Raw genomic sequence first — 144,179 nt, 5'->3', positions numbered from 1 at the left:
GTAATGATAATATAATATAATATTAAGGCGTACATGTAAGGTGGGAGCTGGGAAAAAGCTGTCCAAGCAGCTTGACTGGTCTCCAGCCCTCTTAGAGGTACAGAGCAGTGCAGAAAGACAAACTAGAGTTTTTATTTAATAATCTTTTTTCGGTGAAAGCACGACGAAACAAAATAAACATGAACAAAGATGAAGTAAAAGAAGCTTTGGATGAATGGGTATTATAGCCTTTCAATTGTTTGCAATAGCTACAAAATGCTCTGGAGAAATTAATATACAGTGTAATGTAATTCCACGTTGAGGGAAAATCGGCAATAAACAGAACAAATGCTTCTTCTCAGAGCTAATTACGAAGCTCACTTAAGCTAGAAGGTACTATGTTATTGTTTAAATTTCGTAAAGTATTTAGTAGTGCTAGTGAGGTTGTTTTAATCATTTGAAGGTCGTAATTTGTCCGAGATATTTCGCAGTAGTCCAATTAACCAGTGAAATATCTTAGTGTTTTTCTCTTTTGACTAATGGTAAATTTAACAAAAAGCTATGATTCTCTAAATAGTCTTGTCTCTATACTTAGCGCTAAGCCTGTATCCATAGTGTTCAGTTATTTTTATTGCCCCCCAATTTATAAAACAAATTTGGTTCTGCGTGGAAATCGTTGTGTCGATCTGTGTGTTTACCATTATCCAGAGGATGACTATTTTGTTTTAGTCTCTCGACTGGTGTACTTGCTCAAAGAGTTTGTGTAAAGCGCCTCTTTTCCTGGATATTGACTAAGAAGCCATATTTGAAGCTGTCCAACTTCACAACATGTTGCAATACTAGCAGTGTTCCCGAGGCTGAGAATCCAGGCGGCAACCTTCTATGGGGAGGCATTCAACAGCTTTTGCCTAAATCTGTACTGTGATTATGTGGAGAAGTAAACAGAGTATGTATTTACATTTTGTTTGTATTAAAATATATTTCATCACTTGATTTCGTTTTACCTAGTTCATCAAAAGTTGAGAAAAGCTGCCATCGTATCGTAGGGGAAAGTGGGGAGCATTGGGACAGTTTTCATACCATACCTTCTTGTGTACATTAATGGGCACATAGAAACAAGTTTAATTGGCCTCAATGTAGGCTGAAAGACACTTCCTATCAGCTGAACAGCACCTTGTCCTAACCCTTCTAGAAATGTAAAATATTAAGCTGCAAGAACAAAAGTTTGCCCCACTCCACCCTTCCCCAGGGAGGAACGAGGCACATGCAAAATTGCGCTAAAAATTGTACTATAGGGAATATCATAGGCAGACTGGTTTTAATCAGGCGTAAAGACCGATTGCAGTTGTCCTTCTTCCTCCGATTGTTTGTGGTTTTGGACCGGGGATAAAGAGTAAGAAAACATTTCCCACAAAACAAATACTCGGTGGCCTAAATGCAATACGAAATAAAATTAGACGACTCGCCATTACCACAGGTTTACCTTATGGTGTTGACCTACCAGTGAAAGTACAGATCCCCATAAAAGGAGGACTGAGACGCTCTCCCATTTCTCCCACCATCTCAGTGTCCCATTCCTCCGAAACTGCCTTGCACACGGCAAGTTGCCAATTGTGGCAACAGGGGAGGTTAGGCTTAAATTAGCGGTAGATAAAGTAACCTATTCACACATCTTTTATATGTTAGTTTACTACAGTCGTTGTCCAAACCGTCTTGGTTAAAATATCAAACAAAACGAATGGGTGCTACGCACTTTTGATTGTCGAAATGAAAAAAAGTGACTCAAATCGTGAACAACGTTACGCCAGTATTCCAGTTGAAAGTACCGCTACTATGGCGTCATCAATCTAGCAGCTCATTAACTTTTTGGAACTATTCACCGAAGAACTATGTTGACTGTCCCACTTCTCCCACCATCCCATTCCTCTCCAGCCTCCCGTACTGCTTTTGTATCGCTACATTCAGGACATGAAGAACCGAGATAATAGAGAGTTTTAGTAGATCGTTTTCAAAGGCCCGCTACCACTACGGCCGCGAGCTTCAGAGCACGCGTCCAAGTGCCAGCGCGAGCTCCCGCTACATATAGCGTGTCCTGACACACATGATCTGCTAAAACTCTCTATTCCCCCCCCCCCCCCCGCCCCCCCCCCCCCCCCCCCCCCGATGTATTACGGGTAATGATTTCGCGAATCGTAACGATCATAGCAGGTTTCACATCAGAGCAATTCATTGATTGATGTAAAAAACAATAAAAAACAGGTCACCGGGTGAAAAAAAAAATTAATAATCGCGAAGCCCTAATCCGTGGGGCGGTTTCGCGGCGTCGAATAAATACAGCGGGCACGAACCTGTGGGCTTGTTTATTTCTTGGGTAGGCCGAATTCTACATAGCCACGTTCGTTCAAAGCGGGTGCACTGGTCGGCGAGGGCTTGGCCCGAAGACGTGCGACCCCAAAAAAATAATCGACGATCGGCGATACCAGGGTTTGGAACGAGAAAGGAAGAACAACCTTCGGGCATTCTGCGCAGTGATTTGACCAAGACTTGCCTGCAGGGCAGGGGTTCAGCGTCTCTTGACCGCCGCCTCCCGTCACCGAGGACCGAGGAACTTTCTCAGTGCCACGCCCACTGCTGATGCCTCGTAACAACCTCGTTCGAATGGCGGCAGCAACGGATCCAAAATTGAAATGTTTTCGGTTTTTTTTTTCTTTTTTTCTTCTATCTGCTGAATGATTTCGAGGGTAAATTGTTTCGGAATAAGGTATACTACGCAATAGGCGTTCTTTGTGTATTATCCTTTCCATTGACCATGTGGGCTTTGACTCAGAGTCACTGCGCGAGTTCGGGCGAATTGAACTGAAGGGCGTGCTGTGCATATCCTCAAGGGTGATTCACACACATACGTCGAGTCCGACCGAATGCGAAGCCGCAATGACGGTTGTAAGCGACTTAAAGCCTCCTTGCCATAGCAATCCGTAAAAGGATTAACGTTGCAGTCGCATTCGGTCAGACTCACGCAAGCGTGTGTAGTAGTAGCCTTCAAAGAAAAAAGTAACGAAAGAAATCACGAAAGCACTTTACTTGACCGTGTTCTCGGAAGGCAACTCAGTCGTTACCTCGTAACACCCCCAAAAGTAACGAAATGCGAGTAACGCGCTTCTACCTCGTTATCTACAAGCAGTGATTTGTACACCCTCCCCCCCCCCCCACACACACACGCACACACTCCCTTTTACACACCCCGAGAGTAAGTTCACACGCCCCTCCCCCTAAAAAAAGTCGTGCACACACAACACAGACATACACTTGTACGCACGCACTCACAACCCCTTGTAGCCCTTCCCATAAATGTGTATTGCCCGCCCCAGATAACGATTCTTATTAAACCCCCACGTACACTACTGACCGCTACAAGCCAACGGGCAGTCGCCGCCGCTGATCAGTGATCGCCGCCGCCGCTAGTTCCAGCCCCCCACACTAGATGCCGCTAGGAGCAGCTAGCGCTTTATGCAGCGCGTCGGTTCATTTGCCTGCCGCCCCGACCGGCTTACCTGGCTACCAGGTGAGTCGACAGCGGCCTCCGCAGACAGCCACAGAAGCGGGCGGCCCAGGCGAAGAGAGAAGGCCCGGCCAGTGGTGCTGCGAGCTTCGGTGGCGTCCTCCGTTGTTGTGTGCGCGGCCTTGTGCGGTGTCGTCGTCCGAAACGTCGCTGCTCGCGGCGCTTGATCCCCTCCTCGGAGTTGGGCCGTGCTGTGCCCCTGCAAAGCCGATGGATTGAACGGTGGCGTCTGAGATGCGGCCTTCCCAGTTCTCGGTGAGTGGCTCTTTGTGCGCCAGCGAACGTCTCGCCGGATGTGAAACGCCGCCCGCCGACGGGCCACTGGCCTACCGGCGGACGGAGCGCGCCGTGTGAACCGCACACGACTAGTTGACCCGACGCTCTCCGCCGGTGTTCGTCCGCCGTTCAGACCTCGACATCGATGAAGACGAGTGGTCACTTGGGCAGGCTTATAGACAACCGCGGAATCGCGTACACACGAAGGCGGAGGGGACGCAAAAACAACCCGCGGTACCTTTTGTTCCTTCTCTGCGCGGCCTGAGGCTGTTGAACCAAGGTTCGGCCGGTTATTCCTAGATCGAGTGTGGGACAGAAAGAAGCAGCTGTTGGTTGCGACGACCGTGTTGGTGTTGTAGTTACTGGTTAGAAAGACAAACACACAGCGAGAAATTAACTTCACTGACATGTCTTTGCCACCTGTTGCCACCGCGTGTTCTGTGCTGCGTTGTGTTTAGCGCCGTTCCGCTGGAGAGTGCGCTTGCGCGGAGAAACGCTTTCGAAAACTTCGCACACGGGATCGATACCCTGGGTAAATAGCCAACCCACTTGCAACTTAGCGCGTTCCCTAAGATTGTGGAATTCGGGATTGTTCTCGCTATTTACTGGGTGTGACTGCCAACAAAATGCTAGAAAAAAATTCTTACGGGGCGTTAGATATTTCGGTACTCTAGTGCCTGGTTCTGCTGGTTGTGCAGCTCCGCGCGTGTCGAGCGCAAATATAAGGGTAAACGCGATCCCACGCTCCCGAGGCTGCGCTCGGTGGACTTGGCTCTCAAAGTTTCTGGAGAGCGCCACAGGCTATCCCAGGGGCTGCATCCGGCGCCCTGTCAGAGGACTGTACGCACATTACCCGAGGCCAAATATCCATCAAATTTGAGAGTATATATCAGACGTGGACGGATTTGCATACCCTATTAGAGTATCAGACAAACGGCATTTCAAATAAACGCGCCAAAAACCTCTGCTAACTGTCGTGCATGCCTATCGGATAACTGCCCCTTTTTGGCTAGATTAGTGAGCGGTGCTAACACCTCTCAGTGGCGCGCTTGTCACGAGGAGAGGCGGCACGTAGCCTCGAAAAAGGCGAGACTGAGGGCCTGAAGTCATCGCTCGTGGTTTCGTTTAGGGAAAGGATACTTTGAGTGTCTTTTTACTGCTGATTTTGATTTCTGCGATTCGATTCCCTTCATTGGCGATGTTTCGTCGGATCAGCCTGTTATCCGAGCAACAAGAAAAAGAAGTTCGAGTGATTTTCATTTGCCGGCGCATCGGCGCCATTTCGAAGATGGTAGCCCCCGCCAAGAACGCTAGAATCTATAGTAGCTGTGCTGCAGGTTGTATATGTGCGGTTGTAGATGACCGGAAGTGTTTGAGCAACTAACTATAGTGAGCTATGCACAATAGCCCCTGACTTTTTGAGAAAGGCGGAGTGTGGCTTATGATGTGTTCACGCCTCCTTGCTTTATGATTGGCTGCGGAGCCATAATGAGATGCCCGGCCCTTGACACGCCTCGCGTTTCCTTAGACTGCCAGCGACTATATGGCGTGCAAGTTGGTCTATTCATTGCGCACCTCGTGCGTTTGTTACCCTCCAAATCCTTCCACGGTCTCTTGTTCTCCCTTTTCCCCCTCTACCCGACATCAACCAATGACAGTTCGCGATTGCCATGGTGCACGTAATCACGCGCGTTCCCTAAACGTCCCCTATGTCGCCCATTGATTGGCGTGCATGCCGTTCCTTGCGTTCCAATGAGCCAAAGACGCATTTTGGAACGCTTGCTCGCCGTGTACACGTCTCCAAGTACGGCCTCTGGGCGCGGCCATCTTGCTTCTGGTTCGGGTAGATCGTATGATAATCAAGTATTGCTAAGGCGTACCCACTGTTTCCAGACTGGCGCCCAAACAAAGCGTTTTCCATCAACGGTTGCCAGACTAACTGTCGAAGCGCGGCTGCTTGCAAACTTCTTCGCTGTTTCGAGGATGTTCGACGAAGAGTGACGAACGCGGTGATCCAGATACCGTTCTAAGGCTGGGGGTAATTGGCTCTTGCCTCGTTTCGAATAATAATCCGAGCGGCGTGCATTGTTGAAAGGGTGTGTCTTTATCGTTTGGCGGCGCTTCCTCGTGGAGAATTTGCCAGGGAATCCGCTTTCTTTTTCCCGTGCATTCCAGGGCGCGATGGGGAAGTGTCAAAAGTAGGTCTTTGCTTTGCGATGTATGTGTACAAGTTGAGGGACGCATTTCCTGAAACAGCATTTACCTCTCTGGATTTTTCATTTTTGTATAAGGACCCTTCGAGTCTGTGATAAAAGCAAGCTCGTCATTCTCGGAATACTCAAATGCGTCGGTGAGCGCAAGCCATACATAGCTGCACGTTCCGTCGTGCCTGTGTCCGAGCAGTATAGTTCAGTCGGGCTTCGTTATAGTGGCCAATTATTTTGGCACGGTCACGGTGTAGGCACGCAGCTGTGGTGGACGCGTCTTTTTCTGTTGTCTGTATGAATGTACCGCTGCTTGGGTCCCACGCGGCTTCCAGTCGCTCCGTCTTTGCAAGCCTGTCGAGCTTGCTTAGGCCACCAGTGCTAGGAAACATAAATACCACACGGACAACGAAGTTGAAGATTCACCGAGAGCCTTCGGCTGTACAATCAGCGTCTTGGAGGAGGCAAGTTGGCTTACGACGATATTCGGAAACTTTTAACAGATCTCGCGCTCTTGGTTCCTTTGGTGTTCGCTTGGAGAATTGAAGGTTAAACGTTTTATCGGCGTCTCAAGCAGTGGTGCTAAAGGGTTACTGAACCGGAATTTCGAGCTCGCAAAACAAGGCTGGACGGATAGGTGGGACTATGCAAAACTCAAAAACATCACTCATAAAGCGATATCTCTAACGGATCGCCGTATTTTGGGGAGAGTGCGCGATTAAACACGGCCGTCGAGGCCAACGAGACAATTCACGTCACGATTCTCATTCCCTCTCTTCCTTGCTACGTCCCGTCAAGCTGGTGGACCGAAGCGAGGAGAAGAGAAGCGAGGCCGCTTCCCCCCCTTCTCAAATGTTCCAGGAGGATCATGAAGTCATAGCCCTTGCTTGATCGCGACCTTCTTTTCAAGGAATTACGGTCATCCGTTTGAGATAGTGATGTATGAGTGATGTTTTGGAGTTCATAGCGTCCCGTTCAACGGTTCTGCGGCCTTGTTTTGCGAGATCCTAATTTCGGTTCAGCATCCCTTTAAAATAAACTACGTTCTTTTTTCTCGTGAACTGGAAGCTTGTTGGGACGTCAAAGACTGCAGCACCGCCTGGTGGCGTTTGCAAAGAAAAGGGTCTAATACATTTTTTCCACAAGGGCGCCGCCATCTTGAATGTCGTCACTTCCAGTATGGGGGAAAACATTGTTTTGCCGTCGTTATGCGAATAGCGTAACCGCGCCTTTACTTTTTTTGCTATTTCCAGGTTGAAACGTTTTATTACTTTTTTTCGTCGCTCATACCGGATATGTCTACCAGGTGGCTGGGGACGAGGATAAATGAAAAAGGTGTATAGAATTGGGTGGTGTCGTTTGTAATGCCGCGTGCTGCAAGATTCGCAGCGTGACCTCGTCGTGGGAGCAATTTCTGTTCGATTGAAGAGGCTGTCGCCTTCTGGATCGAAAATGGGGGGGGGGGGGGGGGGGGGACGCTTGGTTTCCGGGTGTCCGATGTTCTCGACGAATAGCCTCACGGCCAAGTGGTCAGCAAGTAATGATTCACCGAGGGGTTGCGTGACAAAATGCTCTCTCCTCTGAATGCACGTTATTCGATATTTCGCGAGTCATCCGCTGAGAAGCTATCTGGCGAAGACGGCTACAGAAGCCGAGTGCATTATGATGTGTGAAGGGCTTTGTATTGACATTTCTCAATCTGCACCAGGGGGTTAAGTGAAAGTATTTATTTGAACATGAGTACCCGGTACAGTGTTAACGTTAGTTTAATGGCTGACCCCCGGCGTAGTACCCTTCGAATTGCTCGTGGTGCTGTTTCCTTCGTTTATGGTACATCTGACTGTTAGGAACAGTTTTACTTTGTCATCAATGATGGCACGGGACCAAACTGCCGAGTCACTCTTCCCCGAGCACCGGACGTCCCCCGAAAACCATCCGAAGGCACGCATGGTGACGAAACAAAATTGTATGCATGACGAAGTTTCGCACGTATGGTGGTTGAAACGCCCGGCGGTTCGTCACGGTTCAGTTCATATCCGGCAGGAGGCCTTTGCCATCCCCTGAAGGAATCCGCTGCAAGCCGTCAAATACGCAGTATTTCGAAACCACGCGGCCACATCGTTGTCCTCCGGTAGTATTGCGCTCGACACACGTTCCCACAACGATGGCCGCCCTCTCCGGAGGCCCTCTTTGTTCCATCTGAACGCAAACCACTCAATAAACGAAAGGCTTCCGAGTAATGATTGTTCAACCATCCTATCGCTCAAAATCATTGTTGCCAGTTATCTGAAGCTTTGTCTGATCACCTGCAGGAAACGCTTTTCCGTCATCCGGAATTGACAGAACTGTCCGCGACAAAGCAATGCGCGATCACCTGCGCTTTCCATCAACGTAAGTAGGGTTTGTGAAGCCTCATTTTAGAATCGTAACTATCGCAGAATGCGTTGGGCGGCGTCATTTTGCTGCCCAGCGCTCTTCACAAGGCAACACAATGGCGGCGACCACAAAACAATCGGAAGTGAAGTGTCCATACTCTTATCGTATTTAGAGCCTATATACGTCGGCGGAGGGGGCCATAGCGGCCAGTGGAGCTCAAAGGCTGCAGGACCGAGGCGTACCGCTAATCCAACACAGGGGGCCCGCGATGGCGGGCCCTTCTCCACCGAGCCCATTGCGTCAATCGAAGACGTGTGACCAGAGCGGCGGAGGGCGGGCGTCCGCCGACATCCGCGACCGACCCTCACCGAGGCGGCACGCTTCACCGCCGCTCGCGTCGTCTGCCGGCCAAGCCCAGCCGAGCCCGGTCGCAGGGAGCGAGAACCCCTCTGCGGGGACAGTCACGGTCCACCAGCTGGGAAAGCGTCGGCGGCCCACGCTCCACCGCCGCGCTGGGAAAACTGGAGACACGCTGTCCGCTAGGAATGCCGCAAACGTTTGTCGAACCTAAAGTTCCACGGGTTTTGAGGGTACCTTCCAAGTTTTGGCAAATATGAGCGAAGTTCGACGCCTTAAGGTTGGTTTAAACCGGACACTTCAGAAATCGTGAGGCGACACAACTCCGTCAAAACTCGTGGAACTTGAAGCGGTTGAAGTTCGGCAGTCCGATGTCTGTTTGAATACCACGAGCGAACATTACGACTTTCCCCCTCGCTTCCTCCGCTTTTCGGTGACCTCGGCGCTCGTCAGACCTGACGTCACACGCCACCTGCCAATGCTGTCCTTCTGTTGTGCAGGGCCATCGTATCCTTGGACGTGTTCCAATATTTACTCGATCTTACTCCAGGGCAGGGATGGGCAAAATACATGCAAATATGTATCGAAATACGAATACAAAATACTTCGTCAAAAATGTATTTCATTACAAATCTAATTACATTTCTAAAAAAGCATTTAAGTACAAGATACAAATACAACGAAACGTATTTGGTCTCCTCCAAATACCTTTCCAAATACATTCCTCAAAATTTGCGTCAGCGACTTCAGGGCACCTGCAACGGGTTTCTGGGTATCTCATTTTAAGTTTGCATCGCACACTCGGGAGTTAGTGTGCGAGGTTCTAGTAACGTAATAGAAATATAATCCAAAAAAAAATGTAATCAGCTTCGACGTAATAGGTGAAAAAAGTACAGAGCTTGAAGCAGCTTTTTCGTTGATTACGTTTTGGTATAGAACAACAAAGAACCGAAACGACAAAGACGCGCAGCACTAGCTAGAGGATTTTTTAATATTGCAACTCGCACCAGTTACGAAAATCTGGACGACCCGCGCATTTGGAATGTTCCAGGCAAAAATATGGATGGAAATCAGGCTGGAAAGCATCACAAGTTGTCACGGGAACTTATTTAGCCAGTCTGCCTGTGAACGTCGATTTCGTCACTATTCTTGCCCTGGACTAGCACCGTGCACACAAAGTCCCTAAACGCTTGTGCTTGATTGAGAGACACTGCATTCGGTGCAGAACGTAGTTTTCTTCCTGCTCTGAACACGTCTTAGGATGAGCAAAATGAGACGTGAGAATAAATTTGAGGGATGTATTTTCGCCAACAAAATTGTATTTAATTACAATTGTATTTGAAATACCCACGTTTTAGTATTTAAATACACAGATAAAATACATTACCCAATTTGTAATTAAATACAAATGCAAAATATACAAAGTATTTGAAATACGTATTTCAGATACTTGTATTTGAAATACTGCCCATCCCTGCTCGAGGGTAAGCCCATCCCGCGTCCAGCGTCGCTGTAACTACGTTATCACGTGACGCGACCTGCCGGAGTTACTCGGATCTATTCGGGTAAGATTTTAAACATAGCCCTGCTCTTTCCCATCTTCGGGAGTTGAAGAGCAGCGGAGGCCTTGAGCGATTGACCGGCAGCCAACAGAACCTGTGAGTGGCTGTCCGAACCCAAGTGATGAGCATGCTTAAGGTCCCCGTAAAAAACAAGAACAAACTCTAACAAAAACAAAAAAAAAAAAAAAGCAAAAAATCTTTTTCCCCCAAGGGGAAAAAAAACGCGGAAGCGGATTGTTGTACGACTCATTTCGGAGTGGCGTCGCCTCACGATTTCTAAAGTGTTGTGTCCTTTCGAGTGTGTGGTCCGACGTCTACGCAAATGCTGTAAATGCCGAAGAAAAAAAAGTTTTCAGAATAAGTTTGTCTAAAATTTTAGGAATAATTACCAATGCTAGCACAATATGTAAAGGAGCGCATAAACTTTCATTGATTTTGAATTTGTTTGTTAGTTCGTTCAAATGCTGCCTCCAGACTTGTATGTGACGCGTTACTTGAAGCTTACTACTTTTTTTTTTTTTTTTGGTAACGAAGAAACGATTTAGTTACCTGTTTTAACAGAATGAACGAGTAAGGTATATTTGCTTTGCTCTTTGATGAAGGAATGGTATTTCGTTACTTCTGGAGGGGGAACGTGTGAAACACATGTACCCAACCTAGTTACCACCCCAGCTCGCGCCAGTACTTTGCACGAAGAGAAAACGCTATGGTTAGACCACAAAAGAAGATGTTCGCAAGGTATGTCAGTAAAGCCAGAGTCATTCCTCAATGAAAGCGTTAAAAAGGCGAAGAAATATTAACGACGACATATAGTGGAAGCGGCTACGTAACACCGACACGTTTTGAGTAACGAGAAAATAACGCGTTCCTTTCAAGCTAAGATAACAAGCGCCTTTTGAATCGCAGTATCGAGTAACGTACTTAGTTACACTTGGGTCAGTAACGAGTGACGGTATATTTAGATTCTTTAGTTCAGTAACGTGTAACACATGTCTGGCTGTACAGCCAGATGGTGCAAGCTCGTTTTTAATTTATGCGCATGCTCATAATAGTCGAGCTTCCGTCGAATTTGTCAAACTTTGAGTTGACAGTTCGAAAAAAATATCGAACCGTGTCGAACCCGAATATTGGCATTTTCGGGACATCACGTTAAGGCTGCCCCAAATGCCCGGGGTTGGCGACCGAGCTTCCATGACATCCTCCCCTTGCCTTGCGCTTCTCATCAATTCGGGATCAACAAGGCTCGCTGTCCGCCCTATAGCACAAAATCTGCAGCCTGATTGCTCGGCGGCGGTGGTGGGTCTGCCTCAAAACTATGCCGGAAAAAGCGACACGGGGAAAAAGGATTTCGGTCAATGAGCTGCACTTTAACGGATCACCGTAAAATTTACGGTTGTGTAGAGTTAGGGTACACCTTCCCCCTGGTGCGAGTGGCGTGTATTCGTGCGTGCGCTTTACTGGGTTTCCAGGACTCGAGTCTCGCAGTCATATGTGAACGAGCCATGTTTATTTAATTATCTATTTAGTTTATTCTGTAACAACCACAGAGGGCATTATATCTTCCCTCTACGATGAAGGGAGCTAAATTCGGGCTGTTGACACCAGTTTGATCATTGATAACTTAGCGAAATCCGACGTTTCGAGAGTCTGACCCACGTCGGTGGCTCAGTGTATTGTCGTAATATTACGCAGCTTTGAGCGACACCGCGACAGCGCTTCATTCGTTGACCGTTGCTGAGCGCTAACATTTTTTCGAACATGAAGCACGATGATCGAACCGGTGGGTTAGAAATCTTCGGAAGTTTCCCAGCTATCTAACTTGTCCCACACCGAAACGTTGGATGAATTGGGACCTTTCGATAGTTCTCGTCGGCTGATTCGTTCGTAAAATTCATATATGAAATACTCGTTAAGCAAAAAACCACATGGTGAGCGGAGCGATCTTTCACTATATATCTCGCAAGCTCTCGGTTCTCTTCTTCTTCTTTCTTTTTTATTAAATGGAGGGTTTTGTGGAGATGTTGGCACTGTCTATTCAGTGCCGGCTACTCCACTACGGTTGATTGGTCTTGGTAATATCTACACTTGAGAGCCACTTAGGATGTATAGTTCAAGTTAAAAATACCCTGAAAGCTGTGTACTCATATATACATGCGGATGGGCATATAAACCACAGTCACGCGCACAGAAGTAACGATGCTACACCGTATGGTACGTAGTTGCGCACCCCAGGCAACGTTCCGAGTTAGTACGTACAAGTCATGTCGCTTTCGACGATAAAGTCGCGCACAGCATTTAACGCCTTTCTTTGAAGGGCCGGACTGGGCCATGGTCCAAGCACTTTCGAGAGAGTAAACGGTCGATTGTCCATGAAGCGTAATCGCTGTTCAAGTCGCTTGCGTTGTCTTGAAAATCGGACACAATGAATAATCAGATGTTCGACATCTTCTTCTGCTTGTCCACAAGGACATTCAGGGGATGACGCTCGTGATATTTTGTGCAAGAATTTTTTCGTGAAGGCAACATTTAGACGAAGTCTATGAAGCAATGTGTCCAGATGCCGTGGTAAAATGGTATCTGCTGGAAAATTCAGGTGAGGATCAACGGAGAAGAGAAGAGAGTTCTTTGAGTGCTCATCAAACCAGGAATCTTTACATAAGTTTTCACTGGACTTGCGGAGTAGAGACCTCAGGTCAGTTCGTGATATCGGGATCAGTTGGGCTTCTGCGCAGTCATGTCCCAGGGCGGCGAGTCTGTCGGGTTCCACGTTGCCAGGTACGCCACTGTGTCCGGGCACCCACTGTAATTTTATGTCATGTCCGGCACTTTTAAGCTCTCGGTTCTCCTTCGGTACTATCGGTCAATGCACGCTGTTCACAAAATAATCTACCCAGGAATTGTACGGTACGAATAGAGCCGGGGGAAAAAAAAAAAAGCCTTTTTTAGACATTCCGTGAATGGCAATGAAGGGGGGATATCACTCGATGGGACTGATAGGGCTTGCTCGTATTGGTCGCATCTGAGGAGGGAGGGCGAGTGCAAGTGGTGCGCTTCCATCTCCCTCCCTCTAAGTCTCCCCCTACGGTGCGACCACCCTATACAAAGCTACCTTCTTAAAAATCATCCCAAAGCCGAAACCGTCAAGTACGGCCCCTCGATCTTCTCCCTCTCCCGAGCGGAAGGGAGGGGATCGAGCGGCGAGACTGGGGCCTGCGTTGCGCGGAAACGAACCACAGTTTGGAACGTCGCAACGTAGTACTTGTATACTGACGGAAGTATAGTCGCGTGGTTCCCGAACTAGAACCGCACCAATCATAAAATGCGTTTCAGCTGGTCAACGCGAGCGACCAAGTCGGAAAGAAACAGTCCCCATTGCGTCGCTGTCCGCGTTGAGTGGTGGTGCAACCCAGGGCTTTCCCGAAGACGACGCCGGGGCGAACCCGGAAGTGCTGCCCGCGTACACACCGCGCCCCGCGGACCATTCCGCTCTTCAGGCGTGGATCGCAAAATGAGCGCATTTGGCTGGGTCACGTGGGCGTGGCCGGTCCGTATTGCGAGACTCCGTCCGGTTCCTCCGTGTTTGCCTCGCGCCTGGCGGACCGGTCGCTTATTCCCCGAATCCTCACCGTCACACTGCTGCACATACATCGTACAGAATACTTAGCTGCCGACATGATAACGGAAGTATCTGCCGACACGCGTCACGTATGTTTGAAGCACGTTTTCTTCAAACTTGTCTGCCGATATATATATATTTTTTGTATGGCCAATTTGACATGGTTGGCATGCGAGGAAGAAACACGCCTTAGAAGACGCCTGCAGACCGTCTTTTGTGCGATGTATGTAGCAGCATGATCGCGGCTTGACGCCAACCGTGTTTCGACCCGAGGCGAGAAGCGTGTCTCGAACCAGATGGTCTTGGTCTCACGCAGCGAGGGCACCCGTCTTGGACGGACCAATTGAACTTCTTCCCCCAGCCAAACCCGTATAGATGCTCCGAATATTGGACCGAGTGACCGCAGTTAGGCGAAGTGGAGAGGGTGTCGAGCAGACATGTACATACCCCAAAAAAGTAACTAAATAGCTTTACTCGTTACTCGCATAAAAAGTAACTAAATACGTTACTCGCTACCGATTCTCAAAAGGAACGCGTGAGTTACCTTAAAAGTAACGAGTTACTTTTCACGTTACTTTGACGAGCAAATACACAACTGTTTTTGTTTCATGGTTTATTGTTTATTGAAGCAGTAGCTGCCTCTCAAAGTTTTCATCAGTTATGTTTCCCCGCTTCCTTACGAATACATCTCCGGCGGCGCTGAAGAGTCGTTCTACTGAATCGCTCGAAGGAACGGCAGTGTTGTGCTTCAGGAAGAGCTGGTGGATCTGGGATTTCCCTCTCTTTTGTGTTCTCTCTACTTCTACGTAGAGTTCGAAGTTGACAATGGATTATGTTCCTTCCCGTGTTGGCAACCTCGGGGTTTACATTCGCTCCGTACTCGGCTCTAGAAGGTTTAACCAACGAACCTTATTGTGTTCGCTGGGTGAAGGACATTTCCAACTCTTAAGTTCAATACAGCAACGCACATCGCTGGAACCATCAGTCGAACTGTTCGACTGTCGTGTTCAGCGATATAAGTTGCTGTGCTGTCATGCTGTTTAGTTGTTTTTCGGGTTGCCCCTCCTACCGTTCTCGCAATAGACGCAATCTAAGGTTAGAATAAAAACAAGGTCGTTTAAACGCTATTGTGCACGTTACTCTTCAAAAGTAACGAGATACCGTTACTCGTTACTCGGCCTCAAAAGTAACCAAGTACGTTACTCGTACCTTTTCTAGAAAAGGTAAATAAATACGTTACCCGTTACCGAAAATAGTAACTAAACTGAAGTAACTCGTTCCTTGTAACGCGTTACGTAGATGTCTGTTTCGAGTAACTGAGATTTCGGTTAGACCTCGAAGGGTCTCCAAATGGTCTGCCCCCTGTTGCAAGTTAGTGAGGAAAGAAGGACGAGCTCTTCCCACGAAGCTTTCTACTCTTTCCACTTTGGCAAACTGAACGCCGGAGAGATGGCGAGTCTTCCCTCCACATCTCTCTAGCGTTCGCTCTTCTGAGTGGAAAGAGTGGAGGGCTTTGCCAGAAGAACTTATACCGTCCCTTCAGTCCTTTTTTGCTGAGGCGTACAAGGTGCCCTTCATTGCTCGTTCAAGCACATCCCCGAAATATATTTCAAGAATAAAAACACCCATACGTATCAGCGCTTATAACCTCGGTCTTTCTCGGCTCTTGCCGAGGGGCGTCCGGAACTGTCTTTTGGACAACACGGTACCCGCATGATGAAGAAAGGGGCGTCTTGCGGAAGTCCCAACCCAACGTGAGTCGGGATCTTTCTCGAGTGCGACAGCGGAACCCGCTTGTATCCCCTCGAGCCAGTCTCTAAACCTGTAACTCTCAGGAATTGAGCAGCGCTCTCCCTGGCGAAACAAATCGGATATTTCTAGATCGCGTTTCCGTTCCGCGTCACGTTGCGTCATTTCTAAACCTCCCCTGGCCGTAAAAAACAGGCCTATGCCCTGGTTGGAATGAATAGTGGGTAGACACAAAGCTAGCTGTCGCAACCGTTGTCTCCACTGCACTCGTCGAACGCTTTAGGACGCGGTACTCCAGAATCCGGCGCTTGACGTTCGCGTTCGCACTCGTTCGAGCAGTGCAGAGAAGAAATGGCAGATCTATTAGCATCTACCCAATCATTCCAACCAGAGCTCGGTGCTCTGACGACCCCTCGAGTTCTTGTCCCCTCCTCTCCCTCACTTTCTGCCCGCATAGTACCTCGGTCGGGATTTGAAGCCGACCTCGCCTCGACTGGGGCCCAATTGCCGAACGGGGAGCAGCTGACTCGCTGCTTCCCGGTTCCAGACAGAGTCGGTTTGTTGGCTCTCCGTTCTCGCTCGAGCCGCCGCTCCGGGGATGGTGTGCTTTGCGGCAGCTGGCGCACGGCGGCGGAGGCGCGGGGCGGGACTGTGCGTGAACGGCGAGGCTGAGCGGAAGCCGGGGCGTTGTTCGCTCGGAGCACGGCCGATGGATCTCTGTGCGTTCCCAAGCCCCTCTGAGCTGCACCGATGGGCGCGTTCGGAAGAAAAACGGGGAGAACGCGCTGAAACGCGCAGCTGGGAAGCCCCTCTCGCATGGCGCCATCTTTGTCCGGTCACACCATGTGCGTCGATTTCCGTCTTTATGCGATTGCAACACAGACCGTGCGGAAGATAACAACAAAAATCCTGGACGGCAGCTGAAGTGCGCGCTGCGTACGGGCTTTTTGCCGTGCAGAACTAAAAATTGTACTCTTTTTTTTTTTCCACACATTTTCTTGTTGTGAAATGGTCTTCTGAGTGATTGTCTTTCAACCCGTTCCCATCTTCTAACACGTGGGTTGAAAATTGCCATGTCAGGGTGAGCAAGGATACTGAAGGAGTTTTATGATCTCGCCAAAACTACCCTACTGAAAAATCCGGTATTACTTTTCACTATCCGGATTATCGAACCGGAAATTTCTCTCTGGAAACCCGAAATCCAGATTGCACACAAAAGATTAATTTTTGAAAACCTAAATTCTAGATGAAGTCCAAATAGAATCCAGATAGATTTTCGGTTCCATAATCCGGATAGCGAAACGTTATAACGGATTTTTCTTTAGGGTAAAGCGCACAAAATGGGTCCACAGTTAATTTCACTATAGGTTTCTTTAGCTCTCACGGATGCAGAAAAAATGCACGCAAACTCTTTGTTGGATCCAGAAAAGCAAAGGGTACCACCGAGACGTTCTATTCGCCGAGAAACGGCCGCGTGTTCTGGCGCGATTGCGCAGCGCACATCGGCCGTTTAGAGAAGACAGATGCGCGAGCTTCGAGGCCACAGAAATGCTTCCCCCCTGGGAAGCACATACACCGGGCACGTCCGCTTTGCGTGCGAATAAATTGCGCGGCGAAGCTCTCGGACCCGTTTCCAAGCGGCCAAGGGGCCGTCGATGGTGTGGAGTCTATCGGGGAGCCCTTTTCCTCCGTTCTGGTCTGGCCGTCGGAGCAGCTGCCACCCTTCGCACAGCGATTCGTATGCAGCCTCGTCGGTCCGACCAATATCACCTAAGGCCAGCCCCCCCCCCCCCCCCCCCCCCCCCGGCCCCGGCCTCCCTTCCGAAACGTCATCATCATTAGTGTACCCAGGCATCGCCGCCTAGCTCGTGTCGGCATCGCACCGTCTTGCAGCTTGTCTTGCATATTGCATATAACTCTACGTGAAATAAATGTTAAGAAAAAAAAAAAAGAAGAAAAAAAACACTGGCTAGGTGGCGCAAGTTGCCGCCCGATTCAAACGGTTCAGCCTCGTCCATCCATCCATCGTCTTGTAGCGTCTCACGACGTGCGCGATGCTTGTACGCGGCGACGCCAAGACGGACGCGTCTGCCGCGTTTGCCGCTTGTTGGTCGGGAAACCCACGAACGATGACGTGATGGGCGGGCCTTGTCTTCTAGGTGGTATTGGCGGACTGCAGTGGGCCGAGGTCGCTGGAGGCCCACGATGATGCGCGGGGGCATCGTTGGTGCGTGCGCTTACAGAACTCGTCCTAGTTTTTTGCTTTCTTTGGAGATTTTTCTGAAGGCTAGTTGAGACATTTGCGTTGACTGCGTTGCGTCGACTCGCGTTCCAGGACGATACATAGCGGGCAGTGACATCCCCTGGAGTTGTGAGGGGTCGTGACGCAGTCGGATTTATTTAAAACGCGGAGTACCTCGAAGATGATGAAAAATGGCGCAGGAGCGCTGGCAGTGTGCTCGTTCAATGTCATGCTGCAAATGCACTGAGGCGTGTTTCCTTCATGCATGACTGCCCTGTCGCACTGAACATGCGGCATTTGTGCTCAGACATGTCCGAAGCATAATATATGTACGAAACATACACGCTTCTAAAATGCTTGAGACCTGTCCGCAGAATAATTCTGTCATCGTATCTGCAGCGAGCACACCACGTCTTTCGTACGATGTGTGTGCAATGTGAAACGTGTCCCGCGGTCTTTTTTCTTTATTGGCTGATAAAAATAAAAAAAAGGAGACATTGGCTGCTGCTATAGCAGCGCCGGCTACTCCTTTGAACTTGAGGGATTAGTGTCCATTTCCTTGAGAGTTCACAGTTGTTACAGAAAATAAACACTGCACAGAACACCCTGCACTTCTCTCCAAGTTATAAAAGTACACTATTTACATCAGGGTGCAATGATTTGTCATGCTATTTATATATAATTCCTACACTCAAACGTACGTGGTGTACTGTACAATATATATACACCAAAAGGGGTTATATACACATTAAATTATTCAAACACTTTTTACATTAAAAGCTCAATTTAGCGCGATAATATACAACCAAGGTGTATTATATACAAAATTTCACAGTTGAAGTATGTATTAATGTAAATTTATCATATAATGGTGTTTCCACTTTGGTGTTGCGTTTCTGTTGTTCTTGTTGAAGATTTATAACTCTCAATAACTGTCCGCTATTTTAGTTTCCAAGATGAAATCGCGTGAGGCCAACAGAGCCCTCTTTTGTAGAACTGGCGTAGGCCAAGGTCCTAGCATTTTCTTTAGTGACAAAGGGCGGTCATCAAGTACCATGAGCCGTAAATTGAGCTCTTTTCGACACTTTACGAATCTCAAGCATTCTATTAGGACATGAGTTTCATCTTCGACCGTCTCTCCGGTACATGCACATTCTGGAGATTCTACGCGATGGATCCGGTATAAAAATCTAGCGGTATAAGCAACATTGAGACGAAGTCTATGTAGTAATGTTTCTATGCTGCGTGGGAGAGAAATGGGTACGCGGAATCTTTTCTGAGGGTCGATTTTAAAAAGAATGGAGCGTTTAAAGTGTTCGCCAGACCACGTGGAACTACACTTTGTGCGTACCATTGTCCTTAATATTTCCCGAGTGTCTCCACGGGAAAGGGGGACTCGTTGATATTGCCCATTCCAGTGTGCCTTCTTGGCGAGGCAGTCTGCTCCTTCATTGCCCGTGAGGCCACAGTGTCCTGGGACCCACTGAAGTGCAATGTCGTGGCCTGCCTTCATTGCCGCCGTCATTTCAATCAGAATTTTGTAAATGTATCCGCCGTTGTTACTTTTATAGTTCATTGATTGTACGGATGTGAGAGCCACTTGTTAGTCACTGCATATGACCCATTTCTTTATCATGCTTGCATACCGAATATATTGTAATGCTGACAGTGTGGCATGTAACTCAGCTGCAGTAGGGGATGATCGATGTGATTGCCGGAATGAACGATGTCTGTCTAAAGATGGTATAACAAATGCTGAAGCGGATCCTTGATCGTCGATAGATCCGTCTGTGTACACTTGAGCGAAACTGGGGTACTGATTGTATACATGGAAGAGAGGCAGTTGTGCCGCCACCACACTGCTCACTGAGCTTTTCTTCTCCATTCCATTTATTGTGGTCTGCACTTTAGGCATCGTCAACGTCCAGGGAGCAGGTGAGGCCAGTACTTCCCATTGAGTGTTACTTGGAAGGCATGGTGTTGATGTTCTAGAAGAACGTTATGTACTCGTGCGCCTGTTAAGGTTATGAAAAATGGGATGGTCGATATGCTGTGTCTTTAATCGAAAAAGATGCCTGCAGGTTTCTTGTATTCGAAGGACCGAGATTGGCGGCTCCCGTGCCTCTGCAAAAACTAGAACACCAAATGTTGCGCGAGGCACACCCAGGCAAACGCTAAGACTACGAGCCAAGAAGTAATGTAGACGAGTCTCGGAAGCGCGCGAGAGGGCATGGAGCGCTGGTATAGCAGGTATTCACTGGACGCCATATTTGAGGGCGATGTTTAGAGCGCATGCTCGGAACGAGCTCACATTAATAGCCTGCTAAGACCGGCAACCTTGATGGTGCTAAATGCACGCTCCAAAAGGACTGAGGAAAGTCGCCGTCAGCACGCGCTCAGCAGCAGCGCACACGGATATGGACGCCAGTGAATACTCCCTATAGAATAGGCTAGCGTTTGATGTACTAGCGCTACGTGCAGGCGGAGGAGGGATGACGTTGAGCCTCCCCACTTGGTTCCCGCAATGCAGCGTAAGGCATTAATTATCCTATAAACTTTTTGTTCCATCGCAGTCACGTGCGTGTTCCATGTAAGGGTTCGTTCTATAACTATACCCAAAAATTGGTGGGTCTTGACAATTTCTGGTTGTTCTCTGTTTAAAGTCTGAAGTCTTTTAGTCGTTTTAAGGTGAAAGGGAGAACTGCCGACTCGGTCGTAGAGAGGTCCATTCCATGCTCTTTTAAGAATGACACAATAATTTCGAGACCGCTCTGCAATGATGTTTTAACAGTATCAATAGAGAGTGCTGACGCCCAGATGCATATGTCGTCTGCGCGGATGGTATACTCTAGCTCTGATGGAAGGAGACGTGACAGCTGATTCATAACCGCGTTGAAGAGAGTGGGCCTCAATACGCTGCCCTGAGGAACCCCATTGAGAAGAGTATGTTCCTGGCTTTTGCTTTTGTTTTTGTTTGTGTCTACAAAAAGCTTGCGTTCATTGAGAAAGTCTGCTATCCAACGCAGGGTGCGACCGCGAACACCGAGTTCAAGAAGTCCATGCAAACGTGGCTAAGATTAACGCTGTCAAAAGCCCGTTTGATGGCGAGAAATACGGCTACGGTAATGTTACTTCAGATTCTTTCGTGTTCTACATGAGTTACTAGGCTCAGTATACAATCCATTGTGCATCGTCGTCTTTTAAAGCCAGCTAAGTGCGGTGAAAGTGCGTTGTTTTCTTCAACCCACCATTGCAATCGCTCGTTAATTAATTTCTCCATAACTTTACCAATACAGCTTGTTAGACTCACGGGGCGGAATGACTCCAGTGACATGGGCGATTTTCCTGGTTTCAGAAGAGGGACTACTTTCGCTAGTTTCCAGTCCTCTGGTAGAGGTTCTTGTTGCCATATGTTATTAAATAGTTGAAGAAGAAGAGTGGTTGCTTTGGGTCACAAGTTCGAAAGGGCTCGGTATGTTATGCCATCTGGTCCTGGCGCTGTTTTTCTACCGGAAATTATTTGTAAGGCAGTCTCCAGTTCGGGAATGGCGGCGGGGTGTTGAAAGTTGCGCGCTGTGATGTTCTTCACTCCTCTGTTTACGGTGAGAAGCTCACTAGAGGCATTGCACGTGCTTACACCAGCAGACGAAGTTGAAGTACTTTCACTCTGGATTGTGAAAAAATTCCACCAGGCGGCGATAGCCAAAGTTCTCGCCGCGAATAGGTCTCCGCCGTTTTTGGAGCTTCCATCCTCCGCGAGGAGCCTGGCGCCAGCGAAAGCGCGCGGCCGTCAGCTCGTGGGACTGTTCGCACGCACGTGGCTCGGCCGGGGTCCTACCACTGATCTCTATTGTAGTAGCCGGGATCGCGGATTGAGGCTTGTCTTGCGAGTGCCACCACCGGCAGGCATCGCTTGAAACCAGATATTGCATGGAACTCTGTGGGGAAAACGAAAAAAAGAACTTCAATTTCGTATCTTAGTAGGTTGTTCTCGGCGATGAAACTTTTATCTTGTTTTTCGGGAATGGCGGGTAATATTCTGGGCGCAAATATCAAAAGCGTTAAGATAACTATCCCTTTTTAAATAATTTTTTTGTGGTTGAGGGTCGAGGGTTAACTGCGACTTTGTTGGGTGTAACTTTGTGGTGTGGTTGAATGAAACAAGGGTTGCCGAGAGGCAACGTAGAGTCGTTCGTGATATGTAAGTCATCAGCGCTTAGCAGACGATAAGTTAAAAGTTCTTTACTGGGTACATTTGCATCGTTTCAAGCACCTGTACAGAGAAAGTACTTCTGATGCAAGCTTTTCCCTTGAGCTACAGTGAGGTACTAAAACTCGGACCGTGTCGTTCATTTGTTCAACGTGTCATTTATTTAGCCACTGAAGCAAGCAACGCCGGCACAGTCGGTGGTGCTCCGGCCCATTTGATTTTTAAAGCGATAGCTTTAGGGGTTGACACTTTGCAGAGATTTTGTCCTCGTCGGCTGTCATCAGCGCGCGCGTAAAAAATAAAAAAAGAAATAAAAATATTTCAACGCTCTTGGAGTGAGACCAGGGAAGTCGAGATTTCCCGTCGGCCGCGCGGCGCAGAGATAGAAGCGAGGGGAGCCCCAGCATCCGGCCAGTAAAGACGCAACTAAAAGACGATCCTCCGTGTTGTCTGCTTGAAAGACTTGTTTTCAAAGATTACTCGCGTTATACGAAGTCCCACTTTGGCAGTATCCAGTTGTTACGCGTAACGTTGGATGATTCTAGAAACTTCCACCGCGCTTGCCCACTTACCTCAGGGATCACCGAGCACCGGTGGTGGTCGTCAGTGGCATCCACAACACAAACTACGACGGCTATGAGAATTAACCACGTCGCACCTGCTTCCTCGGGTACGGGACGGCATCATTTCGCCAGCATTGCATGACCGTGCTGCAGCACTGCTGCAGCTATCACTTTTGTTTCTTCGCGTGCACTAAAAATACTACTTTTTTTTTTTTTTTTTTTTCATCGGCGTTCGAACGTTTGACAAATACTTATTCCATTTTCAAACACCCGATGTAATAATCGCCGTACATCATAAAATACTCGCCTTCGAGCGCAGACTAAAACCATCAAATATTCATACTTTCGTGTGTTTCTAGCATACACACGCGTGTACTGCCTGGTGTCAAGCAATGGCCGCCGGTGGTGCCACCGACAGACTCCCGATCCACGATCCAGCCTACTGCAATAGCGATCAGTATGCCCTACGCGCTGCACGACTGTCTTCCCTGCAAGGCAGCGTGATTTTAACGCGCTGCCGCGGTGAGGCCGCGCTGTACACACTCGTTTTGGACGGCATCTCGTCTGGGGGAAGGAAGGAAGCGTGCTGTTCCGCAGATTCGGAGCTCCGTGGGGAAACGGCCTGCTGCTTTGGAAGAGGAGCGCGGTTCCAGTAAGTGCTTCCGTTTTCGTGTAAACGAGGGCTCGCGCCTCCCTTTCGACGTAACTTGGTAAACGGCTAAAGCTACGGCATCGCCGAGCCAGTCCGAGCGCTTTGGGAAAAGACACGTGGTAACGTTGAGCGTATACCGTCGGCGTGCACTCGTCCCGTAGAGAGGTGTCATTCGCGCTTCGCTCGTGCTCTAATTGACTTACAGGGGCAGTATAGCACTCGCGAACCTCGCCTGCCGGGACTGCTTTGATCCTCGTCACCGACCGTGCACCGAAGCGTGATACGTATAATTCTTTGGTCCACGGACCTTGTTCGATTGGCCCTCCGTGTGAGTACACTTTTAAGGACACGCGTACCGCGTCGAGCTCCGTCTTGTCCGGAGAATGGCGACGGGGAGTTGAAAGTTGCGCTCTGTGTTGTTCTCGCTCGTCTATACAGAACTTGGGTTTGTTAAAAAGTTTGGGGGGGATAATCTGGGGGGGGGGGGGGGGGGGGGTAAGGGGGACTCTAAGTAAAGTGGTACGTACAACGAGTCGAGATGCCGAATAGAGATTCAGCTATCAAAAAAATGCAATAGTTGAGCTCTTGACCCGTAATGGAATTCTTGACGTGTAGGATCTATTGACTGGTTTGGATCTCAACACTCGTAGGATCTGAAGATTCCATTGCGGGATTAATAGATTTCGGGACGCTGGGATAAGGTTTCTCCTGATGCCCTCGTGATGAGGATGATAAGGACAACAACGGTGGTGATGATATGACTGGTTAACGCAATACTATTTAAAATGCCTAAGTTTTTTTTTTTTTTTTTTTTTTTGCAGTTTTTCTTTGAGCAACAGATTTGTTGGATCAAGAAGAGTCTTTGGATCTCAAGACTCGTTGGATCTCAAGACTCCCTGGATCTCAAGATTCTCTGGATCTCTACACTCCTTGGATCTCAGGACGCCTTGGAACTCTTCATTCGTTCGATCGCATGATCTTTTGACGAGAAACTATTTGGATAATGAGGAAAGGGGGAGTGGGGAAGTTGGGAATTTATTGGAGGTTCGTTTATACATTACCGGTTGCCTTTCGAAGACGCGGGACATTTTGCTTTCCAGTACTGCTGGGTTCAATTTCGATGAGCTCTCTCTCGGTCGACCCTTCTCCAAATATACCAATTTGTGATTGAGCAACCGCAGAGTTGGCAAAAGGCGTTCGGCTGCACAGGCCGGAGCGTGTTAAGGAAGGCGCGCGAGAGTTTCTATCGCGCGGCCGTGTTCCGATCCGCGATAATGCATGCATTCCGCCCGACACGTCCGCGTTGCCGTTTCGTACAGCTCGCGGGGGGCGCTTTCGGTCGAAGGCGCGCGCGCAACGATTTCGAAGCTTTCTCCGAGCCATTTGCCGGCGGCTTCGTCCAGCGGCCGAGCGTCCGTCTTCCTGGTTGGCGAAGCACGACGCTCCGCAACCGCCGGCGCACGCTCCGCTCGTGATCGGCCGCATCGGCCGTCTTCCCCTTGACACAGTTCGGGGAGCCGTGCCTCACGACCCCATCGGGGGCCGTCACGGGCAGGGGCCACGACGGCCGATCGGTCGCGGCGGTGCCTCTGCCGCGTCCAGCGGAGCACGGGCCGCTCTCTGCTCGAGCGCGGAAGCGGCCGCTGCGGGAAAAACGTGGCAACGATCGGGCCCTCGAATTCCGTTCACCCCTAAGCTGACAGTGCGGTGGAGGCTACGTGCTCCTTGGACCAATCATACGTCCATCTTTTGCCACGTGATCACACTCTTGCTCATGTCCATATACAGGAAGTGGGGTCAGGCGATGAAAGGGAGGCAGTTGATCGGTCGGGCGATAGCGTAGCTCCCGTCGCACAGCCATCTTGAAGGCGAACAGAGCACAGCCGGTGCGCGTACACTTGAACTTTTACTCGGCGGCTGCAAAAGGGGTTCCTCCTTGCGCGTGAAGACGGCTCGGAATCGTTTTCTTCGATCAACTCTCTTCGACGAAACTTGGGTTCAGTTGTTACAGGAACGTGCGGGGCACGCGTGCCACGAGAGAGCGCGCTGGAAAATTTGCGGCGTTGCCTCTCGATAGTTCGCTGCTGCTGCTGCGCCATTTCATTTTCCAGGGCCGCACGGAGCACGGGTCATTGGCGCATTTCTAGCTACTCCCCGAAATAAATGGTTAAAGACGAGCATGCGCTGATCGCGAACGAGCGGCACGAGCGTGAGCACGGACTGCACGCGCGGCAGCTTCGTTGGTCGAAAGGTCAGTCACTGCAGCGCCTGCGCGGTGTGCCCAAAAAACTACTTGCGCCCGTTACACGTGATGAAGCGCTATATACTTTGTTTTATGATTAATGCGAGCGAAACCGATTTTTACAGCACGAGCACGTTGTCTCGAAGGAACCTTTCACTCCATGAACGCGCGTGCGCCACGCACAGCCGGCCCCCCTCGTGTACCTTCTCGTTCTCTGAAATTTGCGGTGAAAGGGAGCACAGTTAGGAGCCCCTGACTATAAGCTGCTTCAGAGTTGTGACACTTCCGCCATCTTGTCGCTTACAAATACGGTTGACAGTTAACCGAAGCTTGAAAGAGTTTTAGTAGAACACATAGGCTGCGGAAAGCGGGCCTATAGTGGGCGTGTACTCAAAGCTTCGAAGTGACCGCACGAGCTCCCGCTAGCAAAACGTAAATCTCGAGTACAGTCTACTAAACGCCACTTTTTATCTGAAGTCGTAGAAAACGCTTTTCTGTCCTCCAGAAATGTAGATCAGCCAGTGCCAAAAAGAAAACGATGTCGCCCGATCTTCCTGACTTTTCATCTAAAACTCGAGAAGTCGCATTTTCTATAATATTAACGATCGCGAATAGACCGATCTCACTAAGCCAGAGCCGTATATGTAGAGAGTTCGGTCAATGGGAGGCGCGGGCAGAGCCAGGGCGTGCGGCAGACTCGGAAAGAGGGCTTGGCATGCGCTCTTGACCAACCAGAGGCCGAAAAGAATCCCCTAGCGATGGTAGCGAGAAACAGTTCTGATCATACATGGTCATACATGATCATACACACATACATGATCATACATACATTCGTACATGGTTTTAATAAGCGCGTAAGAGTGAAGTGTAGTAACTCTTTCTGGTTGAAAATAAGGTGCATGTGTTGTTTTGATCATGATCATGCAGAAAGATGTAAGAAACGAATGCGCCGCTCAACTCTGTTTTGCGCGGACAGAGTGTGACCGCTCGGACGGCAGATTCCCGGCCCTCGGCGCTTGGCGTACGGATTATGTCGATCGTTCCGCTAGTCGCACTCTTCCACCATCATTCTGGATGAGCGCGATTGAAACATCACGTGTACCATATTTTCAGCCATCGAGAGTTACTCCGATGCAGTTATCAGGTTTGTTTCTCGCGACCACCGCCAGGGTATTATTTCCGGCTTCTGGTTGGTCACATTCAAATTTCTGAAGACGCCCTATGAACACGCCCAACCCGCTTTCGGCCAATGGCGCCTCCTCGTTTAGTTTCTGCTGGGCTCCAGTGGCATTCAGGGGGGTAAAGGTGGGTGAGGAGGAGTGGCAAATCCCGTGCGCCGACACCCGGGGTCCCGAGCGAACGATCGCAAAAGAGAGCGACAGAACACGAGAGAAAGAAAGCAACGTTGCCATGGTAAACGCGAAGAGTGAAAACTCTAAGCAATATAAACATTGATAATTTGACGTTGTAAACTAAATTATCAGCTATTCTAACGCTTATAAAAATCAATAAAGTCATTACGCTGCATTAACTTCCCTTCTGTCGAAATCTCGGAAATCTGGTGGTTGCGCAGTTTCGTATTCCTCAACCGCGCCCAGCCGCGCCCCACCGGCGAAGCCGGGTATGTGGTTTAGTTTAGCGTTAACGCGAGGCCGTACATCTGCGCGCTATGCAAAAAGAAAGCTTCGAAAGGAACGTGAATATCTTTCCACCGGTAAGTTCGTGGATTGTTGAAGTTCACGAAACTGCTCTGATGATGTAACCGTGTTTGGGACCCCGAGGGTCTGCCTGCATGATCCGCCGCTTGCGGCAGCCAGAAGGTATGGGAAAATGGCGGACCTTTTCCTCTAGAGTTAGTATGTATGATCTCTGTGGTGGCATTACCGGCGGCTAATGCTTGACACCAGCAAAGGCATTGAACTCTATCGGAAAAAATTCCGAGGACACCTAAGCCCACCTTATCAGTTGTGAATGCGAAAGCATTGATGTCCAATTGAACCCCGCCAGAATCAACGCCAGAAGCGGCCGTAGTGCTGGCAGGGAGTGCGGCGGTGCGCCGCGCAGACCACTCTGGCTCGCTGGTGACTGCTGCGCCGCTGGGTGAGGTAGCGGCGGGAGTGTGAACCTTTGCGCGGCGCCGCGCTCCGGTGGTGACATCGCGCTCCCCCACTGCGCAGGCGCGGCACTTTCGTCGCTTTCACGGCGTTTTTGACGATGCATCTGATCTGCCTTGCTGTGCTTTCCTTTGTGTGTGTGCTTTTTTTTTTATTTTGAGCGCCCCGCTGGCTTCCATGACGAAGCATCTGCGTTGCTGTGGTTTTGAACCAACGGACTTTGGGTGCGGTTTCGCTCAGCCAATGGGAATTTAGCTGCCGTTTTTCGCTGCTACACACGAAATTTAGGTGCCGTTTCCGCGGTAGCAGAAAACGTCGGCTTCGCTCCACGGGACAGTTATTGCGTTCGCATTAAAACGTGAAAAAAGTCAGCTCATTTGAATTTTATTTTGGGCGACAAAACTTAGGCGAAATTTTCTAGGGATGGTGAGAAATTTTTGTGTTGTGAGGTCAATACATCAAACACTGAATTTGTAGAGGGGAAAAAATAACTTTTTTATTTTCCGTTTATTCCCTCCACGGGTCCCTCGAGCACCAAGTGGGAGCCATGATGCCGTCATGCTAGAAGACAGAAAGGTTTGGTTCGATGCCATGCTTACTTTTATGTGTTTAATTACGAAGGGTTGCACATTGCGTTCGAGGCATCATTTTTGCTTCAAAATCATAGCAGACTATATTTCTGATACAAATATCTACTCTTGCTCGCTAGTTCAACTTTTTAAAAAATTCTCATGACAAACAGTTCGTGTTGCGAGTTAAGCAAAAATGGTGGTTTTGAGGCGTGACGACAAAGATTGGGAGCAGTTGAGGAGATGAATTCCGTCGACAGCAGCAGACGACAGAGATTTGCACACTGCTTGTTTAATTTAAAAGGCTTCTCCAGAGTTACTGACGACTGCAAACCCCATCTTACTATTCCTGCGAAACCTCATAAAAGTTTTTTTACAGGACACCTCATTTTTATTAATTCCTTCCAAAGGCTTGCATGTATATTGTCTGGTGCCAAGTAATGGCGCCGGTGCTTCCACCGTCAGGCTTCCGATCCGCGATCCAGCCTACTACAATAGAGATCAGTGGTTCACACGAAACCGTTTTCTTACGTAACGTACAAGTCACTGAAACATTCGTGTCTGGAATGTCGCGCTCCAGGCTGTCTCCTTGAACTGGTAGCCACACTTTATATGAAGCAACAATGTCCCGGTGACTTGTGCGCAAGCGTTCGTAACGTAAGAAAACGGAGCTGTGTGAACTAGCCTTATCGCAGAAAATATAAAAAGTGCCCTTGTAAACTAATTCGTTGACAGCGCAAGAAGCAAAATAAAGCAATAAAAACTAGATCTTGAGTGTTCAGGCAGTGTTTTTGAGGTATGGTGACACGGGTTCACGTTTGGGGGGGGGGGGGGGGGGGGGGGGGGGAGGAGGAGGAGGAGGAGGAGGATGATCAATATGGGCTGCGTCCTCTGGCGTCTGCATTTGGCTTTCACTTTCAAACGCGTTCGACAATTGCAGCGGAGACAAAGGCGGCCTTTCTCTCCACTGCGCTTGGTGAACGCTTTAGAACGCGGAACACCGGCATCTGGCGCTTGGCTCCCGCATTCGACGAGTGCAATAGAGACAGAGGCAGCTAGCTTTAGGTCTACCCACTAATCCTTCCAATCAGAGCTCGGCGTTCTGATGTCCCCGTGCGCTCTATCGTCTTTTCCTCTCCATGAATTTCTCGGCGCATAGGGAACCTGGGCCGGCCTGCTGGAAACAGCGTCTCTGCTGAGACTGGGTGAAAGAAAACACTGTCAAAGCCAGCGCACGAGCTGAGCGGGACTCAAGCCGTGCCTCTAGGCTCTCGCGCGCCCCAGCCTTTGCAGTGGCTTCTTTGTATACTTTCACCGCTCTGCTTTCACCCAGTCTCAGCTGAGACGAGTAAGCCGGCCCTTTGACTAGACTTACAGCTATCGCGCTGATTAATAAAAACAGATTTTTTTTTTTTATATCTAACAGGAAGGAGTATGGAAGGTTTGATGTCTAATTGAAAGGGAAAGGGAAAGAAAAACTCTTTAGGACCTTTCAGTCCTCCGCGTCATCACTGTAAAAAAAAAAAAAAAGCCTTTAGCAACGGGTAATATTATCGTCTTTTCGAGTGCTTCCTCCGTGCATCGCCTGCTATTTCCCGCCATGGCTGCTGTGTTTTGTTTTTGCCGTAGCGCAAGACGAAGACAATCCGCGTAGTATCCACGTGATAATGAACATTGGCCTTTCCAAAATCGAGTTCCGGATCGTTTACTCGCGATGTCACGCGGTATTGACGTAAGAGACAGGTTACTCGGGTAAGATCTGGAACATACCAAAGAGAGCGCAGTACGATTGCTAATGCTAAGCAGGAGCCTCTGCTATACCGTGTATCACGAAGTATAGTAATTGAACGAATACACGTCAGTACGATGCTCATCCAGAAACGAATTTTTTGATTCTGAATGGGCAACGTTCATCAAGCTTGTGGAATGATCCCTGGGTTATGCGGCGCGAGCGAGCGATAGAGAAAGAGAGAAGAGAGTGTGTGATCCAAAGTTTTCTTGCACCCCTCCAACGTGCATTTTCGGGGGCTCCGGGAGCTGCCCCGAAACGACCGGCGCTCGGAGCATAAGTTCACAGGAAGTTGACGTAGCGGTGCTTCCCGTTCGAAGCAATGCCGCAGTGGACTATGCGGCCCAGTCTGCGCGTGTGCAGCTGCCTGAAAAGACGTGATGAATCTTTTGGAAAGTGAGAGGTGCCGTCGTCGGAGGGCGTTCCCCCGCGCGACGCCCTCTGGCAGATTGCGATCGGATCGCCTCTTGGTCCGCTGCATCGACAATGCGCGGCTCGAGGCTGCTCATGAACGGCGGCGATGCCTTGAAGCGAGCCGCATGAATATGCACGGCGGCCCCGATTCATTCTTTGCTCGACCTCCTTTGCGTCCCAGCATCGGGTGCAAGACGCGCGCCCCGGCTCTTCCATCGAATGGGTTCGCTCGAGGGACGGGGCGAACCTGTTCGAGTTCGGCCAGATTCGACATTTTCCAACTTTTATTGCAAAGTTCGATGAACGCTCGACTGAGGTTCCACTATAAAGATGCGCATCCGCGGAAAATGAGATCGAGGTGACGATACCTGGCGGTGGAGGGTGACGTATACTAAATGGTTAAACGATGATAGGTTTGCTTTTCTGCTGGGTATGAACATTCGTAATGCTGTTTCTAAAATTTCGGAATAAACTTATTTTTCGAAATCTGAACTTTTGTATAGAAACCGTGGGCAAGGCTTTCAAAATTTCGAACTTCATTGAATTTTGTGAGAAGTTCGAGAGTTGTCGTCGAACGTTCGCGACATTGCCGTAGTCGCTGGCAGCTTAACTAAGGAACGCAGGGCGGGGCAAGCCTCCCGCTTTTCATTACGTCGTTCCACAGTCAATGGCATTGCGGCATTAGCCCATAAGAACGCCGAAGTCCTAATCACAGAGCTCTACGTAAGAAGCCACGCCCTCCGTTTTTTAAGCTCTCAGTGACAGTTGGCTCTTTTCGCTCGCGTGTCGGTGATTCGGACAGAGACCACTCAAGACCCCCAATGAATCTGTCAGCCCCGTGGGGGCCCTATAGACTAAGGCCACCTATAGAATAGTCAAAGCCTGTGCACTAGCATTGTGACGTCATCGCAGTGAGTTCGAGCTAAGGCGCAGATGGAATACGAGTGCTGCGTCGGTGCTCCACTGGCCCTCGTGTCCAACCAGCTCGTCAAGGAGGACGCTCGGCGTCGTCGGGCTCGGGTCTAGTGCAGAGCGCAAGTTCGTCTGCTTGCATGCGCAGGGCTTGCACTGACGTCAAAAGGACGAGTTCTGACTGGCTCTGATGGGGGGATAGTGGGTAGACCTCAATGCTAGCTGACTTTAGGTCTACCCACTATCCCTCCAATCAAAACTAATCAGAGCTCGGCCTTCTGACGTCACCTTAACCACTGCTCAAAAAGCAGACGAACTTGTGCTCCGCATTGCCGAGTTGCCGAGATCCCTCTACGATGACGTTCTATGGCGGAAGAATGGGGGCGTTCGGAGGCCTTCATTATTTTAGGGTCTCTAAACTCGTCAAACACAAAGTTGGGGCCGAAGTTGACGGAGCACACTGATTGGACTATCACGACGATGACTTGACGCTTTTTTCACCGACGTCCAATCGGCGAACTTTTCGGCTCCAACTTTGTGTTTGACGAGTTTAGGGCCCGGATGGTTTCGTCTAGACTCGTCGAACGCAAAGTTCAAGGACATACGTTCGCGGAGCTTTGGTTGCCGTCATCGTTGCTCTCGCGACGATGACGCGGCGCTTTGGTTGCCGAAGTCAAATCGGCTGGCTCCGGCACCTTCTGGCTCCAACTTCGTATTTGCAAAACGACGCTACGAACCAACGGAGGAGCCAACCCAGCTGCGTAAAAAGTGCATAGTCACGGCTCCCGTTATCTTTGCAGATAGTTACTATCACCGCCTAAACCAATCACGTACAAATTAAAAGAACGAGAAAAAAAAAACGGAGGATCGCAGCGCATCACTGCGCATGATTTGTTTACTAGGCCATAGAATATCCAGAAATACAAGGAGCGTCGTGACATAAGCACTTTTGTCGAAGCTGGATTGTCTCCATCTGATCGCACAGAGTCTCGAGAGCCCCAGCAGAGAATCGCTGCTTCCGAGCGGCCAATGACAGGCCTCAAATCGCTCCGTGACGAGGCGGAGAGCTCCTCACTGTCTGAGCCGGCTTTTCTTTCTGGGCGCTGAGTATAGGATTCGGCGGACGCCACTTTCTCGCCGTCCCCTTTGTTCTGCCGAGCGGATCGCTTTGGGCCCGTCAAAGGGAGCGCGGGTCTTTGTTCTGCACGCCGTAGCAGCTCGGAGCCGCACAAAGAGCGCCCGGAGATGGGCCGTACTTCTATTAGCACTCGCGGTCGAGAGAGAACCCCCCCGTCGACGCTCCTCTTCTCTGGGGGCAAGGGACGAGCGAAAGTCGAGCGACGTTGGAGGCGGCTCTGTTTGCCCCGATGCTCAATGGCCCCGTCGTGACGGACCCGCGGGGGAGTCGTGGAGAGTTCGTGAAGAGTGCCATTCCGCGCCGCAGGTCATTCGACCAGGTCGTTTGCGAATGCGCCCTTCCACTCTAGGGTTCTGGCACTTTGTCTGGAGAACGGCGATCGTTCACGAGGATAGTTCCAATCGACCTGCCTGTTTTCTGCGTCGCGGAGTTGGTTGTCGTCTGCAAGTGGAACGTTGAGTCGTCCGTCGCGTGTCTGCGTTGCTCCTGTCTTTGCAAGTATACGTCTCGTCCAAACAACGGGCGTTCCCTGTTTCGAGGCATCCACGCGGAAGAGTTGGTGCCTCCTTCCTCGTGCACGTAAGTGAGGCCCGCTAGGGCCGTCGGCTGGCACTCGGTGGTTCAAGTAGATCCGTTCACGCGGAAAATCGGTCACAAGCTATCGCATCGTACAAAAGACCCGGTGTTTGCTGCATTCGCTATAAGAGAAGCATCTGCGGGTCACCCCTCAAACATGTTTGAAGCCTGTTTTATTTATCCGTGAGTATACTTCGAATATTTCTGCAGACAGTGCTTGTATGACCAATGTGACAAACTCTCAAACAAGAATTAAAAAAAAAACTTTTATATTGCACATACGAACAGTAGAATATTCATTGCTGCCCGACAACTCAGAAGACGAAAAAAAGTACTATATTCCTCTCTCCTTCCGTCGCTGTCTATTTCTTGACGTGTTCGCCTATTCGTACGTCAAAGGACATCTATAAAGTTCAAAAATGTAATAACTTTGTGGGCACAAAAAAAAAAATTGCAAACGAGCTTATTGTTTCTTGGCTTAAATTATTCTTATCGGCCGGAATTTACGGTGTTTTCACATTTCGCTTCGTGTGAGGCGCCCTCACAAAACAAAGCCTGCGTCATCTTCCCGAAAGGGTTCTTCTCCCGCGACACAGGTGCACCGTGGGGAAGCTTCGCAGCACGGCCGCGGTTCCTTCGGAATTACAAACAGCGCGAAAAGACGAGGAAAAGACGAGGCGCTACGTCCGTGTCACTTCTTTGTCTGGTCCTCGTCTTTCCGCGCTGTTTTTAATTCCGAAGTATGTACCAACTCGCCCAAGCCTCAACTTTAGCACCGCGATTTCTGTTCCACGCGCGTACTTTTACGAAAAACACAAAAAAAAAACAAAAAAAAAAAAAAACGGGAAACTAACACGGGATTTCTCGACTTGTGGGGAACACAAGCAGTCATGTCCTCACCTAGCGATCGTCATCGTTTCTGAAAAAAAAAAAGCCGCTGGGCTCACAGGGGTTCTGGACACCCTGATCCCCTTTGCGAGCGGGTGTGAACTGTAGTAATATCCCCAAAACAAGCTAACCTGTCTCCTCAAGAGCTGCATAGGGAACATTCCAATATTACGACTGTTACGTAAATGAAGTCCCACTGATTCCTATAACCTGTGAGTGAAACTCTCGAGACACAAACGAGGGAAGAACTCAACCCGGTACTGTCGCAAACCCACCCCGAACCAACGCCGGGACTCCAAGACGAGTTCGGAAGACTGTCGCTGGCCAATCGCTGCGCTCGAATCGCCGGTGTCCCGCTCCTTCAGCTCCGCCGCGGCAGTCCCGTTACGAGGTCGCGTGCTTCTCACAACCCCTGGCGACATCGGGGCTCCTCCCGTCGCGACAAGCACTCCGGACCGCTTTCGACGGCGATCTGTGTCAGCGCCGACCTTCGAAGCACCGCCCGCGATCTGAGGCTCCTGGCTCCCCGCTTAACAGATGGGCACAGAGAAGCGAGTCGATGATCGCCGAGGAGGAGGAAAACGCTCGGTTTCACACGGGCAGCGCCGCGAATCTCCGGGTCGATCGCGGCGGACTCGGCTGCTGGGAGAGGCGACCCGGTCGGTCGTCGTCCTCTCGGGAGCAGCAATTCGAGGCCATCGGCGGCCGATCTTCGGCACTGCGCAGCAACGTGCGCGACGCTCGTTTTGGGAAAAAGGGCGGGCGTCGATTACGGGAGCACTCGACCAATACCACGTAGATAACAAGGCCTGCCCCCCCCCCCCCCCCAAACGACATCACTAGTGGTCCCATCCATGCAACGGCGATGCTAGCACGCAGCGACGCCAAGCTTTTGCTGCGGCTTTCGACGAGCTTGGGCGTGTTTGCATCTAGGGGCGGGTCGGAGGTCCACCAACGATGACGTCATCTTCAGGCCTTGTCTCGTATGCGGTATTGACTCGACGCCAATCAGGAACCAACGGGCCCGTTCTTGGGCAGCTGCTCGCTGACTTTTCACGCTCGTGCGAGGGAATCGGTCCGTGACGACGGGGCCTGCGTAGACCCCGATCACCCACTCCGGTTCGATGGTTCGCCGGCCGCTCGGACAGGAAACCGTAAGCAAGGTCCCGCTGTGCCGTCTTTGTCCGCCCCCTCCCCCTGAGAGCTGAGGACATTCCGGAGCTCGCCGGATTACCGGCCGAGTGGGGACCCAGCGGACTGTGAAGTGGGTGAAGGGGGCCGACCGCATTCTGGAACGCTCTGGAGGGACATTGCCGCTGTCCACGGTATGACCTGCGACTCGGAAAACAGTTCAAGTTTAACGATTGTCTTTGCATTCTTTTTGTGTTGCTTTTCTTTTCTTCTTCGTGCCTCTTTGTTCTTCTTCCGCGCAATAAACCCGACCACGCGCTGAACGTCACTGAGAGGATCTACGAGCATGTGTTTTCGTACCTGCTGCCTTCACGGCTTGTTGTTTTTGCCGGCTCTTTGAGCACCTCACGGACTTGGTCATACCTACGACGAGCGAAACCGCCTGACAGATTTGTGAACTATATCCACTGCCGTTTTTTGGGAAAATGTCACACATGTACTGCCTCCCCATAAGTGCATGAACGCTGCATGGAGCCAAAGCGGAGACGATCAAGGAGTCGAGAAGCTGTGGAGCTCCTGCTTCCCTTTATTACAAAAAGAAGAATCATCTCGCCAATTCAAAAAAAAAAAAAAACAGGACTTAACGTGTTTGTGGGCGCTGCGTGTGTCCGGAGACTAAAATGATGCGCCTGTGTATGCCCCGGACAGCCGCACGCGCGGCGCGAGCAGAGCCAGAATTCTTGACTGAGGCTAAAGCTCGCTCGGTTTGGTCCTTCGAGAAGCTGCGGTGGCCGCAGCTTTGGGTCATCGTCTGTGCAGTAGGGCGGAAGGTGCGGTGATGTGGAGAAGCTGGTACGACTGTGGCTATCGTTTCCCGAGAGGAACCCGAAGTAAGCGACCAGACAATGGCGCCCCTCGTTTTCTGCCAGTCACTCCCCCACCGGAAGGGAGCGCGCCGTGCCGCGCCGCCCGTTCTGCTCCTCGCCCCCGGCTCTCTCCATGACGCCATGTCCGGTCCCTCTCGGCCAGCTCTGACCTGGATCATCTGGACACGTGCTTCCTCCTCGCCCGTCTCGTCTAATAGGCCAGCTTTCAATGGCCACCGGATCATCGAACAGCGTTTCACCTTGCGATCAACCGCGACATACGCTATGAGCTACCCCGCAACCAATCCTGAGCTGCAACACTGTCACGGGACCACTTTCATCGCTAGTTACGGCACTCCTTCCGAAAGTCACGTGGCACTCGCACTGCATCGGATTGGCTTCGATCGCTTCGTAGCCTCCCCTGTGGTTCACCTTAGGGTGAGACGGAGTTTATACGTCGCGAGGCTGGCGGGACCGGAAAGACGGATTTCTCGATCGGACTTGCGCTTCCTGCGCACGACTGCGATTCCCTCTTCTTCTTGACGGCGCGATGAACTGCGCTCTGTTGCGCATTCGGTCTCGGCTCAGAGATGTTTCGTCGCACGGAGACGGCGGGGGAAGCGGGCGAAATGAGGCGTTTCTCCGCTGAGGCACATTCGGCTGGGGCTTTTGACGTGCACCACGCTGTAATGGTTACGACACCGGGCCGCGCTCGAGCGGCGTGCCACGCGAGCTGATTCTCCATGCGCTGCCGCGTTCCCACGTACGGATCGCCTGCGGCCGCCGACTCTGCCTCGAGGCATCCGCCAAGGAGGCCATTTGACATGCGCCCGCTAACCTGGACTTCGCGTAAAAGTAATAGGGCTCCTTGGTCAGCCGGATTCCACTCAATTCCACCTAGAAAACGAGGCCCGTGCCTTTCCTTCCCAAATGTCGTTACTCGATGTCTGGATAGATGAGGCTGAAGCCTTTTAATCAGGCGGCAACTTGCGCCACCTAGCCAGCTTTTTTTTTTTTTTTTTTTTTTTTTTAGCATTTAACATATTCTTGATCCACGCAGTGCTGCCAGCTTTGCGGCGGCTCTCCCTTAACTTCAGCATTTTTGGGGCATGTTGGGGAGCCACTAACGATGACGTCACGCGCGGGCCTTGTCTTCTCGGGGTATTGGTTCGACGCGGACTCGAGGGAATGACTTTGTGAGTTCTTTGAATGCTTGGTCGCGAGACCCCGAGAGTCGTTGCTGCACCGCGCTTTCTGAAAGCTGGGCGGTGCGTGAGGTGCCGCGCCGCCATTCCGAACGTTGGGCAAAGGAAGTTTGAAATCGCTCGGAGAAGTGGCGAAGGGGGGCAAGCAGTAAGCTGCTGGCGGGGCAGCTGCAGATTCGAGATTCACCTCGAGGGGCTTGCGAGGAGTTGCGCACGCAATTGGGAGGAGAAGGAGACGGAGAGAGGAGTGGATTGGAGGATCGAAATCTCTCCAACGGTCGTTTTTCGCTAAAAAGACAAACACGTAAACGTTTCTTGGCTTGATAGAAAAGCACACCACACACACAAACGTATACACTAACTCGCACACACGCATACACACGCCCGCGCTCGCGCGCGCGCTCGTGAACAGAAACACGCACACTCGAGCCCTCTTATTAAAAAAAAAAGTTCGTGTTTAACAGCGTTAGGTTGGTCTGCCTTGCGGCGACACTGATTTACGTCGTAGATGATAAATTTTGCGGAGTACGTACAACCGCCAACCTCTTTAACGTGCACCACGCAGTAGTGATACACGACCGCACGCCGGTACGATGCTCATCCAGAGCGAAACGGGCAGGGGCGGGGATTCAACCCAGGGAACTCTCGTAGTACTGCTAGCACGCGTGCTGGATAAACATTATGGACCTCAATATCTTCAGCATTCCAGTTTGCATCTACCAGTCATCCAACCGAGGTGCCAAGGGTAGAGGAGTGCGCTGACCGAGTGGAACTTGTTTTCGCAAATTATAACGCGACAGTCAAAAATGATAGCTTCTGTTCAGAGTAGAAACGAAAGCACGTCCTAAACCTAAACAACTGAAACTAGATAGAAATGTCTCAGATAAACGCGAAGCCAATTTGAAACCTATATGTATGTATTTTATTTTTTAATTTCAACCGAATAATTTTGTGAAGGCAAATAACGCAGATTAACTAATTGAAGTATTTTTATTTTGCCAATGTATTTTCTTTATTCCTTTAGATGTTTTTTTTTTTTTCCTGTTTCGTTGTTTTCTTGTGGGCGGGGAGGGAGGAGAAAGCGGTTGAGAAAGGTGCGTGCCTCGTTTCCCCGCGCTGCTCGTAAAGCTGCGCTCGCACTGCTAACAAGTCAAACGAAAGATAGTCTGTAGACTGAGGTGCGTCTCTTCCTGTCCTGTCACAGCGTTCATAAATAAACCGTCTTTAGATGCATGTTCGAGGCATACATACCTATGAAACAAACGTGCTTCGATCATGCTTGATGTGTCTCCGCAGACACTTTCCGTCATCACGTGTCTGCTGCCTGTCTTTTGTGTGATGTACGAGCGACTGCGGCCCGAGTGCATAGTCTGTTTTGACAGCGTCAGTCTGACGACGCTCCCCCGAACTATAAAACGCGAAAGGTAGGTACCATACGTGAAAACAGGGCTTCGTATAACCGTATACGAAGCAGCGGTGCGTCGAAGCGGCGTTACAAACGCAACCGACGGTGTATTTATTATCTGCCGCTCGTCGGATGTGCTTTGCTGGCGGCGAGAGCGGCAGAAGCAGGGGCGGAGTTCACTTCGGATCCGAATATTTCACGCGGGAGTCGACGCGTTCTTTTTTGTTTGTTTCTTCACAATCCCATGCACCGAGGTTTGTCGCGAACCTACTATAACGTTACTATGCGTACCTCGTGCGAAGATGAAAAGAGAGCTGGGCCAACGTTGCGTCTCGTACGGTTGTCGGATTTTTCCTTCTCGTGCCCATGGGGTCTGCGCAGGTGGAGCGAACGACTCGCACTCCCGTTGACTTGGACGAACGCACCATTCACCGGCTGTTCCAAGAGTCCGACATAAAGCAACTCAAAATTGACAAAAGAAAAAGAGCAACAGGTGCCCAGACGAGACTCACGGCCATAACCTACGCCGAATAAATTAACGCAGTGATTCGCTGTTACCATCCAGAAGACAAGGTCCCTGTTGTAAAATGCGTCTTTGGTGCATCGGAACGCAAGGAGGAACACGCGAATCAAAGCGCGACACAGAGAACGCGCAGGGGATGCGCGACGATGAGGCAGCCGAGCGCGCGCCGTTCTTGGTTGAGGTCGGGGTAAACAAAAGCACGTCGACGCATTTTGGAGGTAAGCAAACGCACCAAGTGTGCAAAGAGCGGGCGAACTCGCATGCCGTATTGGCAACAAACTCAGTAGTGTCTTCTATCGGGTAGCCCTGGCACACATCCGGTCCGCCTTTATTATCTAATTTTTTTACGCATCATTTCTTGTCCGTAAGAGTGAATTACGTTTGACAGGACTATAAGCGACAATTTCCCGAAGATTGCAGTCCTATCCACTGCTTGGGCAGGGTTAGGAAGGTCGGGGCCGGATCCACTAGCGATGGCGTAATTCGCAAACCTTGTCTTCTGGGTGGCCGGGCGCGCGTTCCGGACCAGTAGGGCGAGGTGTCTCTCGATGGACTCGGAGCCCGAGAGCTCTCTGTCCTTGGCGAACGCGGCGGGAGAAAAGTAAGCCCTTTAAAGTTGATTGGGACGGAGTGAGATGCCGGTGAACACAGCGACGCCATTATGCGTCCGACACCGCAGCCGAGAGACGTGCCGGTCAAGGGGAACTGGCCCAGCGCCTTTGTTCGAGGCTGGAAAACATCTCGGGCGACGGACGATCGGCGCTGACCTCCGGCGAACGGGTTTGTTGTCGATGGCTCGCTCGCGTCCGTTCCCACACCCGCACGCAGCTCTCGGCCGCGATTCGGGCCTGCGGGGACTCGCTAATCGAGTCTTTTCAGCGGCCGAGTTTGGATTCGCGGCGCGTCTCCAGCCTCTCGGCGCCTGCGGGAGAGGAAGTTGGCGACCGCTCCCGCTCCACACGATAGGACGGCGGACCGCTGACCTCCCCGTTCGGGCCGCAGCTGCAATGATCGAACGGGAGGAGAGCACGGGAGGGCGGGCTGGGAAGCCTCGAGGGTGTTTCGCGAAAGTGACACGAGATCGTTCGCCAAGTGGGAACGGGGGAGCAAAGGTGACGAAAGCGGAGCCACCGGCCCTTCCCCTCCCTGCGATGGAATTGGCGAAGTCGCGTTAGAAGGAGGCACGGGGGACTTCGCGATGAATAGGGAACTCTATCGGCGTAATAGGCACCCGAAATAGTGGGGCGGCAATCTCGTGAGAGCGAAACGACATCTTAATAGTAACTGGTGATCGCTCCTCCTAAAATGAGTATTCACGCGGGGGAGAAATCCCCGGGACTTCTCCCCGGCAGGCGTATCAAGCGACGAAAACGTCAGGCTTTCGCGGTGCGGCGCTGTGACGTCAATTAGGCGGCCAAGGGAGGGAGGCACGCTCGGCAGGCACAAGTAATCCTGCTTTAGCGGCCGATTAGTTGGCTTTCAATAATATTTTGTCGCTAAAACTATTCGGTGTCAAATATAGAGCTCGCTAAATTCGTCTTTGGTGGCGTCAAATGTAGAGCTTGCTGAACTCGTCTGCGGTGCTGTCAAGTGGGTAAACCGCTCAAATGGACTACAAACGCCGACATCCCTTCCCCCGGCACTTCGTCGGAGTGAACGACGAGGCTGAGGAAAAAATCGCTCTTGACGTCACGCACCTCCCTGCTCAACACCTTCAAAGCCACAAAAAAAAGAAGAACAAGGAAAGAAAGAACGTGCGTTTTAACGTTACGTTTACGCACGGAATAATAAACAGCTAGGACGAAGCACCGAACACGACGTTAAAGATGTCGTGTTAAAATAATTGGGGTTGTGAGGATATTTATACAGCGTGTAGTTGGTCATCCATTTTAAAGTTTCCACGAGTCACTCACTGTAGACGAGCAATTTAGTCAGTGCAGTACAACCGCTAGGCTGGGGTCTTTAACGTGCACCACGCAGTAGTGATACACGACCGCACGCCGGTACGATGCTCATCTAGAGCGAAACAGGCAGCGGTGGGGCTCGAACCCAGGATTCCTGGGTTCTGCAGCACGAGCTTTCACTCCACGTGCTCGATCCGACCTGGTCCTCTGGTCCGCGCTAGCCCACTCGGCCACCGATCCCCCAAGATGTCGTGTTCTGTGCCATGTCCTATGTGTTTATCCTTTCGTGTGGAAATGAACCTTAGCAACACGCTCGGTTTTTCTTATATTTTGCGTGTTGTTGGAAACTCCTGTTTCCGAGCCCATAGAACATATTTCACGTTGTAAATTCCGCGCACCGGGCCCAGGGACCTGGCACCTCCGGCGACAGAGGAGGTCGACGCGTCGCTGGAGCGACGCTTGGGCGACCGCGCCCCTGCGTCCGCTGCCCCGTGCAAGCCCCGAGCTCCGTCGACGGGGGACCCGCGCCGGAAGTGGCGGGCGAAGGGAGAGTGACTGTCGGGTGGGGAGCGCAGCCAGCGGAACACCGGGGGGGTCGCCGGCGGGCACTTCCGGCCGGGAGAGCACGCGCAGGTGCTGGTGTTGTCGTCCCGAGCCGGAGAAGGGAGACTGCGCTCGCGCGACCCCCGGGCACCGTTCGTTCGGGTCACGAAACGCGTCACCAGCGTTGTTCGGACCGCTGCTTCGCGGGCATCTTGGGCTGTCGGAGAAGCTCCGCCCCACTGTTGATTGAGCCAAGGGCGTGTCGGCACTGTCGCGCGAGGGTGCATTCCTTCCGCAGCGCAGGCTCCCAGACACTTCGGCATCTCAGAGTGTACGGTACATTGGAACACGGATCCTTCTTTTTCGAATGAGCCAATAAGAAGGGCAAGCAATAAAACTCCTCACTTTTTCGTCAAGAAAAAAAAAAAAAGAAAAAAAAAATGTGCTGATTTTGTTTTTGAGGTGTTTCGCTCCAGAACACGTCCTAATGAGATAGCATTGCTTGCCTTCCGCAAATGCTTGCTTCTGTGTCCCTAGTCAAACATCGCTCTCTCTCTCTCTCTCCTCCAGCGTCTCTTTGGCACGTCGAGCACGGTCATAGTCAGCACGTCGCCGCTTTTGTTCAGCCATCTCACCTTCAGTCCGCTCCGTCCCTTTGCGAGACATTGTGAAGACTGCGGTGCATCCAACGAGCACTTCGTCCCACGAACTGCGCATGCGCGAGACAAGGAGAGTAGGATCACAGGTGTAGTTCACTCTCCAACACATGGGCATGCGTTTTGGTGTGAGGACCGAAATGTTTCGGGAGAAAGGACTTAAAGAAGTGAAAAGACGAGTTGTTCACGGGTTCTCGGAAATCAGGGCCGTGCTGAGGCAGAGTCATTAGTGCAACCATTTCCCTTTACCGCTCTCATGCTATTGGAGTAGACACACCAAAAGCACCGGTGTGAACCAAAATATCTTCAGTGATCCAAGATGGTCAGTAAACTCGCATATAGGCGTGCCGATTAAGTTCTCCGAATACGGGCATTTTCCCGACCGAACTTGACCGGGTCGAGCGCTGGGCGTGCGCCTCTTCGTGCTCTGGAGCGCGATGGCATAGCGCTCCGTTCACTAAGCGGGCACGCTGTTCGGGAACCAGGCACGTAGCTAGGATCTTGTTTCGAGGGGGGGGGGGGGGGGGGGGGGGGGGCCGCCCACGACAAAATGCTGTATGAGGGGGAGGAGGGAGAGGAGGTCCCAGCAAAATGGAAGATTTCGGGAGAGGGGGGGGGGGAGGGGGGGCCGGGTTTTATGGGCCACCCCCTTGGCTACGTGCCTGATAGAGTTCCTGTATAGCTACCTACGGTAGCAGAGTTGCGCATTCAGCCTCGGCGCTTGGCCGTAGCGCCGGCTTTCCCGCACGAGCTGGTTGCTTTGCTCCTCACGTGACTAAATTTGGCGAATAGCGGCGCCGCGCGCGCCGCCGCGCATGGAAAACAGGAGAGGAGGAAAAGGAGGCGGAAAGCAGGGAAACATACGCCGGGGCAAGAGAAACGTCGGCGGAGCGACCGTAAAGGTGGCTTTCTTGCACGCCAACGGATGCTTTGCTCCTCACGTGATGGATCTCGGCGAATAGCGGCGTGGCGGCGCGGGGAAAACAAATGCGCAACTCTGGCTCCCGTAGGGAGCCTATACAGCAACTCTAGTGCCTGACGGGAACCCTCCACGAACCTTCCTTGTTTGCATTGGTCTGACCGTAGCAAGCAAGGCCACGGGAAAGACCGTCAGCAACAGAGCCCAGCCCCGTTGCTGACACTCTCTCATATGCATGGTTTGACCGTCTCCCTCTAGGCTGGCACTCTTTCCCGTGGTTTGAAATCTCTCCCAGTGTTTGACATCATAGCGCGCGCGTCCAATGACATCCCTCGCTGCTGCCCTTCCCCCTTTCTTTTTTTCTCCGGTGCGTGGGAATGAGAACTGCGTGTATTAGTTACATAATATCCTTGGCGCAGCAGACGCGTTTCACGGTCAGATCGTATGCGTGTCGGCATTTCAGAGACAATGCTGCGATGCCCCCAAAGTATGGATGAAGAAAAGGCTTTTGCACATTCACAATTCATTTCGTTACGTGTGTAACACTGCACGCCATCCTAACAACATAATGCTGCTCGTTAAAAAAAAAAAAAAAATCAAGGGTTACTGCATTTTTAAATTTGTATGCATTTGACAGAATGTCAAACGCGAGGAGAGGCGATCTTTTTCTCGAGAGGGCGCTTCTTCTTCGCGTTCCTTGACTATCACTTGCCCAAACAAAATAACCGCTTCGACAAAAACGTTGTCCGGACGAGTGGACAGTCGGAATGCATTTTAACGGAAGCGAAGTTGGGACTTTTTCGGGCGTTTCCGTCGTAGTCCCGTGCCGACGGAAGCGACACGGAAGTGATATGTCATCAACTAAATATAGCGCGACGCCATTATGTGTCACGTGACCCAGTGACGTGCATCAGGCCTCGTCAAGTCATGTGACGTCACGGTGCCTTCAGCGTCTTTGATGGTGTAAAGTGAGGTCTCAAGTCGCGGTGTAGCTCGACGTCACCTGACACCATCATCACGTGGCCGCGGCTAATGCTTTCTTCATACGGGATAGGTCAAAGGCTGGCCTAACCTCTTCTTTTTTTTCTCAGTTGATTACCGTTTAGCTTAGAGCAATTATTATGAAGAGCCAGAGCATCAATTAGCATTCCGGAAAGGTTGGTTCGTTTGTTTTGCCTAAAATCGAATTAGCATCAACTACATTGAATGGCGGTTCCGATTACGAACGTTAGCGCGTCTTGCCATTGAGCCTCAAAAAAGAAAAAAAAAAGTATGTATGTATGTGTCTGTGTGTGTCTGCGTGTGTGTTGCTTTAATCCGGGCATGACAGGAATTAACAATCGGACACGACAATGTTTTCGTCTTTGCGCTCGAACCGAGTTTCTAAACCTTTCAAGAGTACTAAAGCATTCGGAAGAGAGACTTCGTAGCTTGGCCGAATTTTCAAATTACGTGTTTCACCGTAACGGACGTTCTTAATTATTTATTTCTTGGAAAAATGACGCCTTCTGCTGCCCGTATTCACGACGTTCTGTTCTCGTATACCATCCGTAACCCTACTGCCGTGTGAATTGTCGATAGATGTTCAAGTGTTTTCGCTGCGCTGCTCTCGAAGTCCGAGCTCCTTGCGTCCGCGTGGGTGCGCACCGCTGTGCAATGTGGTGATCCCTAGAATTTACTCTATAGACGCTTTGCAGCAGCTGTGCATGGACGCCGCCATAACTGACTTTCAGTTTTTGTTTCCTCTTATTCCGTCTATTTCACTTCCTAATTATCATAGCAGGCCAGGTCCTTTTCTAAAGCATCGGCCTTTGTAGAGGATCGTCAACTACCGTTTTAGTTGCTTCGCATCTCGGTAAGACAAGAGAAGGTCGGCTATGGCGGCTGTAATTTGGCGCGTGTGTAAAGCGTCTATACTCGCGATCAGCTTTCTCTGGCAATGCAGTCAATGCTAGGGGAGAGGGTGCGCCAACCGCTATACACGCGCTTTCCTCCTCTCTTCGCATTGCCACAGAAAGCTGAACCGGCCGACGGTTCGTGTTCTCTATTGGGGAGGAGATCGAACAGTCACGCCTCTAGCGGCACGCTTCAGTTGTGGGGACAACAAGCTGAATTGTTTTGTTTGTTTTTGAACAGCGATATCGAGGATGACGATTCGAAGGCCGCTCCTCGTGCGACCAAAACACTGGTCAGAGCGAAGCGCTCGTGTCCAGGCCGTGCATCACGAGGTTCAATTTCTTTGTTTGGCTGTCTTAGTAAACATCGGGCTGTGGGGACAACAACTTCGATAAAGCGCCCCCTATAGTTCAATTTTCTGCCCAATAGTCGTGGCAGGGTGACTGCACGTTCGCCAGTGCTTGATGTTGTGATATCCCCGCTCGCTCTCGTCTTTTCCTCTCCTTGAGTTTCTGCCCGTATAGCTGCGCTGTCGAGAAAGACCTCGGAAGTTCCTGCACTTCGACGTCGAGGGAAAGCTCTCCGTTTCCTTCGGCATCTTCTTTCCTTCGCCTTCCCGTCTACCGGTCTTCCTTTAGTGTTGCCTTGGTCTTGGCCTGTTCGCCTTCCCATAGTCATCAAGCTATTTTACATAGACACAATGAGATCGAAAAACTCGTTTGGTAATCGAACTGTGAGCAGTCATTTTAATCAGCATTTGTTTCCCACACCTTGCTGTGGCACCGGAACAAACACCTTTCGTACTTTTATGTATAGGCAACGCAGCAAACTAAAAAATAAAAAGAAAGACGCAGAATCGGCGGCTGAACATTGAGAATGGTATTTAAGTAAAGCGTAAACAACAGCGTCTAGAAGACAAATCTTTGTCCAGATCCTGGTCTCACGTCAGCGCGTTCAGACTGACAACCGTGGACCAGAAACATGCACGAAGGGCACAGTGTTGTATATATATCCGCAACGAGGGTCAGGTTTACTACGGAGTTTATAACATCATGAAGATTAACTATTAACAATTTATGCGGGACAACATCGAACGCCTTTGCAAAACCGAGGAAGATAGAGTCAATGATATCGCGTTCGTCGACGGATTCTGCCCGTTTATGTACAAACCCGGTTTGCTGTGTCCCAGACAAGTAAAACTTTTGCGAAAACCACGCTGAAGACGACGCAATATTTAGGAGGTATTTACACGATTAATATCGTCCGCGTCCACAATATTCCCAGTTATTTTACGCGAAATACTTGTTAATGTGATTGGACGAAAATGAGTGACTGTGTACGTGAGGTCACCTGCGTTTATACGGGCAGAAATTGAGGGAGAGGAGGAGACCGAGGTCCGACTGGAGCGCCCTCTGGCGTCCCCGTGCTCTCTGACCTACTCTTCCTCAGTTTCGACTTGCATTCGGAACGAACGGTCCGAGTTTTCAGTAAGTACAAAGGCAACTAAGTTATTCATCTAAATCACTACGTGAAAACAAGTGCACAAGAACACAGTATGAATACAGTTATGCATATTGTCGGGAATCACTTGGTTTACTTACCCTGAGTTGGTCTACATGCGTCCTGGTCCCATCTGCTTCGCAGATAATTGACGGCATCTCGTCACCTTGCCGCGTAAAAATCAACGTTTTGTGCTGTGTGTAGAATAAACACGCGATGTATTGTATAATTTTGGAGAAAAGAAAAATTTCCACCATATCTAAGCGGAGGAAATCGCCTAGAAGGTCTTCTCCAGATCAAATAGTCTCTCCGACTAATCCTTGTTGTAAAAAATTATGCGTACAGGGCGCATTACAGCCACGTCAGCATGATCGCAAATCGGAGCGTGCATTTCGACAGCGTACGAGGGGGGCTTGTTTGTTGCGCGTCTGACGGGGGCATAAACGTTAGATACAAGCAGGGTATCGAAAGGCCTCTGCAACATGAGCACAATGGCGATACAACAACAACGACAACAACAACTACTACTACCACTTCTACTACTGCTATTACTACTACAACATCAACAACAGCGACAAAAACAACAACAACAACAGACGGCTCGAACGGACGTTGTATTTCTCGATACGCGTCTTGAACTTTCGGCTTTTAACTTACCGCAGCTGAGGAAAAAAAAAGTTTGAACAGGTCGTTCTTTTAATTTAGGGCGAAGAAAAAGGAGCCTGCCCCCGCTTCAGACGAGGTCAACTTTATTCGGCGGCACGTGGATAGCTGCGATCGAGAGCCGTTAAAGTGTCTGGCAACCCATCAGCAGACGCGGAACAGCTGAAACCATTTCCTCCTTTCATCCTCCTCCTCCCCCCCCCCCCCCCCCCACACACACACTCACACTTTCCCTTTCACACACACGCACAGACACTTACAGCGGAAGAGATTGAAGGTATAAGATTTCTGTTTGTTAGATCCTGAGAACGTCGCGTGAACTGATTATTGAGTCTTGACGGCTGCCTTAGTCTGTGGCACAGTGGACTGGGGTCGCGGCCGTTCGTCAGGAGTGTTCAAAAAGAAAGAAGACGTTGAGATCTTGCGGCACAGCTGTCGGTATAATTTCCGTTGGCTTCCTTTCCCTCCCTCAGCAATGTGCTCCCCCTCCTCTTAATTCGGAGCTCGCGATTACAAACGCTATACGAGAGACGACCGATGCCGTGGCATGGCGCTTTCAGCACTGTCTGGCTAGCCCCCTCGTCTCGGCTTCGCGAGCTGGCATGTGTCAGGTCTGACGGGAGAATCAACATCAGCCGAGCATATATTGCGACGAGGGGAAGTCTGGCTGGACATTCTCAGGCCGACGTCAAGGAGAAAGCTTCCTCCTTGACGCGAGAATTGAATTGCGCAGTGCGAACGAGGGTGGGAAGGTTCCAATCCGCACGACGACAAAGGAGTCAACATCAATCCGACTCGGAGCGTGTGAGCGGCGAGCTGCGTCGGTGGAGATCGGGAAGAAGTCCCAGATCGACCGTGCGGCCGGGGCAATACCGCCTAGAAAAGGGAAGCCTGAACACCTCCTAGCTCGCGTCAGCGTCGCCGCCAACGCGTCTTGTAGCGTCTCACACGCTTCTGTCCTTCGCGGTGTCTCTCGTCGAGTTTCGGCGTGATTGCTGCTTGGGACGGGCGGGGAATCCACCAACGATGACGTCATGCGTGGGCCTTGTTGTCTCCTGTAGATGGTAGTGGCTGAACCCGCCGGCGGTCCGGAGCCGTCGGCGCTGCAGGGGCGGCTGACGCAGACAGAATGGGGCCAGGATCGGCCGTTACTCCGTCCGCGCGGGGGTCAAAGATTCCGTCGAGTGGGCAAGCGCGGCGGAACTGGTTTCCCGAACCGGCGTCGTGAGCCTCCCCTCTCGTCGACCGGCTCTCGGCCGCCGATGATTTTTCGTCCGCGCTGCAGCCGAACCCGGAGTCCCCGACAGGCCGTCGGGAGCCTACGCCTGCGATAGCCCGCGGCGGAGTGCCTCCGTCTGGGAAAGCGTGAATATCTGCCGTGAACGGCCGGTAAGGGTGGACACCTCGGCCTGGTGGCACTTGGTCATTGTCCCAAGCAGCGGGACGGCTGAAATGTGTGCGAAGCTGCCTGAGCTCTTCCCATAAAATGATGAGCTGTGCATTTATTCAGTTAAATATATTTTACTCATGAACACAACTAGCGGGGAAAAAAAAAAAGAAGACTGGACAGGACAAGTACCTGCCATGTCCAGTCTCCCACTTGTCCTTTGTCTGTCGTGCTAAGTTTTTTTTTTTATGTTTATTTAATTTGGGCCATACCTTTTTGTTATTTTACTCTTACAGTACGGGAGCAGAGAAAGAAAGCTGCTGTAGTGCAGCTTGACGAGGCTCCTGACCCCCACATTTGACACCTTGGTGGAAGGGAAAGTAATACAAATGTCTCTATCTTCTTAAAGTACCCGATATTGGCTGTAGAAATTTGAAGCAACCAGAGAAGGAGAAACAGACGACGAAAACCAACGAATTTCCACCAGCCCGCTTGCACCATCACTGTGTTATCGTTCAAATATTTCGATCGGAAATAAAAAGTTATACGTAAATAATAGCAATACACATATCCGAAAACCGACATTCTTTGTACTTCACCGGGGGGGCGGAGCCATCTGGTTCTACCGGAGTGGGTCTGTATTCCCGCCGTGACCACTTTCAGCGCGTGTTTCTTGGCGGACGGGCGGTCGCGTGCCGAAGGTGCTGGTCCGGCGACGTCGGGCGCCGTGCTCGGAGCGGCGCTCCCACGGGGCCGCGGGGGAGTGCGTCCTCCCCTGGAGCGGCGCCAGGGACGACCGAGCGCGCGCTGGCCTCGTTTCGGGATGGAAATGCGCGCCAAGGGCCGCTTATTGTTTTCGGGCGGATGACCCCGTTCGCTTCGTGAGCCCGACTTTTCAAATTAATGGCCCACTTAGGCTCTTCTGCCCGCACAATGCGCCCCGGCCCTCAAGGATCCCCCCGGCCTGCGTCCCCCCGCGTTCTCTCGTGGGGGAGTCCGCTGCAACAATGGACGTATCGGCCGGGCGGGCGGACCGCTGTCGTAACGACCGCCAACCTCTCGGGACGACTCGGAAGAGCCGAGGAGAAAGCGCTCATCGATGGCCGACGAAACTCGGCCGGCGCTCTCGGTTAGAGCGCTCAGATCGAAGAGAGGAAGCAACTCAACTGGAGCAGTTGCATTTTATAAAGGCGGACCGACTGCTCGCAAGTGCGCTTGCGCCGCGCTGTAAGGTGGCGACGAGGAAAGAGTGCGGAAAGGCGGAGAATCTCGCTGATGATAGACGCTTTCGGAGCCTCGTAGCAGCTCGGATTGCAAACGCGGGACCGTAAACCACGTGTCTCCTATCGAGGAGTTGGAAACACTCCGGTATATAGGCTCTCATACTCTGGGTCAACTGTGGACCGGCGTGCGACGTTGGCCACTGCGCTGCGCTGCCCCCCCCCCCCCCCCCCCCCCCCCCCCCTCCTGCAGGGTCGAGCCCCCTTGGCACTAAACGTCGATCGGTTGCGCGAGGGACGCCCGGAGTCGATCGGCTCGTAATGTCGGCCGTCCGACGTCGCTCCTGCAATGGACGACGAGGTCCCCGCGGTGCTTGGAGAGGATGGCCTTTGGCCGCGCAACGGGTTCATCCGATCGACCCCTTCTCCCTCGGATACTCGGCCCAGGTCCCGACGTTCTTCCTAGTGCTCCAGCTGCAGCCGGGATCAAAGCGTAAAGTGCTTTGTTACTGTCGTCTGCTCTCGCCGTCGAGAAAGCTTACGTAAAACGCGTTCAAAGAAGCGCTTGGAAAACGGCCACCGCAGAGTTGGCCAACCGCTAAGTTGATTTGACATCTCTGTCCAGATGCTTCGTAGCGTTTTGTCAAGGCCAAGCTTCCGTGTCCCGCGTTTATTCTTCTCTCAGTTCGGCTGCGTCGTGGTGTCTTTTCTGGGCCTTGCTTCCGCGTCGCGCGTCAAGACGCCTTTCGCTCCAACTGCGTTGCCGGCAGCACTGTACTCTCATCGTAGCATGACTGCGACGTCTTTAATAGACGCGACGTGTTTTATAAAAAAAAAAATTTTCTGCTTTCGCTTCAACTCGTGTCCGAGAAAGGAACGTCAACTTTTACTTTACGGATTCCTTTCGATGGTTCGGCGTCTATATATACGAAGTGACGAAGAGTGGTCGCTTTGGTTCGGGCCGTTTCTTCGCATTTGACGAGCAGGCACGCGAGCCCGCGCCGTACCTTGGCACTCGGCCCCCGAGTCGAGCATGCATTGGCGCGGAAAGACGCGTGACGCGCGAAACGCAAAGAGGTGTATTTCTGTCGGACTTTGCCGCACCACGGAAGCCCATAACGACCTGGGTGCGGCGCCCTCCGGGGACGCCGATCGCCCGCCCTTTTTTTTTTTTTTTTTTCCGCTCGTCGAATGTCCGTTTGGACTGCCTGCTCGTGCATGCCGCTCACTCGCACGGGGAAGCTTCTGCCCGCGTTTAAATATAGGCCGTGTTTCGCAGTCCGCCGTTAGACGATCGCTGCTGCAGCCGCCGCTGCCCCGACGGACTCCAGGAAAGCGGGCGACGCGAATGATCTCCGCCCTGTGCATGTGCGCCGACACCGTGTCCACCCTATATGCATGTACAGTCGTGCCTCGTTCATATATAACACCTTCATTAGTCCGAAGAAAATGTCCGCAAAGACGTGGTGACACTTGTTATACGCGCCAGAAACAACAGTCTGCAGACAGGAATGTTTCTTATTTCCCGTATTATGGTCCCGTCGCATCGGTCGTCCAAAAACTGTCTTTAGACGTGTTCGAAACATGCAGATGTATGAAGCAAACACGCTTGAAAATATGCGCGAGGCATATTCGCCTAACGCGTACTTGTCTCAGTGTCGCTTAATGTACAGAACCTATAGCGACGCAGTTTGACCAATGCCTTGAGTTCAGCGTCGCAAGCGGATGGCCCGATCGAGTACATCCCGATATCTTAGAAATGGTGCCAAGAGGACGCGCGGACCGGATTGCTGCCGCGGCGAGAGGGAGCGTGTGACCGTTTTCTCTTATTTAGAATGTGAGGCACGTATATAGCACCTCGTTCAACGTATTGTTCAGCAAGTTGCGCAACGTTTAATACTTTCAAACCTGCTAATAAAAAAAAAAGAAAAAAACGTTCACTATGTTGTTTGTCACGCGGCTGATTATATCGATATATGTATACGTATTCAAATCACGCCAAACCTATTTATTTTCTGTCCAGGTCGAAGTTGTAGGCTATTGAAAGATCAATTCGTTTTTACTTACTTTCCTCTTGCGATTGACCTTCTTAGAACTCCACGAAGCAACATTAGGTTTCGCCATTTCTTGGGTGCGAAGGCTGTAATTAGATCGGAGTCCTCGCCGAATGCCGAAACAACCCTCGTGTCCAACTCGGATAACTCTCGCAGCCTCTACTAAATGGAGCGCACTTTTCAAAAAGAGTCTATTAAAGAAAATAAACTATAAAAAAGAGAAATATTCGGGAGAAATTTGAGAAGCATGAACCTCCTCAAACCATAGAACGAAGAAACAGTCAGGCATTCTGTCTCCGGTTCGCGTCACCCATAATCATCGCAGCCAATTGGCTTCGGGGAGTTCCTTCTGGATGTCCATATCTGAGAGTCCTTGCTGTCTTGGAGGTCAGTGGTGGCGGTAACCCTTTCCTTTTTATTAACGTACGTACTCGTTACGCATTGAAGACAGTAACGAATCACGTACTTACGTTCCTTATTTTGGCTAACGGGCAACCTCGTTACTCGTTACAGCCTCTTCAGAGACTTAAAAAATGTATTTTTAAAGAATAAAAAAAGACTAATAAAAAAGGTCTAAGACTTCTTTAAAAAAGACCAAAGAATATTTTTGAAAAAAGAGACCCAAGATTTAAAAAAAGATCCAAAACCTAAAAAAACACTTAAATTTTTTTTTTTTTTGGCGCCAAGTTGTATAGTTCTGTGTTTTCGCATTTTGCTGCGCGTTTTCTTTTTCCTTGTGAGCATTTAGGTGGAACCGTAAACAAAAAAATGAAACCATTAAGTTCAGTTTCTGCATGAACATAACGTTTCTTAGTATATGGCGCTTATGCATACTTGTAATGTCTAAACAGTAAAAGGTTTTCACTCAGAAATCAAAAGTTGCGTGCGTTACTTTTTGTCGGTAACTTTAACGCGTTCCTTTTATTTTGAGCTAACGTAGGTCTGTAACGCGTTATTTTTAATTACATCACGAGTAACGTGTTTCGTTATATTAAGACAAAGCCCCCGAGACAGGGGAAAAGACATAGGATAACACAACACACAGTCTTTATGACACTTTATGTGTTGTTTTGTGTTGTCCTTCGTATTTTCTCCAGGCTCGGGATTTTGTCTTAAAATTGATTAAACCTTCACCGTTTGCGCCCTAAAGTTTTGTTCTTACTTCGTTACTTTTTTTTGTCACGTCTACAACACTGCTCGATGACATCAACACTCGATGTCATCGAGTGCGCGTGCAATTGTACTCGATCTTTATAGACGCTTTACACACGCGCCAGAATACAGCCGCCATTACTGACCTTCTCTTGTTTTACCGAGATACCGAGCCACTGAAATTTGTGTGGACGAGCCTCCACAAAGGCCAATGCTGGGGAGAGAGACAGAATAAAATCTAGGATGGCAATGACCAAGCCTGCTGTGGTAATAATGAAGTGAAGTAAACGTAATACGGGGAAACAAAAACTGAAGCTCAGTTATGGCGGCGCCCATGCACAGCTGCTGCAAAGCGTCTATACAACCGCGTTCGCAACCGCTTTGCGAACGTGGATCCGCTTCCAGCGTGAATGAGCGGTGAGACTGGCGGCCATAGCTGTGTGGCCGACTGCCGAGCGCGCGCTGACGGCGAGCTTTCACAGTTCTTTTGCAACGTTCATTCTACACCATCAACATAGCCGGTCTTGGCAGCCTATTAATGTAAGCTCTTTCTCAGCATGCGCTCTAAGCAGTGCCCTCAAACATGGTGTCCATTAAAGACCCCCAATTGACATATTCCAGAACAGTTGTTTGAGGGGCTCGCGTTCGCGGACAGGCGTGATCTCGTCGAGCTTTAAGCCGGCTTGAGAAAAGCGTCTCAGCACAAACTGGGCGAAAGAAATCACTGCGAAGGCTGGGGCGCGCAAGCGTTTTGAGACGCGGTTACAGTCACTTTGACGCGAGTCGAATCCCGCTCCGATCGTGCGCTGGCTTTGGCAGAGCTTTCTTTTCCCTGGTCTCAGCTCAGACGCTGTATCTAGCAAGCCGGCCGTGGTTTCATGTCCTCCGTGGCTTGGCAGATTCCGGAAGAGGGCTTGGGCATAAGTAGCCCGGTGGCTTGGCATATTGTGCTGCGTCATCTCCCTCCCTTTCGGCCTCTCCAAGGCGCTCTGGCTGCCTGGTTGCTTCCGTTACTTCTCTTGCTCCCTCTGTATAAGTTTCGCCCAGATGCTGCGCTGTTCATGGCGCCGAAAATAATGCCAGGATCAATCTGTACAGAAACGGCTGTTGCAGAGTACGAAAGATGCGCAAGCGAGTGACAGTTGCCTAGACCAAGTGTATACGCTGATGTTGGCTATCCACACTCTCGCTCTCAGTGTCAGCTGGTAGATGGGTAGACGGTAAATGCAGTATGTGTGTTATATAGACGCCGCGAAGGCAAGGAGGAACCTGCAGGACGTTCCCGTAATTCATCAGGCGCTTCGCGCGTAGCCCTATTGGTTTTTTTTGCAAACAGTCTAAATCCCTTTTCAAGGGGAACACTTCCCCGAGGCGTCTGCCGCGGTGACGGCTGTCCCTCCGGTCGCGTATACCAAGCCTGCCGATCAATCGAGACCTCCAGACACGCGAGCGGTCGGCAGACGGGCAGCCCTCCCGGAAGAGGCCGTCCCTGCTCGAGGGGCGAGGGACACCCGGCCGACGGCCACCGGCACGAGCACGCTCGGTGTCGGCCGTCCGTTCGGCCACGATTCGGCTGCAGGGGCCGCTCAGGCGGCCGGCGGCGCGTGACGGCGCCATGGAGAAAGGCGTCGCTCGACGTCTCCGGGTCAAACTCGCGTCCACAAGCAAGGCGGACAGCTCGCCCGAGCAATACCACCACCTAGAAGACAAAGGCCTGCGCCCCCCCCCCCCCCTCTCCTAAACGTCACCAGTAGTGGGCTGAAGCACGTAGCTTGCGTCAGCGTCGCCGCCAGCGCGTCGTGCAGCGTCTCGCAACTATAGCGCGACGCTATAGAGAGCGGCGACGCCGAGACGAAAGCGTCTGCCTCGTTGCGGCGTCTTTCGTCGAGCTTCGGCGTGTTGGCCGTTAGGGACGTGTCGAAAATCCACTAACGATGACGTCATGAGCAGGCCTTGTCTTCTAGGTGGTATTGCGCGTAGCCTTGCTGCGGCACACCGGATTAATCTGAGCGTTTGTGGAGCGCGCGATGTCGTTGGTTCGTTGGTCATCCGGACATATACAGCGAGCGGGCAAGCACGGCACGGTGGCACACTGTTCTCGTTCCACTTCCGAAGATTTGCTTAATCGGTAAGATTATAAAATCGAGTGCGCCAGGGAATGCTGCGTACACCGTTCCGAGGACTTACAAAAAGCCGTCGGGCCGCCGCGGACGTCTGTTTTCTTTTTGTTTTATTTTATTTTTTCTTCTGTAATGGAGAGCGGTGATTCGGAACAGGAGGCATGCGGTTTCGAGAAGCTCGTTTTAGCGAGCGCCGTTTTACCGACCCCAGTTTATCGAATCCTTTTATAGAGAAACCCAATTTAGAGAAAATGGCGATGAGGCTCATTTTAGTGAATTCGGCTGCCGCCGCGAAGCGGCGGAAGCGCAGCGGGGGGCCTGGGTTAATACGCGCACCAGTGATACACGCCCGAAGTAGGAAAGCCTTTCTTAAATAGCGTCCCCTTTTCGATTAACGGCGTTTCTCTTAACTGAGGCTCTGCTTTCTCTAAACCGCGCTTCCATAAAACGTGCCGGTTCTCTAAAACGTGCTTCGATGAAATTGCGTTCGATGAACCTTAGTAAACCCATTCGAAACTATCTGGAGAGCAAGTCGTCCGCTTTTTGCGCAGGCGTTGCGATGACGTCAGGACGAAGCGGAGCTCTTATTGCCCGAATAAATAATAATAAAAATTGTATTTTTTCCATCAGCCAATAAGAGCTTGGCGTCGTTCTGACGTCACCGCAACTCCTGAGCAAGAAGCAGACGACTCACTCTCCCCATATTTTTAAACCGCGGTCAGGCTGCTTGTACATCGTATACAAACGACACGGTGTGCGCCGCGGACATGATGACGGAAGTATGTGCGGACACGCTTCAAGCGAGTATGATGCATATGTTTGTTTCATACACATGTATGCGGAGCGCAAGTTCGTCTGCCTCTTTTGCAGGGTCTGTGGTTACGTCAGAACGCCGACGTCTGATTGGTTCTGAATGAAGATTAGTGGGTCTTACAACAACAACATCTTTGAGGTCTCCCCACTATCCTTCCTATCAAAGGCAATCAGAACTAAGCCTCGTTCTGACGTCACAATCCCTGTGCAAGAAGCAGACGACTTGCTCTCCACATAAGCTTCGAACATGTCTGCGGAGATTATTTTTTTTTTGTATGGTCAACGCGACCGGACCTCCATGCAAGAAAGAAAGGAAGCACCCCTCGGACAGCGTCTTTTTTTTATGATGCATTAGCAGATGCAACCACAGCCTCACCGTCAGTAGGCCTGGAACGTGCCATTTACGTGTTCAGGAGTGTATCTTATACGAGTGAGGCTGCCTTGTACGAGCAGCAGCTTCCGGCGTGCGCCAGAGTAGAGAGCCGTCTTTACTGAGCTCCTCTGCGTTCGTTACCGAGATGCCGAGTCGTTTAAAAGAGCCAAGAGTCACCGGCACAAAGACTTCTCGTTGGGGACACGAACGCCTCGCTGTCTAAAGACGATTCCCACTATGGGGACTGTTGTAGATGTGACGTGGAGGGCTCGATAGAACGCGTTTTATACGTGAGTGCCCTAAATATCGCGAGGAACGACAGGCTCTACGAGACTCATTGAACCAAATAGATGCCCGGCCATTCGCTGTTTCCAAAGTGCTTGGCGCCTGGAACACAATGGACCTATCTGCAAAGTCGTCCAAGGCTGTTTCTCGCTAGCATAGCTGGCTCTCAGCGCGTCTTTAGGCTTCATTTTGTCTCTATCTCTCTCTTTCTTTGGGTATGTTTGTGTGACTGTGAGTGAGGCAGTGAGATTTAGCATCATCCTATCCATCCGTGCCTTGCACCTCTATCACAATCGTTCCATTGTGTTCTCAATCTTCACCATATCTTTCTTGCCCCAACTCCATTAAAGTAGCCTGCTAAGACAGATGCCCAGACTGGCCTCTCTGTCTTCCTCTCATCAACACCAATTATCGGTAATCAAGTGGAGCGAATGGAATAAACGGAAATACAATGTGAAGGTCACTCTTGGGTCCCCTGCACAACTGTCAAAAGGCGCTGCGATACGGTCTCACGCTTCAGCGATTGTAGTTCATCTGGATATCGCGAATTCATCCAGTGGAGCTCAGCAAGAGCAAATCACGTGACACAAATGAGCGTCGCTCCTTTCCAGTGTCCATATTTATCGGGTTTTGAATACAATCATTGGGTAGGTCGAGTTACGCCTGCCAGTCGCGGTTACAGGTTTTTAAATCGAAAATTTTTCGCGGAGGTATGTTTTTTTCTGCCAGATTTCACATACCTGTACGCTGGTTATTAAAGGGACCATGAAATGATTTTAAAATCGAATTTCATACACCGCACGTCGTAAAAGGTGTGAAAAGAAACACAAAAACACAAAAATAGGGAGCCAAAAAAATAATTTGCTATAGAACTTTTAAAAGAAAACTGGACTCTTTTGCGCCTTCTTTCCTTCGAAAGCTCGCTGCCTTTTCACTACGATGCCTCCGCGGAAAGGGAGCACGTCAGCCGAATCCACGTCGCCTATTGGGTAAGAGCCTACCTCACCAGCACCGCGATCGTAAACAATAAATAGCCGGCGAATGTTTGCTAAAAGTTTTGTTAATTAATATTCAGATCCGCATTTTGTAGCATATAAATAGAGATGTGTGGCGAAAATTGCCAAATTTGATAACGCTGAGAGCCAAGCGCAATCTATCGTGTGGTAAACGAAGCAACTACAGCGCGTGCGCAGTGGGGCAGGGCCGACTTCAGTTACTTGGGTCGCGACGACCGACGAACGGTTATTTCTTTTGATTTCCTTCCTCTCAAAACTCTGACTGACTGAACGTTTATTTTTCTATGTGTTCTTCTCGCGCGTGCCGACTTCAAGCAGCAAGAAAAAAAGTACTTAAAACAGACCACGACGAACAAGATCGCTGGATCCACAAACACCCGAGAAAAGCGACAACGGCCACGAATCCACCGACTCCGACGAAGCGAGCTGCTCAGAATATAGGCCTAGCAGGCACTCCGACTCGGCGCAGCGTTGCTTCGTCGCAAGACCGTCTGCCTACGACCGGCTGGCGTGCTGAATGGAATATGCCCGCGCTACCCTTGTGGACCCTTCCCGTATTATAGTTTGATCGCTGACCTCAATTTTAGATTAAGAGGTGAGGTCAATCTCTTCTTTTTGTTTTCCGAGGCAGTGTTGACGAACACTCGTCGAAAAGGGACTCTCGTCGATTCTATCTTGTTTTGTGTGATATAGAGCTGAAATAAACGCCGTATGGATTACCTTCGTAACACGGTATGTACACGTTGTTATTGGTATACCATTTTTATTCTGACAGATTGCACGTCACTGTCGAGCTATAACTGTTCTTGGGAGGTATACGTGCAATGCCGGTCCAACCTTTCTTTGCCGAGTATCGCGTCAGTATCGAGTAGCAATCGTAAAAGATCGGTCCCGAAGCGCTTACCAACAGCGCGAATACAGCACTTCCATCAAACGCGCGCGTCCGCTCCGAGTGCAAACAAGTATTTACGTGGCTCTTGCTGACACTCGTAGTTCAAACGTATCTTTCTTAACGTCGGCTCGCTCCTGCATCTCCGAGACTGCGAGAAACGCCGCGGCAATTTGTTTCCATCTACGTCGCTTTGCAAACGACTGACACGGGCCGCCTTTTACCAACAATGAAAGTTGGGTTAACTTCTGGAGTCCTCACCGGAAGACTCGCTGCACTTCCCAACAGGCATACCGGCGTATGGGACTAGTCTATTGCTGTCGCTGTAGCGCAACATATATCATTGAATTTCGCTCATCTGCGATGCGGCGATGAGAGGCGCCGATTCAGAAAATACTTCGGTGACATCAGCGCAGTAAAACCTACCGGCGCACCCCAACTCGTCGCCGCTAACGCTCCCATTCTCCTACGGCCGAGAAAACTTCCGGTTCCGGAAACAGCGTACGTCACGGCTTGTTTTGCGGTCAGTTGGAGAGAAAGAAAAAGTCGATATTTCATTAATTTTTTTTTTTTTTTGTGTAGAAGTTAATAAACCGAAACGAAAACGGATGCCTGTTCGGCATTCAGTGAACATTGACGGTTTAATGTAAAAGTTATCTGGGAAAAAGTAAAAAGGTCATTTCATGGTCCCTTTAATAATTAGTGTGTTGTATGTATGTTTATACAGCCCAAAGTGAGTGAGCCTTAATGAGCGTCTCGTGTCTGAACTGTACATGAGAAATTTAGCCAGTGCCGTAGAACTGCTAGCCTGGGGTCTTTAACGTGCACCACCCAGTAATAATACACGACCGCACGCCGGTACGATGCTCATCCAGATCGAAACGGGCAGGGGTGGGATTGAACCCAAAACCCCTGCTCTTATTGAATGGGTTAAGACAGCGAAAAAGACGAAAGACCAGCAAAGGGAAGCACACAGACACAGCGCTGACTTACAACTAAATTTTTACTTCTGCGCCATTCAGCAAGTAAACTTGAAACCAGATAAACATTCAAGCAATCGACCCGATAACACGTCATCTTCCCATCAATCCGACACCCGGCTGCACGTATTACCCCCATTTGTGATAAAATTGATCTCATCACTGTTCTGCGATGCGAGCTTTCGCTACACGTGCTCCGAGCTGAGGCACGCGCTAACCCACTCGGCCACCGGTCCCACTCAGTGTTCATTCTGAAGGCATCTCATTGACAGGACCGGCGAAATGAGTGCCTTCCGTCTGTGGTTCATGTAACGAAGGATGTCTTTGACTGCTCAGCGACGATTGTTTAACGATGAGGTCATCACCGCGATTTCATCATGAAAAATACGCTTTTGCGTTGCTCGTGCCTCGCGCGGCTCTCTATCGTTGTCCTGTCGGTGAGTGGTTCACGAGGAGCAGCCGCTCAATGCCACTCGCTGCGGCCGCTCTGAGAAGTTTCGCTTCTACCTAGAAAAAGAGCCGTTCTCATCGGAGCGGGAAGCGCCGAACCTGTAGACTTCTTGGCCCGCAAAAAGCGATTTTCAGGCCGACGCGCAAGTGTCGCTGTATCAAACTAAGCTCCCGGGCATATCTCGTTCCCGGCCGCGCATGAGCGCGCGCTCATGCCCCTTCAGCACCGTGCCCCTCAGCAATTCGGAGCACAAGGCCCGTTCCGATGCCATGAAGCGGTGGCTTGCAGGACATGCAGAGTCTCAGATTAGCACTGTGGAAAGCCCGAACTGAAGTGTAAAGCGCTTGTAGAGGCCACGTATGAAAAGAATGTGGCTCTGACGTTACGCCATACGGTGGCGCTGTTGTCGGCGAGGCTCAAGAGCAGCCGCTTTAATTCACGCGAATTACGTTCCTGCGCATGTGCAGTGCCTACGCCTCAAACGCGGGCTTGTCTCTGAGAAAAAAAAAAGTAGTGTTTGTTTAAACGTTTCGGGCGCATGCCTCCGGCAGGTTCTCGGGATGACGCTGCAGCTTCCGTTTCCCGGATGGGTCCGTGTGGGTAGCCGCCAGGCAAAACCCTCGACCCGCACTGCGTGAGCCCGTCAGATCAACGCTTAGTTCAGGCGCAGTCGATGCTACGAGTTGATGGAACCAATCGGAGACAATGTCAAAAGCGCATCATCGTGGTGTTGTTCGTCGTGTTTGCTGTACGTGTTCTATCATCGCTGAACCCATCACACAGACAGAAAATGCCCGGTGACTCGCACGTTCGAAGCTGCTCGATTAGTCCCCTCTAGCTGGAAGCGTTGGCTGCGTCTGTACTTAAGCTGAAACGAAGTATAGAATAATCGAGGCACTTGAACCCCTATGGAACTTTTGCCCACTGGGATGGCGCCGACTGAGCGATGGAGCTCGAGTCCAACGCGAGCGTTCTTCGACGCGCCCATTGGGGGAGATTCAGCCGATCGCCTTACCACAACGCTCGCCTTCTATTTGTATATCTCACTTCGATGACTTTATAATTCTAGATTTTTTTTTAATTACCCTGTACCATATGTTTCCCCTCCAGTCCAATCGCAGACGATAGTATAATCCTGTAGAGCCAACCAAGCAGTGCCAAAGGCGTGCCGTCATGGTGCTCGTCATCTTTATTTTATTTATTTGAACATACTGCCAGCCGCCTGTTGGCAGCCGAGGCAGGGGTGGGCATAGATAGACACAAACAAAAATAGCACGATAACCTAGCACACAGCAAGCATACATGACAAATCATCGGTGATCAAAAAAAAAAAAAAGTGTTCAATCATGGTAAAAAATAAATAAGCAAAGTGGCATTGATTCACTTGACACAATCAACTCTCGAGCAAACGGTACCAATTGCGTACACAGACACACACAAAAGAAGAAGAAAAAAAAAAAAGCAACAATAATAACCTAATAAACCTTCTGCAGTCACCGCGAAAAAAGTTGTTCTATCATTGCTGCCAATGCAGCAATGATAGAATGTGATGGCAAACGCCACGTGATGGTGTTTGCCATCACGTGGCGAAAGTATCGTTCCCACACTCGCGACTTCTTAGGTCCTGAGAGGCTAGCAACCCGTTATTAAGCCTTTCGTGACGGCTTACGCCGCAGCAGCGCAGCCTGTACACTACGCCGCCGCAAGAGGTTTAAACACCGGTCGTGCCGAAGTCGGTCGTTGTCAAACGCATGTGTGAACGAGCCTTTAACCAATATCACACACGGTGAATAATGTGCCTTGATCCTGCGCTTTTTGTGTTTTTTTTTTTTTGTAGGTGTGATCCGGTTAGCCGGTGGCGGCAGACGCACAAATGACGAGCGCCATGGCGGTACACTTTCGCCGCTTCTTGATTGGCTCTACCAAATCGTATGGGGAGCGCAAAGTTTGTCCGCTTCTTGCACAAGGGTCTGCGGTGAAGTCATAACGACAAGCTCTTATTGGCTGATCGAAAAATATAGTGGGTAGACCTCGAGGCATCTATACTTCGTTTCAGCTTGGGTCCGAGCGCCGCCAATGTTATATGAGCCGAAGGACCAATCAAACACCGCAAAAAGCGCAGCGTCATGGCGTGCCCTCTGCACTTGATAAGACTAGCCGATGGAGGAGCAGGCACAGAGAGACGGCGTATACCGGCTGGTCCTATCAACTGCAGCAAGCACGCCATGATGTTGTGCCTCTTTCGCTGTTTGATTGGCCTTTCGGCTCATAACATCGGACGCGCTCGGACCGAAGCTGGAACGAAGTATAGCATCGAGGTCTACCCATTATCCTTTCAATCAAAGCCAATCAGAGCTCGGTGTTGTGCTGACGTCACCGCCACTCCTGCGCAAGAAGCAGACGACTTGCTCTTCCCATAGGTATACGCTCCAAGAAAAACGATCCTTCCTTCGAGTCCGCTCTAACGAGGCAGGCGTGCAGCCCAGGTCGGTGACCATCGGCGCGACGGAAGTGGAGCTTCGGTCGCGCAACTGTATCGGGCCGTCGTCACCGTCGAACGGGCGTCCCCGCGCCTGTCACGGCTGCGTGCAGCCGCTGTCGTCACGCGGTCCCGCGCTCGCTCCCAGGCTGCAGCGGCGTGTTCCCCCACAGTACACAGAGCGGCATCGACCCACGTATACTGTGTGTCCCGGTGCTGTGTACAGTCAATGCCTCCAAAGGCAAGGCTCGCCCCCCCCCCCCCCCCCGCCCCCCAAACGTAATTGCTAGTGGATCCACGCAGCACCGCCTGGCACGCGTCAGCGTCGCCGCCGACGCGTCCTGCAGCGGGCCTCACAACGAGCACGACGCTATAGCACGCGGCGACGCCAAGACGGGCGCGTCTGCCGCTTTGCGGTGACTCACGTCGAGCTTGAGCGTGTTTGCCGCTTGGGCCAGGTCGAGAATCCCAGAATGATGACGTCATGTGCAAGCCTTGTCTTCTATGTCCGTGTATTGGTATACAGTGCCGTAGATGCATGACCGGGAACGCTTTCCCAGCGCGGTTTTGGCGAGGGCGAAAACGCGGACTCGATACAGACCGGAACCACATAATAATCAGGGCCCGTGCACCGGCACTTTGACTTCATCGCAGTTAAATCTATAGCGCAGACACAGATTCGGTCACGAGTGCTGCGTTGAGGCCCGTTCACACACGCTAACAAAAAAGCCGTGCGTCTACTTTCCCGCACAACACTCGGAGAGCCAATCACCGCAAGTTGCGGAGGCAGCTTGCAGAGCACGGGGATAACCAATCAATGTGAACAACAGAAACGTCCCGGCGAATGGCGATGCTCGAAATACGATGAGAAAAACAAAATGTCGTGGACATGGACAATGAGCAAGTGAAACGTTATATGCTCAATAACCCTTCGCATTTATGACTTTTTTTATGTATTCGTATACTGAGCTTCGTCATTCGCTGACATTCTTCTATTGTCAACCATGTTTAACTTTCTCCGCATTCTGCAAAAAAAAAAAAAAAAAGAAGAGAACTCATATTTTTTTAGGATATAGGCATTTTGTCGTGGCTGAGGTGACTGGATGGGCGTCAAGCGGAAAGAGACATCAAACGGCAGATAGCCGTGTTAGCTGGTAAGCCTGGGCCAGTTGTTCAAGCAGGCTACTCGGTACTCGACGGAGAGGAACTTGGACATAGGGAAATTCATTTACTGGATTGAAAACTATAAATAGAACGGCGGGGCTAACGATAAGTGCGGTATTATAAAGCATGGGAACGGTTTTCACATTCTGTCGGTTTGTGAGAGAAAGCTAAAAAAGCATCGAAATTCGTTGAGTACGTTTGAGACGACTGAGGAGAGCATATATCCTCGGTAGTGCTTGTTGTGGCGTAAAAGGGACACTGACCTAAGCACTGGAATTCGGAGCCCGCTAATAATACCTTTTTCGAGTAAAATGCGATTGAGCGCCGATGCGCTGTTTGCTGAGCAAGTGCATGCGGGAGGCCCGGAGAGCGTTCCTGGGCGTCGTCCCGGTCGTCGTCCGATCGTTCGGCGCGGACGCCTGTACAGGAAGGCACTTTCTGTGGCGACGGTTGCTCGCGACCCCGCTCGTATAGGGTGCACGCGGCTAGCGGGATCGCGGAAATCGCACGAGCCACGACCACTCGATTTGGCCGCTCACGAAATCGAAATCGAGCGGCGACCGACCGTGCGTGGACGAGCGCATTCGAGAACGAGTCTCCAGACGTCACTTCAAAGGAGGAGGCGGAAGGGGGTGAGCTTTACGTTCACAGTATAGGGTGGACTTGGCCTTGCCTTTCTGGGCTAGCACTGTCCCGCCCACGTCAGCTCAGACAGCCGCGGAAAGCCTACGGGAAGATCGAAATGGCTGCACGAAAAAGAGGCAACCTTTCGCCTTTGCCCATGGGTGTTGCTTCGCAGCGGCTTAGACGCTGGTGGCCGGAAGTGTTCCTGATGGTCCTCTAAGGACGCGGTCACACTCTGCTCGTATACGCCATAAGAAATACACGGTGTTCACCGCAGGCATGTATGACAGAATTACCTGTAGACAGGCCTCGCGCATGCATTCCAAGCCATGTTTGCTTCATACATGGTTCGAACACGTTTAAAGACAATTCGTGTGTGACCAAGGTGGCGGGAATACAAGGAAGAAACGTGGAGGACAGGCCATTAGCTCTTGGGGACGCGAGACAACGGGCATCGAAGGCAGTGTTGAGCTGCAGAACGAACGACGCGAAAACGGGCGAGAAAAAGAAAGGAAAATTACTTTATTTGTGGACAACACAGGACGTATACCCAAAGTCGTAGCACTCAGTCCTTTTTTGTTCTTGGTTTCGTTTGTTTTTGTTTCTACAGCTACTTGAATACTTTTATTCGACGTTGACTCGGAAGTGTGGGCTACGCGAGCAGTGTTATGGCTTGGAAGGCAACAATGGTCTCGCTTGGCCACGGCGGAAATACCCGGAACCGAAGGGCGGCAGACGGGTACACGAATGTTTAGGGCGGCCTTTGAACTTGAGCGAAGGTCGCAACGCGCCTCTCTCGGCGCATGCTTCCATTCGTCTAGCAGAGGCGCGCTCGGCGGCGGAATGGTCTCATGAAAGGAGCGGGCAAGTCTCGGTTTCCGAAAGCTCACGTAAGACCGCGCGATTAATGGTGAGATCAAGCCCGGACATAATGGTACGTGCGTGTCGGCGCGTTCTCCTTTGTGCCACTCGTAAATGGACACCGTGTGTAGCTCACGCTGAGGAGAAAAAAACTTTAAAAAAGGAAGCAAAACACAAAGGACACATTCCGATTTGTTTTTGCCACGGAGGACGACCGGTTTTTGCTCCTCGTTCCAAAACAAAGTTTTTTTTTATTATTTATGTTGTGTGAAGGTTCCACGTTTTAGAGAGACAAAAATAAACAATTTCAATTTAAATCACGATCTATACTTCATCTCGCAAACATATGCAGTAGTGACAAAGACGTGCGGGTGCGAGCGCATGACTTTGGAAAGTGCTATTTGTGAGAGAGTTCACGTACAAACAAATCATTCTGCTGAACTGTTCTCAGTTTTTCTTTACCGTAGCAGAAGCCATAAGAGCCAGCTCCGGGTTTCCAGGGTCCCTGTCAAGCACTCACGTTCGTGGTGTGGAAGCACCGTTCAGGGCCACGTGCCTGTGCTTTTCGCTTTTCCAGCTTCGGCTTCGCTCGCAGATAAAATGGAACTATAGACGCTTTGCAGCAGCTGTGCATGGACGCCGCCATAACTGACCTTCAGTTTTTGTTTCCTCTTATTTCGTTTATTTCACTTCATCATTACCATAGCAGGCCAGGTTATTGCCATATTAGATTAAACTGTGTCCTTTTCTAAAGCATCGGCCTTTGTAGAGGATCGTCAACTACCGTTTCAGTTGCTCGGCATCTCGGTAAGACAAGAGAAGGTCACCAATGGCGGCTGTAATTTGGCGCGTGTGTAAAGCGTCTATAGGCTTACTTGCCTGTGCCCTTGTCTGCACTTTGGAGATTCGCCGTCGCACTCAGAACGTCTGCGCCTGCGCAGTGCGACGCTCCAAGCTCCTTGGGGTACCCAAAGTATTGGGGCATCCTGTTCTAAAACTCCCTATTCTTTCCTCACCCTCGTATAGTACGTCGTTTTGGTTCAAACTTGAGTCGACCTTCGAGGTGATCACGTCCGTGATCCGAAGAAAGTGTGCGTTGCAGCTAGACTTTTTTTTTTAAGTTAAACAAGCTCAAAGAGCTTGAGCGCGTGTAGTTGCACGCGCTCCGCGTACTGCAGCAGTAACTGTTCTAAAGTAAAACAACCAAAACAAATTGCACTTCGCACGCGCGTCCATCAACGTCTTAATTTGGTTGTTTACTTCGAATATTTAAAGGGGTCATGAAACGATTTTCCTACTTCTTTCTCCTTAGCTTTAATCATCAACTCAAATGCAAATAGTGAAATCACGTGGTCGTGACATTCCTTCGGCAGCGGTGCGATGACTCCTATTTTCCACCGTGCTTTTTTTGCACACCATAGAACTTGCCATTTTCCAGTGACAATAAGTTTCGTCCGGGCACTCATTGGCCACGAAGACGAATCCGAATATTCGTCGACGGATTGATCGTTGACGAGCGGATACGTCCGAGTGACGCACTTCTCGTGTCCAATGCGTGAGCTGGGCTCTGCTGACGTCATTTTGGCGCCGGTGACGCGCTTTTGGAACCGCGGATATATCATAGTCAAAAGGCGGAGAGCTTTCGAAGGCAAGAAGGTACAAAATAGTCCGCTACATTTTCAAATGTTCGTACCGAAAAGCTGGCTTTTGACTTTCTAGCCTCTTTCGTTTGGCCAACTAAACGATATGCGATTAGTAAAGTCCCAATTTAAAATCATTCATCCCAACCCAAAATTCGTTTCATGGCCCCTTTAATACAGTTAAGACGAACGCGTGCAGGGCGTATACCTACGCACGTTCCCAGCATTCTTTTTGTTGCTGGGGTAATTTAGCAAAGGAGGCTTTTTTTCTTATTCGCACAGCGTGCCACGCGGCATAACAAGGGGAGGCGTCAAAGAAATCAGTGCGGTTCCGCGTCGCGCAGGAACTCCAGGAGCGATTTGTTGCGCTCGTCGTCATTCACCCATCGGGCGCAGTTGTCGCGTCCGGACGCTGCGTGGCCTTCGCACTGGCTTGACATTCACGGCCCACAGGGTTAAAGCCGCGTATTCGTTAGACCAGTCGGCAGTCGATCGTGCACCGCGTGACCACGCTCTCTGGACATGCTCACGCACAGAGAGAAGGCTCGGGCAAGGAAAGCCAGGCAATCGACTGACCCGGCAAGCATGTCGAGATTTGTAACACCGCCAACATCGAAGACAGAGAGGACGTCGTATACCCTCGGGTGTCCGGACCCATCGAGGCGCCAGTCAGTAAGCTACGCAGTTACGCTTCAGAATGAGGTCACTTGACGTCATCTCGGTGCTCAAATCCTTCTTGTCAGCCGTCTGAAGCTCGATCTGAGATCGAAGGAAACGTAATTCTATTCTCCAGAACTGTTGAAACAGGCCGCGAGAATGATATTGTCCGAGCTTCCTGACAGCAAAGGCTCAGAAAATCTCATTTTCGAATCATAAGTAGGGGTGTCGCGAACCGGCCGCGGTTCGAGTTCGACCAGGTTCGACTTTTTCGAACTTTTAGTGGAAAGTTCGGCTAACCTTTTATTGAGGTTCGACTCGTGTGCGCATGCGCGACAGGCTGGCCGGTTGGCTTCGGATTGGATGATAATGGCTAAGAGATGAATTAAGTACAGCGCTGATTGGCTATTTCAGTTAATACAGTACTAAAAATAAAGTTATTAACTTCTTTATTGATTAGAATTAGTTTCTTTTAATTGCAGGTGTTCACAAAATAAAATAACCTTTTGCATAAAAAAAAAAATTTCCAAACCTAGGCATGCTCGTATTTAGGTCTGGCCACACTGTCCACAAAGTCGAACCGGTCGAATCTGGGGAAAAGTGCGAAGGTTCGTCGAACCGGTTCGACCCAGTCGAACCCCGAAAGTTCGACCAAAAAATCTTGTTCGACAAAAGTTCGCGACACCCCTAATCATAAGTTCGCAACTATCGCCAACTGCGCCCTCTGTGCACTAGGCAACGAAATGGCGGCGCCCACAAAAAGAATCAGAGAATGGAGTGCCGATACTGTGAGCCTATTTAGTGGCGCATGCCGTGTCACTCCAGTCCAGCCACCGAGTCGCCATCAGCAGCCGCCATCATCTGCCGCCATCGACTGCTCCTCTTCCGGTCGTCGTCCGATGGGCGGAGGGATGCGGCAGCAATCGGCGGCCGTTTTTCTGCGCGACTGGCGCGCGGTGACCCGTCCGTGCGGTCGCCGTGACGTACTGCCTCTCCCGGCCCGCGGGTCGTTCACTCGGCGACGCGCCGATCCGCGAGGTCGCCCCCTGACGCCGGCCGCGGAGGTCGGGACTCCCGCCGAGGGCTCTCGTACACGTCGGACGGCCGACGATCACCTGGACTCGGGTTCCCCGGGTCACTGCTTTCCCGCGAGTCGTGTCCAGCCTCCGGGGCTCTTTCTATCGCAGCCTGATGAGCGGCAGCAGTCGGTTACGACGCGGAAGCAAAAATAAAAATTAGACGCCAGATGTTTTAACGGTTGGGACAGCCTGAGGTTGGTCTGCAACAGATATGGCGACCTTTTTTTTTTTTTTTTTCCCCCGCTGAACGTGGGAATTTTATATAGTGCAGTGCATCTGCTTACCTATTTTAACTTGCACTGCCCCCCCCCCCCCCCCCCCGCAAAAAAAAAAAATACTTTTAGGATTTGTTTCTTACTTTAAAAATAAACGACGCATTGCCGAATGCTCAGCCTCCGCCCAAATCTAGCGTTAACGGTCAGAACCATTGCAGATTCCAAAGATACAGAAGTAAGCGTTATCTTCTTCAAAAGTTTCGCGACTTTTTAGAAAATTTCAATGGGAAAATGGAGCCCATTCGTGGTAACTGATGCTTTCAGCTTCATCTATTCGAGGGCTCCTTCAGCCGCATTTTCCCATTGAAAGTTTTAGAAAATCATTTATAATTTTTGAATAAGCTAACAGTTAGTTCAGTGAAACTTTGGTATCTGGTTCGAACCTCTAGCGCTACACCTGGGCGGATAATGAGCGTTCGGCAATACGTCCTTTATTTTTGCGGTAAAAACAAAAACTCTGTAGATTTTTTTACACCCTGTACATTACTCAGTAGTGATTACACGGAAGAATACGATGCTCAGCCAGATCTCCGTATCACAGTAGTGGTACGATGGCATACTCGGTCACGGACTCTTTCCCCTTTTTCCTTTCTGTATTTACTTTAAAAAAATGCTTTTGTTGGTTGTGTGTGTGTGTTTACGATGCGCGGAGTTAGCGTGGCAAGTGCCCACTCATCCGTACTCAGCAAGGACCGCTCGTCTGGAGCTTGCATCGGATGGACACGGATTCCCCGATCTCCCGAGTGCAACGACAATCGTATACAAGCGCGCTGGCATCGCGCGATGTCACAGTCTACAATCAAGAGTTCGAGCGGGTTTGGACGGAGTCGCAATGCCATAAACAAACAGAAACGAAACGCCTTATTTTAGTCGATGATCTCGTTCGTCCATGAGCTCAAACTTCGAGCCCGTTGACGACGCGCGTCTTTCGCTGGTAAGGAATGTACGCCTGACTCACGTATCGCTTTAGTAGGAATGTCTGGGTTGATGAAAGGACCACCTGGAAGTTTCGTGGGAGAAAAAAAAAAAAAAGAAGAAGAAGAAAGGTTCGGCGTTTGCTGGCATGTCCATCAGCCTCGCGGCAACAACGTCCATTGCGAGAAGGCTATCGCAACTGAGCAGTGGCCCTAAAATTGCAAAAAAACAACTAAATAAAAGAGGCAGAAAACTGCAAGCTTTTGTTTCTGAGAACAATACGTGTTTAAAACAGCGGCGCCATTCGCTCGTTTTTTTTCTAGCCTTTTTTTTTTTACTTTATTCCCGTTCATTTCCTCCATCGACTTCCTCGCTTTCGAGAGCGACCTATTTTCGGACGATTTTGTTTTCTGCGCTTTGTCTCGAATGTATATTGTGTGATACGCGCACACATCTAACGGGCTGTGGGCGCGCACTCGTTACGCGACGACAGGATCCCGCGGGAGCTGCGCGTGTGCCGCCCGAGTGGCACAAAGAGCGGAGAGTGTCCACGGAACCTTGACAACCTCGGCGTGCGTCCACGGCGCAACGCTAGCATGCATCGTTTCTATCCGCGCGCGCGAAGGCGCCTGCACCTACGAAGAAATGAGTTCGCGAGTTCGGCCGTGCGGTTCTATTGGTTCTATCGCGTACGGGAGTTAATGGAGATCGGTACATGACGCAATCGAAAAAAAAGCCGACGACGAGCAGCGAGCCAGCAGCCGTCGGGAAACGAAGGGGTGGGGGAGAGAAGAAAGAAAAAAGAGGGGATTTGAAGTCGGGTGCCACCTACGCAGCTCGCGATCTGGTTCCTCGATTATGGTTCTTTCTTTTGCGTCGCTTTTTTTGATAGTTGTCTCGTCTTCTCCGTCGAGAAAGTAGCGCAGCGCTGGCTTTTCCTCTCTGGCGGGTGCGGGCAGAGACCGGCTGCATCTACAACGCGGCGGCGGGTCGCCCTCGCCGCGAACGGCGGGAGTGAGAGGATACAGCGATCGGGCTCGCTCCGGAGGATGCTGCCTGCTCCACTTGGCTCGGCCGTCCGAAGGAGGACGTCGATGGCGGAGCCCGTGGACACCGACCCTCTCGCCTTTCGAGACAACGGCCGGCGTAGCTGTCGCAGCGCGACCAAACTCGCGCGCGAAATGTCGGCAGGCGCGCGGCTTGTGGCGCGCAAGACCGGATTGTGGCCGCTTGGAGCGGCGTCCAAAAACCGAAGTGTGTTAAGAAACGCGGGGCGTTGCTTATTGCGACCACGCTTCTTGGTTCGTGCTGTGTTCTTCGGCATTTCTTTCGGCTGCTGCCTCAATCTCATAGGCTCCGGTGGGATAGCGAGATGTTGTTCGGGACTTGCTGCGTCCTGCGTCATTTAAGCTGTCAGCGACTTTAAAGAGATAAATGGGAAAGCCTGCGGGCAAATGGGCGCGGACGTCTGAAGCGTTGGGAACGGGACATGCGAGGTTGCAACTGTCCGTCGAACGAAAACCTGCCCGCCACGTATAGAGAGCGCGGACGGTGCACGGCCCATCCAGTGGAGCGAAAGATCCGTCACTGGGAACGCGCGTGTAGGATCAGCGAAGCACCACATGAGCTCGACTTTCGCATTCAGGACATGCTTACGGGCGTGTTCTCGGGCTCAATCTGCTCCGCGCTCTGGCCCTGAAGTTTGCGGGGTTTATACGCTTTAATCGTCAGTGCCGAGTCGACGACCAGGCTCAATATGACTCGCGCGCGCTCGCGGAACGAGCCTTTGCGGAAGCGAGCTTCCGCGCTCGCGCGCCAGCGTAATTTACTCGGGAATAAAACCGGCCGCGTGTGCCGACGGCTGCGACTGGAAAATTTTACGTTCCGAAAGAAATCCCGTTTCCCGGTCACTTTTCGAAGCAATTAATCTCAGAGTTGAGACCCTTTCACCTGCAAGCGAAATCGGGAGCGCGTGCGAGAGCGCGGTGCCGGCGATATCGTCCGCGGAAATGCAATTACGGGGGCATTTTCTGCAGGAAGGCGGCCGTCGGTCTCGGCGGGCGGCAAAACTAGGCTCGTGCAACGCGCATGCTAGCCTGCGTACGGCCCGCTCTTCGCGAGTGGTCTCGCCGGTTCGGGTGGGCGCCCGAGCTGACCCCGGCAGGAGAACGGGCCGTCTCGAAATCTCCTTCCGGAACTCGCGCTCGTGGCTTCCCGAAATAACTGACACCCTCACCGGAAATAGCTGACAACCTCAGAGCTCGGCGGCGGCTATCGGGGAACCGTCCGCTGCTGCAAGGGATGGCCTTTATTTTCGGGAATAGATTCGTTTGCCGAAAAATTGAATGTGATTGCACGCAAAGGGTCACATAAAATCTACTACCTGTTGTAAGAGGCTCAGCGCGAAGGAACAACTATTTTTTTTTTGTTCCTTCGACCTCCGGAAGTCACCATCTCGATCACCCATCATCTCCACTATCCTACTTCCCGAAAGACTGGTATCCATTCACCCCTGGCTAGGAACCACACAGGCTTTGCAGTCTTCGAGCTCTATCCAGTAATGTGATGAACAGGAAGACGAGTCCTGGGTCCTGGAATGCTTCGCCAGTGCGCCTGTGCTCCGCATAGATTGGAATGGGCGCCGTGTTTGTTTTCGTCTTGTACGCTGAAATGTTATGAGTACTTCTGTTTTAACGGACCATTGTAGTATGCCTGTCTTTTTAGTTGTTTTCCTCGTGACGGCTGGAAAGCACGAAATCAAAGGTGTACATGTTGAAACTTTTTTTCATGATGTGAACTCGCGAAATGTAAGAATACATGGCTTTACCACGAAAAGTGTGCTTTCGCAGCGTTCTGAAGTGGAAACCATAAAAAAAAAAAAAAAAAAAAAAAAACTCTGGCTTGTCGAGGAAAATGAGAAAGGGGCAAGTCGCTTCCATTCGCGAAATTTCGAACGCGTCACAGGCGGTGGTCCCAAAGCGGCAAGAGAATACGCCACACGAGCCGAGGATGTCGGTTGTCGCGATCCTAGCGATTGGTGGCAGAATGTCTTGTTGCGACGGTAAGTGGCCGCAAGGGTCGCTGTCATCGCGGCCTCCCAACCCGTGGCTGCTTTAATGTCCGTAACTTGGCCCACTTCGAACCGAGCGTTGTGTGACGTCCCGACGTAAAAATCTAAAGTCAAACAATTAAAAAAAAAAAAAAAAACGCGATAAACACTAAACACATATCGCCTTCTGCCGGCTGCCATCTTTGTTTTTGCCGGACTAAAGGCCCGTTCACATACTTGCGTCTTCATAAAACCGAGTGCCTTAAAACCTCTTAACAACTCTTACGACATGAGGACACACTGGCACCACCTATCGGGTAGCAGTGCAACACTGGGCGGTCCCGTATATTTGAACTTCTTTCGCGCATCATTTCCTTTTTCTCGGTCTGAAAAACTTTTGTGAATGTTAGAAAGGAACATTTCTCATAAGTAGTAGTACAGTTGAGCTCGCAAATACCGCCAAACCTTCGCTCTAGTGAAATGCAGTTCCAGGGTCACCGCATAGATGGCGCCAGCGTGTCAGTGTGTTCTCCCGCCGTAAGATATTTTAAGAGGTTTCAAGACGCTCGGTTCTGAGGAGTCGCAAGTGCGCGAACGGCGTTCTGAGCATTCGCAGTAGATCTGTTCTGCGGAAAATCAGACTACAATTATGCGTCCACATGTCCCAGTGTCCCGGCACATATAGCCTGGCTGTTGAGCGCTGTAAATATGCGTCGATGCGAATTCGGAGCGTAAGTTCGTCTGCTTTTTGCGCATGGATTACGATGACGTCAGAGCGACGAGCTCGTATTGGCTGATCGAAATAAATAGTGGGTAGACTCGCAGGCATCTCATTGAGGTCTACCCACTATCCTTTCAATCGAAGCCAATCGGAGCTCGGCGTCGTTCTGACGTCACCGCGACACCTGCTCAAGGAGCGGACGACTTGCTCTTCGTATACACCAACTCGACCCTCCGACGTCACGCCACCCCGGTGGCGCTGCTGTCGGTCCTGCGCATGCGCAGACCGTTCACTTCTCGCGAGTTTGGTTTTTTGCACACGCGCAGTGCACACACCTGATGTGGGTAAACTTGGGCTTGTTTGTGAACAGTGTGTGTGTGTGTATAACTAACGCTGACCGTTCCTTCTCTCTCTCGATACAGGCCGTGGAGTGAGCCGGACAGCCATGGCACGATGTGGACGCAGGCCTGGTCCAGGTTAGCAGCGCTGGTCAGCCTCCTGGCCACGGCGTGCCTGGTCACCGCCCGAGGTGAGCATTTCTCTCCTCCTCCATCAAGCCCATTTAGCTTCCGAGGCAGGGAGTGCGCGAAGCGCCGAACAAAAAGGCCACCCCAGCCAAAGGCGATCATTTTGTGGGACGTTTAAAGGGTCACTGAGAACCCCCCCCCCCCCCCCGGCCCTTAATTTTTTTAACATTTTTTGGCCAGGTGATTTAATATGGTGTCAGAAGATTACCCAATAAAAAAAATTGCTACAGCGTCACGTATATTTCTAATAAAGTGAAAAAAAAAAAAAACGCAACTGCTCGAAACCGAAACTGAACTGGTGGGAAGAATATACACTGAAACCCGTTTATAACGAACAGCAGGAGACGCTACGATCAGTTCGATATAGGAAGTAGTTCGATATAGCAAGAAACATTTACAACGAACTTCCACGATGCGTTCGTTGTAAGGCGAGAGCTTCTCTTTCTTTCTCATCTATCCACTTCCGCCTTGTAACAACTTAATTGAAAGCTTTTTTTTTTCATAAATGCAGAGTTGTTTTTTTTTTAGCTTATCTTCCCTTTTGAATCGATTATCTTCGTGGGCAAACGCTTTGGGATGAAAAGTGTTTTCTTAGCTCAATTTTGTTAGCAACTTGAGCTTTTGGAATTTTCTCTCTTTCCTACTTCTTTTTGCGGGGAAGGGACAGGTTAGAATACGATTGTTTGCGCGTTTTTGGAAGCCTTCTTGAGGGGAAATAGTTCGATATCGCCAATATGTTGTTCGTTATAAAAAGTGCAATTTACATGCATTTTTATTTAAATTTTTCGTGAGTTCGATATCGACAATAATTCGCTGTACGTGGGTTCGTTTTAAATGGGTTAAAAGGAGAGAATGGCCAAAAGTCGCGTGACTGCACCCGAACACGTATTTAATTTTTCTTCGTTTTTCTGCTTGTGCGAAGCAGACGAAAAACGCACGTCGCACAAAAAATACAAACTTAAGCACTTCGCGCTTGACGTTTGCGCATTTTTCATGTTCGTAATATGAGCGATGTCTTCAGCCAGGAGAAGGGGCGACAACTCGGCGACGTCTTCGTGCGAATGAGCCTAGTGGTCGGGCGTGTCGTACGGAATAAATCCTAATTGTTTTGATCGGTAAACGATATCTCTTTTAGAGCTAGACAGTTCGCCGGTACCGCGAACAACAGTTCTGAAGTAAAGGTCCCACGCCCGTCGTCCGCCGCCATCACCTTGTCCGCTTCGCTCGTCCGTCCAGCCCGAGACATCCGCGATACGACGCCATGTTGAGAATTACGCAGAGAATGCACAGAATGCTTCCGATTCTCTGTGTAACCCCCCCCCCCCCCCCCCCTTTTTTTTTTCTTCATCCAATGTATTTGCAGTTTTTTAGAAGTCATAAAAATGGTATCATATTTTTTATGTTTTTATATTGAGGGTGTGCCTTTGTTGACCCACGACTTTGATTATATTTGGTGTGTGTGTTAACCGTAGAGAACGGTACGTGATCACGGAGACGAGAATGAACGCCACTTTAACCGGCCAGTTCTCGATCGGCAGCTTTCAGGCGGAAAAAAAAAAACAAATTTTGAGCCGCAAATTGTGTTCTGGCTAGTTGGGCTCTCGTATGTCGCGTACAAATAAAAACCTTCGCGAGCATAAATACTCTTTCAGTCCTCTGCTGTTTCGCAAGAACTGCGGGAAAGTCTCCGCCAACAAAAAGGCAACACTCCTCTCAGTCACCAGTGCTCCGAGGCTCAATGGGGTTTTTAAGAAAAGGCGATTTTTAAGAAACGAATACATGTTTTCCGACTCCTTTCCGTGACGTTGGAAACATTTAGCATTTATACCAATTAACGCTGTAATGTTATTTAGGGCTGGGCATTGATAAAAGCCTTTACACCCAATTAATCTCCACCTTTTATTCGAATATTTATTGGATTAATCGTTTCCATTCATTCCGATGCACAATACTTCTAAAAATTTAGAAATGATAAATGTTTTTTTTTTTTTTTGCCTTTTGTGAAAATGTGATAAACGGCGCAATGTACTATTTCGGATTTTAAATCACCCGTGTAATTGAGAATAGTCATAAGACACCCACACTCACAAATTACTACTTCAGCCGCAGAAGCATAAAGGTTCGTTGAGATTCTCCGGCAATAGACAACGCCTTTGATTCGTTCACAATTGTCTCCGCTGCGCTAAACGGACACTCGCACGGCGTTGAAATGGCTGGGTTACGTATAACCTTCTCCACTTGTTTAGAGTCACCAATCTCGCCCCTACAGTTTACTTTGGGTCAAAATTTCATCTAAAGTTTACCTTCATACACTAGTACTCGTCCACGTCTGCGTGGTGAAAACATTGAATTTTAACTTTGTTTTAGTCGAAATTTAACTAATTGACCGGCTTAAAAAATTAATCGCGATTAAAGCATTAATGATTAATTGGTAGGTTCATCGATTAGGTGCCCAGCCCCTTTCTTTCGGGGAATTTAACGGCGAAGCCTCTTCTGAAGTTATTATGTTGCTACAGTCTATCCTACATATAAAACTCAAAGCTCGCCACAAAACATAAGCTAAGTGCGCTCATAAATTTTTTTTTTATGTGTATCGCATTCGTTTTGTTTTTTTCTTTTTGTTTGCACCGTTTGTTTTACTTCAGCTTTTTTTTTTTCTTTTGCAATGTATGTTTTGTTATAGCATAAGATCAGCAGCGCGATCTTTGTAACTTTATAACAGTTAGGCGGACGTGCATCCAAACACGCCGAAATGCACACGAGTGCGTACTGAAGGCGGAGCATCTAATGTTGATCTGATATTGCAACAGCCAGTTGTGCGGACAGTCTTGTAACATGAGTTGGTTGTGCCAGGGCACGCTTCTCCCGTGGTAGAAACGCGACCATTCGTTTTTCGTCTGTACAAAAACTATCAGAGTATTTAAAGTACAATATGTTAGGGGATGCTACGTAGAAAAAGGCCGACACAAATCAAAAAGGACACGAAAATGCGACATAAAAAGCGAAATGAAAGTGACGTCACCGGTAGGACGTGACCAGAGTCACGTGACCGCGTCACGTAGACCATCCAACGTGATGCAGCATGAGTGTACAAGCCCCAGTATAAACGCAATCGCACAAACGTTTTTGCAACGAGATTCGAAAGAAATAGAACACTCCGAATAAAAAATAAAGCACCAAAATAGGGCCACGCTTGTGAAAGGCAGACGCTGTTTATTTACAAAACTTAGACATTTACAAAACTTAAACATTTACATAACTTAAACCGCTGCAAACTGTAAACTTTGCTAATTTATTCTATACTTGTCATGTTTTCGCCGAGCTGGCTTTCTGCTTTACATATTGTTTTTATCATATATAAAGGGGGAACCATTGCCTTTTTCATTTCATTACATGTGAAAGATGATTTTATGAAGCGACAGAGCGTTAGAAACGCACTTCAAACACGCGCATACATTCTCCTTTCTTATTACCGCCTGACGAGCCATTCGTTTCCGCAAAACGGGCTGCACTGTCGCAGCGAAAACAACTGCCGTGGGAACTTCGGCGTTTCTTTCTCAATCGTCCACACGCCGCGCAGCAGGAAAAAAACAAAAAAAAAACAACAACTGTTAATTACCTAAAAAGAAACAAAAAAACGCTGGTGAACAAACACGCGAACAGACAAAGGATCCCGTATCTCACGGGTTTTTGCGAGAGTCCCCAACGCGCGTGTCTTTTTGGCTCAATGGTACGGATCATTAAAGCGAACAAAATACTGCTAAGATGGAAAAAAAAAATAAGTGTGTCGACTCCGGCATTTTTTTTTTCGCCGTTATTTACTGCGGTGTTGATGATGACACATGAAGGCGGGATTTGACCGAGCCGTACGGTCTAGTTTGGGTCCATATCGCGGGCTAGTAGTTTCAGAACGGTTGGCTAGTTTTCACGCAATACATCAGTAAGTGTAAAATGACAACTTAAAAAAAAAAAAAAAGAACAGGTTATTGCTAGGTGAGCTGTGCATCGCTGCTACAGCGGTAGCTGTATGGGGACGCGCAATACCGGAATTATTTCGCAAAAGTGGTCATAGACAGCTCGGTGAACGAAGGGTCCGGTACGAGAGTGGTTAATTGAGAAGCGAGAAAGGTGAATGCAACCCAGCATTAGACGACGAGACAAAACCTCACACACCGGTACCGCTACACCCACACTTGTGGCCACGTACGTCGCTAATCATGTAGCTGCCGTGCAGATCGACACGTCCCACATTAACAGAACGACACAGGTGTAAGGTGCTGCTGTGGGGCGTTGGGCTGAAAGAATGTTGAAGCGCACCAAAGAAGAAAACGAAACAATACGACTAAGGTAGAAGGATCACCGCCTGTTGCGCAAAATAGCCAGCCGCATACCGCGACAACATCGAGGAAAGTGAAGCTCACCAAAATCACGTGGTGGATGATTGCGCCCGAGGCCTGATTTCTCTCACGGGGTTTTTCATTTTTCTCTGCCTCTGAACAGGCGACTACGAGGCGCAATGTTTGTTGGAAGGCCGCCGCCAAAGGGGGCACAAAAGAACAGGCAGCGAAGAAGGGAGATTCGAACTTGTCCCAGTTCTATAGAGCGCTTGCACGTCTGACGCCATCTGTATACGCTCCGCTGGCTGTAAAGACATCTACTTTAGTGGCACCCACCCGCGTCCTACGGTCACTTCACTCCTGTCACCCGTATACTCCGTTTCACTTGTTCAACTGTATATTCAACGCTACCAACCGATGGAGTCAATCAAGCAGCAGCGAAAGGGCGTTGTCACGACGAAAATGGTGGCGTTGCTCCAGTGTCCACGCAAGAATGCAGGAAGATCGACCGAATCCGCGGAAGGACGGGCTTACGGCGACTGCGTGTGGAAACGATAGGTAGGTTTCGAACACAGTCACGTCACTCGGTCAACACATCGGGGGTTTGACTCCAGGCAGTGTAGATTCAACTTTTGTTAATTCAACAGTCGCCAAACGCTGGTTGGCACCTGACTGCGTGTAGATTCCATCGCAATACACGGGACGCTTGTGACTTGGCGAGCGTGACTCGTGCGAGTCAAGTATAGCGGTCCTAATCGTCAAACAACCAGTAATCCGAGAAAAGCAGAAGGAAACTCATCTTGGACCTGGCAGACTCCAAATATTTTCGTGTTATTCTCTTTTCAGGCTTCAGATTAAGGTCGACGTGGACATCCTGATTTGGAATGTGAAACTTCAAATTTGACATTCATTTATTTTTGTCTCTCGGGCATTCCGGGTAACGAGGAGACTGCATACGATTGTACGCGTATAAAAATGGGCTCAGCGGTTCGGTAGTTTGCGAAGAAGTTTTTTTTCTTCTTTTTTTTCTCCTTCGAGGACACGCAGCGTCCGAAGAGAAAGAGAAGCCCAAACGACGAGGGCGGCTCCGGAGCGAGCTTGCACAAAGGAAAGAGGCGCTGCCGGCGTCTGGCCCGCCAAGAGGGCGGTGCGCGACGCGTTTTTCTCGTCGTTTCGGGCCCTTTTTTTCCCTGACGCTCGGCCCCGCCGCCCGGACCAGTTTCCTAGCCGACTCAAGAAATCGCCTGGCTTGGTTGCATCTCGGCCGGAGGACGGTCGGGCAATGCGGGCGGGGCGGTCGGTGTCGCCCGGATCATGGTTCGGGACGTCATCGCTCCATGATGTCACGTGCAAGTTACGCGTAGAAACTAGTCCACAGGTCTTGTGTTGTGTATTATTAAATAAACACTAAGCAATGTGAAAAAAAAGACAAGCTGTAGAAAGCGCTTTCAATAGTTAGTATCGTACGCGAGTTACCGGGACGTGTATCCCGAAAAACTTGTGGAGTAAGCGAGCAGTTCACTTAGGCACTTTGATTGGCACGTTTTCATGACCGCCACGTCGCCTGATCTACGTAAGGAGAGAGTGAAGGGGGATTGGTGGGGGGGGGGGGGGGGGGGGGGGGTGTTGACGACGCTTGCGAAAGACGCCTCTGTGATTCACGCTCTAGCCTTTAGCCGTCTCTCAGATTTGCTTACGTTTTCCGGGGCAAACAAATCTGGCACACGGCTAAAGGCTAGTGAGTGAATCACTGAGCACTGAGGTGTCTTTACGTAAGCATCTCTCCCTCTCCCCCCCCCTCTCCCCCTCTTCGTCTCTTCCTTCCCGCAAACCATTTGGTGTGACGTTCATAAAAACATGCCGATCAGAGCGCCGAAATCGGACTGTTGACTTACTCTACAAGCTTTTCCGAATACGCTACCAACATCCGTGCTTCTTAGATCGCGTGCCCACTACTCTCTAGGTTGTTTGCCATGCGGCACACAAAGCCAGGGATGTCCTGGCGACTTGCGGTCGTGACTGAACCTGCTGCGTGAACGAACTGTAGATAAACCAACTTATCGCCGGTCAAGATCTACAGCTTTGATGGCGTGAAATGGCCAGCTCCGCCATGGAGCGCTTTTATCACTCGCCGTGTATCTTTCTGTGAACAGTGGATCGGTCCGCGGGAGCGCCTTGATGTAGATTAAAGATGCGGAAGAGCACGAGGGACGAGACGCACATCCTGTACAGTCGCGAGAGGCCGGCTGAGCACGCACACAGACGCCGCAGCGAGGAAACCGTTTGACCTCTCGGCCGAGGTCGGACGCCGCGATGTAGGGAGCGTCCTGTTCACTCTCATCACAAGTGTCCAACGTTACGAAGTTTGTCCCCTTTGTACGGCGGCCGAGGACAATGCAATCCAGAGAGAAGGAGATGCTCGGAAGGTGAGAGTGGATTTCATCTTGGAAGCCGTCCTGAGAAGAGCGCGCCGCCTTGCAGGCTTCCTGACCAACTTGCCTGGGCGGGTCCGTCGTTGGGTTGGGTGATGGATTCGCACCTGCGCTCTTTCTTCCAAAATGAACACTGGCGCAGATTGTCTGATTTCAATTACAATCGTGTTGTCGCAAATAAAAGGGGTCAGGTGAATTCATGATATAAAAAAGACGACGTTTAATGAGGCGAACTTGTGCCTAAACTTAAAAAAGAACAAGAAAGTACCGGACATCTTCGACGGTGCCAGAAAAGTGACTGACTTGAAGCAGTGTGCTATCGCTTCTTTTATACACGCGTTGTGTTCGAGAATTGTCTTAACCAGAAAGCAAGTGAACCAACGAAGGTAAGCTGAAAATTTTCAGATGAGACGAGAGCTCTCTAGAAGATGCAATAACTTTCCAGAACTGTGACGGCGGTGTCTGAACACCGTACCTTCGCGTGGAATCCGCGCGCTAAGTCAACTCCGCTACGCACGTGGAAATATCCCCTAAAGGAATTCCGGAAGAAATAACTTCACTGGACACAAGTTTACCAGACAAAAGTTCAGCCATTTTCTGACGAACCCGGACAAAGACTCACATTTTCGTAAGTAGTAATATTCAATAACATCAGCCGCTGCTAAATACCCAGAACGTAAAGATTCATTGACCTGATTATTTGCCGCCGACAAGCAAAATATTATTTAACACGATCGAGTGCACCTTAGCCAATATAAGCCAGATAGTTCGCTCTCTAAGAGAAGGCTGTTCTAGCCTCGCGAACAGAAAGAGGGAACCGGTCCGCTGGAGGAACAAGGGCAGAAGAAAATGACCAACGAATACGGTGGGGACAAAGTTGGAATCTTTAAGTGGCGACGAACTGTCGTCTTCTGAGCGGATGTTACTTTCCGGTGAAAAGTCTGTATCGTACCATAACGATGTCCTTTAATGGGAGAACAGGAAAATGGAAGTATATGTATATAGCTTCAATATAAAAAATTCGATTAAGGTAGTTTGGCAGATGATAGCGCAAAATAGAAATGTGCTACTCGTTGGTAAGTTTTGAAGCTAACGATTGCGTCAATACTAGCCCATAAAGTGATGTGTTACCAGTAACTACGTTACCTGTGTTGCGTTTTTTTAGACCAGGGGTGTCCAAACCCCGGCCCGCGGGCCAAATGCGGCCCGCGGAGGTTTTCCGACCGGCCCGTGGCTGGCTGCAGTCCTCCTAATGGAGCCCGGCCCACGGCCCGCTTCCAGCACGCCCGCTGCTACTGGCGAAAAAATAAGCGGGTATAAAACGTTGCTGCCGTCGCACCAACCGCGTAAACGAAGTTACCAGAAAAACGGCTTACCGTAGGACGTGTCCTCTGGTCGTATTAGTAATTAGACATTGTCATTAGCAGAATCCACACTCCTAGTCCCCTGTTTCATATCTGGGTAACTAAGTACGTTAAAATAAATTTGCGTCTCTATGTATATTGTGCTTGATGTACTGTGTCGTAGCTATTAAATATTGTCTGCATAACTTCTATCATTCTCAGTAGTCTTCTGCCCTGTGTGAATGTGCCAAAGTTCGTATGCGCTCTGGTTTATGCTGGTATGTTTTCTGGGCTCCAATTATTGTGTGATGTCATAAGCAGCTACATGATTATATTTCATAACAAAGTGAAGGCATTCATCTACCTTGGAATATTTTTGTTTCATGTTTACTCTAACTTTAAATATGGTATGTTTAAATGCTTAGATATCTAGGATTATTTATTTAGATTTTCCTCATTTACATCTGCCCATTTATGCTTCCGGCCCTCGAGACAGAGACAGAGCCTCCATCCGGCCCCTTAGCCAAAAGTTTGGAGACCCCGGGTTTAGACTAACGTGCAACACAATTGCAAGTAATATCTTTATAGCACTAGGCTTCCAGCACTGATGTCCTGTTGTGTTGTGATCGTCTAGTAGCTTACGACACTGACGCAATAGGGAAATAGGTGGACAAGCCTGGTGTTGATTTCCTTTCCCGTCCTCTGTGCAGATGGCACCAACACGTTCCCCAGGTTCTCCCTGGGAGGCATCAGCGAGATCGTGGTCAGGATCAAGGAGGGACCAGGCAGCCTGGGTGAGTGCAGTCTTGTTCGCGCTATTGAAGAAAAAACAAACGTATCCGATTACAATTACAATTACTCGACTGAAAAATCTACCTGATTACAGTAACCATTTACTGCATCACAAAAGTAATCTAAAAATTACCAGAAATTAATCGTTTGTTTCACCGTTACTTTTTATTTTTTATTTATGAAATCAAAAATGTAAGCCTTCGCGAAAAACACGGATTGTAACAACCCGTACGCAGGAAACGAGGAACTCCCGAACATCTCGACAGTCAAAACGTCGCTGAGCGCGTTGATATTGTACGTCTTCTGATACCTTGATATCTTTTTTTCGTTCTTTAGGGATAAAACAAAAAAGTGTCCAACATCGGTGCAACATAGACGAGTGACGAACGGGCAGAAAGAGAGATTTCTTTTACGTAAAAATCTTAACTCAATATATTTAGCTTTTTCGGAAACATATAACTGATTACTGGTAGTTGATTAGAGACAAATAGTAATTGAATTACAGCGACTTTTGCCGCAGAAAATAGCAATTAAAGCATTAAAAAGGATGTAATTGATTACAAATAATAAGTTACTTCTAACTAATTACGTAGAAGTCTGGTTGAGTGGCCTTCGCCGGGGAAGGCTTCTCCGACGCGCTAGAGTGCTGGCAGTTCCAGCCAAGAATCGAAGAGCCTGTGGGCAAGCCAGCTTTTTCGGGCTCGAGCAGCCATGGATTGCAGGAGTGTTTCAAGAAGCATGGCCATAGCTTGAGTATCTACCACATTGAAGTAAATATTATATAAACAAATAAAAAAAAAAAGACAACATAATGAGCTAAGTATGTTTAGTGTACCATAAAGGTACAGCTTTGCTTCTTACATCAGATGAAGGGAACTTAAGATAACCAGCAGGGACGCCTCTTCGGGTTATCGAAGACTGCGTGAGCATTTATTGGCCTCATTGCAAGTCCGTAGCGAGTTCTAGAACGGCGTACACAAACGCTTTGCATTCGCAAAGAAATTTCGTCGTCGCCACTGCGCATGGGCCGAGCCCAAAGCGCTTTTTTAAATTGGCGCACGGCAGCGGGGATATTTGTTTGTGCTCGCAAAGCTTTTGGGCACGCTCTTTTAAAACTCGCTCGCATCAGCGTGGGTCCTAAAAAGGCACCTGCTGACCCACCCAGAATACCGATATGCTCGAGCGACACGCTTTCGGTGCTAAGCTGACACCGCCTAGAAGACAAGCGGCAAACACGCCGAAGCTAGACGAAAGACGGTGCAAAGCGAAAAGCGCGTCCGTCTTAGAGTCTAGCTCCCTGTGAGACACTGCACGAGGCTGACGGCGGCACTGAAGCAAGCTATGGTGGCGCTGCGTGGAACCATTAGCGATGACGTTTGGGAGGGCAGGGGCCTATTGGCTGAGCCTTGTACTGAAGCGCCGGCGTGGGCGGGTGCAGGCCAGCCCCTGTACCGCCTGCGGGGCGAGGACGCGGACGGCGACGTCCTGTCGTTCGGCGCCCAGGGCCCCGAGGGCCCCGAGCTGCTCCGCTTCGACCGGGTCAGCGCCACGGAGGCCGACGTCTTCCTCAGACACGAGCTGGACAGGGAGGTGGGTGCTGTCGCGGACGCGAGTCGCTTATTGGGACGTCTACGAACTATAGTGTGGGGCACACGCTTATAGATGATCTTGTCGGTTTTGAGCGAGGAGATCGCACCATCTAACCAAATGACATTCAACCCCGGAGGAATTAGCGCGAAACGCTCCGGAGTCTTTAAGTGCACGGTGATCATGGTGGAACTCTCCATTGCACGTGACGTCACTGCACCATGCTGGTGGTCATTCTTGCCTGTTCTTGCCCAGAAAACCAAAATTGGTGGTGTGAAAACTATGTTGCGAAAGATACGCGCTCAACAACACATAGCCACCACAATGGCCGCTTATGTGACGTCAATGCAAGCCGTGTATACTTGAGATGATTAACCGAGCGGTCCGTAATCGGTGTATTCGAGTCAGCTAGTGTGGTAACCCCTTCATTGGGGACTTCCACGACGAAAGATATCGCAAAATGGGGACTTTTAGGCCCTTGCATAGATGGCAGCAGAAAACAAGTTTGATGAGATATGCCTGGTACCAAAAAATATTGGCAAAACGGGGACGTTTGTGTCCACATTTTACCGATATTTTTGGTACCAGGCATATCTCGTCAAACTTGTTTTGTGCTGCCATCTATGCAAAGGTCTAAAGACGCGCTCCCCAGTTAGGGGCTTACATACATCCGTGTGACCGTGAGCTCTTCTAATCTGGAAGCGCCCTTCCCGAGTGAGAAGGAGCAGCCGCCTCTCCAGCCTTGCACGCTCGGTCCGTGCGGCCCCTGCGGCACTTTCGACTGCCGGCTCTGTTTCAGCCGTCCCAGCGCGGTCATGGGAGTCACACAGACTTAAAGCGCCAGGCCACAGCGCATTCTTCGCTCTTGGTCGGACGATAACACGCGCGCACAGAAAGACGAAGCAACGCCGTGACGTTGCGCCGTCAGCGCTGCTTGATCGCCGACCCACGCTTGGGTTCGTCTCGCGGAGGTTTAATGTTGGCGTGAGCGCGTGATGAACCGTTCAGCCCAAGTGGCATGCTTGTTGCTGCGGACCTCCGGGACGTCCGCAGTCAAATATATTGTAAAAAATAAAACCGTACGAAACAATACAGCAACAACAACAACAAATGTTTAGCAACTCTTTTGCCACACATTTTCTGTTTTGTTGTAATTTTTCTTAAAACTAATCCTAGTTTTCTTTTTGTCATTATTAAAGACAAGCCTGTTTTGACAAGAAATAAATAAGAAATAAGAGTAATGTTATTAACTGTCTTTAACAATGTGTAATGAATAAAGTCTCCGCTGATAAGAATAAGTTTCCTTTCTGAAACTTCTCCAGTCAACTTGATGGAAACAGTGTGCCACTCAAATCACGCTCTAGCTTTGGCTATTGTTTCTGCTTTACAGAAAGGGTTATTACTGCTCCGTGGCGCACGTATATGCTATAGTGCTTTTACTACTCTCGCTAATTTTCTCATCTACAACGGAGACATCAAATGCCCCTTGAGACAGACATCCTGCCGTCTGAACTTCCGTACGACTAATCACGCGCCCTAGCTACAATAAAATTTGAAGAGAACATTATTCGTTAACACCCCATAGGTATACATAGCCGCGTTTCGTGGAGCAACGCGCGGGAACGTTCGAGGCGATTAGGGGGCACCCCTGGGCTAACGTGACGTTGCCGTTGCCCTTGTTTCCCCAAAGGCATTCGGGTCCAGGATGGTTTAGAAGAACGATGTCGTGAGGGTAAGCACACAAAACACCGGCCCGCGGGACAAGACCGAATTGCGGTTAGCCACCGATAATAGTCCTCGGGTCGAACGAGTCTGCAGCCTCGATCATCTCCCAGACGTACCAGTTACGCCCGATGGGTTGCTTCGAAAAACGAAACTCACAAAGCCGAAGATAATACATTTCATTTCATTTCATTTATTTACCTCAAGGGCGTCTTTGAGGACGCGTTACATGAGGAGGGTAGGTGGTGCATGCATTTGTAACAACATAATCACACAATTTTCGAAACACGGTCATTGGTACAACAATATAATCGCAATCAGCCCAACACAGTTTACAAAAAGGCCTCGACATCGTATACGCACACAATTGCAATTTTCAACTGGACGTAACTATGTATAAAAAAATAATTTCAATAAAGGGAAACAGAAAACAACTATGTAAACAACAAATAAGCATGTACCTGTACAATTCATACCATAGGCGCTCGCACACTGCTTTAAATTCAACGGGATTTGTGTTAGTAATCTGGCAAGTTATTCCATTCTGTAATCGATATTATTAAGGGTGAAAACAGAACGGAATTAGTGTGTGACGGGTATTGCTGTACCTTACAGGAATTATCGGTTCGAGGAGAAATATAATGTGCGGACGGTCTTTGTGCATCGTACAAAAGACAGTCCACAGACAGTAGGGAGTTTTAGGGAACCATTTTTGCACACCCGATGCGGTACGATGGGCTCTCCGGTACGAACCGCGCATGCGCGAGTCTTCTGTGGCAGCGCATGCGCAGTTCGTACCCGAGGGCCCGCCGTACCGTATCGGATGTGCAAGAACGGTTCCCGCTAAAACTCTCTACTGTCTGAGGCGTTTATTCTCCTTTTATACAATGGTCTTGTCAGATTGGTTATACAAAACTATTTAAGCTCCAATCCACGCTATGAAGCTCGTTGGACAGCGAAGCTATGGTATCACCTGCAACGGTGGCCTACTGCACTATAGACCCTTTTTATGGCGAACGCCACCACGTGGTGCTCCATTCTTTGACGTGCCAGAGAACTTCCGGTTTATGAAAATAATTAACGAAGGCCACCTTAACACCGCTGCTTGAAATGTAGATGATACGTTTAACCACCAATTCTCCAGATGAACGCTGAGAGAGCAAAGGAGTATGAGATCTGCTGAAACGTTTCGAGTATTCTTATAAATCAACTTGCCTCCTCCAAGATGTAATATTGTCCAAAGCCCCTCGTTAAATCTCCAACTTTGTTGTCCGTGTAGCATTTATGCTTTCTAGCACTGGTGACATAAGCAAGCTCAGCAGGCTTGCAAACACGGTGCGACCGGAAGTCGCTCGGGACGCAAGCGGCACTTCATGTTTGTAAACAGCAAAAGGGCCTATACCAAATGATTGACGAAAGAAAAGTAAATGCATTGTACTAATGTGTGTTTATATATGAAAAACTTTGAGGCGCGGCCGTTGCCGCGGTAGCTTATGCAACCGCAATTTTTCCCGAAAACGCATGCGGAGAGCGTTACGTACTTCGCATTGTTAGTGCGGCTGTGACGCCACTCCACACTTCGTACTTTGCCGTTGCCGCGGCAGCTAATGCAACCGCAATCTTTACCGAAAAAAACGCATGCGGTTAACGCTACGTGCTTACCATCGTTCGTGCGCGTCTTATAATCTATCACATGGTTTTGACACTTGTTTTGTGGTTTTCTTATTGAAACAAGTGTTAAAACCACATAATAAATGATAAGGCTTGCGCGAACGGTGACAAAGTGCGCCCGTGGGTTTTATGCCGACGGACAGAAAAAAAACCGACCTACGAGTCATCTACAGCTTCGCTGTAAAACTAGCTGCAGACATGTTCGAATCATGTGCAAAGCAAACATGCCCCGAAACATGCGTCGGGTCTGCAGCGAATGCAGTGTCCTTTGTGTGGTACACGAGCAGTCTGACGGCCGCTTATAATGAACCCGCCAAATGCTAGTTCGCGATCGAGGGCACTTCTCATTTTCAATCCGCTTGTCCACGAAGCAGGTCGGAGCAGACGTGTTTGCGTACCGCGTCGGGGGCTGACTGTCGGTCTTCTTGCAGGTGAAGGACTCGCACACGGTTGTGCTCACCCTAACGGACGGACGCCTGCCCGAGGGCCAATACGTAAGTCGGCCTGCCGCGCACCTGCTGCGCCACGATCCCGTTCGCTGCGCTCCCCGAACACGCGGGGAGGAGCACGAACCAGTTCTTCTGGGCGCGCATTAAAACTGGCCTCGACTCTTCCTGGAGGAGCGCGTGCCGGTCCCTCCAACGCTCTCGAAGGCGCGCCTTTCGCGTACTTCCAAAGCATACCCCTCTGCAGCCACGGCTCCCTTCTCTAGAGAGACTCGATGACGACGTCACAGCCAGAACACTACGATAGCGTAAGAGTAAATTGGGTTTCACCCGTAATAAAGCCTAACTCGCCCTCAACGGGCGACTCGTGGCCGCTGAAGAAATCCGCACGGGGTGGGGTTCGATCCCGGGAGCTCTCCGAGGCTAGCGAAGCTCTTTACCAACTGAGCTAACCAGGACCTGGCAGTCAGTAGATTAAACGGATGTTAACAGATGCCACCAGTCTTGATCATATCCACTGCAAGGGGGAGAGTGGGGCCCAGTGGACACGCTTTCCTATCCCACACACAGACACACCCGCTGCTGTAGCATTCGATTGAAAGTTTAGAATTTGCATATATTGCTTAGGGGAAATAAAAATTTTTTATAAGTGAGACCTTGGCAATGCAGCTGTAGTGCGCGAAAGGCATGCACTCAGTCGTCAATGATTTGATATAATGAGCTTTAGGTGAAGCGGCAATGTAGACTGTGACAAGACTGGTGTCACTGCTTCGGGCTGTGGTGTCATCATTTAGACACTTTGCCAAGAAGCCAAAGAGCGTTCTTTGCACCTCAGCGTTGTATATACGGTTACTCTACTCGGCGCGGCTGCAGATGACACGTTTTGTAAATACGTACGCCCCTTTTAACGCGCACCTTGTTACAGATCACTCAGACCATGCTGGTCATCGTGGACGACGTGAACGACAACGAGCCCGTCTTCAAGCAGTACAGAACGACCGTCACGGTCTCAGAAGTACGCCTCGAAGGGAGGGACTTCCGGGAACCGCTCATGCCGACCCGTTTATTTCCCTGACAGGATGCGGCACCTCAAGTCATCGACACGGTCGAGGCCATCGATCGCGATCAGGGTCCCTTCGGGCAGGTCATCTACCAGTTGCAAGTGAGTTCGCCCAGAGATAGAAACAATGCAGACGCCGCCCGAGCCACGCGCTCCTCAAATCTCTGCATTCTTGCGCGCACGGACGTCCTGGGAGGTGTTGGTCGTTGTGCCCGTGGTATACCGACGCAGCTGATCAAAAAGGAAAGGGTAGAGGGCGGCCCGAGGCAGGTCCGTGAATCACAAGTCGCGAAAAACCTACGTATAGCCCTCCTCACCATCAGCTCTTCTTCCAAATTAAGCTTCTGGTGTAAAAGCACGAGCTCAGACTGCGTACTAATTTGGTAACGCCATTCCCACTATAGGAGCTCTCGATTTCTGACGCGTCGTACTACTCGTTAAGAAGGGAGTCTACTCATGAACGCTAAGATTCCCGCCACGCGAAGCTCCGAGAGCCATGGACTCAAAGATACTCAGTGCGCAAAGCGCGTGGCTAATTCTTCCTTTCGTGTTCGTGTCTCTAAATTCAAACACCAACAATCTCGGAGCTCCTGGTGAGATTCGACGTCTCTGAATTCTTTCAGATTCGGCCATCTTTCCGGCAGTTCGTATGGCCCATCAGATCTTTAGTCGTACATGTGTCTACTTTATATTTAATTTCGCGAATGTCTACAGTACAGACAAGTAGCGTGGGCGATAGCTCAGCAGAATTCTTGTTTGCATGAGAACTCTTGCTTAGAAGTCACTATACAAAATCACGCGCTCACGCCCTTGCCTTGTCAGCACTGAAGATATTTGTGAGATGGAGTATATACCCTTACTCTACTCCAAGAGTTCTATGCTCCAGCATTATCAGGCGCTTGATTTGAAAATGCGCGCCTGCTCCTGTAAAGACCGTCCCCCACAGACTCCCCTTCATTCTCGCCCTTCGCAGAACACAGACTCCGAGACCCGGTCCACGTTCTCCGTGCACCAGGACAAGGGAAAAGGAATCATCTCGCTCGTGGGGCCGCTAGACTACGAGCGAAAGTTCATCTACGAGCTGCGTATTCTCGCCATTGTAAGTTCGAGCGGGACACCGTTCCCACCAGACCCAAAGGGCTCCGGTCCCCGTGATCCGGGGCGTAGGAAGTGTTCGGGAGATAGAGGCATTGCTTAGTAGAGATTTCTGAAATGTATTTGGAGGTATTGCTTTCTTCGTAGTATGGTCGCTCTGAGTACGACGCCGCCTATATCTACCGCAGGACCGTGCGAACTCGGGCCCACGGCACACGGCCACGGCCGTTGTCCTGGTCAAAGTGGACGACGTCGAGGACCAGCCGCCGGTCTTCACCCAGGTGCCGCCGGTCACGCGCATCTCCGAAGACCTGCCGCTGGTGCGTGCTACGGCTCCCTGCCTCGAGCGACGCGGGCTCATGCATTCGATTCGTTGCAGAACTCCATGGTGCTCACCGTCAAGGCCATGGACGGCGATCGCGGAGTCAACAATCCCATCTCCTACAGCATCCTGTCCGGTGAGTATTCGTCGGCGAAATTGCCTCTCCCGCACGCGGACGACGCGTTAGATTGTTGTCTTCAATTTACCTATTTTGCAAAACAAGTCGCAATGTAGTCAAAGATATACAGGAGCGTGTGCTTGAGCGGCCGATTGAAGCTGGGCAGGCACGCTCCTTTTCTGTTAAAAATGTCACAAAAAACGTATCTTAACTTGTTTGTGTGTGTGTGACGTTAATTAGGGTTGGGAAGGCTGCCGTGAGGAAAGTGTTGACCATTGTTCCTGGCGAGCCTCGGCAGCGTTGACGGACGGGCTCTTTACGCTGGGAGTCTATCGCTAAGTGCGCGGTAGTTTACGGACGCGAGTTTATATAGCTCTGTCGGAACTTTGCCCTCGTTTCTTGTGTTCTATTAGCCGGAAGTTCGAAGTTAGCGAACCCCCGGTTGAACACGAAGGTCGCACTGAGACTGTCCCTCTCGGTTGGGTATAGTGGCAGGGAAGGGATTGATGGCGTAATCGTACATGCCCCCCCCTCCCCTCCCTCAGGTGGCGATGGGCTGTTCGCCATCGACCGGGAAACTGGCGTCGTCTCGGTAAAGGGCCGTCTGGACAGGGAGGCCACAGAGAACCGCAACGGGGCCTTCATCCTCCTCGTTCAGGTGAGGCGAAGGTGAACCGATCTCCACATCTGGTGCGAGCGGAGCAATGGCATTTCATCGGGGGATCATATGTGGCACATCCAGATGGGGATCGCTACGTCACTCGAACTCGACTATTCGTAAAAACACTCTCGAAACTAGCGGAAGTCTCTGACTAGCAAAAAGGACCCCCATAATGAGGTCGGAGGGGGCTGTGCGCACCCCGAGCTTAGGTGATATTTTTTCGAACTGATGCCTTCAGGAACTAGTTTGATGAGAGAGAAACGTCCCGCTGAAGCTCAACACAAAATAAAACAGCAATAGCAGTGTGCCAGGTCCTGCTGAAGTGTTTGTTTTTAATAAATCTGGGATTGTATGTGGATTGTATGTGGATTGTATGTGGCTCTCATTTCATTTCATTTAATCCTTGGATTGTATGGGATTGTATGGGGCTGGATGAGAAGTAAAGAAAGAAGAAGCAGATAGTTAAGGTTCAAGAAGAAAAAAGAAGCATTAAATCCATAGTTGTTAGTCCAGCGGTATGTCTATCTCTGTCTCTTTCTTCTATATCTGTTTTTTTCACGTTTTTTCGTGTTCCGAGTTCAAGCTGGCCTTATCCTAGTAATGCACGAACTAGCTCAACTCAAGCCCATAATATTTTAAAACACGACCTCAGAACATCGCCTCTCTATAAGGCTGGACTCATCCACCTGGAAATGAGAACCAACAAAAAAAAGATCCTGTGAAGTCTCCTGGACCTCCTTCATGAGGCAAAGCTGGAATCCTTTATTTCGTGTACATATGTGTTAAAAAGTACGCCGCATCCAGGCCTCGACTACTAGCCACCGATGCATTCTTACATCCCTCTCCCTGCTTATGGCATCAATAAACGCTCTTTGAACTGAACTAAACTTCTCGCTTTTTTGTTGTTTTTTTCGGGGGGGGGGGGGGGTAGGGGGGACGCTGCGATTTTGCATTCTCGGCTCTGAGCTGAGTGACCCCATCGGCTTGTAGCGTCGGTGTTTTGTGTAAGCACAGAGAACATTAAGTAAATATAAAACAATTGCTTTTCTTTTACTTAGGTAGTAGCCTCTTATAATCGGAGTTCAATGTAACGTTTTTTATTTGATTGGAAACTTCAGAAGGCTCGTCCGTAAAGTTTGAACCGGACCTCGATCATGTGACCTCGCCCTCTGTTACGACGCAAGAGATGAGCCGCTGTACTGACCGCAGGCGCAGGAGGTATCCGGCTCGGCGAGGCCTTTGGGTCCGACGGCGCGCACCGAGGTCACCATTCTGCTGACGGACGTGAACGACGAGGAGCCCACGTTCCGGAGCCGGCACTACGTGGCCGAGGTGAACGAGAACGCGCAGCTCAACGTCCCCGTCAACTTCGTCGGCGACAGCATCGCCGAGGTCTACGACCACGACCAGGTGAGTCCTCGTCTTACAGCCTTGTTCGCTTCATGTAACATCTTAGAATAACAAAATTTAACTTAACAGAGGCTATAGTTACTGTAACATGTCACCACCTATTAAAACATCACAAGGCTGATTCACACTAATTTGTGATGGCTGCGTCTATAGAAAACAAAACGAGGACAACGACTGAACACGGCACAAACGTGACTTTTGACTGCTTCACGAAGCCAGTTCTTGCATCGCTTGCTACATTGTGCACCGCGAATAGGTACCTGGTGGGTTTGGCGTTGCTGTCGTTTCAGTTGTTTTGAACGCAACCTGGCTTTATTCGCTTTGCGTAACGTGTTCTAAGAACCGAACGTAACCTAAACTCCGCTTCAATGCATATCGCAAGACTGCTTAATTTCCCGCGGCAGTGTTTCCCGTTGTCCCCGTCTGCCGGAGACAACGGAATCGTTCAAAGCATAACCCCGAGTGTGTGTGTATATATATATATATATATACATATACAACGCGGGCACTTCACACCATCGTACGTGGTCTCCGAGAAGGATATAAACGAATATGTGCAGATGAATGAACCATACTTAACCCAATGAATCAAAGAATTGAAGTTTTCAGGAACCCGCCGAAAGCCAAAAAACGGCGGAGCCAGGATTGGCTTTCGGCGGGTTCCTGAAAACTTCAATTCTTTGATTCATTGGGTTAAGTATGGTTCATTCATCTGCACATATTCGTTTATATCCTTCTCGGAGACCACGTACGATGGTGTGAAGTGCCCGCGTTGTATGTTCAAAAACGTGGCTCTTGATTCTCGCAGATGATGATGATACCGTGTCTCTAAAGCTCATAAACAAAGAATACTACATGTACACGGGACGGGACGAACAGTGGAAGGATTTCTGGAGCACAAACGAGCACGTACCACGTGACACTAAGCGTCGTACCGCGTTCCACGCGGCGGCGTGTGTTTCCAGAACACCTCCGATTGGATACATTTCGTTTCTTGTGCATTAATAAGACAGGTAGGAAACGCCAGAAAGCTAAGGTGGAGTGGTGTAGTGGTTAGCACAGCACACCCGACCGGACATTGGGAGGCCCAGAGTTCATATCCTGGCTCCGCCGTTTTTTGGCTTTCGGCGGGTTCCTGAAAACTTCAATTCTTTGATTCATTGGGTTAAGTATGGTTCATTCATCTGCACATATTCGTTTATATATATATAACTGAGAAGAAAAAACCCTTAGTGAAAACAGCAACAACGGACGATTTAATCTTCGACGTTTCGGCCGGAGTCCGGCCTTCGTCAGGAAGAACTTTTCCTGACGAAGGCCGGACTCCGGCCGAAACGTCGAAGATTAAATCGTCCGTTGTTGCTGTTTTCACTAAGGGTTTTTTCTTCTCAGTTATATACCCACGCCTTCGGCCTCCCGCCACCATGCCCGTTATATATATATATATATATATATATATATATATATATATATATATATATATATATATATATATTCTTTTCTTGCTTCTTAGGGAAGCAACGGGACCTTCCAGCTGCGCCTGGAAGAAGACAATGGCGTTTTCGAGGTAACGCCATCCATCGGCGTCAACGAGGTGTCTTTCATGATCCGAGTTAAGAATCCAGATCATCTGGACTACGAGCGAGTCAAGCTGGTCAAGTTCAAGGTAAGCAGCGCAATTAATCAATGTGAATCAGAGCTTCTACACAGCCCCGCAGAGTAATATTCCGATACACCGAGGTAGCTTGTGCACGTCGCTTATCTTATATTACGTACACTCGCCATTTGGTCGCATATGCCAGCACACCGTCGCTGTATTTCCGCGATAATGAATTTGAATTTATGATGGAAGCGGCGAAAGGGGTAGGAAAGCATTTTGGGTACCTTTCTAGCTACCTTGGCCATTCAGAATTGTATAAAAATGATCACGAACTTTGGGTTTCCTAATAAATGCTTAGTTTTAGGTCTTGCTGTGACATCACCCTCTTTGTCGTGTTCTTGGAGCTTCCGTTGATGTTCAGCCGCATGCTGCCAACTAGGAACCAGTAGACATTTTATGCGCGACTCCACTTATGGTTCAACTGGGTAAGGAATGAAACGGTGTTCGACAAACCAAGCTGTGGTGCAGCGGCTTAGTCAGGGGAGCTCTGCGATCAGAGTAACGTTTAAGCCTAATACCTTACTGAGTCGTCGACTGGGCGAAAACTACAACCGCGGATATAAGCACTGACTTACGAAAATGTTTATTTCGCTGGCTCTCCATTATGTGTGCTAGAATTCCCCTTCCAACGTGTCTGGAAGTGAGGACGCTCTCGCCTCCCATTGGTCGCCGTCTTTGGCAGACATCTGTCTCTTCCCCTGCCTGCGCGTGTGTCTGCTGATGATAAGGTACAAGACCCCCAAGTCCAGCTGTGTGCACAGCCGTGGTCTTGCCTGCTTCCAGATCGTGGCCCAAGAGATGGTCGCCAGCCAGCCGAAGACGTCAACTGCTGACGTGACCGTGCACATCAAGGACGCCAACGACAATTTTCCCGTTTTTCGGGAGGACTCGTACCGCTCTGTGATTCCGGAGAACGCTGCCGCCGGAACAGTCGTTGCTGTAGTCCGGGTAAGCGCTCTTTTCAGGTCCGAGCAGGGCTCCTCCCAAGCCCTTAGAGGTACTGGCCTTCTCTTGCGGTGCCGCTCAGATGGCAGCTTAGTTCAGGGAGACTCGTCAGGACTCGCAGAGACAAACCGTGTGAAGGGATTCTTAAACTTTTAAATCAACTTGATACAGGCTGAAGACGCAGATTCTGGTGTTTACGGAACCGCCGGGATTCGCTATACCAACATCCGGGGCCAAATAGCGGACAAGTGAGTACGGTTTCCTGCCTTGTTCTGTCAACGTCGCTCGGTGATGGTTGATAACCCGTCTCCATTGATGTGATACGCGAGGGGCGAGTCCAGCTGTTTGATCTGAGGCTTCTTGCGCACGGCTGCGCCATGCGCGTGATAAATGGCGCTGCCAAATTTTGAATATTACACCCCCCCCCCCCCCCCCCGATGTCCTCCTAGCGTGAAACATTCAGTAGCTTGGGTCGCTCAGTAGCCATTAGCATGTTCTGCTGATCATCTTTAGAGCTCTGTATTAATTTCTTTGTTGGGAGGAATATGTTCGCGAGAAATATGTCCGAATTATTTGTGACCAGGACGGCGTGCTTATTGTTCCCCAAAATAGGTGTTATTAAGTATACCAAAACAACAAGGAACGAGGAACAGTGGGAGGGTGACCGCGAAGCAGTGATAGTTGCTTCGCGGTTGAAATAAATTACGATTATTCGAATTTCGGATTAGTAGTTTTGAATAATATTTGTTATTCGCTTCGAGATGAACTGTGATATTTGTATTTTTCCAAGTGCTGATCACGGTAGGTTAGCCCCGCTGAGCGCACCTCTTACCGAACAGCAGTGCACTGCGGGGAAGTAACACACGCAAAGCTCGCCTTTGGGGGTATGGCTTCTCCGCTGTGCCCCGGTGCTCGTTAAGAAGCGCGCTCAACAAGGCCAACCCGCCGTGATCAGCGCTTGGAAATATACAAATATCGCAGTCGCGTGCTCAGAAGAAAGGCACGCTTTCAAAGAGGGATGCAAAAAAAAAAAAAAACGTAATCTTTGGGAATGCAGATGTCTACGGTGAAGTAAAATTTTAAAAATCTTTCTGCTTATTTTAGGGCTGGGAAATTAATCCACTAACCTACCGATTATTCGACTAATGCTTTAATCGTAATTAACTCTTTTAATCGGTCAATCGGTAAACTTTTGACGACATAAAGAATGTAAAAAAAAAAACACGCTTTCACCATGCAGAGTGGACGAGTACACCTGTATGAAAGGTGAACTTTAGGTTAACTTTAAGCCTAAAGTAGACTGAGGGGGCAAGATTTGTAACTCCTTGCAATTGCAGACGCTTACGGGTATCCCAGCCACTTCAACGCCGTTTTAGTGTACGTTCAGAGCAGCAGATGAAAGGAGGTCGCTTTTGCAGGAGAATTTCTTAGAACCTCTTCGCCTCATGCAGCTGAAATAATAACTTGTGAGTGTGAGTGAGTACACATCGAGGTTGATTCATGATCAAAATTGTATATTGCGCCATTTAACACATGCTCAGAAAAAGAAAAAAAAAGTTTTTTTTGACCTTTTGTTTATAAATATTATGCATAGAAATGAAGGAGACCGATTAATCGAATAATTAATCGATTAATTGGGTTAAACTTTTAATCGATGGCCTTTTTAAATTTGAGATTTATGAAAGGATATTTGAAAAGAACAAGAAGATTATTTGCCATCCGAATGTAGGCATCGAACTTTCTGAGACCAAAGTCCAAAAATATAGATCGTATAAAATTAGCTTAGCTTAAAGATGGACAAGTAGAAGCTCGACAACAAGCTTCACGAGTTCAGCTGGGTTTTCATTTAAGCTTAGTGTAACAATAATGAAAGGCTTAAAGAAGTTAATTTATATTTGACTCCAAAATATTCTACCAATAGCACTATTCGTTTTGAAGTCAAAATCTACTATTCGAACATTCCCAATATAAATATAGGTCTAATGACAGCAGCAGTGAACACTCGAAGCCTTCCAGAGCACTCGCCGACGCTGATCATCGGAGGGTTTGTTTGGCGGTTCACTTGGGACGATAAACATCAGATATGTCCATGAATTTAATTTGACTGCGCAAGGGCAGTGGTGGGTGGTGATAAGGTGAAACTGCTTTTCACTAATGTACTCACTGCAAGTGCCAGCGCAGTTAGTTAAAATTGAACGTGCAATTTGATTTAGCTTTCACGGCTGTGATGGGTTCCCAGTCATGTTTGAAATACCCCCCCCCCCCCCCCCCTTTCCCAGAAAACGAAAATCAATGGGTGAGAGTAGCAGCGTACTGAAATTAGTTTTACGAAAGGCCACGTCTGGACCTACACATATCTATGATGACGCGGCTGTTGCGAGGAAGTGCCATGCTGATAGGGAAAAGGGATGCGAGACCCGACGGGATGAAAGGCCCTTGGTCTCGAGGCTGAACGGATGGTGCGGGGTGTCCAGACTGAAGCTGGACCCGGAGACGGGCAAGGTGGTGATGGCGACGTCAGAGCACGGCTTGGACCGGGAGACGACGCCCGAGTACCTGCTCACAGTGGAGGCGAGGGACGAGAACGGCCGGGGCAACCGCAACACGGTCCAGCTCCACCTGGTCCTGGAGGACGTGAACGACAACGCGCCTGGCTTCGTGCTGCCCTCGTACGAGGCGCGCATCCGCGAGAACGCCGCCGACTTCCGTACCCCATTCGTCGTCAGGGTAAGCGCGAGATCTCGGTGTGGGCTATCCGTGAAAGTGCCACTAGCGCAGATAAAGCATTTATACTGCCCCGTCATTGGTCCTGATGGTTCAGATCTCCTGACCAACCTCAGCCATATAGCGTAGCCCTTAGGCCACAGCCCTATTGCTCCAACATCATACATAAATAAGACAGAATGTTCCCTGCCGACACATGATGAGAGAAGTGTGTGCGGACACACGTCACGCATGTTTGAAGCATGTTTGCTTTGTACATGCTTAGAACATATCTGGTGACAGTTCTTGTACGACCAATGTGACGAGACCGCTATACGAAGAACGGACACGCCTCGGAAAGTGTCGCAGTGTGACCGCGGATTTACGTGGAACTCTTTTCGATACCGATATTTCCGAATTAAATTAGATATGTCAGCTCGAGAGGCCCAGTAAGCATGACGGTGAGTGCTCCTAAGTTGACAAACGAGCAGAGATTTAATTAGTGGTCCGGTGAGCACAGTAAACCCGAGCTGCCAACAAGAAGCATTGCTCGGATTGATTGGACGTTACGCGATGCATGTCGACCGCTCAAACGCCGCAACATAGTGAATTTTTTTAAAACAGCACATCCATACTCGTTGTCAGATCGAGAAAAAACATTCCGAGGACACCTAAAGCACTTCTTATGAGTTGTGAATGCGAAAGCATGAATGTCGTTCTTCCGCTCCCTTAGTTCGTCTGCGGTGTACTGGCTTGGACTACCATGCTTCGCTATTGCCGAGGTTGCGGCCGCCGACGACATAGCTGCCTCAGGCGCCGAGAGAAGCAGAAGCGGCCGCAGCCCCCCACCCCCCTCCGGCCACGCCTAACACGAGATTTATTTATTTATTTGACATACTGTCAGTCCTGATTAGGACTTTGACAGGAGTGGCAACGAGTTACACTTGTAAAAGCAACTGGTAAAATAATACGGCAACGAAGCACAATGCAAGGAACACCAAAAAACAATGCAAATCAAGAATAAACAATAGTTAGATTGCGTCGGCCGAGCGCGCGCTCTGGTGAAGCGGCCACCTGTGGCTATCTAAAAGCCGTTTGGCTCAGCCAGTGGGTTTTCTTTCGCGTTTTTTTTTTTAAATGCGGAAGCAATAACTGGTCTCATGGAGCGAGGTGACGTCATCAGTTGGAAGCGCGAAAACGGCTCCTAGTTTCCGCGCGCCTTCGGTTCCACTGGCTGGCGCTCGCCGACGGGGCTCTCATAAGCCGCTGCGCCATGGCCTCCGAGATCCCGAAGCGCGCGCGCGCTAGCACGCAGCAGATGACAAAGGGAGCGGACGAGCGGCTTGCATGCTTTCGCTTTCACAACTCGTAAGAAATGCTTAGGTGTACTTCGAGGTTTTTTTCTTGTTGTTTTTTCGGTTACAGACGCCGCTGGCTTCGCTTCATAAGATAGTTAATGCTTTCGCATTAAAATAAAAGTTTGCGTATAGTTTCTACGTTGCGTCAAGTAGTCCTTACGAGATCTGGTTGTCGTGGGAAGAAATAACGATCTTGGCGATTTAAACGTGTATTTCTCGGTAAAACGACACATAGCTAATCTGAAATGTACCTCCAGTAAGTTAGTAATGTTCCGCGAGGAGCTCGACCTTATTTACTGTGGCTCTTGATGTGAATACGAGTATACCCGCATTTTAGCACGTACCTGCACAACAAAAACGGCAAAGAGGAGCGTCTGACTGGCTATCAGCGAGAGTAGCTTGAAGGGTGATCGACACAGGCTTATTTGCTCTAATTGAATAAAAAGTACCCGATCAAATTGTGTACTCTGTTTTCAGGCCGTAGATGCAGACCAGGCGGGCACAGAAAATTGTCAGGTCCGCTACCAGATCGTGCGGGGCGATCCGGACAACAACTTTACCATCGACGAAGCCAAGGGACGCATAAAGCCGAGACAACCTCTTGACTTTGAGCGGATCGCGCAGCCCAGGGGAGACGTTCGGACGTTCAACCTCGTTGTGCGCGCTTACGATCTGGGCAGGCCTTCGCTCTCTAGCAATGTCAGTGTCGTCGTGTACGTCCAAGATGTCAACGACCACTCGCCCGTGTTTCCGAGCGACTTCGTAGCTAAGTCAATTCCCGAAGACGTCCAGGAGGGCACGGCCATCGTCAAGGTCCTCGCAGAAGACCAGGACCACTCGCCGAGCAACAGCAAGGTAGTCTATCGTATCCAGAACGGAGCCCAGGACAAGTTTGTGATCGACGCACTTACGGGAGTGATCTCCGTGGCTCCCGGCGCCAACCTCGATCCAGACCGGACATTCCCCAAGTCCGTGCTCTACAGTCTGCAGATCCTCGCTCTCGACGGGGGCCTGGGTGAGCAGCAGCGGTCGTCCATGGTCACCGTCAACATTTCCATCGTGGACGTGAACAACAAGGCTCCGCGTTTCGACGACCCGGGCACGGTGGAGCTCGTGGAAAACAGCGTCCCGGGCCACACGGTCGCTATCGTTCGGGCGACAGACCAGGACGACCGACCCATGCTAAGGTACTCACTGTGCCGGGCATCGAGTGAGGCGAGAAACGAGGACGGCGCTCTGGTGAGCGAATTCGACGTTCAACAGACGTTCGAGATACACGCTTTGGAAGGAAAGTTGATGGTGAAGAACAATGTGGACCGCGAGAAGATGGAGTCGATAAAGGTCTGCGTGAGAGTGGAAGACATGGCAGCCGCCACACCGCACCAGACGGCCACAGGTGAGTTCGCTCGACCCAGTGGGCTTCTCTCGGCACACGATATCCATCGCACGGCGCTCAACTCATGTCATGCTTCTTTCAGCCACGCTTTCGGTCAAGGTCATGGATGTGAACGACAACAAGCCTACATTCAAGAAGCCATTCTATCGACAAACAGTTACCGAGAACTCTGTGGTCGGAGCTCCGATCGTCACGGCTAGAGCGGTGGACGCCGACAAGAACCACACCGTCACTTATTCGTTGGAGGGAAAAGCGGAGTATCTTGCCTTGATCAACATTGACCGCAGGACGGGTATGTCATGGTTCTCAACGGTTTAGCTGAGATTATCTACCAATGCACAAAAATCAAAACATGAAAGACATCTTTGCCGTAGTGGATGGCAGTTATGGCAGTCAGTAGAGGTTAATAATAATAATAATAATAATAATAAAATTTATTTCCCATTCGATACAGGAATGAAGGAAACGGAGGGAAAAAGCTGTTGAACAGCTTGACGGAGCTCCCTGCTCCTTTACAGTTCCTCATGACAGATTCAAATACAAAGCAACAGCAAAAATATCAACATTGTATACAAAAATAGATCATAACCCATCGCAGACAACTGATATATTCAATTCATATAAGAAAATAAATCTTGCATTTGAACAGACATTATATCAACGTTTTTGTTTAAAAGGAAATTTAGTAAAGTAGGTAGCATATACTTTAGAGACTGCGTGGAATAGTTGTTATGGCAAAGAGGCACAGCCCAACGTGCCGCCGAACGAGTTGGATAGGAGGTAACATGTTCCCTTAGTTTAGAAAGTTTGGCCAAAATATCCACGTTTCTTTTTTTTTTTCTGCCTTAAAGCGGACCATAGGTTTATACGTATACATATCGAAAACACGCAACAAATTATATTTTTCAAGCAGACCCTCGGAGCTTGAAATATAAGAAACATTAGCAATGAGGCGAACAATTTTTTTTTGTAATAGATGAATTACAAATACATCTATTTGTAATAGATGTATTTGGAAGGCTATTGGCTTCTAAAGTCACTGGCAGGATGAGAACGGCAGGGCTTCTCCTTTGGATGTCCTGCCCTCACCACGCGCTCGTTGGCTTCCGCCGTGCTTTGGCTGGGCTTGCACACTCGATGGTCACGAGATGCCTGAAGCGTTATGGAAGGGAAGCCCGCGCTGGACGCTGCTCAACTGAACCACCTCGCTGCCGTTCTCCTGTTGTCCGGGACAAGAACAATTACCCCTCATCTCGGGTCTATCTTCTGAACAGTTTATCTGGAAATGACACGCGCGCTGATGTCTATTTCAATTTTCAAAGCGATGCTCGCACAGGTTTCCGCTGTACCCGAGTGAAAGATGACTCCGCGCCCCGATGACACATGATGTTTGCACAGGAGAGGTCACGGTGACTGGCAAGATCGACCGCGAGCTGTACAGCTGGATCAATGTAACCCTGAAGGCGACCGACTCAGGGCTGCCCCCGTTGTCTGGAGTCACGGACCTGCAGATCCAGGTGCTCGACGAGAACGACAACAACCCCATCTTCAAATACGGACCATCCGAGTTCTCCGTTTCTGAGGACGCCAGGGTAGGCTCATCGGTGGCCACCGTCCAAGCGGTGGACGCTGATGTCGGAGGGTATGGCAGGGTGACGTACGCCCTCGACGCCGCTGGCACCGACGGCAAGTTCAAGATCGACAGGGACTCGGCAAGTCTCTCCTTTCGCTTGTTCTCTTTCTTGTGACATTTCACCTTTCCCTTTGAAGAAAGCAATCGAAGATTATATCAAACGATATCCGCAGAAATGAAAAGCAAAAAAGTGAAAGCCGTTTAAAACTCTCTGTAACACCGAATTAGAGCGCAGCTTTTGAGGAGGAGGAGGGAGGGTACGGGGGGGGGGGGGGTCACATGACCTTGGGGTGACCTTGGTTACGCCGACGCCGACGGCGACGCCGCTCAAGCCGGGAACGGGCCCCTAAGAGCTGCGCTCTAAAACTAAGCTAAAACAATGTGCAACACTAAGAAAAACAACACAAAGTAATCTGGGAAATGAATCAGGAAGAGCATGAGTACAGAGCACTTGTCGTCACGAAACTCAGCCCTTGCTTTATCTTCGCGTCCGAGATCGTCTGTAGCGGCATCACAGTCCATGGAATATAGTCGTGCATGACTCGCTGACAGTCAAGTCTTGCCGATGCCGGTGGGATAGGCTCACAAAGAGCTGCGTGTCCTAGGCCCAGATAATTGAACTGTTTTGTCCGTGTCCGGGGCTAACCTGCCGCGATCAAGTACGAATATCGCAGTTAACCTCAAAGCAAATGTCGAATTGTGTGTTACAGTGAAACCCGTTTATAACGAACAGCAGGAAACGCTACGATCAGTTCGATATAGCGAGTAGTTCGATATAGCAAAAACCGTTTACAACGAACTTTCACATGTGGTCGTTGTAAGGCGAGAGCTTCTCTTTCCTTCTCATTTCTTCACTTTCGCCTTGTAACTCAAACTAATTTTTTTTTTTTTTTGCATGCTTGCAAGGTTTGTTCTTATAGCTAATCTCTCTTCCTGAATCGCTTGTCTTCGTGGGCAAACGCTTTAAGGCGCGTTCACACTCTTGCAACCGAGTACGACCGAGAAAGACTTCTTGAGACCGGATGCGCTGAGCGGAGTTGGTCCTAAGAGATCGCAAGAGGCTTCAAAACCGGTTTGGTCTCTCTCGGTCGTACTCGGTTGCAAGAGTGTCAACGAACCTTTAAATTAAAAGTTTTTTTTTTTTTTTTTTTTTTTTTTCTTGGCGTGCGTGCAGAGTATTTTTTAACTTTCTCCCCTACTGAATTGCTTCTCCTCGCTCGATTTTGTTCGCAACTTAAGCTTTTGGAATGTTCTCTCTTTCCTACTTCTTTTTTGACGGAAGGGCAGGCTAGAAGACGATTGTTTGCGCGCTTTTGGAGGCCTTCCCGGGGAGAAAAAGTTCGATTTAGCCAATATGTTGTTCGTACTTTTTCATGCATCTTTATTTGAATTTTTCGCGAGTTCGATATTGACAATAATTCGTTGTACATGGGGTTCGTTCTAAACGGGTTTCACTGTATTCGAAAGTAGTATTCGCAAAGTTGAATATTTTCTAAACCCTATCATCTTCATAAAACTCCGACACATCTCTGAGCTTATTGTACGATCCCATACAGTATTGGCATATTCAGCGAAACTTTTTTTTTTTTTTTGACCTCCCCGAGATACACACAAAAAGAAACGACGTTGAATAAGATTTATACGCTCAACCCTGGATTCCGTCTACCGATTCCGTATCCACCCCTTTAAGGGGTGTTTTTAGGTATTCGAGAGGTGGAACTGGGATACAAACTGTATAGGCTAAAGACATAAACCTTGGTTGACGGAATTCTCATGAGCGTTTCATTACCGGTTCAGTAGAGAGCCTATTTACACTTTTTAACGAGTTGGATACAAGCGGAACAAACGTAAAATAAAGTATACAACTGAAACTAAAAAAAATCTCGTGCAAGTTCGCACTGAAATGGATGGTCTCCGAGATGACGAACTCACAGCCAGGGATCAGGAGGAGCTTTTGTTTAACTCCTTGGGTTATAAAAGGGCTGCTGAGTCCCTGTAAATAGATCTGAACCGCTAAAATTAAGAATTAACCGAGTTGTAAGTATATACGAAGTTCTAGGTTGAGGACATTATATTCGCTGTACATTGCGGGAGGTTCAAAAATAGTCGTAGGAATTTCTTCTTTAGCAGAAATATGGGTCTGATTCTATATTATGCAACCAAAGTTCGGTACTTGGCGCATATAGATCTTGCTGCAGACTGGCGCTGTCTCGTACGTATGGTTGCATATTGGTTAATACTTCTACTGCCTTAGGTTCACGGAATAGTACAACCTCTATGTCATTTCCAGCTAAATTCTTCGTCGTATATCATACCTAATGTCTCGAGTTGCAAATGTGTGGAATTTATTGATCATTGACATGCAGTTGAACTATTAACTCTTCATCGACTGAAAATATTAATAGTGATTGTTTTAGTCGCATTCATATAGAGAATTACATTAGCTAACCACGTCGATAGCCTCTAGAGGCAATTTCGAAGTTTAATTTATGAGGTCTGAAAATCTGTAGATCCAGTAATGAAGGTTATATCATCAATATAAACTATAGTACGTCCCATCTGTCATCAAAGAAATGGAACGAAAGAAGATAGGACTGTTTTCTGAGGTACCCTGTTTGCTGGAGTAGTCCTTATTTCAATTTACTTTTATAACAAAAGCAATGTTCCTATAGCCTGTCATAGTTTCTTTTGCATGGGAAACACCTTTAAATCCTGGTGGCCAGATGCTGTAAATTTTTGGCACAATCCCGAATAAACAACCATATAAAATTCATACCCTGGTGTTTTGAAACAAACCTGTTGCAACAAAAGTGAGCGAAGAGCGAAGCTGTAAAAATAGGCGAGCCGTTTCTTCACGCCCGCTAAAAAACCCTGGTAGCACCAGGTGACCGAAATTAAACATGTGGCGGCAAGCATGAAACAAATAGTTTGTTGGAGTCGCCAATGTACGCGAGGGAAGCATGATTGGTGTAGCCTCCGTGCAACGGTTCGTTTCATGCTTTGAGTCTTTATCGATTCTATATCGCTGCGCAGGACGTTGACTGGGTGATATGTCAACAGTGTTCATTGGTATACTACTTGTTTTGCAGGGCATCATAACGGTGGCAATGCCACTGAACCGTGAGGAAACTGCGTCGTACTCCCTAATTGTTCAAGCCTGGGACAACTACGAGGCTGGTTTTGGAACCGACGAAAGTCGCAGAACTTTCAAACAAGTGAGTCCACCTTAATGCGGTACAACCTAGACATAATCCTTGTTCCCTCTCCGCCCCACTTAAAGGCACACTAAACTCACGTTCCCCACCGCCATCCTCCCATAAAAAAATATAAGAGAAGAAAAAAAATTTTTTAAGTGCCATGGACTGGAGTGCGAGACAGATTTCGAATGGGGAGCTAATTCGAAACATGCTTCTATTACGAGACGTAAGCCCCAAATAGAATAATGGTTCGGAATTTCTCCTTATCAGAAACGAGTCTCAAGACAGAAATATTACGCTATTTTTTGTTTTGTGACATACGTGCTATGTTGAGCATATAACACACTAGATGGTTTGTTTAGGCTAGTCGGTTATTCGACAGCTTGAGGTAAAAACAGCGCCACTCGACAAGGACGAAGGACAAGAACGGGCTGAGTCTTGCCTGTTCCTTTTTCTTCGTCCTTGTCCAGATGCGCTCTTTTTACCTATAACATACCTTTTCTCTTTTAATCCAATGATTTCTTTAAAGGTAACTTTACCTGTTAAGCGCCGTGATTTCTTTTTTTTTTTTTTTTTTGCCTGGCTGGCTGTTATCGCTTCCCACATCAGGTTCCCTTCAGTACTACGCAATACTTTTTTTTTTTTCGTGTAATAATATTTGCGTCGTAGGTACTAGCGCTTGACCTTCTTGTGTCTTGAAACGTGTAATCACTTGCATCAGCACATCGTATCTGAATTTTCACTGCTGTAAAAGGCCACAATGAAACTGCTGATCCATCATAAAACAGGCAGACCGTGGACTCTGTCTGAGGCGTATTTTTCCCTTGTATGATGCTCCTGTCACATTGATGATACGAAAAAAAGTCTGCAGACATGTTCACAGTATATACCATATATATATATATATATATATATATATATATATATATATATGAAGCAAACATGTTTTGAACATCTTTGAGGCGTGTCCGCAGCTACTTCTGTTATCATGTCTTTACCGAACACAGTGTCTTTTGGTCTTTTGTATGGTGTAGAAGCGTTGAGACTGTGGCTCTTCAGCGTCCTCGAGATACTGACTGAAGATTAAAATAACTGTTTCCAGGTCAGCGTCCGAGTTGTGGACGTGAACGACGAGTCGCCGGTGTTCGTCCGACCAACGCAGTGCGCTCAAGTGAGCGAGTTCCATCGCGCCCATGAGACGGTCTTCTTGGCCTCCGCGACGGACGGAGACGATCCCACCAGTCCAAACTCCAAGATCACCTTTACCCTTCAGTCAGGATTCGACGCGGGTGAGTTCCTGCCTGCGCCCTTCGCACCCAGCAAGGAGGAGTCCCGAAAGATCATACTTAGCGGCACTTGCAGCAGTTACATATAACTTTTGCGAGTTGACCTCATCGGGTCTAAAGCTGCGCTCTCAGTTTGACCGTGAATATCGTAGCTCTGCACACTCCCGGCTGTGAAGCGCCTCTTTAAATGTCGCTTCAAGCCGTTTAATAAAGAAACGGGGGAGTGGGGAGGGAACTGCATTTTTTTTTTTTTTTCACCTGCTATATATATATATATAGTACTGGGGTTCTCCATCGATGTGCCGCAACGGACGCTGGCTGTACCTTGAGCCACCGGAGCCAACCCATAAGTCCGAGTGTGTCACGTGATTTTCCGGTTGATCGGAGCTCGAAGTCACTTGTATGTGGCGCTGAATTGGCTAACAAGCTTCGTAACGTACGTTGCGGTACATCATAAGGTGAAGGTGATTATGTGGGCAGAAACTGAGAGAGAGGAGGCGACAAGAACGCGAGAAGATGTCGGAACGCCGAGTTATGGTTAGAATCATTGCAGGCTACCCTGAAAGCATTTGTCTCCACTGTAGACGCCGAACGCGTTTGAAAGCGGAATGCGGGCGTCCGGCGTTTGGCGTTCGCATTCGAACGCGTTCGACGAGTGCTGTGGAGACAAAGGCAGCTCTTTACGTCTATCAACCAATCATTCTAACCAGAGCTCGGCGTTCCGGCATCTTCGCGCGTTCTTGTTTCCTCCTCTCCCTCAGTTTCTGCTTGCACTTGAGTATTACAGCGAAGCTGTTATGCTCTAGGCTCTGTCAAAAATGCGTCCGCGGAGGTTGACAGAAAACTCCCCATTGGTCATGGCAAGTATGACTAAACTTTAAAAAAAAAAGGGGGGGGGCGAATTAGCGTGAGTCAGCCTTCCTTGGCTTTATTAGATAGTGAGGTCCTGATCCCTTGTTATTATCTCTAGGCATCGTCCTCGAGGTCGTCATAGAAGTCGTCCTTGAGTTTCTTCCGGCAGGTTGTCCTCTAGGCGTTGTCCTCGAGGTCGCCCTTGAGGTCGTCCTAGATGTCATTTGAGAGGTCGTCCTGAAGTCACCCCTGAGGTCGTCCTAGACGTCGTCCTCTATGCATCGTCCTAGACATCCTAAAAATAACAGCTTCGCTGGTTCTCCATCTTCACGTGAAGTGGAAGGGCTCTGTCTGCAATTTTTAGAGCGCAGCTCTTAGGCGTCCATTTCTGGCTTGAGCGGCGTCGCCTTTGGCGTCGGCGTAACCGCGCGTTGCATTATGGGACGTTTTCCATAATGGCGTCACACGTGACGTCACGTGTGAAATCACGAGGGTCACGAGCGACGTCACGAGCGACGTCACCGCGAGTTGCATTACTGGCAAATTCCCCCCCTAAATTTAGCAGAAAAAGTTCCCCACTAAATTTAGCGGAAAAGTTTCCCGCTGAATTTAGCGAGAACATTTCCCCGCTAAATGTAGCAGAAAAAATTTTCCACTGAATTTAGCGAGAAAATTTACCCGCAAAATTTAGCGGAAAGAAATCCCCGCTAAACTAAAAGGAAAATTTCCCCGCTAATATTAGCAGAAATAATTTCCCGCTAAATTTAGCGGAAAAAATTACCTGCTAACTTTAGTGAAAAGCTATTCCCCAAAAAACTTTCACGCTAAATTTACCAAAAAATGTTTCCCTCTAGATTCAGTGAAAAACTTCCCTGCTAAATTTCCCCCTCAATTTCATGAAAAAAATTCCCCGCTAAATTTAGCGAAAACATTCCCCCTAAAGTTAGCGGAAAAAATTCCTCGCTAAATTTAGCAGAAACATTCGTCGCTAAATTTAGCGGGAAAAATTCCCTGCTAGATTTAGTAGAAAATTTAGTAAAAAAAAGAAATGTCCTGCTCGGAAAAAATGTTTTGCTTCGTTTAGCGGAAAAATTTCCGCGTTAAATTTAGCGGAAAAATTTTCCCACTAAATTTAGCGGGAAAAAAATTCCCTGCTAAATTTAGTGAACAAAATTCCCTGCTGAATTTAGCAGAAAATGTATTTCGCTAAATTTAGCGGGAAATTCAGCGAAAATTTCCCCCTAAGTGTGGAGGGAGCAGGAGAGGAGGAGGGAAGGGTACGGATGAAAAAGAGGAGTGCATACCTTCCTCTCCGTGCCTTCCTCTCCTCCTCCTCAAGAGCTGCGCTCTTATTCGGCGTTACAGGGGATTGTAAACGTCTTACATTTTTTATAACTATACTCAAAATATTGTTTGATGGTCCCTTTACAAAGCGCCCTCGTGATGGCGTTCTATGAATTAATATGATTCTCGAATATTGGACACAAATATCGACGCTGAGTTAGAGTGCCCGGCGTAATTTCGAACCGCAGCAACTAGCGAGAGTAGAAGGCTTCCAGATAAATAGAACAGAAGTCATAAAAGGGCGTTGATGCCCTTCGGCCAGACGCGGCGTGGTCGTAAGGTCGTGCGAGGAAATCGCCCGTCCCTTGCAGACCTGTTCGAGGTGGAGACGCTGCCGGACAACACGGCCAGAGTGGCCAACCGGTACTCTCTTCGCGGACGTGTGGGCAACGCCACTGTGGCCCTCAAGGCGCAGGACCAGGGGCTGCCTCCGCGCTCGTCCGTCCAGAGGTTCACCGTCTGCGTGTCAGACGTCAACGACCACAGCCCTGTCTTCATCAGGCCGCCCCAGAACCACACCATACGGATACCCGAGGTAGTGCTTCAGCCTCCCGGTTGTTTATCTTTAACTCGTTTTTGCGCACACGCTTGTGTTGCTAACTTTGGAACGAAATTCAAGTTCTGTGCGTATAATATCGTAATAAAACGCGGGAAAGTAGCTTATGTGTTCGCTCAGTTTGAATGATGCTGTGTTAACCTCAACGTAAAAGCAAAACAAGCACAAAGGCCTAACCCTTCTATGTCGGTGACGAGACGAGGGAAGAATATAACCATTTCCAGGTGGTCGAAACGGTCGCTGAGCCACGTGAAACATCACGGAAAGGCACCTAGTTCTCGCGCCGCCTCTCCTTACCGTCGAGATAAATAAGCTACAAGGTCGAGCCTCACACTTTTACCATACTTGCTGTACGCGTGCATTTAGTTACGTGCAGATTAATACTTACGTGCGGTTCTAGAGTTGTTCAATGCCCATCTTGTAGCTCTTAATTTGTCTGCACTTGATGCGACACAGCGAGTAGTAAATATCAACACACATGCTATAAACGAAAGGCACCACAAAGAATATTTTGAGCTATTCTAAAAAAGATAGAAGTTCACCTGCACTTGTCTCGGGTTGCCGGTGCAACCGTACTTCGGGCAGTTCGTCTCTGCGTCATTCGTTGACTCTTTAACATCGGGCGCTTTAAGGTATACAGCTCCGCCTTGTTCCTCCGTAGAACGCCACCCTGGGCACGGTGGTCGTCGAGGTGGGGGCCGAAGACGGCGACTTCGGGGCCAACGCCGAGGTGCGCTACCGACTCAAGGACCTGCCCAACAACCACTGGAAGACCTTTCGGCTGGACGAAATCACAGGCATCATCACGCTCAGGCTGCCGCTGGACCGCGAAACGCAGAAGGTCTACGAGGTGGGTGCCCCTTCCAAAGGCTCTGCTGCTGAGGTGGTAGCCAAAAGAGGACAAGGCCCGTGTATTATATCGTCGATAGTAGATCCCTGGCCCGTCCAAAGCGGCAAACACGTGCAAGCTTGAGGAGAGTACGCCGCAACGCGGCAAACTCTTGAGTCTTGGCGTTGCCAATGACTCGAGACACCCCGAGGCGCGCTCGCGGCGACCTGTGGTGCGAATCTATACGGCGGGACCAAGTGGGACCGAGGGACCGGGACCAATCCCGCCTGGTGCGATTGGTCTGCGGGGCGGAGCTGGCCAATCGCAGCAATATCGGTCCCTTGGTCCCGCTTGGTCCCGCTGTGTAGATTAGGGCCCCTGAACGGCAAAATAGGCGTGCGCCTAGATGACAAGCCACAGGCCTCTTCTTCTAGGCGGTGGATGAGGATCCCTGGGTTGAATCTCCACCCCTCCCCTTTTTGGTCTGGATAAGCATCGTACCAGCGTGGGGTCGTGGATCACTACTGCGTGGTGCATGCTAAAGACCCCAGGCTAACGGTCTTACAGCACTAGCTAAATGTCTTATCTACAGCTGTGAGTGAGACAAGTCGGCCGTCGAGGTAGACTAATTTCGAGGCTGTCTAAACACATAAAAACAACACAATTACTTTAGGCGATGGATAAATCCGAGACTTCTTACTGCAAAGCGCATTTTGAGTGACGTTTGCTGCTTGCATAAGAAAAGCCCCTCCAAGATTCATGACCTTTCGTAGATTGTACACAAAAGCTTTACAATTTTAGCGAGGGCCCGTGCTGTCACTTTGAGCGCCACGCGCCTTCAGGGCCGGCAATTTACAGCGTACGATTTCCGTCAAGACCCTATTGTGTTCAGGGTCCTCTTGAGCTCATAATGAATTGAAAATATCCGAGACCCGACTGGACACTGTTCTGCAAGATATATCGTCAAGTCGACTCTTGATCGAATGTTTTTCTCGCAGCTTCGTGTTGAAGCGTTTGACTTGGGCCAGCCGACGTCCCTGTCAAGTGACCTGGACCTCACCGTGTTCGTGACAGACGTGAACGATTACGCCCCAGAGTTCACAGAAGATGTGGTAAGTGCGGCATGCTTTGCAGGTTCTCGAACCTAGTGTTGGAGCACACGTGGTTCGTTTCTTTCGCAGCACCAGCTTACGTTTACGGAGAACATGAAGCCCGGCGCGGAGAGCTACAAGCTGATCAACACGATCGATCGCGACGACGACCTGAGCATCTTGAAGCCCATTCCCTGCTACTACATCGTCGGTGAGTTGGGAACACACCGTGGGCGACCACAGGGTCGGCTTCAAAGGTTCCGAGGCAGCATATAATTCTCTATACGACATTCAGAAAGAACGAAGAGTCCGTTTTTCTGCTTCTGTCCCTTTTTTTTTTTTTTTCTGGGAGTGGTGGTGGGGTAAGGGGATCTTGAAGAGACCCAAAATCGCGAACGGAGCATGCACAAGAGGCCACAATACCATATTGTCACGTGACCTGACGTTACGCGACCAGGAGGCTCCCGTGAACGGCTTCTGTGGTCGCGGGATTTTGGCGAAAGCCTAAGCGGTTTGTTTTAAGGGCGAAGCTCCTTAGGGTCTAGTCTTGTCCGGCGTTCGTGCTCACATCGATTGCACTGCCTCCGAAATCGGCCCATTTAAAAAAAAAAGAAACGTACGCCCGCACGTGGGTTCCAACTCAGGACCGCTTGCTTACGAGGCAGACGTCTTAACCACTACGGTACACTCCAACGTTGCATGTAACTGTAGCCGCTCAACGTCTATACAGGAGAGGACGCTGCCGTCAAATGCGTATATAATCGCGTTAAACTTTGCATGCATTGGCTCAACGTATTATAGACGAGAGGGCGCTGCGGTCAAATGCTCAAATGCGTACATAGCCACGATCCATACCACAGATTCTCTTTCTGACATGGACCGTTGACTTAAGCGGTGGAGATGCGTTGCCACGGCTTTTAGCGGATCGAAGCTGATCCGCTAGAAGAACCACGCTCTGAATTTCACCGACCATAAAGCAGTAATAATGAAGTCGAAACGGCAACGTCAGCACTACCTATGAGCAATACAAAAAATCAGCACCATCAGCACTAATTATGAACGATAAAATCAGTATCATCAGCACCACCAGAGCTTCGCCTCAATCAACATCATTCACCGCGTGAAGATGCGTTCATTTTTTTTTTTTTTTTACGTTAACGAAATGGAGGTAACCCTATTTGACCACGTCATAGCTCTTTGTCTTCGTGATGCTCTGCATTTTTCCAGCGCTAATCACCCAGGTGAAAAATGCTGAATAATTGGGCTGTGAACGCATACACTATGTCTAATATTCCGTAGAGAAGAGCTGCTGCGCAGGTTCACGTTCCACAGCGAAATAGACAAAGATGGCAGTACACAGAAAGCGGTTATTGGTGCACAGTCGCACCGTACACGGCAGTTGGCGTGCCACCACTGTTTACTTATCTATTTTCGCGAGTTCGCGCACTGATGAGTTCTCTTCTGTGTGCGTATCCGTGAATATCACATAAAGACCACGGGCTCCGATATGGTGCAAAGACGCAAGCACGCGATGAGGCGCTTTAGCCGAGCTGTGCTTACAGGTGGCAACGAGCGCGGCCGCTTCTCGCTGGACCTGTTCACGCACCAGCTGTCGGCGAGCGAGGTGTTGGACCGTGAGGAGGAATCCAACTACACGCTGCTGGTGCGGGCCTCGGATGACTGCTTCCACGAGCCGCGCCCCGTGGCCCGCTTCGACTCGAGGGATAACACGCTGCTCCAGGTCCAGATCACCGTGCTCGACGTCAACGATAACCCACCCAGGTTCGTGAGCCCGGTCTTCACGGGCGGCGTCACCATGGAGGCCGACTTCGGCGTCGTCTTCATGGCCGTCAGGGTGAGTGCCTCCGCCTTCGGCCTGCTGACTGAGGCCGTCCTCTACCGTGTCGTACTTGCATATGACATCACGTGTATATCTGAACAACCAGGGCGGGTGGAGGTCTCAACGTCCTTGTGACGGTCTAATTAACTCGGTGAAGATATGTGGGAGGGCGTACACAGGAACCATCCAACTAAGCAGATATTTCTTTATCTATCGTCATGTTTCTTTCTTCCCAATAACTCTCGCAATATTTATTAGACACTTTTCCTAGACTGTAGACTGCGGACTGGGCCATGCGGGCACCTGCTCTGTTAAACTCAACTCGACCATACGAGCTCCCGATAGCAACGCGAAGGTTTTGCGTGCGGTGTATACGTGACAAACTAGACCGTTCTGTCGAAAGTGAACTTTCCTCATCGATAGAACTGCTGGTACGGGCTCTATGCTCCCTTAGTTTACGTTAACTTTGCCCGGAGACTTGTGGGAGAGAAAACTACGAGCCCGAGCGGCCCGTTCTGCAGGCGGTGGACCTTGACGACGGCATCAACAGCCTGGTGAGCTACTACTTGGTGGGCGAGATCCGGCGCACGCTGTCCGAAGGCCTGGAGTCCCTCACGGGGCCCCCGTTTCTCATCAACCATCGGACCGGGGAGCTCAGCCTCAACTTTTACCCGCAGCGAGGCATGAAGGGCTACTTCGACCTCACCGTCGTCGCCAACGACACCCAGGGCCTGCAGGACAGCGCCAGGGTCTTTGTAAGCACTGTCCCCGTTGACCCGCCCCGTCTTCGCGACTCGTGCCCTAGGCTTGTCTTCCCGACCACTTTGAGTCCGTCCGGGAGTATTCGCACTCGTACAGCACATATGTAAGTGCTGCACGTGTGTGACCAGCTTCAGAAATGCATACTGCACTACAGCACTTTTCCTGCGCACTTCAATGTGCCTGGCGCCATTGGACTAATTTCTAGTGCCGGATGCCACCGATTAACGCCCCTCGGGCAACAGATGCTCTGTCTTGGGCTCTGCGTAAGGTCAAGTGCGGCTGCACACTACCCGTATTAAGGTATCGACCCAGTTTACGATATATGTCAGGTGAAGAGGACACAAAAACTAGGAGTGCAATATTTTTGCAAAATATATGCGTATACCTGCATACGAATTTTTCAGTCGTGCCTTCAGTGGTTAGAAAAAGAAATAACAATTGTTTAGAACTTCGTTTGTCGTTGATTAATTTCAAGCTTGGAACATAGCAGGAACAATATGCATAGTCTTTAGCCGCGATACAGTATATATGCCGAAGCAACGCAGTCGGAAGCCTGGCCTATAAAAGTTCCCCTCCACTTAAACCACAGCCGAATGCTCGGACGTTTGAAAGGCCTCGTAGCGGGTGCACTACAATGGCTGCCTCCGTAGTGAGCCATTGCTCTGAAGAAGACAGAGAGGACACGCGCCCTACGAGTGTTCAGTTCCTATCGAACAGGTTCACACCTGCGCTGCAGCGCTTTCACGATGAGCTACACTGTGCGCCGTAGGCTCCGGTCAAATGTCGCTGCGGAGCTCGAGGTTCGAACTTCTCCAACTACCCTTTCAGATCTACCTTCTGAGGGAGGACCAGCGAGTCCGGTTCGTCCTGCGGCTGACGCCCGAGGAGTTTCGGGACAAGATGGAGGAATTCCGAGAGTGAGACGAGTGTCGCTGTCCGTTCTGACGAGTTCCCTGACCGAGCGCTCGTTCCGCAGGGTGCTGGCCAACATCACGGGAGCTATCGTGAACGTCGACGAGGCCAAGGTGCACGAGAACGAAGACGGCTCTGTGGACCGCAAAAAGTAAGTGGTTGTCCTCTTGACGCCGCTCAGCACGCATCCGTGACCACTCGCGTGTCGTCCCGCAGGAGTGACCTCTACCTGCATTTCGTGAACCGGGAGGACAATTCCATCATGGAGGTGTCCACGGTCCTCACGTAAGCCCGTCTCAATCATCAAAGACGAACTAAGAAGGCTCACGGCCGCGTTTCTATTCAAGGTTGATCGACAAGAACATAGAGTTCCTGGACAAGCTCTTCAAGGAATTCAACGTGCTATACAGCGAAGTAAGCGCTTGCTTTATGTTTATCTAACTCGGACGAGATTGACGACTTACGTCAACCTGAAACGCTGGTCTATATCCATGACGTCCAAATGTGCAGGGTGCGGCTGCGCGATAGAATGTCTGAAGTTCTAGCGGTATGGGCAGTTAATGATACTGACCCCCTGATATCCGAGGCAGTTTTAGCATAATAACTACTGTGACAGATTAAAAACCCAGTAGATGCATGCTCCGCCTCGAACGCAAACGTTTTGCCTTTGATAACTCCTCGTCGCACTCGCAGCCCAATCCTGGCGATAGGCAATGATCGTGCGCTGAACGCGGAGCGTCTACTACGTTTTTAAGTTGTCGCTGACAATAATAATATAAACGTTCACACGTACATTGGGCTCTGATGCTCCCTGATGCCCAAGAATGTTTGGGCAGAGGCCTCGTGCGTATAGTGCACCTTTGATCAGCGCTCAAAGTGCCCGAGCGCTCGGGCACCCATAGCATTGACTGCATTGCCTCAGAAAGTTGTGCCTGAGCTTGCAAGGTTGGGTTCTCAGCACCGCGTACGAGTGGCTTAAATGGGTCAGGCACGTTCACTCCGAAAGAATGCTTCGAATATTCCGTCGCGGGTAGCTGCCAGCGACAATGTTTGGATGTTCGTATTACACGACGAAACCTCCCGCTGGTAGCCGGACATTGTGTGGTGCATTTGCCTGGTGCTTTCTTGCACGGCATGACACATGCTGCGCACATCCCTATCAAAAACATAGGTGAGAGCATATATTGCCCAGCAGAGTGTCTCTGCTGCACAAGAACTCGTGCAAATGAAGCTCCCGTGCGACTACGCTCTTCCGAGCACACGTCGTGTGAGGTGCAGTGAGCGAGGCACTTTGAGAGAAATGCCGCCGTCAGTGAGGCGTCCGCCCTCAGGTTTCATAATCGCCGTTTGTGCAGCCGGCGGACGCTTTGAGCGATGCTGAGCGCGAGGAGGACCAGATGCGCACCTGGCTCATCGGCCTGTCCGTCTTCCTGTCCGTCATGCTGGCCCTGGTCATCTCGCTCTGCTTGGCCCAGAGGAGTCGGTGAGTAGCATCGCGCCAATGCTCAGTCTATTTCTGTTTTCAACTGTGTGCGTGCGGCAGCCTAGCGACTAATCTGAGTGATCGACAAGACCCATAGTACGTAGAACACAAGACTTACGCATTGCGTTATCGCAAGTAGATCCCCGACCCGCCCCTAGCGGAAGACATTCTGAAAAGCTCGACAAGATCACGCTGCAAGACGGCAGGCGCGCGCGTCGCCGCGCGCTGCATGGTGCGCGTTGTGAGACGCTGCAAAATACACGTGCGGCAAAGCGGACCGGAGCTATGCGGAGAGAAAGTCGTCTGCTTTATGCTCAGTAGTCGTGGTGACGTCAGAAAGACGCCTAGTTTTGATTGGCTCTGATCGAAGGATTGTGGGTAGACCTCGAAGCAAGCTGCCTTGAGGTCTACCCACTATACACTCTTAGAAAAAAGGGTACGGATAGTCCTCCCTTACGGGAGGAACGGTCTTGTAACCTATGTTCCTTTAGAAAGGGAGAAACCTTCGTCCCTGAAGCAGGTGAGCAAAGTTCCTCCGTCGCTTGCATCTCAATATGGCGGCCCCGAATCGAGCAAATCGAGCCCAATAAGGCTTAACGAGGACGCTACGTCTCTTGTACGGGACGAGAGCAGCAGCAAATGAAAGCGTAACACGATCTTTCCGAAAACTGTGTTTATTTCCGAAGCCAGATTCCCCCCACAGGTACAGAAACCTGCGTTTCGAAAGCAGTTACTCAGTCTTCTCGTCGACAGCACTGCGATGTTAAACGGAGACAACCGATACCGAGTTACTTCGTGCACTTTGCGTCTTACCTTTGCTGTTCCTCAAGTCACAATTCCTTCGTCAACCGCACATCACGGAGAAGGGCAAACTCACTCCGCGAAACCAAAAGCCGTTCTCGAAAGAACAAACTCGAAGCCGCTGTTTATCGCGTAGCGTGAAAGAAGGTTAAATCGCTAGCCACCAGATGGCGGGGTCAAGCAGAGTAATTGCAAGTAGCTAGGCTAGGTGGCGCTAGATACCGCCCAATTCATGTTCTACAAAAAATAATTTGCTTCTCTCAGGCCACTACTGCGCTTGAGGATCCTCTGCTATACACACATGACACCCATTACAAGCATCAGGTGAACATACATTAAGCACATGCACTGCACACACAAATATCAATACAACAGAACACCACACTAACCCGAACACTACACCCGTGTTCTACGTTTCCGTCTTTTATACTGGTCGTTTTGAACGTGCGGAACTTTTCGGTGACTCCCTAAACAATAAAAAACATTCCCAGCATGTTGATTTTTTCCCAGCAATGTCATACCTCTGAGAGTATTTTGAATGGCTCAGGGGATGAATCTCTTATTAAAAAGTAAACGCTCGATCACGCCGTAATTATTTGAAAGCAATAAATCAAACCGCTCCAATGCGGTTCGAAGCCATGAGTTTGTTTCCCCGCACGGCGCGTCGTAGCCTGTATTTCTATTGTAGTGTTTGTTTTTCTATTTCTGCTGTTCGCGCAAAGCTGCAATTGCCGTCTTGAATTAATCTCTGTAGAGCGGATATTCACTCAGCTGGAAGTGATGCTTCACGGGCTGAGAAATCGCTTTTCGATCAACTTGAATGCAGTCAAAGCCGCGACTTGTGGCAGGTGTTAAGTGTACGGAGCTACGCCGTGGAGAGCCCGAAAACTTCTAGCGCTCATCCTAGCTTGCCAATTGGAGGGCAGTTTCTCCAGGAACCGTAGTATATATTTAAACAGCAAAATAAATGGTGGCTTTTTTTTTTTTTTTCGATTTTACCTACTATTGTTTTTTAATGCTAAAATTCCACACTGTAAATATACGTACTTTCCGTCACAATTTCGTACTGTTGTCCTTGCCCCAGAGCGCAATCGCTCTCGGGGACAATACAACCAACAGCCACATTGGCCACTGTACGATAGGAGCTTATACTGCTCAGACCAGCGTTCCAACATGACTATCCGCACGTTGATCGATTGCACGTAATCCCTCAAGCGGTATTAAACTTTTTAATGTAAAGCAGAATGTCAAACTGCGACAACCCGCCCCCTCCGATCACGGCCCGACCAGCGGCATCAATGCCCGACCGTTTACGATCTCCTCTTGTTGTTACACCACTGATAAGCGAACACACGGTCACATCGGCGATAATTCCAGTCTTCCGTTCACAACCCACAACACTGCCATCACGATGTTGCAGCTATGTTGCTGACACGCACAAACACAGAACCACGTTGAACGCCGGTTGCACTCGGCATCGGAAAACAGAACCGAACTCAGGGGGGAAGGCACCCAGGCAGCCGGCAGCAAAACCTGCCTTTCTTGGACACAGCGGACACAGTTCCTGCGGTTTCCATAACGTCGAAAACGTCGACACAGTTCCGCGTGCTTTCGCTACTGTAGTCTGTAGTGCTGCAGTGGCTGTAGCGGCTGTAGTTCCGTGCCGCGCGAGTCAAACAATCCGGAGACGGCCATCCAGTGTTGCCAACCTATTTTTTGAAAATACCCCACGCCAACGTCCAGAAAACCCTACATTACCCTACGAATGTTTCTTATTACCCTACAATTTACCCTACGAGGCAAATCTTTGTTCAGATATTACTGTTGCATAGATTATCATGATACAGGGTAATATTAATACAGTGCAAAGCGATAGGGCACGCATGCGCGCGCATACCTGCGTTATTCTAGAACACCATGCTTTCAGGTGCGCTCTGTATAATCAGCACAACAGTGATGTAGCGAGCGCACACATATCCCCAACCAACATGTTTAGCCGATTAGTCGTCAAAGTAAAAACTGGGCTACGTGGGACCAGCACTCGCGGCGACAGACAAGGCGGCTCATTACAAAAGGAAGCTAATCCGAGCGGCATATTAGCTTCTTTGGGTGTACCGCGCCTAGGGATTCGTCGAACTAAGGTACTATTTCGACAAACTATGCTATTGGGGAGGATAGGAAACCGGCGGCTCTTCCGTATTCGCCAAAGTGTCATTCGATGAAACGTCATGGCTTCTGTTTCGTTCGCTAAAACGTCGCTAAAACTCGTCGATCATCGGTGATCGACGCTTTATGGGCGTGGTAAGGAAAGAGTTAATTGCAACGCGCCATAAGAAAAGAGCGCAGAGGACGAGTGGTAGTTCCAGCTATTGTTAGTCGTAGAAAAGCTCAGTTGAACAGGTGGCTTCCGGTTCTGGTGGGCTCGGGGTGGTTTCGCCCGTGGTGCCACGTGTTTCGCAGGTGTAACAAGAACCGCCGGATGTACCAGAGTCATCAGAGAAAAATTGGCGGGAACATGTCCACTGGGAAGATACCTCCTCTGGCTCCAAACTCCCTCCGCGCAACTCCCACTCCTCCCACCTCTCCCACTTGCTCGTTGCTCCAGTTCTCCAATACTCTCCAGCTTGGTGTGTGGTACTCGCTGTTAGCTTGTCTTGCAACTTGGATACTTTCGTTCTGCATTATGTCATGGTGTGGCAGCACACGAGTTTGCAAAGCTATCAAAGCTGTGCAAAACCTGCACGGGAGCTTTCTTTTTTTTTTCACTTTTTGAAATTACTTTACTTTTGGCGGGGAAATGGCCGGACGGCCCTACAACCCTACAATGTACCAAAAATGCCTAAAATACCCTACAAGTAGGGTAATTACCCTACGGTTGGCAACACTGCGGCCATCCCCCAGTGTACGTGGCACTGCTGGCACTGTTCCGGAACTTCGCTGTTTCTAGCGGCTTCGTTTGCTCGTTTGATAAAATTAGTGATAAAAACGTCAATGCAACCGAAATGTTCTGCACGTTTAGACTAGAAGACGGAATTACAGGCGGCCTTCGCTGCTGCTGAAGCTCAATCAACTCAACAGCTATTTATTAAACAACGTGCGCGACCTGCTCGAAAAACGAAACCGAAAGACGATGAGTCGGGAGGGCGAAAGCTTTCACCCGTCTGCCTGGAGAAGGAGAAAAAAGTTTCGTTCCTCCCCTTTTCTCGTGTCCGCTTGGGGGCGCGTCGGTAGAAGGGAGGAAGGCGCGCCGTTGCTACTTTTTTCCTCCATTTTTTCTTAGAGTGTAGCCTTTAATTATAGCCAATCGGAGCTCGGCATTCTGACGTCACCACAACCGCCGCAAAAAAAGCAGACGAACTTGCGCTCCGCATAGCTGCGCCGCCTGGATCCATTTTAGGACTATAGTCACTGACAAGATGAGAACGGCAGACCTCGTCTTTCCACTGTCCGTCCTGCAGCGCGGGCTCGTTGCCTTCCATCGTGCTTTGGCTGCACGTGGCGCGAAGACCACGTCATGTCAAATTGTCTTGAAAAGTAAAAAAAAAAAAGAAACTCGCGCTGGAGGCGGTACAACTGAAACGCCTCGCTGCTGTCTTCATCCTGTAATGACGTTAAATTAGGGAAGGAGCAGGCCTTGTTTTTAGGTGACATCGACCATACATTTGATACTAGGGATGTCGCGAACCACCCTAGGTTAGATTTCGAAAGGTTTCGATATTTGCGAAGCGAACTAAGGTTCGATATCGAAAAATTTCGATATTTTCGTACCGACCGAGGTTCGATTTCGAAAAATTCGCAACTTTTGTCCACAGCGGAGTTTCGAATTCGAAAATTTCGAAGCTTTCACGGTTTCTAAAATTTCGAATTCGAATATTTCGAATATTTTTTTTACTTCAGGTTCGATAAATTCGAAGATTCCGAAATTCTTTGTAAAAAAAATTCGAAAACTTCGAACGCTTCGAATTTTTATAAACATGAAGTTCGAACAATTCGAAGATTTCGAATTTCTTTTGGCTTAAAGTTCGAAAAGTTCGAAAGTTTCGATTCTCTTTTAACGCTACATTCAAAAAAAAAAAAAAAAAACTTCGAAGATTTTGAATTTTTTTCTAATCCAAGTTTTCAAAGTTTGAAGTCCGATTTTCAAGTTTTTCTACAGTTTCAGTTTCAAATAACGTTTTCACGACTCGCTTGTTTTCACAAAATCAAGTTTAGAAAAGTTAGGGTGTGATACCTAGATTCTGCGAAGTTGGTAAGGCAATTAAATGAGACGACGAGTTTCCCGGGCGTGCTAGAATATTTGCCAGTGCAGAATTGTGACCGCCAGCCCCCCCCCCGGGGGGGGGGGGTCTTTATCACGCAGTAGTGATTGCACGAAAACACTGTTTTACGAGACTCATCCAGTTCGAAACGGCCAGGGGCGAGCAGGAGGTTGAGGCTCAGTAAAACCTTGAAGCGACCTGGCAAACTAGCTCGCCACCCCTTGCACGCTGGTAGTAATCCGATCCGGTGAAGTTTATAATTGTCCTGGAGGTTTATTTTCTGGGACGGAGGAATCGCCTCGCAAAAAGCACAAAAGCCGACACAACTCGAGGTCGAGGAGCGTTCTACCATACAAGTGGCGTCGGAAGAGGAAAAACGGGGGGAAAGAGGGTAGCGGGGGGGGGGGGGGGGGGGGGGGGGGGGCTTCAGCCTTTTTTTTTTCCCTTGCAGGTATTTTGGACTGTTAAAGAAAACAATACGGGGAAAGAGGGCGTGGTCGAGCTTATTTTAATCTGAAATTATTTATGCATATGTATAGCTACTGTCGCTCTTCACTACATAAAAGGTTGCGTAAATGGTCACTGTTAGAAACTCGTTGTCAGAAGGCACTGCTCGTCACATGCTTAGTGGTTCGGAAGTTCAAAGCTGTCTTTTCGACCTAAACACCTGTGCCGATAGTAACAAAAGAAAAAAAAAAAAAAAAGAATAAATGCGGGAATAAGAAGCAGGAGAAAAAAAAAAAACTATCAAGAATTCGTCGGAAGTGTTCTATTCGTGCATATTCAGAGCTTCAGAACTTCGAAACAAGTTTCTTTTACCAAAATGTGTACAGGCTAAAAGAAACACGTCCCAGGAACGTGAAGCGAAAAAAAAAAAAAAAAAGTTTTCTTTTAATGACGTGTTGAACTTGAACACTACTAGACATCTTCTGCAATGAGTTAATTTATTCCTTAACGTGAAAAAACAATAAATATATTATTTTGTATTCTGCAGATGGCAATGGTATGTACTGTCTGTGGTGCTAATTTAAATGCGATACCTCAAATAACTTAGACGAAAATAACTATCAAGTTTAGGTCATAATTGCACGCAGATACATGTTTGGACATTTCTTCGAAACTCACGTTGAATAACAATAATCACATCTTAAGACGGCACTTACCTGTAGCTATACATAGATCATTCTTAAAAAAGTATAACATATCTACCATAAATAGCTCCGGCTGCAGCGTGCTTCAAATCTGGCACAAACGATAATCGTCAAAAACCCGTCGTGTCGTCCGTCCTCGCCCCTTCGGGGATTTATTTCTTTAAACCTAAGCATGCCAGAACATTGAAATAAATGACATTGTCTTTCGTAAGGAACGCAGCACCGCGTGTAAAAGTTCGAGAAAAAAAAAAATTACGAATGTACCCCACTCCTTGAAATCAAATGAAACCGGCCGCCGGTCTTTCGAAGTTCGACGAACGTCGAACTTTTACCCTAAAAGTTCGAAGTTCGTCGCACTTCTGACTTTTCAAAATTCGAAAGTTCGAAACTTTTCGAATTTTCTTGATAAATAAGTTCGAAAGTTCGAAATTCATCGAATTTTTTGGTCAGTCAAGTTCGAAAGTTCGACAAGCATCGAACCTTGCAGCGCAATAAGTTCGAAAGTTCGAAAAAGATCGAATTTTTTAGCGTAATAAGTTCGACGGTTCGAAAAGCGTCGAACTTCTTAGCTTAACAAGTTCGAAAATTCGACCTCCGTCGAATTTTACAATATAGACAATTCGAAAAATCGAAATCTTTCGAACCTTTCGAACCGCTTGATTCGATCATCGAAACTTCGATTCGAAAAAAGTTCGCGGCATCCCTATTTGATACCTTGACATCGCTGTAAGTTCCCCCTGTGCCCAAATTCCGATGTGCGCTCCGAAAGCCCCTCGAATGGCGATCCGGATTTCTTGTGAACTGGATGTGGGGGCGCATTTAACAGGTTGTTCCCGTTTGTTTGCACGAAGGACGTCATTTTTTTTTTGTCATTCTTTTTTTCCCAGATATGAGCGCCAGCTGAAGGCAGCCACTGCGACAGCTTTTGGTAAGCCGAGCAACCGTAGCCCCCGAACGCGTCCTGGGCTTTCTTTTCCAGCCAGTGGGTGCGCTACGGACAGTCATCACGATGGGCTCGAAGCCTTTGTGAATAAAGAAATGCTGGAGAGAATCGGGCAGCGCGGTGTCTTTCACGACGTTCAAGAGCGCAACTTTAGAGGATATATGTATCACAGGTCTACAGCGAAGTTTCCAAGCAGCTCCGTGAGCGTGGTACTTGGGTGCAGCATACAAGGACACTTTCTGACCGTAAATCGATAGCCAACTGGAAGCAGCATCTCGCGTCCCAAGCATATGCGCGCTCCATAAAGACGTGGTCACACTGCTAAAGCTTCGTACAAGAGGCAACCCGAAGACACTGAGGCGTGTTTCTTCCTTGTATGTCCGGTACTGTCGCATTGGTCATATAAGGAGTGAACGCAGATATCTTCGAAGCATACAAACGTATGGGGCAAATGTGCTTCGAACATGCTTGAAGCATACTTGCGGATGATTTTGTCGTCACATCTGCAGCGAACACCGTGCTTTTGTTGTTATTGTGCAATGTAAGGGCTGTGCGGACATTAAAGATAGAGGTAGCAAGATCCGTTATGGTGCGCCCTCAAGTCTCACGCACCCTGTCCGCTCTGCCGGCGCCCGCTCCGAGGACAATCCGAGTCGGGAAGATGGGAGCCACGGGCAAGGCCTCACATCGTGTGATGTTCTCCTTTCCGCCAGGTTCGAGGGACTCGGCGTTGAACCGCGTGGACGTGCCCAACACCAACCAGCATTCTGTCGAAGGGTAAGCAGCCACCCGTTGGGACGCTGAAGCAGGCCGCGGACCTTACCCGGGCGGCCTCACTCGCCGGCAGGGCTCTGGGCCCTTTTCTTGCCAGCGCTGCGTCCGTGTCCTTGTTCTCCTTGTCCTTGTGTTTATTTGCGCTGTTTTATATTATTTGCACCAAGATGCTTTGTTCTTTGTGGGAACGGAGGGCCCCAAAACCGACTAGGGTTGTGCGAATGTTCCGATTTTTGAATAGTGGTTTCGAACAATACGCTATGCGATATTCGTCTACGATATTAACTGCGATATTCGTTCACGATGTAAACTGGGATATTCGTATTTTTCCAAGTGTCGATCACGGCGGGTTAGCTGCGTGGAGCTCACTTCTTACCGAACACCGGTGTACCGTGGAGAAGTAACACCCCCGAAGTTCGCTTTCGTTGTTGTTGCTTCTCCATGGTGCACCGGTGCTCGGTAAGAAGCGCGCTCAACGGGGCTGACCCGCCGTGATCTTCGGCCGATATCGGTCTCGTGCTTAGGAGAAAATAACGGTTTCAAATCGAGATCGTGCACGCATGTACTGGGTGCATTTAGAAAGAAACGAAAATGTTGTAATTTTATTATATACGTTGCAGTAAGGTTATCTAAATTAAACTGGATATTAAGCAAGAGTATAGGTTAGGCAGACATGCCATTGCGTTATTAATTCGTGATCGTTTTTTTTTTTTTCAAGTTAAAGATTGAATGTACCATATTTGCATACAGCAAGTAAATTTATTAATTTTTCCGATCAACCCAATGTGGGCATTGAACTTTATGAGACCACCACCCATATAGTTAGATTAAAACTAACTTAGCTTACAAAGGGGCAAGTTGAAGCTCGGGGACAACCTTTACGAGTTCAGCTAGGTTTTTTGTGAAGCATGGTGCAACAGTGAAAGGCTGGGAGAAACCATTCGATAGTCGACTCTAAAATCTTCGGCCAGGACCACTACTCGCTTCGAACACAAAATCCACTATTCGCAGATAACTAAAACCGGCAGTTGTTCTCCTCACGCTGCAACAAATGTCGACTTTCATGATGAAAACAAAAGGGGGTGTTGCTATTTAAGGCCTTGGTCGGAGTTTACCGTAGCATGTATCACATGCGAGGCTTATAGAAGTTTGAGCCCATTGTTCGGAATTGGTCCGCGTCAGGTCCGTCGAAAGAATAACTTACACCAGGGCATCGCCTGTTGCCTCGCACCTGGCATGAGTTGGGTCGACACACAATGTCAGCCATAGTGACCATCTATTTACCCCGGCGGTTGGCTTTCGATCCAGATATTTCACCGAAGACTGAAGACTGGAAAGATGAACAAAATAAAAAGCACAATGCCACTTTATCAAATTTGTGATAGTTCACTTTATTTTTAGCGCAAAACATATTTAAAAGCAAGGTCTGTCTCACATTCGTTACACTGTTTGCCCCGACCAAGAAGAGAAATGCAGCGTGTACATGCTTGGACTGTTTCCCATGGCTACGTGCCTGGTGGGGTTATTCTGTAAGGAATTCAAACTGGAACTGACAAGATTTTGTAATCTCTTTTTGAATAGGTGATAGTTCCAGTTTCTCACAATCAGTGATATATTTGTATATGTCATTTTAAAATGAGTGGCCGAAAATACGTCCTGTATTTAGATGTACTGTTTCCTAGAGTGGTTAGGTAAAGCTACATAAAAAAACGTCCTTGTTTTCACGGCTGCAACGATCGACACCTGATCAGCTGAGATTTCGCTGGCCGAACTTGGGTGCCTTATACTGTGGTTTAGCATTAAATGGGCTGTGCAACGACATTGGGTAGGAATATTTCTTACTTTACCCCAGCTTCATGGCACTAGTGGGACCCAAGAATACTCGAACGCAACACCACTGACCAAGAAGCGTCTTCGTCGCGGCGGAATTCAAAGGACGAAAGTGGAGCTTTTCTTTCAGTCTCTCCTTCCAAAGCCGCCTTTTGCTCCTTCGCGAAATTTGATGACGGAGCTGTGGGGACAATGGCAACAGTACGATCCCCGAGAATGCGTCATCGAGCTTTGCGGTAACGATATTCAAATGCTGCTCACACAGTGGACGCCAAGACTGCGTACACATTCGATCTGGGCTCGTGACAATTGATGCCTCGACATGCATTCGGGTAGTGGCCCGTGTCCAATCGCTGCAACGACGACAATAGCCGAGCCATAACAATGTCTGGAACTCAGCGCGTGTCCTGTGCTTTGCCAACCCCAGCGCGTGGCTATGATCAACATTGGCGGCATATAATCGACTCCAGATCACGTGGCCACTTGTTCTGGCTGCGAGTTGAGGAAATGAACGGTGCTCGTTTTTTTTACATTTTTTTCTGGAACTTTTATTGCGTGGGGTGAAAAACGAACGCGTGTTTCATACGTCATTAACGTCAGGGATCCGTTTTAAGCGGTATTTGTGCAAAGTACAAAAATCGTTGCATCGCCCCTTTAACTCGGTGTTTGGTCTGCGAGTCTGTTTTAAATATGCCTGGATAGTGTAACAATGATGAAATTGGTACTATTTCAGGTCCAACCCAATTTGGATGCACTCTTACGATAACGACTGGTACAAAGAAGACGAAGAAACCAGGTAAGCACGCTCCTGGATTTCGTCAGAGAGTAGACGAGTGCGTGTACTGGGCTTTTCGAGCACTGCATTGGGTTGCTGGAGATTCCTTCGTCGAAGGGGTCGAGCACCCCGTTTGTCGCGTGTTGATTACCTCACCGAAGAACAGTAAGGGAGCGCTTAAAAGCTACCTGGTCTGCGGTGTTGACCGAAAGAACACCGACGAGGGAGCGTCGAGTGTTGCTCCGATGGGGGAGAACCGCCGACTGCCAGTACCGATGGGTGCGAATTCAGGACGACAATTCAGTACCCGGGAGCAACACATCGACCACGTGTGTTGCGCGAGGGATGCCGTTCGACGCCGACCGTCTGTCGTCATTTGTTCACCCACCCTATTTCGAGCGTCTTGCGTAGCGTTGTAGAAGGCGGAGGCGAGAGCTATCGCGCAAGGACTCGGGTAAGCGTGGCATTTGAAAGAGTTACACTCTGTAGTCATACTCCATCTGGCGATCGATTTCGCCAACTCTTCAGTCGTAATCTCTCTTGTAGTACGTATAATACGTACGACGGTCACTTGGTTTGTGCCACTACGGGTCACGTGGTGACGTGTCACGTGGTGTGTGATTATTATGCGTCACGGGACCACGTGATGTGTCGCCGTCATGTGTCTCTGCGTTGTCTTAAATTTAACAGTATGGACGGAACCCAAAGGCATATTCTACGTTAAGCCCCCTCAACGAAATTGAGCACCGATAACCTCTGCAACTAGGAAAGGACACACTGGTCTTTCACCGGCTTGTGCCGCCAACGTTCCTCAGAGCAACATGCCCCGGTTTGTTAATGTTCAGAGCCCCTGCAGTGCTCGCCCAACCTAAAAAACAAGGCCTGCGCATGACGTCATCGTTAGTGGATCCCCGAACCGCCCCAAGGGGCAAGCAGGCTGAAGCTGGCGGAGACGCTGACGCAAGCTAGGCGGCGATGCGTAGATCCACTAATGATGTCGTCTTGGTGAAAGAGTCCGAGGCCTTGTCTTCTAGCTGGCATGGGCTCGCTGCGGACTGCGCACGCGGTGTGCCTGTCGCAGCGCTGAGTAGAAGTGTGCACGGGTGGGGCGCGCATGGTGCACCGCACGCGGCCCGCGGGCCTTCAGGGCCGCGTCCGGGGCGCCTTTGCTGATCGGGCCCTGGTTGAACCAACAGAAACGCACAGAGCAAGCGTGGCAGCCCGAGGCGACAGCTGCGGAAATCCACGGTCTACGTCTCGCACACTCCGATCACGGCGCCGGTCGCGCTCACCTCCAATAGGTACTTTGAACACGCTTTGCGGAAAGAGGTGATGGCGCTTGGCTGGGGGCGGGGCTGGCTCGAGGGGCGCGCTTGGCCGCTTCTTCTCCGCCTGTGCATCCGGGCGCGGATCTTGCCTGGGTGGTGTGCCGCCTGGAAATATACCGCCGCGCCGTGAGGGCTCCGGCCCCTTCGGCGCGGAGTGTGAGTGAACGGGCCTCGTTGGCTACCGATGTCGGACGCAGGGAGCGTTTCTTTTGAAAGTCCCCGGCCTCCAGCACGCGTTCGTTGCCTTCCTCAGTGCTTTGGCTACGCGCGCGCGCTTGAGGCTGGTGAGATGCCCAAGCGTTATCAAAGGTAGAAAGTGCTTCCCGCCGTTCTCGTTCTGCCAGTGACTATAGTGCAACTCCGGTGGCAGACGCTCTAGAGATTGATGCTGCGCGTTGCCAGCACGCAGCCAATGCACCAGTGAGGCGGCGGCGTGTGGCAGAAATTCCCTAGTGACGACGTTAGAATAAAGGCATCTGCATCTGCGTGGCCGGTGTATGGCAGGAATTTCCTCCGCTGTGCCAGATTTAATATCGGTTGCCTTTTCTTTGTGTTTTGTTTTTGACAGCCATCCATATGCAGAATCAAATAGCCTTCTGACTATTTTAGAAACATTTTCCTAGCTCGCAACTTCAGGGTGTGCAAAATGGCGTAGTAAAATAGGAGGCCCTGATTGTACACTCTCCGGCGATTCGAAACCGCCACTAACACGGTAACACCCAACCCCACCGAATTTTGTCTACTCACTTCATCCCTGAACAGTTTATCCCGGACATTTTATACCAAAGAAGTCTCATCCCCAGACATTTCAAGGGCTCTATATAATGTATAAGCTCTGATAACATGAAATGTCGTGGTATAAAGTGTCCGTAAGATAAAAGGTCTTAGGTTAAAACATATCGGAATGACATGTCTTTGGTACGAAATGTCCGTAATGAACTATCCTGGTATGAAGTGATCTGGAGTGAACTGTGGTGGGGTCCATCCCAACTACATTTTCAAAACCGAGTGTCACTGCCTTAACAACTGTTGCCCATGCTCACGTGCTAACTGTGGGGCAGTGAAAATACTAACAAATTACTTGTCATGACTGTTTTTTTCTTTTGTTTTTTAAGCGTGTTAGCAATTTAAGCATCTCGTGGGGATATTTCCGGAACGCAAACAACCCAAGCAGCACAAATTTGGCCAATAATTCGGCAATGGCCGACAACGGTCTTTTGGCTAGTGGCCAGACAGTGGCCAGCCATTGGCCGATGGTTAGCCTTTCTCTGGCCATCAGCCATCGGCCAAAGATTGGCCGATGGATGGCCACTCTTTAGCTATTGGCCAAAATACCATCGCCAGCCACTGGCCAATGCTTGGCCAATATCTGTGCTGCTTGGAAAACTAAACGTACGCCTTTGATTCCCGAATGTATTTGAAGCAAACATTGGCCGTCTTGTCCACGGACTATCTTGGCCAACGGCAAGCTCTCCGACGCCTGTATCGACTAAAGGAAGCTTCGTAAATAATTTCCCGTAATTAATATGCTTCAAGACGAGTCACAAGCCGTCTGTGTCTGCATAACGGCCTATGATTAGGCCTTTGCCGTTTCATCGCGCACGTCACCCGTGAACGCTCTCTAACACTTCGAAGTCGTTGAAATTGGGAGTGAAACCGTTTTTGTAACCTGTCCTCTCAGGCAGCGATCTCAACAACGATCCGTAAACCCAGCCATCTATTTCAGTCGCGTTTCGTTGCGTATGGCATTCAGTGTAGCCAGCATGCTTGACGGCGGAACTCTGGAGTGATAGGGTCACTCAAGCACCGGGCCTGCGCCTCGGCGTACACCTTGTGTAGGCTTACGAGGTTCGAACTTTTAGTGATGAGGATGAATCAGTCTGATTGGACGATGTCCTCGAGCGCTGTTCAGCCTCTGACCAAACGTTAGTGCTCAGTTACCAAAAATATATATGTTGTCGGAAGTGGATGTCCATGCCAGATCGTTGGGATGGCGTAACCCCGGCATAATCATGACGATCTTGAAGACAGACCGGCTGAAGAGTGCTCGAGAAAGCTGCGTATCCTCGTTTTACGGGTACTTAAAAAAATTCCTCAGAAGGTACTCCTTCGAAGAATCGGCGAATTAGCACGCGAATCCAAACGATGCGGGTGCCTTCTGACGGCCTGCTCTTGGCTCCAGGCCCGTGGACAGCAACTCCCTGGACGAGAACGCGGTGGCCGAGACGTCCGGCAGCACGTCCTCTTCCTCGGACAGCCACCGGCAGAGCCAGGACCGCGAGTTCGACTCGGCCCAGCTGTGCTCCGAGGTGTACGTGCTTTCCAACGGCACGGTGCAGAACATCAGCATGCCCGTGGGCTCTACGGACCTGCTCTGCCCCGAGGTGGCCGAGCGGAACAACCTCAACAGGTACAACAAGAACGGCTGCCCCTACGCCAGCGTTTTCCTCGGCAAGATGGGCACGCCCAACCGGGCCGGAAAACTCGAGGTGTCCGAACTGTGACCTCGCCGCAGCTCCCGGCCTGAACGGAACTCAGCCGCCCTCGATGCCAAAGGGGAACAAGCGTAGAGTTGCAGTCGCACGGCGCATACGTCATACAAAAGGCATTGAACACACCTCAAGCATTTTCGAAGCACGTTTCCTTCACGTGTATGTGTGCTTAGAGCATATGTACAGACAGTGTTTATATGACCAATCTGACAGTATCGATCAAGCAAGAAAGAAACCTGCCTGTGACACTGTCTGCGGACTTGTCTTTTGTGTGACGTATGTGATTGCGGCCTAAGCTCTCGAGACAGGCAACGAGCAGACAAGGCGCCCTGGCGAGGACTTCCCTCGGAGAGACGTGCGTCGCCTGCTCGACGACGGATATGTACAGTGATCATAGGAGTGCTCTGTTTTTGACGTGCCACGACGTGTTATTTCCGCGGACCGAACTGTGCGGACTACTTCCAGGACGTTGGAAACGCGTTCCTTCGTTCACCGTTGGACGTGCGGCTTCGCACCGGACGACGTCACGCCCATTTTTGTAAGCCACATCGACGAGTATTTTTTGTACGGAGAAATATATTGTTTCTGCCAACGCTTCGTATTTATTCGGGTTTTGTTCGGAACACGGGTCGCCTCGGCTTGCAAGCGGAAAACAAGAAGGAAAACAAGAGGGATTTTCTGGTTCCAACGCTGTCTTTTCATGAAGATTTGAGGTACGTATTATGGGTTCTCTATGCAAAGTGAAAACCTGGCATTTGCGTATGTTGTAAAAAAAACAAAAAAAAACTAGGGTTCCTTTTTTTTTTTTTTTTTTTTTCTTTTATTGCCGCGTGCGTAACGAATTCGGCACCGCACGCGGTTGCCATGCGGAGGAACCTGGTTCGACCGCTCCTACGTCCAGTCCGCCTTAGAAATCTTCACTATTCTGGAAAGTTCCAGGCCATGCTCGGGTGTCGTCATCCGTTTTGATTCCGAACGTGTCATTCGTAAGGCGTGTATGAAAGCAGCGGTAAAGGCGCTGGTTCAGGACAATCTCCATTCCTTCGCCGACGTAAGATGCTTGGTATTTTCGTTTTAAGATTAAAACGGGCCCATTTCCCCATTGAAAATTTTAGAAAGGCATTTATAATTTCCTTTTTATTGAGGCAAATGTTAGTGCTGAAGCTTTGACATCTAGTTCGGTCCTCTATCGCTACATTCGGGCGAAAAATGAACGCTCGGCATTGCATAGTTTATTTTTGCGGTTAAAAAAACAACATTGTATTTTTTTTCTATATTGTATTTTTTTTTTCGCGCTGTACACGCATTCATTATTTCGAGTAACGTGTAACGTATACGTTACACGTTACTCGAAATAACTATAGTTACGTTACTTGTTATGGCTTCCTTCCCAACCTTCAAGAAATTAAATTAATTTTTTTTCGTGTTTCTTGGCGCCAATTTGTTGATGTTTGCAGTCATCCCAAATATTTTCAATCATTTTCCTTTCTTTTCTCTGTGTAAACACTTCCACTTTAAAAAGACATGAACGTCCACACCATTTGTCCCAGTGTCCAAAAATGCTGCCGCCCTCAATGGCATGTAACGCAAATATAACGCAAAAGTAACGTGCATTACTTTTTAACCGTAACGCGTTCATTTTATTTAGAGCTAACGTAGGTCGGCAACGCTTTTCATTTATTGCTGATAACGTATTTCTCACCTTTTTCCTTGTAACGCCTACAACACTGACCCATTCAACCCGTTCTCATTTGTAAATTTCTCGCTTAAAGACACTGAATCATTTTCGTTCAATTTGTTTCGTCTTTTCATTTTATTACGTCCATTTTTAACCTTCCCATATAAGACCTCTTGTATTTTAGGTCCATTTACAGAAAGCGATTCTATTTCATCCAGTCACAGTACAGCCGTTAATTCCAGACCGTGAAGCATAAAAACTATATACCGCTTATGTTTGAGAGCACAAAAACTTTCTTTGTTGTTGTTTCTTTTTGTTACTTTATTTTGCTGCTGGTTATAATTTTAAAATTTTAGGTGCTTCGTGATCGGCACGCCTTTATTTTCATCTTTCATTCAGACATAAAATTGGAATAAAACAAATAAACAAAAAGAATTAAAACGCAGTTTGTGAGTTACAATGCCGTGGACATTATTTGAACTGTTAAGATCATTTAAAAACAAAAAATGAAGATTATTCAAACACCAGAGAATGCCTTAGCCTTTCAAACCTAAGAGAAAAAAACAACAACGCAAAAACACAGGTTAAACAACACGGACCGCGCGCTTGGTTTCTTCGTCCCCAGTCATTTTTTAACGTGTTTTTTTTTTTCTTCTTTGAAGTAACTCATGAACAAGGTAGCTCGATCCAAAGATTTGAATCAGCCTCAGAGATCACACTATTCTCTGTTCCTTTTTATTTGTGCCCCTTTTCTCTGTTCCTTTCTATTTGTGCGCAATTTTAACCATGTTCAGCCTCATGAGAGCTTGCCCTTGTTTATGACCTTGTGCCTTGGTCATTTGCCTGGCCCTCTATTTGCTAGCTGCAGTAGAGAGGTCCTGGTCAGGGCCTAACCCTTTCTGATAAGATCCGTGAATGAGTAAATGCTAGAATGTGCCCTCTTGAACACGCCATTAATTTTTCTGTGCCAATATTTTATATTGTTGTGTGTCCGTGGACCCCTACTTCTGTCCTGGCTCCCTTGTTGAAGGCTAAATTGCCATTCATCCACGTACTATCAAACAGGCAATCCGCCGCGATCCTGACGGTGGCAGAGTAGCGGGCCAGATGGCCTGTTTCATAGCACGTGGATGAATGGCAATTTAGCTTAGCCCGCTGCTCTGCCACCGCTAGGATCGCGGCAGGCAGCAGCGTGACATTTTTATGACGTCATCAGGCGGAAATCGAGGGGCCATTTTTGAGGACGTGCTTCATGCACCATACATGCGGTGCTGTTTGTATGAACGAGACCGACGGAACCTGGACGGATCCACGAAACCTTATGGTGCTTGGTTATCACTTGGTGCGTGTGCACTGCGGCCTTTATAGAGTTGTTGTAGTTGGTGCATTGAAGGGTCGGTCAACAGTGGGTGAAACGCGGTTGGTTCACGCTTTTTACCCCGACGCTCCGCTGGTCATGCTTTTAGGAGTGAATATTTAGGCATTGGCAGTCCAGGCTCGCGTCACTTTTTTGCAGTTTTAGCGGAACCGGCAAAACTCTCATCGCTAGTTTTTTTATTCAGTACGTCAAAACGCCGCAGGTGACGCCTTTTTATTTTCCTGCTTCGTCTGGTTTGTTGGTCTCAGCAGCCCAGCCTGCGATTCGGCGGGTTTGACACCTAGTCGTACGCTTCCAGAACGCAGGGCCGGCCCTAGAGGTGGGTGACCTGGGTGGTTGCTTAGGGCGCCGTCAAAGAGCGGCGCCGCCGTGCCTTTTTTTAAATTTTTTTTTTTGCTTTTTTTATTTATTTATTTTTTAGCACGGTGCACGACACGAAGCTATATGCACGATCGTCGTTTGTTTTCGGATTGCGGTTCTCGTCCGACAAAACACTCGGGTTGAGCCACTTCTCACATGTTTACTAATCGTACCCAGTAGAGGCGGGGGGGGGGGGGGGGGGGGGGGGTAAGCGCCACGGCTGGAGTTTGCCCAGGGCTCTTGATGGTGTCGGCCCGGTCCTGCAAGGACGACCCCTTTGTTACTAATAATGTCAACTGCTTATCGAAATGTACTGTGTAAAAGAACAAATGGTGACGTCACAGATGAAGTTAAGTGGATGTCCTCTTAGTACAAACACCCCGGACCGCGAGCATGTAGACTCACACGTCCTCTCCATTGTGGGACAAACGATTCCGCATAGTACAACGCTGGAAAAAGAACAAGACCAATGCCCCCTCAAAAAAGCTATACAGGCTATCACTGAGGAGGCGCAGGAATATCCATACACCCTTACTACCGAGAACTGGCTCCAGACATGCGATCAGCTTAACGGACAACTACACACACCTCGAGTGTGGCAGATCCTTCGATCCCTTCTGGGACAGGCTAAACCTAGGCACACGCTAACAAAGCTTCTCATGTATGCAGGAGCAGATCCTGAATCTCTTGCTCGAGACATACAAAAACTCTTTTATCCACACAAACCAAACCTTTTCCCACTGCCCGACTATCCTCCCGAATCACCCGACTCTCTTTCCACCGGAATCAATTCCCTTTTCAGCATGAACAAGCTACAAGCAGCTCTTCATAACCTGAAAAGGAACACTACCCTAGGTATGGATGAAATCACCTACACTACACTACGCAACCTACGTGAGCACTTCGTCGAACCTCTCCTCGACCAAATCAATCAGGCATGGGAGACTGGAATCCTCCCTCATAAGTGGAAAACTGCCCTCACCATACCCATCCCGAAACCCGGAAAATCTCCTAACCAGATCAACAACCTCCGACTTATTTCACTTGCCTCTTGTGTTGGCAAACTTATGGAGAGAATGGCACTAAATCGCCTTGAATGGCATCTAGAGACCACAGATTCCTTAGCATACACTATGACGGGCTTTCAGTCACATGTTAGCACACAAGATGCCATGCTTCGCATATACGAAGATGTATACCAGAATGCCAGTACCACACAACTGCGTGCCATAGCAAGCGTAGACATTCACAAAGCTTTTCACTCTGTAGCTCGCCACGCGATTCTAGATAACCTCTTGCACACGGCACCCGGCTCTAGAATGTATAATTACATCAAAGCCTTTCTAACCGATCGAACAGTACAGATACAGGTCAATGACTTCACATCCCCTGACCATACCTTAAGAGCTGGAGTACCACAGGGGGCTATTCTCTCTCCCACATTATTCAATCTAGCCTTGAAGAATTTCCCGGATAAACTTCACGAAATCCAGCACCTACAGCACAATATCTATGCGGACGACATCACCGTCTGGTGCTGCACCAGCTCCCCAGCAGATCAGGGAGCCACAGTGCAGGCCGGACTTGACACAATCCACACCCACATAACTCAACTTGGCCTCACATGCTCCCCCACAAAAACAACATACATCGTTGTCTCCAACAATATGGGACAGAAGGCAGACGACTACCGAGCAGTCATTCAACTACATATAAATGACACCCTCATCCTTCGCCGCCGCACCGTACGAGTGCTAGGCTCGCTCCTCCAGCAGGACGGCAAAGCGGACGAGTGGTTAGCACTTATCACAAAGCAGGTAAACGAAATTCACCATATGCTCACTAGAGTATACAGGCGCAACCGAGGTCTAAAACAACATGAGATGTGTAAAACGGTCGAAGCCCTGGTCTACACCCGAGTCATGTACAACCTACCTTATGCCACCCTCACCACAACACGAATCTGCAAACTTGAAACCGCGCTCCGTAAGTGCACCCGACTCACACTTGGCGTTCCACGGTTCGCACCCAACCACCTACTGCCTCTAACTAGCATCCACAACACCTTGGACGAGCGCATTACCATGCATCGCCACGCTCAACATGAACGCCTACGTACATCGCGACAAGGCCGACTGCTCACAAATGTTCTAACGAGAATGTGTCGTCTTGGAACAGCAGCATAGACTGAAACCTAAACCGCTCTCCGGACGTATTGACAACGTAAGTTGGTGGTTCTGAGAAGCGTCAATTTTTCCCAACCTCCCAACTCCCCGCCATCCGTCCTACCTCCCCACCATGGGACTCACTGCCACGTCTACATGTCCTTCCCCTACCGCGAAACATGTGTCCGGGGGGCGTGTAAGCAAACCACATCCCGTACGCGTATAAGCAAACCATATCCCGTACAGCACCTGGCCACGCCCCCTTGTCACGTGACATGACGTCACTTCCGCTCTAAAACGAAACCAGTTGTTTTTTTAGTCTGTGAAATGCCGCGCGATATGACGTCACTCGCGCTGCTGGGGTACGGCAAACATGGCGCCCGCCGCCTGAAACATGAAGCCTATGCGGTCGATGAAGTCGCGGCTGAAGCCTGAAACGCTTGAAACAGGAAGTCTACGCGGTCGACGCAGTCTCGGCTGAGACGCTGTGAACGCGGTGCCGCGAGGGACTGAACACTTGTTGACGCAAATATGTGACGCCCGCAGTATGCGACGTCTCGCATCGTGCTTCTGCAGGAGTGCTTCAAAGGCGCAAGTACTTTTATTAGCATTCCCAACTCATCGCTTGATAAGAGCGAAGCTACCAACGCCTACCGCTGGTATCCGAAGTCGAGCCTTCTCTCGATGTCGCCGCTGGTGTAGATTTTATTCTCGCTGAGCAGGCTCGTCGCCGACGGGGTGGATGTGAACCACGCCATGCATGAACGCTTGTCTTTTTCGATACGAAAATATGCTCTGTCGTCACGAACGCTTACGCTGACCCACAAGCTCAATTTGAAGTATTGCCAGCGTTTTTATTTCGCCTGTACGTTGTCATCACATTACAGTTACTGGCGGCGACGCAGATCTTCGTGCTTCCCTTATAACGGTGCCGCGGCTCTCCCGACCCAAAATAAATGCAGCTGTCTACAACTGCTCGACGCTCGATCCGCAAATTCGGGAAGTGGTGAAGGGATTAGCTTGGTACCGTCAGAAACACTCGTGCCATTGGAGAACCTTTCATGGTGGAGGTACGCATATGACCATACGCATGCCCAGTGGAACTATGAAGAGAAAAAACAAGAGTGCATACTTCGAACTCGGGAAGTTTTTATTTCACCACATTAAATATATCGTTGCACTAAATGCTGGTTCTAAAGGATGCTATTTCCTCTGTCCCTTCGAAACAACCGGGGCCTTTATACGATGCGTACACATGCAAAAATCAACAGTGCGAAGACGTGAGAACGATATGGCTATGAGCTGTAAAGCAAAATGGCAAGTTTACACTCAAAAGCAACAGCTCACATAAACATTAAAAGAAGTTGACTAATGAAAATAATAGTTTCTTTCGAAAACCGGGTAAAGCAAACGGGCATGCCGCCTCAAACGTATAAAGAACATGAGAGTTGTCGTAACTTTGGAAGTTACTTTAGCTTATTCATGTAAAAGCGGCTTCACACACTTGCAACAGCTTATGACCAGAGTGGCGGACCAGTCAGTCACAAGAGACTTAAAACCGGTTTCAATTGCCATTCCTGTCGTAAGCAGTTGCAGGTGTGTGAAACAGCCTTAACACGTGACGCCCTTCCGCTGTAAACACCCACTTTAAACAATGAATAAACCTCTTCTGTTCTTACTTAATTTGCATCATGTCGGAATTGCACATCACACTTGTGTGCAAGAGCCCGAGACTAACACGGCTGCAAAACAAGCAGAGATTTAAAAACTCGTGTCGGATCCGAAATCGCACCGAACAATCCTGGACACGGAGCAGGCGTTCAATTGTATTTGTTCGAATGAGCAGCTGTGTTTTTCCTTTCATTAATCTAGACAGTTTCAATAAATGTAACCTCTGCTTTTGTACATAACATGTGGCAATGAGCATAAAAAACAGGGGAGGCACCCAGCATTCACATGAGAAGAATGAAAACACGTTAGAGAGCAGCTGGACTTTAATTCTACTTGCTGCCTGAGGAATTCGTGGACGACGACATGAAGCGTGCAGTCTTCTGCCGCGCATGTGAACCCTCCATGTGTGCCCCTCTTCTCTTATTTTGTCTCCGCTTTTGAAGAGACTTAGGGCTAAGGACATTGGTAACTGGTCAGCGGTTCATGCTCAACAAATGCTGCCGGCGAGTCTGTGCCCGACTACATTGTGTTGTGTCACTCAGCACTGCAAGTAGACATCATTTTCGTATACGTTTTACGACCGGTTAGCTTGTGGGGTATGCGAGGAAGCCACACAGCGACACCTTCTCGCCACGCCAGATCTCACTTTTGATAGGGCTCAACAACCTGTGATTGCTGCGGAGTATGTCACAAACTATAAACCCCACCCTTCCGGGCTCCAGACACGGCAGAGGTTCGCCACATTGACAAACACGACCCACACAAGGCATGAAACGGTTCGTCAATGCCAAGCCACAACCCTGGCCCAAGGAATACATCTCCGAGTACAGCTAGAAAATGTTGCGCACGGCACAAGTAGCTAAAATTTTGAGCATGCCACTTCTAGGGTGGAAACGTAGTCCACTGACGTATGCTGAGGGCATCCGTCCGTAAGTATGCCCTCAGCCCTCAGCATACGTCAGTGGACTACGACACTTAGAGATGACACCAAAGATACAGGCCCCTACCATAGAGGAAAACCAGGATGCTGATCCTCGTTTGTAAATAACCAACTTCGAAGAAAACGAAGGTACCGCACCTGGTTTGAAAACTAACCACCGTAAAAAATGAAGATACTGCCCTACATTCACCGCAGAAGAAAAGAAAGAAGCTGCTTCTCCTTTAAATAGCCCCCCTGAAGAATGTGCCGAGCTGGCACCGAAACGTTGGGACCCTACGATCTTTTAGGGATTGGTTGGCGTTTGCCCTTTATTCATTTATAACATTTAACCCAACCAGGCAGACGTCTACCGAAATGTTCACCTTCAAGTCTTGGTCTTGTCCACCGTCAAGCACAACACAAAGCACTACTATTCAAGGTGTCCTTCAATTAGCCGAGTCACTCCTACAGACTCGAGGACTGTCAAAAGAATTTCCAAGGGTCTTCGAGTAAGGACTTGGCGGACCCACACACACTTCCGCACTAAATTCAAACTTCAAACGAAGTTTTGTGGACCCTGAGGATGGGCGACTCCGCCCGCTCATCACAGATGAATTCTAAAGCTTTCCCCTGGTGGAACTGAAGTTAGTGATTGAAATGCCTCGAACCCTACTTCCAGGCTAAAAACATCACGAGCTTCGCAAAGAAGCAAGCCGTCCTCCCGACGTTCTGCAATGAATCAATCTATGGCAACGTACGAGGCCTGCTCGCACCCAAAAAGCTTTCTGAATTTGAGTTAGAGGAGATCATCTAGCGCCTCAATAAACACCACGACCCCAAGTCAGCAAAACTGCTCAGTCGGTTCAAATTCCATTAATGGAACGAACCTAACACCGACAGACTCCATCTCGGAGTACTGCGAAAAATCGCTGCCGACTGCAACTTCGGTACAGTGACGGCCACACCGAGACCACACCCTCTCCGGCACCGGCCACAACAGCCATGCCCGTGTCAAACGCCAGTTCACCACGAGAGACTCGACAGGTTCCACAAGCCCCAGCGAGAGAATTCTCTGCTGTGCTACCGCTCGAGGTGATGCTGGGGAGCGATTCATCTGTGGCATCGAGAATTCCCACCTTCAATGTGTGCTAGTGGAACGGAACATCACCTTCGACTGCAACTACACTCTCGCATTGGAGAGAGTCTGCCGCCAGCCAGCAACTCCAGATGTGGAAACAAGGAAAAGTGCCCGGTTCCACTGCAACCACAAGTAAGGGGGCAAAATCATCAAGGAAACCTTGCCTTTGCACAGGTATGCGTTCACCTGATGAATGCAAGCTCGGCTAAAGCCACGTGCAAATTTTTCCACAAGAGACACCTGAAAGAAGCGCATTTCAAGCACAGAGTTCAGTGAAAGTCACAGGAATGCTCGTCAAGTCGTACCCATTAGCTGACAGTTAAGCAAGGCGAGACGCATGGAGAACTCTGCAGTTAGCAGCATCGCTCAAGGGGACCCATCGTGGATTATTGCCACGCTCCTGGTGGATGGACGACCTTTGGAAATAGCTCAGAATTTCTCAACAAACGTCGCAGATTCCAGTTCGCTTATACGTCCTTTCAACTGAAACTCATTAATAAAAAGCGTTTAACCCTAGTATGCGTAAGTGAATAAACCTCTTCCACATGTCTCCGACTTGAAATGTGTCGAAAGATGCAGTCAGGTCTTAAATGAATGCGACTTCAAAATAAGCGCGTAACACATGGAAGGTTTGCAGACTCCCGCGTCAGAAATGAAATCTTAGGGTACAAGTAACGTGCACCAAAAGGGTCCAACCGGAGAGGCAACCTAAGCCAAGGCGCGGCACAAAGAGGGCTTTTCGCAGTGGCACACTAGGAAAAACTGTAACCGTGGGAGCCCACACCCTTCTCACAGACGACTCGTTTCGTCGTTTTAGACTGACCAGAGTGAAGCTGTCGTTCACGTCCTTGGCAAGGACTGGTTTAAGGGGAATGGTTGCCAACACCGATGCAGCTACAGTGAAATCGCTGACTACCACGGACACCGTCCCTGGCAAGACAAGGAATGCCAGCAGTGCCCGACACCAAATTTCATGTCCGTGTTTACAAAACGTAAGGTCGGTCTGCCTTTTGAGTTTGCCAACACTAATTTACACCGTAGATGAGAAATTTAGCCAGCTACAGTATGACCCCAGCTGCTTCTTCCGCGATTATAGACTTTTAAAAGATTAGCATCATCGAAAGTCGCGGCGAGCGATAGACACAAAAGACGGTTCGCCACGGGGGTGACGGCGAGTCTAGCAGCGGAGGGGGACAGGTTTTGTTCACTTCCGCGTATCCCCCAGAGTACGGCACACATCAGTTCCGTTAACCACCAGAGCGGCTGCAGATCGGCAAATATTTAGTTTTCTTTGTGATTACGCACCAAAATAGCAGTTTTACAGGGCAAGGTGACACGGTTTTTGGTCACTTGGGCTTGGATAAACAATATAAAAATACAAACTGCCAATTCCTTCAACACTAAAATCGTTGCACTGCCCCTTTTGCGTGCATCACACAGTAGTGATACATAACTGCACGCCAGTACGATGCTCATCCAGATTGAAGCGAGCAGGAATGGCGATTGAACCTCAAATGCCTGGATTCTGTAGTCCAAGCTTCCTGCTTTGTGTGCTCCAAGCTGTGGCGCGCAAACACACTCAGCCGCCGATCCCCCTCAGCAGCACCTTTGAAGAGTTGTGCGCCTCGGTCCAGTCCCATGAGCTGACCGCTCGACCAATTTCGATGCTATAATCCTGCAGGCAAAGAAAGTGCTCGTGGTTGCAGACTGTCACTCACCTGCACGCTCAATTGGCGCTAACACAGTGGTGTTTCCAGGCCTGGGTCTGCAACTGAGTGAAACCCACCTGACATGGGTCCCCCGAAGGCTGCCAGCTGTTGAGGCCTTTAGTGCAGTCTCACACTAAGCACACTGTCCTGCACGTTCCTCTGCAGGGAATGGGGCCTCTTTCTTAGCCTCTTGATAGGCTGGTCACTTGGTGGCCGTCCGGCTGGCACCCTCTTCGAGCCTCTCGTCAACCCTGGCCTATGTCGGACAAGGCTCGTAGGCTGCGCCCGGATCTGGCGTCCCCGGCGCCTTCGTGCTGCTGCAGTCGACTCGAGGCTCAACATGAGGCCGGTGGCGTCGTTGCCATTGGGCACACGGTCCAGCTCGTCCCCAAGACCCTGCAGGCGCTGCAAGCTCCACTCCAGGCGCCAGTACACTTGTTCTCGTGCCTGCGTGGAAGGCGTTGAGGCAAGCAAGTGAGCAAGTTACCTCCTGTCTGTACTCTGTTGCACTTTAAGTGGGAGAATAGCAGGAGCTACAAGAAAAGTCGAGCTGCGGGCTTTTGGCATCCCTGGCAAAGCATGCACGCTTGTGCTCGTAGCTCCAGCTTCTCTCCCTCGGAACGTGAAACAAACGATAGTTGTGATGAAGGTTCAGACTTTGAGGCTACAAACAACTACTAAAGACTCTTTTGTTTCCCTTTTTTTTTTTCTTTAAGTTTACACATGCACGATTTACAAGCAAACCTGCTTGATATTATAGCACAGTGGCACAGACTTGTACCGTACGCATTACAAGTAATCAAATTACTTGTAATCGATTACTTTTTGGAGTAATTTTGTAATCAGTTGATTACTTCTATTATGCAATAATCACAAGAGTAATCTGATTACTTTTTGAAGTAATAAAATTACTTGTAACCGTTACAATTTGTCTACGGGACCCCCCCCCCCCCCCCCCCCCCCCGGGCACACGCATTTTTAATATGAAATGACAAAAATAAAATTAGCTTCTTTTTTTTTCGAACAGAAAAAGAAAGATTTTTGCGGAGCTGTAGAAAGCGAGGTTAATATCTTTTTATGTACAGTTTCTGTGGAATGTCCGTTTTTTTTTTGTTTTTTTTTTCGAGCTTGGACTGGGAGTGGGAAGCCCCAGGGAAGCCACTGTGCGTCACAAAGGCCATTCAGGGCGAAGTTTGAGGAAGCAGAATGTAGCTTTGTGAGTCCATCGTTCAAACTAGCCCCCTCACGCACACACACACACAGAAATAAAAAAATAAAAAAATCCTGCTTAGGGTACCTACTCGCAGCCCGTAGGAGAACCTAGGAGAACCAGAACCGAAGAATGCCTAAAGCGGATGCAAAATATAACAAAGGCAGTTGAAATATTTCCCCATTTCCCCTACGTGGTCTTTGTGACAAGCAATGTTTCGAGTTGAGAAGTGGTCGGGGCGATCTCTTCCGCTAATGGATACTACACATGATCCGTTTCAAATCCTGGAGCTGCTGCTCTTTTGTATAACATGCGAGCTCATCCACATGTGAATAATAAAATGAGCGACGCAAACTTTGAGCGACAACTCTTGCTCAAGCTTATCAAGATCTAGAACCCCCTCCGCTCCCCTCCCCCCCCCCCCTTCCACACACACACACACACACACTGCGAACGCCCAAATCATTAAACGTCTTCAAACGAATTCTATGCTTGTGTCCGGATTGTGAAGGTGCAACGGCCACGAAGAGGAAGTCAGTTTTTCTTCTTCAATACTTGTGCAAAAGTGAAATAGAGGTTGGAAGTAGTTCATTGTTATGAGCGCTAATGATGTGTCTTCACACAATAAAGTAATCGGAAAAATAACGATTACTTCTTTAAGTAATGTCCAATTACTTTTGCCGTCGAGTAATCAAGTAATCTAATCGAATACTTTTTAGCCAAGAGTAATAGTAATTATAATCGATTACTTTTTTTTAGTAACGTGTACAAGACTGCAGTGGCACGACTGCGATTCTGGCCAGATATTGTTGCCACATAGAAAACG

At 49.4% G+C, this 144,179-nt stretch overlaps 1 protein-coding gene across 1 annotated transcript; it reads left to right on the top strand.

Annotated features, from left to right (window-relative positions):
- The first annotated feature begins 73,855 nt into the window (after positions 1-73,855).
- Positions 73,856-131,717, top strand: LOC8036604 (cadherin-23). The gene is made up of 35 exons (XM_029993195.4): positions 73,856-73,931; positions 82,752-82,835; positions 84,272-84,423; positions 88,245-88,307; positions 89,185-89,274; positions 89,338-89,421; positions 90,293-90,418; positions 90,603-90,734; positions 90,794-90,872; positions 91,400-91,512; positions 92,725-92,925; positions 94,439-94,591; positions 95,369-95,533; positions 95,702-95,778; positions 98,005-98,257; positions 100,069-100,987; positions 101,070-101,279; positions 102,386-102,699; positions 105,710-105,835; positions 106,920-107,106; positions 109,611-109,834; positions 110,517-110,705; positions 111,683-111,796; positions 111,866-111,986; positions 113,338-113,630; positions 114,137-114,370; positions 115,206-115,294; positions 115,354-115,440; positions 115,506-115,574; positions 115,637-115,703; positions 116,645-116,772; positions 123,871-123,911; positions 124,640-124,703; positions 127,264-127,326; positions 130,816-131,717. Exons 1-35 carry the CDS (start codon positions 73,856-73,858, stop codon positions 131,135-131,137), a joined length of 5,709 nt encoding a protein of 1,902 aa, XP_029849055.2. The 3' UTR covers positions 131,138-131,717.
- Positions 131,718-144,179: the final 12,462 nt, after the last annotated feature.

The sequence above is a fragment of the Ixodes scapularis genome, unplaced genomic scaffold (genome assembly GCF_016920785.2).
Source record: "Ixodes scapularis isolate PalLabHiFi unplaced genomic scaffold, ASM1692078v2 PGA_scaffold3__209_contigs__length_174095766, whole genome shotgun sequence".
NCBI lineage: Eukaryota > Metazoa > Arthropoda > Arachnida > Ixodida > Ixodidae > Ixodes > Ixodes scapularis.
Note: the sequence above shows the minus strand (reverse complement) of the source record. Positions and strands in the feature narration are given on the sequence as shown.

What these genes read in the sequence shown, in the direction of transcription:
- LOC8036604 (XM_029993195.4), top strand. Translation starts at nt 73,856, where the DNA reads ATGTGGACGCAGGCCTGGTCCAGGTTAGCAGCGCTGGTCAGCCTCCTG. An exon ending in AAGATGGAGGAATTCCGAGA is followed by an intron (nt 115,295 to 115,353) that starts GTGAGACGAGTG and finishes CTCGTTCCGCAG; the next exon opens with GGTGCTGGCCAACATCACGG. An exon ending in GAGGTGTCCACGGTCCTCAC is followed by an intron (nt 115,575 to 115,636) that starts GTAAGCCCGTCT and finishes TTTCTATTCAAG; the next exon opens with GTTGATCGACAAGAACATAG.